Source organism: Homo sapiens, chromosome 14 (assembly GCF_000001405.40).
Source record: "Homo sapiens chromosome 14, GRCh38.p14 Primary Assembly".
NCBI classification, from domain to species: Eukaryota; Metazoa; Chordata; class Mammalia; order Primates; family Hominidae; genus Homo; species Homo sapiens.
This window is the reverse complement of record NC_000014.9, coordinates 97,692,432-97,836,610: the sequence shown is the minus strand read 5'-3', so window position 1 is coordinate 97,836,610 and position 144,179 is coordinate 97,692,432. Positions and strand designations below refer to the sequence as shown.

At 41.1% G+C, this 144,179-nt stretch overlaps 2 long non-coding RNA genes across 3 annotated transcripts, besides 3 other annotated features; one reads left to right on the top strand and one right to left on the bottom strand.

Moving 5' to 3' along the window:
• Positions 1-39,040: 39,040 nt before the first annotated feature.
• LOC105370651 (uncharacterized) lies at positions 39,041-130,476 on the bottom strand. Of its 2 annotated transcripts, XR_944186.4 has the most exons (5): positions 130,311-130,476; positions 128,636-128,818; positions 62,529-62,682; positions 42,349-42,423; positions 39,041-39,231 (listed from the first exon to the last, which is right to left on the bottom strand). It is a non-coding gene; the product is annotated as an uncharacterized LOC105370651 (long non-coding RNA). The 2 variants fall into 2 exon arrangements; XR_944185.3 differs by lacking the exons at positions 39,041-39,231; positions 42,349-42,423; positions 62,529-62,682 and adding exons at positions 111,501-115,156; positions 120,262-120,360.
• Positions 73,780-87,347, top strand: LINC02312 (long intergenic non-protein coding RNA 2312). The gene is made up of 2 exons (NR_146447.1): positions 73,780-74,113; positions 84,636-87,347. It is a non-coding gene; the product is annotated as a long intergenic non-protein coding RNA 2312 (long non-coding RNA).
• Positions 88,790-89,420: an enhancer, noted in NCBI's record as "OCT4-NANOG hESC enhancer chr14:98213528-98214158 (GRCh37/hg19 assembly coordinates)". NCBI's record gives its function as "activates a minimal SCP1, AML or CMV promoter by ChIP-STARR-seq in primed H9 embryonic stem cells {active_cell/tissue: H9 hESC(primed)}" and the evidence as "EXISTENCE:reporter gene assay evidence [ECO:0000049][PMID:30033119]".
• Positions 123,090-124,289: an enhancer, noted in NCBI's record as "P300/CBP strongly-dependent group 1 enhancer chr14:98178659-98179858 (GRCh37/hg19 assembly coordinates)". NCBI's record gives its function as "activates an origin of replication core promoter dependent on BRD2, BRD4, P300/CBP, MED14 and CDK7 cofactors, with strong dependence on P300/CBP, by STARR-seq in HCT116 cells {active_cell/tissue: HCT116}" and the evidence as "EXISTENCE:reporter gene assay evidence [ECO:0000049][PMID:35650434]".
• Positions 138,545-138,594: an enhancer, noted in NCBI's record as "active region_9001". NCBI's record gives its function as "activates an Ori minimal core promoter by ATAC-STARR-seq in GM12878 lymphoblastoid cells {active_cell/tissue: GM12878}" and the evidence as "EXISTENCE:reporter gene assay evidence [ECO:0000049][PMID:35858748]".

Below are 144,179 nucleotides of genomic sequence, written 5' to 3'. Positions count from 1 at the left end.
CGCTGCTGGAGAGACCTGGCAAAATCACAATAAATTGTGTGATGCAGCAGTTTCCCAGGAGCGAGCACACATGGGTGTAAGGGATTGTCCAGCTCTCTCACTAAGGAAGGAAACAGACTGTCTTTCTGCTTGCCAGCTATTTCCTTAGGGCTCATGGAACCCCTAAAGGAAGCAATGAAGATCCAGGAAAAAAAAAATAAGTTCTTGCTCCCTCTTGCACCAGGCATGGTGTCAGGGAAGCTCCCTTGGGGAAGGTGACACTTATGCTGCAGAGAGAGAGAGAGACCATGTAAGAGATGAGGAGTAGCTTCAGACCCCTGACTGTGGGACATTGGGTTACAAAGCATAAGGACATTCACAATGATGTACAATTACCATGCCACAAAATCATTCACTTTGAAACGGCTGATTTTATGTTATGTGAATTTCCCCCCAATTTTTCTCAAATTTCAGAAAATACATTTTCTGGGTAAAGATATTTTTTAAAAGGGCACAAGAAATGTTGAGAAAAGGGCTCCTGTGGAGGTTAGTGAGAGACAGGGAGTACCTGGCCCTGGGGTTTCACCCACCTATGGGACACCTGCCTTTCAGAGAATCCCTCAAATGGCCCATGTTTCTGCCACACACATGTGGCTGCTGAATTCATGTGGCCTCTGAGCTCACTGCCACTGCATCTTCTTTGTTTGGCTCTAATCCCATTGCCCTGATGTGTGTGTTCAACAGAGCCTCCATGTTCATTGCTTTCCTCCTGTGGAGCCAACTAAGTGGGGATTTAGACCAGTTGGCTGCTTTGGGAGGCATGCTAGCATTTGTATGGGGGAATCCTTAAGAGTGTTCAAAGCCTGTGCCTTCAGCTAAGCTCCACGATCCAACTTGCCCTCCATGGCTGGACCTCGTCCTAGAATTCTGCCTGGCATTATCCCTTATGCCTCAACTATGTCCTCGCACTTCTCCTTGGGTATACATTACTGTGAATCACTTCTGGCCTCTCTTGTGTCCTACCAGCCTGAGGCAGCCTAGCCTCTGGGATCTTCCACATGGACCAGATTCAACCTCTGGTTTGCACTGATCTTATGAATCAACGCTTTGGACTTTGCAAGTGGGCAACTCCATTCCTTCCAATGCTGATATTGTCCTCTCTTAAAGGGGTTACTGGCTGGGTGCAGTGGCTCATGCCTATAATCCCAGCACTTTGGGGAGCTGAGGCAGGCAGATGACCTGAGGTCAGGAGTTTGAGGCCAGCCTGCCCAACATAGCAAAACCCCGTCTCTACTAAAAATACAAAAAAATTAGCCAAGCATGGTGGTGGGTGCCTGTAATCTCAGCTACTCAGGAGGCTGAGGCAGGAGAATCACTTGAACCTGGGAGGCAGAGGTTGCAGTGAGCCGAGATCGTGCCACTGCACTCCAGCCTGGGTGACAAGAGCAAAACTCCATCTCAAAAAAAAAAAATCGGGGGGGTGGGGGGCGGTGGTTACCTGGGGCACCAACTTGCATGCAAGAACTCATCCCAGGAAGCAACTAGAGACAGTGCTGTCATTGCAGTAATGTAAAGTAAAGAGAGCTGGCAGCTGAATTCAACTATACTGGAGAGGAACTGCTGATGCTCCGAGTGCCTACAGCATCCACAGCCCTCTTCTGAGACACTCTGTTGGCTTGAGCTTTCATGTTTCTCTGTCCAGTGTGGCCTCAGTCCTCTTTGCCAAACTGATTGAATGTTGGAAGTAAATCTGCACTAGAAGCTGTCACCCAGGGACTATCCAGCTATAAGGTGACCCCATGAGGTCACTGAAGACTGAGTGTCCCCCTCCTGGGTGGAGTCTGAATGAACCAACTGGGGTCCCTCTTCAGAGGATTTGATGTGGATGTCCAGAGAAAAGTAGATGGTGAGGCAGGAGCAGCAGAGACAGCCACAGAGGGTGACTGGAATGATAGGATAGCAGAGCCTCAGGTGAGGGGAGAAGTCTGATGCTCCAATGTCCTGCCACCAAGGCAGCGGGGTGGCAAGAACTGAGTGGTACATGGCTGCTTGAATGTCCTGATGCCTGGAAGGCTGTGGGTTCTGCTTGCCATGAGTTCGCTCTGCTTTCTCTTTCCTGGAAACCCCATGGGCTATAGAAAGAAACTTTTATTGACTGAATGTATTAGGTTGGTGCAAAAGTAATTGCATTTTTGCATTACTTTTTTTTTTTTTTTTTGAGACCAAGTTTCACTCTTGTCACCCAGGTTGGAGTGCAGTGGCATGATCTCAGCTCACTGCAACCTCCACCTCCCAGGTTCGAGTGATTCTCCTGCCTCAGCTTCCTGAGTAGCTGGGATTACAGGCGTGTGCCACCACACCCGGCTAGTTTTTGTATTGTTAGTAGAGACAGGGTTTCACCATGTTGGCCAGGCTGGTCTCAAACTCCTGACCTCAAGTGATCCACCTGCCTTGGCCTCCCAAAGTGCTGGGATTACAGCTGTGAGCCAATGTGCCTGGCCTGCATTACTTTCAATAGCAAAAACAGCAATTACTTTTGCACCAACCTGTGCTTGTATATGTCTGTACTTCCTGAAATCCCCCCAAAAAACCAAGCTGGACTTAGAATAAGCCCAGAATAAGAAGACAAAGAACCAGAAGTCAAGGTTTTACCCAGAGAGAAAGGGGAGAAATGGAAGGGAAGATGGAGCCAAGAAACAGAAACCAGGCTGAAAGTGAACAGACACAAACCCTGATATTTGACACGGACACCAGTGTACATTTGCTCCCCACCCTAGGGGGGCACAAAGCCTGTTGGCCTGTCTGACAGGCCTAGAGATCCAATGCCCAGACAGACACACAAGTGGCAAAATCCCGGGTGCCCTGAATTTGGAAAGAGCTTTTGGTTTACACACACACCTCAGGGAGAGACAGTCCTAAAAACCAGTTGCCTCACCCCTGGCCTGTTGGCAAAGCCACGATGAATGACTCCCTCTCTCCAGAATCTGTAGGCCTCTTGACTCTTTTAGACTTCCCTAATAGACTTTGATTCAAAGCCGAAATGAGGTTTAAGCTGCTGATAGCATGTCTCGGCCACTTCGGGAAAGCAATGCTGGGTGCTGATGCTGGAACGCCAGCAAAGGGGGATTAGAAGTCTCGGCTGAGTTCTGCCGCTGTGACTCTGTGTTACTATTAAGAGGGATGGATTAATATCAAGTTTCAGGGATCTGGTTGCTCACTGATACTGCTTAATTATCCAGATAAGTGATCGGCATCCAAGCATGAGTGGCAGCGTAAATCTCAAAGCCATCATCTTTGTTTTCCCCCCCTCCTCTTCTCTCTCTCTCTTTTTATTTATTTATTTTTTGGAAAGAAAGTATTCATTTAAGTATCACTGAGATACGTATTTTAAAATTCTCATTAAGCTTTAAACACAAACAGCAGTTGTGGCTGTGTTAATTTTTTGTTGTTACTCACATCACAGGAGGAAAAGGGATAGTGTTTGCAGTGGCCAAAGGTGGCCAGCAGCTTCTGCCCCCTCCCTCCTTCCAGCCATTTACTCCAGAAGGCTCCCCCGGCCTCACCCCGTCTCCGTCTCCCACCCTGCCCTTGTGCTCACTGCAGGGAGCGACCAGCCCCCCTCTGGGGCTCACACCACAGGCTGGGAGCATCTGCTCTTCCAGCCCGGGTGGAGGCTGGGGGTGGCCAGGGCTGCCTTCTGGGCGGGGGAGCCCGCCCCTCTGCCTCTTCGCCTTCTGTCTTGGCTGGTAATTTTATCCCGTGAAGAATCTTTTCCCCCTTCTCTCTTGCTCTCTCTGTCTTCTGGGCCCTGCTCCACTTGAACTCTTGTATTACCCCCGTCGCCCTGATTAGAGCTGTCTGGCTCAGGGTGCACCCACCTGAGGCTGGGATTAAGGATCAAAGGCAGGCCAAATGGAGCGGCCCAGGCTGCGCCTTCCGTGCCCGTAAACACCATTTAGGTCTCTGTCTTTGACCCATCTGCTGCTTCCTTACTTGAGTCAGATGCTCTGTCTCCTAATTAGGCACTGACTGTCCATCAGGCACCCAGCTAGGCACCAGCCAGGACTGATGTCTCCCAGGCACTCGGGAGAAGCCCCCCGGCCCCTCCTTGCCACTGCACTCAAGGACCCTGCTCTTCTCCTGTTGCCTGGATGGCCATAGCCTTCCATGGGACACTCCCGGGTACCAGCCAGTTCCCAGGACCCAACAAACCAGGCAGCTTCTCACCACTAGGCCTTCACTCAAGCTGAGACCTCTGTCTGAACTAGCCTTCCACTTCGCGAGGTCAGCTCTTACGCTTTAAGAACAGCTGGTGTTCTCAACCTTCACTGTGCATCAAACTCTCCTGGAAGGTATTTCAACATCCCATGCCCAGGCTTCACCTCAAAGGTTTCAATTCAGATGGTCCAGGGACATCTGGGCGGGGGTGTTTCTCTATAGAAACACCCAAGTATTTCAGACGGAAACCCCTATGCACAGCTTCCAACCTCCTCTGGCCTCAGCCATGCCACCCTGGCCCTCCCGCTTTATGCTCAGCCTCATCATTCTTCATGTGGCTGCAGGCCATTTGCTTACCCTGAACTTTCTGCCAGGAATATAACCCACACCCGTTTCTCCTAATTAGCTTCTTCTTATTCTTCAAATATTTGTTCTGCTTTTACAGGCCCAGGAAAGCCTTCAAGATCCCCCAAGGTGAGGTCAACCTCCCCATTAGAGACGCTGTGTTTTTACCCCTGTGCTTATGCTGGCTGTGATTAGAACTCTCCATGAAGTGCCTTTATGGGCCATTGCCTGTCTTTCTGTCTGTAAGCTCAGGAAGGCAGGAGTCATGTAGCTGTGTGCACCTTGGTATCCAGGCATCAAGTCCCGAGCCGAGCACATGGTGCACATACGGAGGTTAGTGAGTGAGATCAAGGAGGGCAGGGTTAGTCAGCAGAGAGGGGTCAGGTTAGCCAACTCTTCAGCACCCTCACACATTCATTCCTGGCTCATTTAACCCTGGCGTTAGCCTGACTAGCAGGCATTAATATATCCTTTCCCTGGCAAGAAAATGGAAACATCCAGAATGTAGTCACTTGGCTAAAGTCACAGGAAAGGAATGAGTGGTGGAGGAAGAGGAACTCCAGGTGGGCCATGGACACAGTTGTCAAGAAACAGAGAGCTGGCTCCGAATAAGGGCATTGCCCTAGTCTTATTCTGTGTGACAGTGATGGTTGGCATTGGGAGGAAGATCGCAAACACAGGGCAACAGAGGAATGGGGATGAGGAAGAATGAGCTGGAATCCTGGCTCTGTTATTCCAACCTCCATCAAGTCCTTTAGCTTTTACTAAGTGTTCATGTCTGGAAATGAGTATAATAACACCCACTCTTCTGATTGTGTAAGGAGTGGTTGCCAATCATCATAGACTGTGAGCTCATTGATGACACTGTCTCTTTCTTCACCATCTTGCTCCCAGAGCCTACCACGGTGCCTAGCATGTAGTATTGACTGAAAAATATCCTAAATACAATGATAGAATATAAAAAATAACAAGTACTGACTGGCCACAGTGTCTCACGCCTGTAATCCCAGCACTTTGGGAGGCTGAGGCAAGCAGATAACTTGAGCCCAAGAGTCTGAGACCAGCTCGTGCAACATGGTGAAACCCTGTCTCTACAAAAATTACAAACATTAGCCAGGTGTGGTGGTGTGTGCCTGTAGTCCCAGCTACTTAGGGAGGGGGCTGAGATGGGAGGATCATCTGAGCTCGGTGGTTGAGACTGCAGTGAGCTATGATTGCACCACTGCACTCCAGCCTGGGTGACAGGGTGAAACTCAAAACCCAAACCAAACAAACAAACAAAAAACAGAGGAAAACAATTATTAACATGGCATGGGGCTTCATCAGTTTATAAAGCATGTTTATACACACTGCTGCCTTTAGATCCGACTTAGATAGAGGAATTGAATTATGTAACCTGTCCTGATGAGAGACATGGCAACTTTGACCAGGGGTTAAGAGGCAAGAAGAGAGAGATTTAAGATGGACATCAACATGACTTAGTGGGAGACTGGCCTTAAGGGTGGAAGAGATGAAGGTGCATCGCTGTTACCTTTAGTGTTGCCAGCAGGGAAACCTGCTCAGGGAGACAAAACAGGAGACCGCAGCTCTCCCAATCAGTGTCAAAGATAAAATTCAAATGAAGACTTTAAAAAAAAAATGACTTAAAAGGTGGTGTCCAAACCAGAGAGCTTTGAGAGGGGAAGGAGGTAACACAGACAATTAAGCCAGGATAACAGATATAAACCAAGACTGTCCTGGGCACACCAGAGTGTATTACCAATCTATTTAAAACTGGCCGGCAGTGGTGACTCATGCCTGTAATCCCAGCACTTTGGGAGGCTGAGGTGGGCGGATCATGAGGTCAGGAATTTGAGACCAGCCTGGCCAATATGGTGAAACCCGGTCTCTACTAAAAATACAAAAATTAGCCAAGCATGGTGGCGCACCCCTCTAATCCCAGCTACTCAGGAGGCTGAGGCAGAAGAATCACTTGAACCCAGGAGGCGGAGGTTGCAGTGAGCTGAGATCGCGCCACTGCACTCCAGCCTGGGTGACAGAGCAAGACTTCGTCTCAAAAAAAAAAAAAAAAGAAACCAAAAAACCACAAAAGTTATACACAAGTACAATATTATGGCTATTATGATGACAATACAGTTAGGATGATTATTAGAGTAATTTTATGACTAAAAATTTTCTGCCTTTACATTACTTGTTTATCCTCACTTTACTAATTTATTTATTTTTATCATCCTGAGTCCAACTGAGGAACGATCTCTGAAAGTAGCTCATAGGCACGGGTGATGTAATCCGTGTCAAGTCACACTAATCTTTTCCATTTTCCTCTCTTCTGTTAGGCTACCAGCTTGGAATCGCTGCAGGGGGTTCTTCTCAGTTATGGAGATTCTAGACCAGAGCTCCCTTCTTCAGCAGCCCATGGCCACCGCTGGGGACAGTTCAGGCCCATGAGGCTGCTGTGTCCATCGCCCCGCATGTTAAGCTATGAGTGTATGTGTGTAGATGTATATTTGTGTCACACTTCCTTAAGTTGCATATGAATTTAGAAAAATCCTTTATTTAATCAGCTTCAGCTTAGAGAAAAGAAAAGAGTTCATTAAAACTTCACCTCTTGAAGAACTTGCCCTCAAATCTGAATCTACTCCATTCAGGCAACCACACAATCACAGTCGTAGTTATGGGATGCCCTACAAGTTAGTTATCACTTGAGGCAGATGAAATTAGAATTATCAAAATTAGTATCATGGAAAGGATTTTTAATAGACCTTTTTAGGAGAAAAAGAAGGATGCCTGGAGAGAGGTAAGACTGTTATTTCTGAGTCTTTTTTAAATTATAAAAAATATTCAGCATACAGAAAAAGATGGCACATCATAATAAACACAACTGTACCCAATCATCACAGGGCCTTCATTTGTTGAATCGTTAACATTATTTATTTAGGTATACAAATTCATCATTACTAATATAATTAAAGCCTCCCATTCACCCCTTTCTCAAACATTCCTTCCCTTTCTCTCCTCAAAGTCAACAAATTGCCACTTTAATGTATTTTATTCTTCTCATATAAACTGCATATTTGTCTTCATTATCCATAATCATTTATGCTATTTTGCTTAATATTAAACTTTATATTATGTACATCATGTGATATACAATATCTAACATACTGCCACGCTAAACACAGCCATTTTCAGATTTTTATGTTGTGACACGGATCTCTACTTCATTCATTTTAACTGCTATATGGTATTTGAAGGTATGAATATATCACAATTTTAATATATTCTCCTGTTGGTTATTTAGGTTTCTGTTTTTTGCCATTACAAACAATGCTAGAATGAAAATTCTTACCCTTGACTCCCTGTATGTACAGTTTCTCTAGGGTGTTCTGCTAGAAGTGGAATTGTTGGGTCACAGAATAACGAACGTCTCCAATCTAAACAGATACTGCCATTTATTTTCCAAAGTATTTTGTACCGATTTAAATTCTCCCAACTGTGTCTAAGAGGTCCTACTAATGCATATTCTTGTCAAGTCTTAGTACTATCAACTTGTTTTCCTTTTTAAATGTTCCATTCTTATGTTATTTGTCTCCCTGATATATACTGAGGTTGCGCATCTTTTGATGTCTTTGGTTGTCCAGATTCTCTCTTTGCTGAATTTCTTATTTATATCCTTCGTCAATTTTTTCTCTGTGGCTGCCTATGTTTTCCTTATTGTCTTATAGGTTTTTGTAGATATTTGTAGATATTCTGGACAGAGATGTCTTCTTGACTATATTCATTGTTTTAAATGTTCAATTTCTATAGTGTCATTAGTAAATTTAGTAAAAGATATTTGTGTCTTGTGTCCTTTTATTAATTTGAGATATATGTATCTGGTATTAAAAAAAAGAACTCTTGATTAACTTAGGAAGATAGAGATGTTTCTTCATTTTTTTCTGAGTTTTTGTTTTTACACTGAAATATTTAATCCACTTAGAGTACACTTTTGTAAATGATGCGAGGTGGATTTCTAATTCTCTCTTATTCTGGAAGCAAAAGCAATTTTCCTGCACTATTCATCAAACAGTCCATCATTTCCCAATTATGGCAGTGACTAATAAACTATTCATCAAAGCTGACTTCTATTCTTCCTGGAGCAAGCTGGACTTCTTCCCCCTAGTCACCCTCGGAGTGTGATGGTGCCATATGACTGAGTTCTAGACAGTAGAAAATGAGGGGCATGCCATGCACACTTCCAAGGCTGGCCGAGTAGGTGGCTTCTGCAAGGGGAACCCCATATTTCTCTTCCATTAGCTTGAGTTGGTCAAGGTGGGCAGAGACACCATATGTGGAAGACACTGGATCCACAAGGTTGAAAGGATGTGCTATGTTCTGAATCTTTGTATCCCCTTAAAATTCATAGGTTTAAATTCTAACCTCCAAGGTGATAGTGTTAGTAGGTGGGGACTTTGGGAGGTGATTACTTCACAGAGGTGGAGCCCTCATGAATGAGCTAAAAGCTTTTATAAAGGAGGCCCCAGAGAGCTGCCTCACCCCTTCCATCATATGAGGACACAGCAAGAGGGTGCTATCTATGAGGAACAGGCCTTCATCAGACACCAAATCTACTGGCACCTCCACCTTGAACTTTCCAGCCCCAAGAAGTGTGAGAAATTGATTTCTGTTATTTATGGTTTTTGTTGTAGCAGCCCAAACAGACTAAGTCAGCTTAGGTTCTGGAATTATAGCTTTTAGGAGAGGTACGTGCCAATCAGGGATTCTTATGAGGTAGAAATGAACTTCTATTATGCTAAAATATTGTGGTATTTACCTGGTACAGCAGCTGGCATTTTCTAAAATAATACACGTGCTAATCCCTATTGCTACCTCTTTCATAAATCAAATTTCTAGATATGCATAGGTCGAATTCTGGATTTTCTACTCTGGTTTTATTGGTCTCCCTATACTGATTACCACTCACTTATTGATATAATTTTACATTCAATATTCATGTCTGGAAGTCTAAGTCCCACCATATTGATCTTTAAAATTGTGTTGGCTTTTTTCTATCATGTAAATTTTGGAATGAGTTGTTACGCTCCAAAAAATTCCTATTGGGGTTTTGACTGAAATAACATTGAATTTACAAGCGAAATTAGGTAGAATCAAAAGCTCAACATCATGGTATCATTACAACATAAAAGGGTGTCTGTTTGTGTGCATACATATATGTGTGTGTTTGTATGTACACACACATACATACACAGAGTTAAGGTATGAAATCAATAAGTCTTGAAGAATTTTTGAAAAATTGTAGTAAGATTTCTTACATGATGTTTTCTATTTTTGTTGCCATTGAAAATGGTATATATTATTATTGTTTTTTATAGAGATGGAGTCTTACTGTGTTGCCCAGCCTAGTTTTAAATTCCTGGGCTCAAGTGATCCTTCTACCTCAGCCTCCCAATATGCTAGGATTACAGTAAATGGTATATTTTTAAAGAAACATTTTCTAATCATGGCTCTTTATAGAAATGTGATTGATTGAATAAAATGAACATGTATCTAGCAACCTTGCTGAAATCCTCTTATGCATTTTGTTAATAATGATAGTTTGGTCTGTTCTTTTACAACCTTATGCTTTTATTTATTGTTTGCTGTTCTAGCTAATCCAACTCAGTGTTGGACTAAGCAGTGACATGGGAGTCACATGGCTTTTATTTAACTATTATTGGAATATAAATGTTTCATTAGTGATTAAGCTGTTAGTTTTTGGAAATTAGCAGAGTTATTTTCTGTTTCCAGTTTGCTAGTTTTTTTTATTATAAATGGGTTTTGGATTTCATCAAGTGCCCTATATTAATTGATCAGATAGTTTTATTTCTTTATTCTGCGAATATGGTGAAAAGCATTAATTTATCTTCCAATGAAAATGACCCTTATATTTCTAAATTAATCCCAAATTGATCATTTTACATACTATTTAATTCTGTTTGTAGTATTTTATTTCAGATTATTTAGTTAATATTCATTTATATTTATAAATGAAATTGCCTGTAATTTTCTTTTCTCACAGTTTCTTTTCTAGTTTCGGCATCAAAGTTATTCCAGAATCACAAAATGAAATGTGAAATATTCTCTTACATTTTCTCTTCTGTTGGTCAGCTGGAAGAAAGCAGATATTAAATCTTTCCTATTTGTTTGAACTTGCAGGTAAAATCTACTCAGGTTTTAAAAATCTCTTTCTTTTTTAAACAATAATCATTAAATAGTGATTCAATGTATTTAGTTCTACTTGGGTTGTCCAACTGTTCATGAAGAGTGTTTTGTTAATTCAATATTCCCAGGATTCTTTTTCCATTTGTATGTTTTTTAAACATACAGCATAAAGTTGTTCATAGTTTCCTCTTACATTTTCAGTCTCTTCTCACTCTATCTACAATTATTTCATATTACTAATTTCTGCTTTTTATTTATTCATTCTCTATCTGCAGATCTTTCATATTACTAACTCCTACTTTTTTAAATTTTTAGTTGCTTTCTCTTCCCTTGAGCTATATCACTGGATATGACTCTATTATTTTTTGCAAACAGCTAAGTTTTGATTTTGTTCATTTTTTCTGTTAAGTGTATTATGTTATCTCTACTTCTACTATATCTATATTTCTTCATTTTAAGGTTTACTTTTATGTTCTTACTAAAAAAATCTTTATTTGTATCATTAGGTTATTGATTTTTTCTTTTTTAATAAGAGCAATTAAGACAATAAATTTCTCCTTAAAACTTGCTTTAACTGCATCTCATGCTTTTGATAATAATATATTCATTATAATTCCATTCTAGTTATTTTCAAGCTTTTATTGTGATTTATCCTTTTATGTTTAGGTTATGTTTACAGGTGCTTTACATTTACAGATGTACATGTACTACTCATGTTTTCATCAGGAGAACAGAAACACATTATATATTTCAAGAGGGAATTTAACGTGAGTAATCAATTACAAAGGTACGAGAAAATTAAAGTGCAAAAAGCAAACACTACTGTAACACTGAAATAGTAACTTTAGGAGTAGCTGCCTAATATAGCTTGGCTGTGTCCCCACCCAAATCTCATTTTGAATTCTCATGTGTAGGAGATACCCAGTGGGAGGTAACTGAATCATGAGGATGGGTCTTTTCCATGTTGTTCTCTTGATAGTGAATGTCTCATGAGATCTGATGGTTTTAAAAAGGGGAGTTTCCCTGCACAAGCTCTCTTTTCTTGTCTGTTGCCATGTGAGACATGCCTTTCACTTCCACCATGATTGTGAGGCCTCCCCAGGCATGTGGAACTGTAAGTCCAGTAAACCTCTTTCTTTTGTAAATTGGCCCATCTTGGAGACTGTAAGTCCAGTAAACCTCTTTCTTTTGCAGATTGTCCCATCTTTATCAGCAGCATGAAAATGGACTAATACACTGACAGTCCCAGGACTGGGAGTGAATGAAACAGGAAAAAGCTGGTGGTAAGATTTCTGTGGAGGGGCTGCTACCCTGCTCATACTGGTACTGGAGCAGGCACAGGGGAGTGGTTCTGGGAGTGCTCAAAGAAACTGGAGCCGAAAGTGCTGTTGCTTTCAGGGTGAGGTTGGCAGGAACAGGAAGACAGACAGGAAGTCCCACCTCCAGACCACATAGAGTGCCTCCTATTGGCCAAAACTTACAGGAAGCCAAATGAGAATTGGGAAATAAGTTTTGTAAAGTCTCAGTTCCTGAATCACAGAGCAGATTACAGTAGGGGTTTTTGAGCTGAAAATTAATAAATATTTAACCAACAAAATAGATGTCAAAATTAGTTATTGATATCTAACTGGAGTGCTCTTTTCCATTTAAAGTTGATGCTTGAACAACATGGGTTTAAACTGTGTGAGTGCACTTATGAGTGGATGTTTTTCAATAAAAGTTACACCAAGTGTGCCTGCCTCTCTTGCCTCCCCTTCCACCTCCTGCACCGCTTCCACCTCTGCCATTCCAGAGACAGCAAGACCAACTCCACTTTTTCTTCCTCCTCCTCAACGAATTCAACCTAAAGATAGGGATGAAGACCTTTAAGATTATCCACTTCCACTTAATGAATAGTAAAGGTATTTTCTCTTCCTTATGATGTTGTTAATAATGTTTTCCTTTTTTTTCTAGCTCACTTTATTGTAAGAGTACAGTATGTAATATACATAATATACATCATCTATGTTAATTGACTATGTTATCAGTAAGGCTTACAATCAATAGTAGGCTATTAATTGATAGGTTTTGGGGGAGTCAATTGTTATACCTGTATTTTCAACTGAGTAGGAGGTCATCCCCCCAAATCCCCACATTGTTCAAGAATCAACTGTACTTTGATGCCCCATACAACAGAATTTCCATGGAAGGAGTTAAAACTGAACCTGATCACTACTGTCTATCTGAGGAGCAGACAAGATCCTGTACTTGCCATGTGCTGATCTAGCAGAAACATAGTGCAAGCACACATGCAATTAAAAATTTCCTAGTACCCACAATGAATAAAATAAAACGTGTAAAATTCATTTTAATAACATATATTCCTTAATCTATCCAAAGATGCACCCTTCAACATGTAATTATCATAAAAATATTAATAAGATATTTTACTGTTTTTTAAATTTAGTACTAACTTTTCAAAATCCAGTGCCTATTTTATACTTTCAGCACACAGAAATTCAGGTGCTAATTTTTTGTTAGAAATATCTGATCTGTGTTTAGACCTAAAACTTACAGTTTAAAAAGTTGATTTATTTATATAAGTTATTTCAAACATAATTAAAGTTTTCCATTTACTAAATCAAGTATTTTTTAAATTAAAATTAATTACAATCAAATGAAATTAAAAGTTTATTTCCTTAGTCCCAGTAGCTGTATTTCAAGTTCTAAATAGTCACATGTAGATGGCAGTTTCCATATTGATGAGCATAAGTTTAGAAGATTCTAGAAAGGACAACTGGAGATGCACATAGTTTAGACTCTTCAGGTGGGGCAACTAGGAAAGTAAGATGTCTTCCTCCTGGGCTTTAGGGACTAAATACAACAAAATTCCCCGAATGGGAAGCCACAAGGCACTCATAAAGAATGTTTAATTCCTTCATGCACTTTTGCATGTGGAACAACATTTTCTTTCTTACCTTCTGAGGGATAACGTTTTCTTTCTTTCTTACCTTCAATTGTCTATTCATCTCTTCATCCATCCACTTTTGCATCCGCCTACTCATCCATCCATTCATTTTTTCCTTCCTGTTGAGGATCACTGAGCATCTCTTTACTAGAAACTATATAATAGACACTATGCTAGGCTCCAAGGACAAGGATGGATATGACATAGTCTCTACAATCTAGTAGGTGTAGCTATCTACATAAACAAGATTTTGCAATTTGAGGTGATAATGTGGCAGAAGTGTGAAAAGATTATATAGTGAGAATAAGCATGAAGAAGTGACAAATTCTGCTAGTAAGTGGAAAAGATGTTTCTGAGAGAGGGAACAGCAAGTGTGAATGTAGGCTGAAACACCAAGCTGTGCTTCAGTAATTAGGAGTAGTGTGGGTGGATTTGTGGGAGTGTAGAAGGGAGTGGAGGTGAAACCAGAAACATGAGCTGGAGCCTGAGTGCTGGAGCCTTGGGCAAGGTGTCTGAGTTCCCTCTCATGGGTGGTGTGGACCTGCTGAAGAGTGTAAAGCAAGATCAGACAGGTGTTTGGAAAAGATTATTCTCCAAAGTAGTAATGGAAAGCAGCAACAGTGAAACAGTGAATGCTTACATTGGCTACTCCACTTGCTTGGGGTGAAATGTGCTCCTATGAGCTTTTCTCTGATATTTTCTGTGAATATTTCATTTAATGGATTTATTGGTTTATCCCCAATATCTTGGATGCAGCTATTTTGGAATGTGTTGTTCCTTTGTATAACCTTTGAAAAATGATTTACTGTTGAGAACCACAATAGTCAGTAATTTACTCAAGGAGTAGAAGCTATTGACCAAATCTAAAAAGGACTTGGTATTGTTTCTTTTTATACTACCAGACACGTTTGATTTTTGGTCATTTTCCATAATCAAATTTGCTAAGAACATTCCATATAATATTCAGAAAACACTTTTAAGCATATACAATGTGCCAATCACTAGGAACAGTGATATGAATAAAGCAAGTGTAATTCTTGAAAGAAAACTTAAATGAAGTATATAGACAAACAGATAACCATGTAGAATGTTCTAAGATCCATGTCCATTCACACACTTAAATCATTGTCTTTGGTAGAAAAAAAAAATGAGTTGTTTTGTTTAGAAATCATTTTCACAATAAAATAAGTGTATTAATCTGGTTTCACACAATCTGAGATTGGATAATTTATAAAGGAAAGAGGTTTAATTGACTCACAGTTCTGCATGGCTGGGGAGGCCTCAGGAAACTTAAAATCATGGCATAAGGTAAAGAAGATGTAAGTACCTTCTTCAGAAGGTGACAGGAGAGGGAGAGAGTGAGGCGGGGGAGTGGGCATACACTTTTGAACCATCAGATCTCATGAGAACTCACTCACTATCATGAGAACAGCATGGGGAAAGCCATCCCCATGATCCAATTACCTCCCACCAGGTCCCTCCTTTGACATATGGGGAGGGATTTGGGTGGGGACACAGAGCCAAACCATATTATTCCACCACTGGCCCCTCTTAATTCTCATGTCCTTTTCACATTTCAAAACCAATTATGCCTTCCCAACAGTCTCCCAAAGCCTTAACTCATTCCAACATTAACTCAAAAGTCCAAGTCCAAAGTCTCATCTGAGGCAAAGCATGTCTCTTCCTCCTATGATCTTGTAAAATAAAAAGCAAGTTAGTTGCTTCCAAGATAAAATGTGGGTGCTGGCATTGAGTAAATGCTCCAAAATTGGCCAAAACAAAGGGGCCATAGGCCCCATGCAAGTACAAAACTCATCGGGGCACTCATTAAATCTTAATGCTCCAGAACAATCTCATTTGACTCCATGTCTCAAATCCAGGGTATGCTGATGCAAGGGATGGTCTCCCCGGGCCTTGGGCAGCTCTGCTCCTGTGCCTCTGCAGGATACAGCCCCTGCAGCTGCTTTCATGGGCTGGCATTGAGCCCCTGCACTTCTCCTGATGCACAGTGCAAGTTGTTGATGGAGCTACCATTCTGGGGGGTATGGAGGTCAGTGGCTCTTTTGTCACAGCTCCACTAGGCAGTGACCCAGTGGGGACTCTATGTGGGGGCTCCAACCCCACATTTCCTCTTTGCATTGCCCTAGTAGAGGTATTCCATGAAGGCTCTGCCCCTGCAGCAAACTTCTGCCTGGGCATCCAGGCATTTCCATATGTCCTCTGAAATCTAGGTGGAGGCTTCCAAAGTTTAACTCATGTCTTCTGTTTACCTGCAGGCCCAACACTGTGTGGAAGCTGCCAAGGCTTGGGGCATGCACCCTCTGAAGCAATGACCTGAGCTGTATCTTGGCCTCTTTTAGCTACAGCTGGAGCTGGAGCAGCTGAGACCCATGGTACTATGTCCTGAGGCTGTAGAGAGCAGTGGGGCCCTGGGCCTGGCCCAGGAATCCATTTTTCCCTCTTAGGCCTCTGAGGGGCTGTGATGGGAGGGGCTGTGATGGGAGGGGCTGCTATGAAGATCTCTGAAATGCCCTGGAGACATTTGTCCCATTGTCTTGGTTATTAATGTTGGAATCCTCATTAGTTATGCACATTTCTGCAGCTGGCTTGAATTTTTCCCGCAGAAAATGGGTTTTTCTTTTCCACCACATGGTCAGCTGCAAATTTTCCAAGTTTTTCATTCTGCTTCACTTTTAAGCATAAGGTCCAATTTCAAACCATCTCTTTGTGAATGCATATGACTGTACACTTTCAGAACAAACCAGGTCACCTCTTGAATGCTTTGCCACTTAGAAATTTCTTCATCCAGATACCGTAACTCATCTCTCTCAAATTCAAAGTTTCACAGATCTCTAGGGCAGGGGCAAAATGCCACCAGTCTCTTGGCTAAAGCATAGTAAGAATGATCTTTCCTCCAGTTCCCAGTAAGTTTCTCATCTCCATCTGAGACCACCGCAGCCTGGATTTCGTTGTTCATCTCATACCAGCATTTTGGTCAAAACCATTCAAGTCTCTAGGAAATTCTAAACTTTCTCACATCTTCCTGTCTTCTTCTGAGCCATCCAAACTGTTCCAACCTCTGCCTGTTATCCAGTTCCAAAGCTGCTTCCACATTTTCAGGTTATTTTTATAGCAGTGTCCCACTCCCAGTACCAATTTCCTGTATTAGTTCATTTTCACACTGCTGTAAAGAACTACCTGAGACTGGACAATTTATAAAGGAGAAAGGTTTAATTGACACAGTTCTGCATGGCTGTGAAGGCTTCAGGAAACTTACAATCATGGCAGAAGGTGAAGGAGAAGCAAGTACCTTCTTCACAAGGCAGCAGGAGGGAGAGACAGTGAGGGAGGAACTGTCAAACACTTTCAAACCATCAGATCTCATGAGAACTCATTCACTATCATAAGAATAGCATGAGGGAAGCTATCCCCATGATCCAATCACCTCCCACCAGGTCCCTTTTGGGTGGGGACACAGAGCCAAACCATATCCATAAGAAAAAAATTATTAATTGAACTGCATAAATATTTAGTAAGTGAATTAAATCTATGCTTACATATTTATGAATTTATTATTATAGATATTTGCTCCAAAAATCAATACCAAGTCTAGAATTTGGTAAAAAAACTAAAAGACCCAAGCTCAGGGAGACCAGTGGCCTGCGGGCTATGGAATGACTTTTATTGAAATGCCTGATTCTATAGATTAACGTTTGTGTGGCTCAGGTCAAGATGCTTCATCTCTCAGTGTCAATATGTTCTTTAAGATGGGAAATATACTAATGCCACCCATTAAACAGGCCTAATGTGGAGGCCTTTTTGACTACGTGGACTTCCTGATCCTGTGCCAGGCAGCTGGTAAGGGGGCTATCTGGCCTCTGTGTGCTCATGTCCTCTTGGCGTTTCTGAAGCACTCAAAGGTTAGTGCATCCAGGTTACCCTCAACCACAAGGCCCAAGGTTGAGAGAAATACCCCAGTTTCCTCTGTCCTCAGTAAGACAATTTCAAGTCAGGTCCACCCAGGTTTCTCACAGCCTCATCAGTAGGAAGAGTTGAGCTTTTGTTGCCCACAGTGATAATTCCCTCATTAACATGCTCTTTTTTGGCGCTTTTCCTTCCCTTGGCTCATGTCCACATGCCCACACATTGTTTCCTGGGTCACATCCTAAATAAATACATTTACAAATCCATGCCTCAAAGTCTGCTTTGCTAGGAACCAAACTTTGACAGCTAACCCACCTCAACTGAGTGCACATCCTGGCGCAGGCTCGAAGCCCAGAGAAGGCTGGTTGCCACTGGAACACCCAGGAGCCCCTCACACTGTGCTTCGCCTACGTTGTGTGACTTCCGAGCCATAGCATGTGAGAACCTCCCAAGAATTTATCTGGAAGCTTTCTCAATGAGTAAAAGTAAACAGATTTGGGGTGGGGTCTTGCATTTCCCAAAGCACACAGACAGAATTCATTGTATTAATATAGCTTTTTATTTTGAATTTACTCATACAGAGTGAAGAAATACCTTAGAAAGAGATATTTCTGGTAAAAGGGGTGTGCTCTGACCTACAGGCTAAAGTGCCTCAACTGGATTCACTTGTGTACAAATTAGAGTAACTTGTCTTAACTGTATTGAGGCGGGAAGAAGAAAAAGAAGACAAGAGGAAGGAAGGAAATAAGAAAAAGCTGAATTTAAATCATGGAGGCTGCAAATATTAACCTTGAATGAATACTTAGCTACATATCAAGTTTCTTCCTACAACTAAGCTGTTTAACAAATTTAGTTCCTGACTTAATTTTCATACGAATATCAAATCATCATATTATCAGCCTTTATGTCTTCAGTAAGAATTGAGGGTGCTTCGGGAAGCTGAGAACTCACATGAGAGGTCCCTCCTCTTCCTATAGGACAATCACCCTGTTTAAGGATAAGAATGCGGTGAATTCGCCCACTTTTTGATGGGGTTGTTTGTCTTTTTCTTGTAAATTTGTATGAGTTCTTTGTAGATTCGGTATATTAGCCCTTTGTCAGATGAGTAGATTGCAAAAATTTTCTGCCATTCTGTAGGCTGCCTGTTCACTCTGATGGTAGTTTATTTTGCTGTGCAGAAGCTCTTTAGTTTAATTAGATCCTATTTGTCAATTTTGGCTTTTGTTGTCCTTGCTTTTGGGGTTTTAGATATGAAGTCCATGCCTATGTCCTGAATGGTATTGCCTAGGTTTTCTTCTAGGGTTTTTATGGTTTTAGGTCTAACATTTAAGTCTTTAATCCATCTTGAATTAATTTTTGTATAAGGTGTAAGGAAGGGATCCAGTTTCAGCTTTCTACATATGGCTAGCCAGTTTTCCCAGCACCATTTGTTAAATAGGGAATCCTTTCCCCATTTCTTGTTTTTGTCAGATTTGTCAAAGATCAGATAGTTGTAGAAGTGTGGTATTATTTCTGAGGGCTCTGTTCTGTTCCATTGGTCTATATCTCTGTTTTGGTACCAGTACCATGCTGTTTTGGTTACTGTAGCCTTGTAGTATAGTTTGAAGTCAGGTAGCATGATGCTTCCACCTTTGTTCTTTTGGCTTAGGATTGACTTGGCAATGTGGGCTCCTTTTTGGTTCCATATGAACTTTAAAGTAGTTTTCTCCTCATCTCACACCAGTTAGAATGACGATCATTAAAAAGTCAGGAAACAACATGTGCTGGAGAGGATGTGGAGAAATAGGAACACTTTTACACTGTTGGTGGGACTGTAAACTAGTTCAACCATTGTGGAAGACAGTGTGGTGATTCCTCAGGGATTTAGAACTAGAAATACCATTTGACCCAGCCATCCCATTACTGGGTATATACCCAAAGGAATATAAATTATGCTGCTATAAAGACACATGCACACGTATGTTTATTGCGGCACTACTCACAATAGCAAAGACTTGGAATCAACCCAAATGTCCAACAATGATAGACTGGATTAAGAAAATGTGGCACATATACACCATGGAATACTATGCAGCCATAAAAAATGATGAGTTCATGTCCTTTTTAGGGACATGGATGAAGCTGGAAACCATCATTCTCAGCAAACTATTGCAAGGACAAAAAACCAAACACCACATGTTCTCACTCATAGGTGGGAATTGAACAATGAGAACACTTGGACACAGGAAAGGGAACATCACACACTGGGGCCTGTCGTGGGGTGGGGGGAGGGGGGAGGGATAGCATTAGAAGATATACCTAATGTAAATGATGAGTTAATGGGTACAGCACACCAGCATGGTGCATGTATACATATGTAACAAACCTGCACGTTGTGCACATGTACCCTAGAACTTAAAGTATAATAAAAAATGTATATATAGAGAGAGAAAGAGAAAATAAAAGAATGTGGGAATTCAGGGACCTTTTCCTGGACACCCTGTCCAATCATATGTTTTCTACCATGCAGACATACCCAAAGTGAATGCTCCCTAATATTAGTGATGAGCTAGGATGTGTGCAAACTCTCATTTGAAAACTTTCTCGAGGCATAGACCAAATCACCTTAATTTTTGTATTTTAGCACTTTGCTTTGAACATAGCTAGGAATACATACTGATGAAGTTGGGAAGTAAATTTTCGTGATGAATTACCTCAGAAATATTCTAATATGAATATCAAAAGTTTTTTCTGATAAATAATTTGACAAGTGTATACAGAACTACTTCTCTCTATAAATTGCCATCAAAGGGGGAACCAATACTAAAGAGAACCCACATGTTCTAACTCATTGGGGCCTGATCATTCTCCCTAATAGGTGGTTTCAGACATTTCCTTGGCAAAAGGTCTTCATTGGCTTCCCTGGTTAAATATATACTACCAGCCTGGTTTCCAAGGGCCTTCAGAAGAAAATCCATCACACTTTTCCACATTCATCCCTCTATGCTGTTGTCAGTCCGGTTTCTGCGAGTTTGCTGAACACACTGTTTTGGTTCTTCTAGTTGCAAGGAAGAGAGACAAGATTATACCTGTCTGAGTAAAATAAGGGGGATTTATGGAGAAAGTCTCATGTGATCTATGGAAGACCTGAGCATCTAGGAACCAAAGGAGGAAGAATCAGGCAATCAAACTTAGTGCAGATCGGAGACCACCTTTCATCTGACTCTGCTGTTGCCGGGACTTAGAATCTACTTCCCAGTGTCTAGAGATCCCAGGTCATGTCCTAGAAACTTGAGAGAGAGTCCAACTGATCAAGCTTTGTCTAATCAACTATTTTGATCCAATTAACTACTTTGATCTAATCAACTAGGACGATGCATGAGAATCATGAAACTCAAACATGACTCCTGAAGTCCTGCCCTGTGCATCTATAGCTGATCAAAGAAAAGATCAAATGGGCAAACAACCCTCAAAATTTGTTTTCTCAGACTATATTCACGTACTTTACCTTCTGCCTGCATGGTGTTCTTATTCCCTGGAAAAATCATTTGTATTCTTTAAGCCTAACCGCAAATGAAGACTTCACAGATTCTACAAACCAGATCATCTCTCTCCTGTAAGTTATCATTCTTTCTCATTTTTTTATTGAGAGATAATTCACATACAATAAAATTTACCTTTTAAAAACATGCAGTTAAGGCCGGGCATGGTGGCTCACCCCTGTAATCCCAGACTTTGGGAGGCCAAGCCAGGCAGATCACGAGGTCAGGAGATCGAGATCAAGACCATCCTGGCTAACACAGTGAAACCCTGTCTCTACTAAAAATACAAAAACTTAGCCAAGCGTAGTGGCACGTGCCTGTAGTCCCAGCTCCTCAGGAGGCTGAGGTAGGAGAATCATTTGAAACCAGGAGGCTGAGGTTGCAGTGAGCCGAGATCACACCACTACACTCCAGCCTGGGCGACAGAGCAAGACTCCATCTCAAAAAAGAAAAAAAAAAAATATGCAGCTAAGTGGCTTTAGTATATTTTCAGTGTTGTACAACCATCACCACTATCTAATGCCAGAATATTTTCATTACCCATAAAAGGAACCCTACCCATGAATAGTCACTCCTATGCCCAGGGCCCCTGGCAACCACAAATCTCTTTCTTTCTCTATGATCTTTGCTTGCTCTGGATTTTTATATTAATATAATGGAATCATACAATATGTGTCCTTTTCTGTCTGGGTTTATTCACTTAACATAATATTTTCATGGTTTCTCTTGCAACATGGATCAGAACTTTATATCTTTTTTGGCCAAATATCATTCCATTATATGGAAAGACCACACTGTGTTTATCCAATCATCATTTGATGGACATTTGGATTATTTCCACTTTTTAGCTATTACGAATAATGCTATTATAATTATTCCTGAACAAGTTATTGTGTAGACATACATCTTTAAGTCTCTTGAGTATACACTTAGGAATAAAATTATTGGGTCATATGATAACTCTCTGTTTAACTTTCTGAGCAACTGCCAAAATATTTTCCAAAGTAGTCACACCATTTTATGTCCCCCCGAATAATAAGCAAGGTGTTAATTTTATCCAAATTCTCATCAAAATATTATTTCATATATATCTATATATACTTATCTATCCATCTATATCAATATATCAGATTAGTATTATTCTCATAGCCATCCTAGTGGGTTTGAAGTGCTCTCTTACCACGATTTTTATTTGTTTCTCTAATGGCTAATGATGGTGCATATCTATCTGCCCTAGTGGTTTTCATAATGTTGCTACTTAAGAATTTGACTTTTTTCTTCATTTCCTCAACTAAAACTATCCCCTATTGCTTGCAGCTGAATTTTAATTCCCTTCATATTGTCTGCAGATCTGAGTATGATGCCTGTTATTGTTTAAATTATCATCAGTGGCTGGGTACAGTATCTCATCCTTGTAATCCCAGCTCTTTGGGAGGCCAAGGTGGGCGGATCACTTGAGCCCAGGAGTTTGAAACCTGGCTGGGCAATATAGTGAGACTTCATCTCTAAAAAAATTTAAAAAATAAAATAGCGGGGCCTAGTGGTGTACACTTTGTAGTCCCAGCTACTCAAGAGGCTGACGCAGGAGGATCACTCGAGCCCGGAAGGCAGAGATTGCAATAAGCCAAGATCATGACACTGCACGCTAACCTGGGAGACAGAATGAGACCTTGTTCAATAAATAAATAAATAACTTAATTAATTAATTAATTAACATTTTTGAAATAATTTGTTCTTTAAATGTTAAAAATAATATTGCATAATAACTTTTACTGAGTTTTATGAAATCAGGGTTGTCATTATCATCTAATGTTTCTCTAAGAGCCCAAATTCATTGATCTACTTCTACAAGTTGAACCACACTAGGGCAGTCTTACTGTTGCAACATTAATGCCTTTATTTTACTCAGCAACTAGCAGATGCCTTAAAGACTTTATCATTAATTTTCCTAGTGACTTTTTGTGTAGAGATTGTTATCCTCATTTTAAAGAATTGGGAACCAAGGCATAGAGACCATGACATGTACCAAAAATTCCATCAGTTCTGCCATGTCTACCAGCCCCTTTGTGGTCAGGGACAATGGAATGCAGGCAAGGGTGACTTGTATCACATCCAGGTCCAAGCAGCGAATAAATAGCACACAATCCCTCATGTATCCCCTCTTTTAGGGCAACAACCAGGGAAGCTGTGTCTCTGGCTGGTGCAGCTACAAGATGCTGGAGCCTCTGTGAAGCCACTTTCCAAAGTGATGATATGGTGTATATCCCAGACAGCCATGTAGTATGACAAGAAATAAACCTGCCTTGTATTAAGCCCTGGGGTTTTGGACTTATTCGTTACTGAAGCACAGTCTAGCATATCTTTATTAATACATAGACATGAATTTATTTGCCCAAAGCCACCTAATTAAGATGTAGAAGAGCTAAGATTCAAACCATGAGTGTGTCTCCAAAATCCTCTCCCACCTCACTCCGAAAATGGCAAGATTAAGCTTTGTGTGGCGTAATTTACAAAGTGATTCCACATCTATTTCCTCTAGTAGACATTCATGATAGAGTTGACCTAAATCTGATCTGATGTAGACTCATATTCCTATTACCCACCTACACCTTCAAATTTCTCCATACTTAATCGGAATATTTAAGCTTTCCAGCAGCTTTTCAAAATTGGTAAACAGGCCATACATCTCAGAAGGTTAAACTGAGTCCACTAAGATCCCATTCAGAAGTAAATAGGTAAAGGTGAAATTCTAATCCTCCTCACTCACCTATAATACCACATCTCTGCCTTGAAAAATGAAGGTTTTTTTGAAGTTTTTTCTCTCATCAGAAAGTTGGTGCTGTAGCTTTAAGGACTGCCGCCTTCCACTGGAAAACTAAGCCATTTCTTTCCATCCTCTTAGACCGATGTTGCAATTTGCAATTATTTTCATATCCAAAGAGTGAAATATCTAGGACAATCAAGGACTCTAGAAAGAAACTATGGCCATGCACATGGTTAGTGTATGCTGCACAATAAAATAAAATAAGTCAAAGGAAATGATGGGAAAACTTGAAGAGACTCAACCTTCTGGTTTCCTTGCTTATATTATATTTTATATCCAGACCCTGCCTTTGGGCCATAATATATGCTTGTGAACATTTATTTTGAAATTTTTTAATAGTGAGCAAATCTGTGAATGCTTTTTTTTATATTTTAAAAAAGATGAGTATAAAGAGGACATCTTTCTGTGTTATACAATAAAGAATTTCCAAAGCTTGTACAAAATTAATTGTTCACGACCTTCATAAGCCAGTAAAATAGAATGACTAGGGTGAAATTGAATTGAGTCCAAATTGGGTGAAGCTGGAATTCTAGAAGCAACATGAATCCACCAGGCCTCACTGCTTCAAGCTTAACTCACCAAATCCATTCTTTAGCTTGAAGGCACACCTAGATAGACACATGGATTTGAATATACACAACCCTTACAGGTAGGCATTCAATTCTACATTTCTTTGATTTGAATATCAAGATTTTGGAAAATGACAAGTTGGGTAAGGATCACTTTCTGGGTTAAGAATAAAATAAAAAGTTTCATCAGTTGTCCTCTGAGCCTCGACAGGGTAAATTCATCTTCAAATTTATCTTCGTTGCTTTAAATGTCGAATTTGAGTGTTCAGCCTCTACAATCAATTTCCGATGTCTCTGGGGAGCTAGAACAAATAGCTCGCCTGCACTGTATTAAGTTTGAGCTGGGGAGGGAAAAAGACTTTGCTTTTCACACATTATCAGTAAGATGAGTATGACAGCAAGAAGAGAAAGAAACCTGACATGTTTTTGGGAACATTAGCATCCTTTAACTATTAATATTATTTAGCATTCATTATTCACAGAACAGGACAACCCGACTTTGACCTCACTTTTGAAAAAACATATTGATTGGTATGAAGATGGCATTGCAATTAGCCTGATGCAGGTTGGAATCACCCACTGGAACCCAGAGATTTGGTTCCCAACACCCCTTCAACTAAGACTTAGGCCAGTCAGCCGAGGACTAGACACAGACTCCAGGAACCAGAAAATTCCAGCTGAGTGAATCTGAAGAGGCCCTCTCCTGTGGAATAACTTGGTTGACCTCATAAAAAAAGGTCCTATTACTTCTAGGGAAAGTGGCAAAGAGATGACTTCCCTGGTCCTGGGAGCTATTAACTATCTTGGAATAAAAGTGTTTACTGATCATTGTCAGCAAGGATAATTTGCACCAACAGAACACAGAGTTTGCTATTAAAAAACCCCAACTTGGGCAAAATGAAAACAACAACAAACAACAACAACAACAACAAAAACAGCTCTCATACCAAGGGAACGTTTCTTATTTTGCAAACTGGAATGCTTCAACCACAGGGAGACTTTACTCCAGAAAACAAAAACAAAAACAAACAAACAAAAAACAACAAAAAATCTGCTTTTGTAATAAGACAGCTCCAATGGAAAGTGGTGAGAAGAGCCTAGGATCAGAGCTTAGGAAGTTTATATTTCAAACTTCTCCTTTCCATTTCTGAGCCTGTAGCCATCTGTTGGTGGCATCTCACAGGCAGAGTCCACGTTTGATAAAATATAGGTTAACATTCTTAGCATCCACCAATTATTAGAGATAATACAATTAGAGGTATTTATTTTGGTAGGCTCAAAGATAGTGCCCCAAATATATCTACATCCTAATCCTTGGAGCCAATGAATATGGTACGATATATGGCAAAAAAAAAAAAAAGTTTTTGCCAATGTGCAGATGTGATTCAGTTAGGGATCTTGAGATGGAGAGATTATCTTGGTTATAGGGTGGCTCTAAAGACAAACGCAAGTGTCCTTATAAAAGGGAGGCAGAATATTTGACTACACATGGGTACATGGGTAGAGGCGAGGATGATGTGAGACAGAGCAGAGAGAAATTTGAAGACGCTGACCCTGAAGATTGGAGTGGTGTGGCACAAGCTAAGGAATGCCATCAACCACCAGAAGCTGGCAGAGTCAAGGAGTGGATCCTCCCCAAGAGCCTCTGGAGGGAGCACGGCTCTGCCAACACCTTGATTTCAATCCAGTGATCTTGATTTCAGACCTCTGGCCCCCAGAACTATGAGAGGGTAAACCTGGTGGTAATCTCTTACAGGGGCCACGGGAAACTAATACATTTGCATACATTGTAATTTAACATTATAAGTGTCATGTTTAAAATTATATTTTTAATGATCCTTTCCAGGATCAATTAATTAGACTTTATAGGAAAGTCTTATCAATAGATCTGGCTTCACATCTCACTTTTCTTCATACAAACTCTACCACCCAGGACATAGTACTTTTCTGCTCTGATTTTCTCTCTTTGAAAGTGTAAATTGGATACGACAATTCCTGCCCTGTCTGCCTCAAAATGATCTCAGTAAAGGAGGCTGAGGTCATCTTGGAAGTTTTCCTTGAGGACGCAACACACTTGAGCTTGGCTATAAAATACAGGCGGGCAGAAAAGGGAGCGTGTTTTTTACGTCTCTAGCTCATTCTCCTCATTATTTCCATTTTTGCAGGATACTTAGTCTCATCTTCATAGTACATAAACTTTGTGATTGATATTTGGTTGTTTATGTACTATCTGTTCCCTTTGAGAAAACAAGTACCTTGAAAGCAACTAACCATCTGTTTCATTCCCCAATGTAGTTGCAGCACCTAGTACGTGGGCAGTGCTCAAAAACATTTGTTGAATAATTGAATGAATGAATGAATGAGTGATTCATCTTTAATTTTCATCACAGCCATTAATATCCATACTTCCTCATTTCCTATGATTTGTCTTCCTTTCTTAAATATTATTGAATGCTGTTTAGTAACAAGATTTGTTATGGGATCTGGGGTTACAGCAATGAGCGCCTGCCTGAGACCTCATCATTGAGTGAGAACAAAAGATGAAATGATAACAAACAACAACAAAAAGATAGTGAGACCTTAAGGAAGAAACAGGAATATTAAGAAAGGCTTCCCAGAGAGGTGTGGACAAAATGGAGTTTTGAAAATTGAAAAGTTTGAAAGGGAGTTTGGGAAAGAAGAGAGAGAGAGGGTGTAGGCAGAAGAATGTGTAAAAGAAGAGAATCTCACCAGCAATTCAAGTCAGGAGAAATGCAAGGGCCCAAGCCAAACATGGCGGCCATGGAAACAGTGATGTGGGAACTGGTGAGAGCTCCTGAGGCTGGACCATTTGGCAGAAAGAAGGCTTCCACACAGCTGGGGAGGGGATAGGTGAGCAGCATGGGTTCTGGATGAGAAAGCCCTGAACCTACATCTCAGGTATTTCATTTCTAAGTTACAATGACAATACTTCCTAAAAAGTCCTGACTTATGCCTACAGTCCCAACAAATTTATCAAAGCACCCTACTTTCACTATCAAAACTTCCCAGGTGGGGCCAGGTGTGGTGGCACACGCCTATAATACCAGTACTTTGGGAGGCTGAGGTGGGCGGATAACAAGGTCAAGAGATTGAGACCATTCTGGCAAACATGGTGAAACCCCGTCTCTACTGAAAATACAAAAATTAGCTGGGTGTGCTGGCATGCTCTTGTAGTCCCAGCTACTCCAGAGGCTGAGGCAGGAGAATCGCTTGAACCCAGGAGGCAGAGGTTGCAGTGAGCTAAGATCGCGCCACTGCACTCCAGCCTGGCAACAGAGAGAGACTCTGTCTCAACAAAATAAATAAATAAATAAATAAATAAATAAATAAATACATAAAAGAAAAACCTCCCAGGTAGGATAATAAATTATGTGGTCTTTGATTCTCAGGTGTGTGTTCAAGTTACTTACCTTCCATGACCTTCAGTTTCCTTATCTGTGAAATTAGCAAAATAATAGTAATCCTCTTTAGTGTGGATTAAATGAGATAATTTATGTGGGACACACTTTATTTGTTGCAACATGTAGTATATGAATGATAAATTGTAGTATTATTATTATATACTATTTGGAGGAATTTAAAAAAAATTATTAAACAATGTGGAATCATTTAAAAATGTTCAAAAAGAAGCGGCACATGACCAGATCACACCTTAGTGGTTCTTGGCCACCACGGATAGCTGATAGTTTATCTACCCAAGCCTTGTCAGGGACATGGTTGTTCAGTGAATTCTGTCATTCATAGTCTAATGAATAGGACGTGCATCCACTCACCCACGCATTCAGAAAGCAATTTTCCTTCATAGATTTTCATTAACCTGTTGACCTTAAAAGAGCCATTTACCCACTCCGTGCCTCACTTTTTTCATCTGTAACATCATCAAACTTCCTTCTTCACAGCATTGCTCGGAAGATTAGATGAATTAATAATGATACTCTAAAATGCACTTATAAAAGTATTTGGCATATGTTTGAGATTATTGCTAACTTTTTAGAATAAGGACCTAGGTTTGCTACTTGCTAGCTGCACAAACTTGAAAAATTTGCCAACTCTTTAAGCCCCAACTAACTCATTTGCAAAAATGGAGGTGATGTCACTTCAGGGGAAGGTTTGCAGGATTCCATGGAAGAGAGACTGGCACAGAGGAGGCATGGAACAAATGTTTATTCTTTTTCATAAATAATTGTTTTGCCATATAATACATTTGCAGATTTTTTTCACCCTTCTCTAAATTTTTCAGGTTTGCCTTTAGAGACAGTTTTATTATTATTTTTACTACAATTAGTATTCATATAGAAGTGTTCCCAGAAGCCCCCCAGCCCAGTTCCTAATTTTAAATGTACTTACACGTGTAACAGGGGATGACTTCACTGTCCTCAAGTTACACAGAAAGTTGATGGGATGAGTCTAGAACCCAGGCCCCCTGATCTGCAGCCTGCAATGTTTTTTATTTTTTTTTCCTACCTAAAAGAATATCACCTAAGTCGAGTCAGACTAGGACCCCTTCCAGAAATAACATGTCCTTATAATAAAATGGATCATAAGATGCATTCAAAACATAGCCATTTGTGAGTATTCATTGCTCAAGGTATGGGGCAACTAACCATGCTGTCTCAAAGCTTGGCAGGGAGCCTTCAGATCTGCTTACAACAAGTCAAGGCTGAGAGAGGCGCAGAAGGACCCTTCCTGGCACTCAGGAATGTCCAACTCCATGTGAACAGAGTGTCTAGTTTTTTGTGTGTGGGTTTTCTTGGCTGCAGGAGACTTGCTGGCTTCCCGCACTGTCAATCACCTCCCTCCTGGATTTCTAGCTTACTTGGTCAATACAAATAGAACAATCGCCTAAGCGACATGGAAACTTTGATGTTTTCCATCATTGTTGGCACACAAAAGCTCTCGGATTGACCTACTTACGTGCGCCTTTCCTCCTCTGCTCCCCAATAGGACTCTGGCTGTATTTACAGACTCTGAAGAAAACCTGGATTTAGATAGCGCTTCCCTGGGGAGAAATTATTAGCGCTAATCCTTGTCTTGGAACAAAGCAGCCAGGCCCTGGGATAATGGAGCTCTGATACCCCCCTGCACCAGCTCTGCCTTATAGCCCTGGGTCCCAGCACAACACCCACATATAAATCCACGCTGCTCACCTGGCAAGGGTCATGGTATTAATATGCTAATTGTAGGACAGTTTGCCAATTATGCTGTTTTTATAGATCTGCAATTAATTACAGAGAGATTAAGTGTAATTTTGATCATGTCATTTGCCTGACTCAGAGCCCATGATGGCTCAGGGCTGACATCCCCAGCATCTCCAGATGCCTTAAAGGCTCAGCATTGATTAGCCCTCACTTAATTTCTTCCTTATTCTTTAGCTGAGACCCCCACGGTCCACATGATTGGGAGGGATTCATCCTGGAAATCAGGCCTAAACCAACAAGAAGTGAGAACTGCAATTCCCACTGAAGTCTCCATGTCCTGCCCCTTAGCCTTTGCAAGGACCTGTTCAACCCAGCAAGATGCATATCAGAGGAGTGGGAGTTAATTCCATGTTCCACTGGTGGGACAATAAAAAATGGCATGGCCTGCATGAAGAACAGTCCTCCAGTGCATCCCAATTGCCTAAAAATCCTATGAACAGTCTTTGAAGCATTCCAACTTAAAAATTGAAGTTGAGAAAATTATTAGAGAAATGTATGAAGATGGGTGTATGGAAAGTTCACACAGCATTAGTAACAAAAGTAAGTCCAGAAACGATCTAACTAGCCATCTAACTAACTGGAGAAATTGTTCAATGCGGACTTCTATATCTGTTAATATGACTTATCCTCTAGTTCAAGCAACAAGCATACGGTGCATTTAGTTTTCTTTTTATAAATATGAACTACTTTTTTTTCTATATTTTTGTTCCTTTAGAATAACAATTTCATTGATATGGAATTCACACAGCATAACACTCACACTTTGAAGGTGTGCAATTCATTGTTTTTTAATATAGTCACAAAATTATGCAACCATCTCCTATATCAAATTCAGGAATATTTTTATCACTCAGAAAAGAAATCCTATACTTGTTGGCAATCGCTCTTCATTCTTCACTCCCACCAGCTCCTAGCAACCACTAATTTACTTTCTGTTGTTATGGATTTGCCTAACTGGAACATTTCATGTAATGGAATCTTATAATATGAGGTATTTTGTATCTGACTTCTTTAACCTAGCATAATATTTTCAAGAGTCAATTCCCTTATAGTATGTATCAGTATTTCATTCCTTTTCATGACTGGAAAATGTTCCATTTTATGGATATACCATATTTTGTTTATCTATATATCTGTTGATGGGTATTTGGGTTGTTTCTACTTTTTGGTGATTATGAATAATGTTGCTACATTCATGTATATCATTTAATGTGGATATGTTTTCTTTTCTTTTTTTTTTTTTTTTTGAGTATACACCTTAGTGTGGAATTGCCAGATCATACGGTAGCTCTATGTTTAGACTTTTGATGTACTGAAAACTGTTTTCCAAAGCAGTTCTACCATTTTACATTCCCACCAGCTATGCATGAGGGCTCCCATTTCTTTTTGAGACAGAGTCTCACTCTGTCGTCCAGGCTGGAGTGTAATGGTGCAAACTCAGCTCACTGCAACCTCCACCTCCCAGGCTCAAGAGATTCTCATGACTCGTCCTCCTAAGCACCTGGGATTACAGGCGTGCATCAGCATGTCCAGCTAATTTTTGTATTTCTAGTAGAGATGGGGTTTTGCTTTGTTGGCCAGGCTGGTCTCGAACTTCTGACTTCAAGTCGTCAACCTACCTTGGCCTCTCAAGGTACTGAGATTACAGATGTGAGCCACCAAACCCAGCCAAGGACTCCAATTTCTATACATTCTCTCCAACACTTGTTATGGTTTACCTTTTTGGTTATAGCCATACCTGTAAGTGTGAAATGCTATCCATTGTAGTTTTGATTCAAACTTCCTTAAGGACTCAGGATGTTGAGCACATTTTTGTGTGCTTGTTGCCATTTGTACACTTTCTTTTAAAAAATGTCAATGCAAATCATTTTTTCATATTCAGTTGGGTTCCGGTTGAATTGTCAAGTTATCTATACAGTTTGAATACAAGTCCCTTAACAGATATATAGTTTGCAAATAAATTTTCCCATTTTGGGGCCTGTCTTTACTTTCCTGAGGACATCCTTTGAAGGACAAAATGTTTATTTTTGATGAAGCCCATTTTTTCTATTTTTTTCTTTTATTTCTTTTGCTTTTGATGTCATATCTAAGAAACCATTGCTGAATCCAAGGTTATGAAGATACACTTCTCTCTTGCCTTCTACGAATTTTGTAGTTTTAGTCTTACATTCACACTTATGGTGAATTTTGAGTTAATTTTCAAACATGCTGCGAAATAGGGGCCTGGCTTTATTTCTTTGCATATTCAGTGTGGATATCCAGTTTTCCCAACACCACTTGTTGGAACCATGATTCTTTCCCCCAGTTGAATTATTTTGGCACATAAGCTACTTTTATATTGAAAATGTGTTTTTCATTTTTAAATGAGTAAAAGTCTGAAAACTGGAACACTCTCGTGTGTATGTTGGCTACCAGGCCGTGTAACTCATTTGGGTTACTGCGTGACCACATGTTTTGACCCATTTCTGCCATTCACCTTTCATGTTTCTCTCATCCCAGTTTCCTGCTTTCTGCTTTCTGAACCATAACTGCTGACAGGTGCCTCAGCTCTCCCTGCCTCTCTTACTGTCTCATGGGCAGACTTCCCCACTGTGAACTCAATCAAAGCCCATGGGCCTGATTCCTCTCACTCAATCTCATTCACCCAATCAGAAGAGTATGGAGAGGACTGGACATTTGGAAGCCCAGAGCATCATGTTTGGAAGGGAACAAGAGAGGCCAACCTCAAGCTGTCTTTGGATGCTTCCAAAGATAACTTTCTTCTCTTACAGCATTGCTCAATAGATGGTCCCCAGCCTTTACCTGAACACCTTCACTGATGATGAAACTCATCATTTGCAAAAGCATAGGCTTACATTTTCAGACAATTAAATTAGTTCTTTTTTTTGTTTTTGTTTTGCAGACAAGGTATTCCTCTGTCGCCCAATTTGGAGAGCACTGGCATGATCATGTCTTATTGCAGCCTCAACCTCCAGGTCAGGCAGTTCTCCTGCCTCAGCCTCCCAAGTAGCTGGGACCACAGGCACACATCACCACATCTGGCTAATTTTTTTATTAGTATAATTTGTAGAGACAGAGTCTCTCTATGTTGCCCAGGCTGGCCTTGAACTCTTGAGCTCAAGCAATCCTCCCGCCTTGGCCTCTTGGTGTTGGAATTATATATGTGAGACACTGAACTCAGCTACAGTAGTTCTATTTTAAGAATAAAACAATCAGTCCCTTTGCAGCTTCATTCATTGTCCCTTAATCTTATCACCACCATGCAGGACCATTGAACTTCTTGTACTAGTAACAGCCCTTCAAGTGTTTGAGAACAGTGACCTTGGGTATCTTAACCTTCTTCTCCAGGCTCCCCACCCCTAGTGCTATCTACCATTCTCTCTTCTCATGGTTTTGGGAGCCCTCACTGGCCTCCTGCATTTGTCCTCAAAGACTGCCGTCAAGACCCTCATGCCTTACACAGCCTGAGAGCACACACCCCATCCTTTCCTCTGTGGAAAGCAGGAGAATCCCCATCTCTCTGCTGGACATCGTCCTTCTGCAAACCCAGTCTTAGGGCCCTCAATTCCTCCATCCTATCAAGGAAGCTTTACCTGGCTTCTCTGCTCCACACCTATCTGCACAAAGACATTGAGTGTGTGTGTGAAGGGCTCCTGAGAAAGGGCGGTAGTGCAAACTGAGCCCAACTCAAGTCCGCTCCACATTCCTGTTCCCTGGCACCTGGGCTGGGTGTGCCTTAGACAAGGAGTTTTGTGCGTGTGTGTGTGTGTGTGTGTGTGCATGCTCTATTTTTCTGATTCTCATAAGAAGCTGCATTCAGTGTCATCAGCTGTGTCTCCATACCACATCCACATCACTGCGGGCCCCTGCCCACCCTCCCCCCAGGCCTCCCTGCCTGACACTGCCACCTGTTCTCCACTGACCTGCCAGCGAAACTAGAAAGAAAGACAGTCCTCCTCTACCTAAAACCCTCCAGGGGCTTCCCAGAACCCAAGCCAAAGGTAAGTTCCTTGTTATTGCCTGTGACACCCTAAAGGAACTGACCAGCTGGCCTCCCCAAGGGTTCTTGACTATTTCCCCTCCGCCCCCACACCCTCACTCCTGAGACCCCTTAGTCCTGGAATGCACCAGGCTGTTTATCAGCCCAGAGTCTCATTCACTCTTTCTTTCATTCTCTAGTCCTGTGCTTTCCTGGACATGTCTTACTCATTCTTAAATTATCAAGGGTCATTTCCTCAGAAAGGTCTTTCCTGAACCCCCCTCCCTGACTCACTAAACACACACATCTTAACAATAACAGCCAACATTTACTTTTGCAAACAGGCTTAAACATTTCCACAGAAACAAACTAGTTTAATCCTAAATTGTCCAGTGAAGAAACTCAGGCACAGCGATAAGAAACTCACCTGTGTCCACACAGCAAATGTGAGATGGAGTTGGGATTCATGCCCTCTGACTCCAGAGTCCTCACTTCTAATTGCTGCAATATTCACATTCTCATTGTACGTCTTCTTACAGCTCCCTTCTTCTTTCTTTTTATAGTATATATCATAATGTAAAGTAGCTGGGACCTACTATTTACCCATCCATCCATCCATCATTCCAACCATCTATCCAACCATCCACTCACCCATCCATCCTTTTATCTTTCTATCTGACTATTTTCTGACTTATTCCACACACTCTGAGCTCTGTCCAAGGAAGGCTTCTGCTGATTCTTTTACCACTATATACTTGAAGTTGCCACAGTGCCTAGCTCTGTGGAGGCCTCCATAAGTGAGGGCATGTTGCACACTCCAATGAATGAATGGATGCCTAGTACAGTGTTGGGCACAGGATACAAAACGTAGGTTTAGAGAAGGTCCTTCTACTTGAGGAGGTCACAGAGTTCTGGGAAAGTGCTCCACCTTGCAGCATGGTGGCAGTTAGCCTACTGTGGGAGTCAGTGGGAGCCTTGTATCTGATGGGGTCATCTGGAGGACTTCCCAAGGAGGAGACCCCTTCCCAGTTGAGCTATGTCAGCCAGCCCACACCGCTGGCTGATAATGACTAAAGCACCCCAGTATTTTTGTGCATCTGTCTGGGAAAGGACAAGTGACTTGCATTCTGCATTGGAAGGGCTGTCATGTGTATAAGGGAGCTGATGTGCACTGTGTGGCCCCAGGAGACAGAAACCTCAGATTCCAGCTTGGTGGAAGCTCCAGTGAATCCAAGGAGAACAGCAGTAAGAGATACTCTATTATGAATGGGGACTCCCTGTCCCTGGGAGTGTTCAGGAGAAGGCAGGTGTCCTTTGTCAGAGTCGCTGACTGGGGTACCAGGGAGGAGGTGATGGCCAGGACTTCCCTCCAACTTCCCACAACTTCTGTTCCTCTGTGCTTTACAGAGGGTTTACAGAAAGTCACGGACAGTATCCAACACTGTCTTTGCACATAGCTATTAAAAGAGGGATAAGTCTTTTATGTGGGAGGCATCAAATGCCCAAGGGGTCCAGTGTGTTTGGGGAAATAGAGTCTACCTTTCCTAAAGTCGCTATAAAGTAGACCCACCATAGAGAACCCAGCATGATCTACCTATTTCCTGTCCTCAAGGGAGTAAGAGACCTTTTGACACATTTAAAAGTTGACATGGCATTTTTTGGGTATAATCTATCTATCTATCTATCTATCTATCTATCTATCTATCTATCTATCTATTTATCTACCTATCTATCTATCATTTAGAAGATACCAGAAAACAAAATGCCAGAAATAAAATTATCCATAATTCTCTCACCTTGAGATCAGCTCTATGCACATTTTTTGTGTATTTTATTCTGGTCTTATTTTCTATTGCCATATATGCCTATTTTATTGTGATCCTGCTTTTTCTCCTCCAAAACACTGTGAACATGTTCCACATCATTAAGTGGCCTTCTAAAACATTATTTTTAATAGCTGCTTAGTATTCCATTTTACAGCTGCTCCATAAAGCAGTTAACCCCTCAAGTACTGGTGGGTATTTGTGTTTCCAGAATTTCAGCAGCTTATATATAGATATTTTTATACATATAATTATTTCTTTAAAAAACATCCCTAGATTTCAACTTGCAGAGTCAAAAGGAAAGTCTGTCTATAAAATGTTTGATATGTGTTACCCAGTTGTCCTCAGGAAAAATAGTACCAGTTCACAGTCCTGCCAGCAGCATTGGAGGGGCCTTACTTAAGGTGACACTTGGAAACTTTTGCTGAGAGGGAGGGAGCTCATCTCTATTGCCCTGTGACCAGGACGGCTGCATTCACACAGGGATTCTCTGAGCTTCCAGACACCAATGCTCTGAAGAAAATGCCAAGACTTGGTGGCAGAAGGTCTGGGATCAAGTTGCAGTTCTGCTGCCTCCGAAGCCACTCCACACCATCATCCAGAAATGACCATAAAGTCCAGTCAAGACCTTCACAGGCAACAAATAAAAGGCTTGCTCTTCCCAGTAGGACTTTGAACATGGAAGATGGTCAAAAAGAGACTTCCTGCCTCCAGGGGGCCACAGGGGGCCAATGGTAAACGATGAGTGAATCAAACAGGTGGAATTGACTAGAAGTGAGGTGAAAACACGAGAGTCCAACTGCCTGGGCTTGTACCCGGGGCCAACCTGTAGCAGATGAGGCCCTGGGCCTGGTGCCTAGCCTTCCTGGGATCTGTTTCCTCATCTGTAAAATGGGGCTACAATAGGGATTAAATTAGTATCTTTAAAGTCTCCAGCATAGTTCCTAGTGTATAATAAGCACAGCACATGACAAGTCACCTTGTCATGGAAGTATCATTATCCTTAGGAAGAAATTAAAAGATAGGTTCAAAGAGGTTAAATATCATGACCCAAGACACAGAACTAGTGACAAAAAATGAGCTGAAATTCAGTCAAAGGTCAATCTGATTTCTCTGTTACTGAGGAGAAGGGAAAGGATTCCTGAAAACCGTATCCCGAAATTTGGGTCCGTCAAAACATAGTAATTTTAAAATACATATTATTATTAACTATAGCCACCGTGCTATGCCATAGATCACCAAAATTTACTCCTGTTAACTAAACTTTGTACTTTTCAACTAACCCGTACCCTACCCCTGCCCTCCAGCCTCTGGTAACCATCATCTACTCTCTACTTCTATAAGCCTGACTTTTTTTTAGATGCCACATATAAGTGAGATCACGAGGTATTTGTCTTTCTGCACCTGGAGTATCTCACTTAGCATAAGCTCATCTAGATTTTAAATGATAAGTATGTGAGGCGATGAGTATGTCAGCTAGTCAGATTTAGTAATTTTACAACGTACACATTTATAATAACATCACATTGTACTCCATAAATATATTGTACCTATAATGATCATGTGTCAATTAAAAATAAAATAAAAATAAAGAAAAAAGAGTCATTTCAGTGAAAGCAATGCTGGGTTGCTATGTCGTTGGTGGACATTGGTGTCCACAGACAGATGAAAGGGTAAACAGTTTATCCATACAATGAAATATTACTCAGCCTGTAAAAAAAGGAAATTTCAGGCCGGGCACAGTGGCTCACGCCTGTAATCCCAGCACTTTGGGAGGCCAAGGCGGGCGGATCACAAGGTCAGGAGATCAAGACCATCCTGGCTAACACGGTGAAATCCTGTCTCTACTAAAAATACAAAAAAATTAGCCGGGCGTAGTGGCGGGCGCCTGTAGTCCCAGCTACTCCGGAGACTGAGGTAGGAGAATGGCGTGAACCCGGGAGGCGGAGCTAGCAGTGAGCCTAGATTGCACCACTGCACTCCAGCCTGGGCGACAGAGCAAGACTCCATATCAGAAAAAAAAAAAAAAAAAAAAAAAGGAAGTTTCAGCACACACTACAATGTTCATTGAGTTCTGCCTTGTACGAGGCACCCACACCTGGGGCTAGAGGGAAGGGGCTGGAGGTATAAATTCCAATAGAGTGGTCTCTGTTGTTGGGAATTCATATTTGCCAGGACATGGGTTATCACACAAAGAAAGTCATGGCAGAGAGGGATGCGGTTGTAGCATCATGAAACAAATGCAGCGGAGCACAATGGGGAGAAGATTCTGTTTAGAAGCGCTCTGGACACCTTTGAGAAAAAGCTAGCTTTGAGAGTCCCTTAAACTTTTGAGGATATGTTTTTGACAAGTCATGGAGCAGCCCAAAGGGGAATCCAGCCTAGGATAGGGCAACAGCCTTGGCAAAGGTTTGGAGGTGGGAGGGGAGGCAGAGCCTGCTCCTTAACAGCTCGGGTTCTCTTAGTGAGAGCTGGGATGGATGAGCCTGCACAGTGGCCTCAAACCGCCGCTTTGGGTCCCCACACAAGATGCTGCCTGTGGGCCCTGAGAAGCTGGTGCAGGAGGCTGTGGGAGGAGGTTGGGGTCTGGAATGAAAGACTGCCACGTTAGAGATACACAGAAGGCAGAGAACAAAGAGAGAGACGCTTGAAGCCAAGCAAAGATAAAACAGCTGATAGAAGACAAAGCCCTAGAAAGGCAGTATTGGGGCCTCTTCACCATGCAGCAGGACTGACAGGTGGGCATCAAAGGCGGACGAGGCAGGCTGCAGAGTGGCTCAGGTGCTAGGCAGCTCGGGGCGCGGGGCTTTGTTCAGTCTGACTGAGCAGTCAGTCTGCTTATACTGAAAATGCACTATGCTAAGCAGAAGGCAGTCCTATATTTAGATTTTTCTTTTAATCTTGAAAGAGAAGAAAACAGTAACAAAGGACTTCCTTGTCAAATCCTAATGCAAGTTGAACTTCTAAAGACTTGGAGGAGGTGTTCATGACACCAAAGATTTTACAAGCACTGACACAGAAAACTGAAGTAGGGGGGAAAAAAAGAGGCTTCTCCCCTTTGTGTTTTTGCTTGCCACCAGAGCCATGAGATATCAGCTCAGTCTCATGGGGAGTTTTTGTGTTTAAAATTTTGCACAATATTCGCAGCTGCATTTGATCCTATGGTGCACTCCAGGGTGGGGGTTGAAAGGTCTTTCCTTTCACAGGTCTGAGCCTTGGAGAGGTCCAGGGTGTTCCTCAGGGTTAATCAGCTACTGAGTGGTAGACTCAGACATGAAGCCCAGGTCAACCCATCCTGGTCCCGAGGAAGTAGAGATGCTCGCCTCTGATGAAACAAGGCCACAAGCTTTGAAATCCTACTTAAATTGAAGCCCAATGTCATCCTTTAGGAGCCAAGTAATCTTGAACAAGTCTCCTATCCTCTCGGAGCCTCCATCTCCTGAGGGACAAAACCAGCATCTATTTGAAGATTCAATGAGGTAACCCACATGCCCAACATGGCGCCTGGCACCTTGTGATGGCAGCAGCTATCCGCATGAACTGATAGGACCCAGATGACAGAGTGGGTGGTTCTGAACAGAGAACTTCTCCGGGAGTGTGGAGCCCTGGCTGGGTTCTCGTTCCTTGCAGAAGGGCTCTCTCAACACTTCTGTTGCACCGGGATCCTAATAGTCTGTGAAAACTGTGGTAGGAAGAGATATTGGGGCTGAGGTCTCTGAGGTTTCTGCTCTACAAACAGGAATATTTTGCCCTACTTTGATTTAGAACAAGTGGAAAAAGGAGACAAGAAATCAAATCGTTCAAAGCCAACATATCTCTTATTGTTACCAGGTTCAGGGAGAGGGCAGAGCTCAGAGTGAGAGGCAGATAGACCTGCTAACGGAACTCCAGGAAGAGGCCCATTTTGCCTCCAACCATAGGCTCTGCTGGACTGAGGCTCACCTGTCCATGAGGGCAGGCTAGGGAGACCCTGCTTCTTGGAGCAGGGAGAATGTTTTGTTCTATGCATACTGCCATGCATATTCAGGAAAGCAGCAGAAGGAAGCCAGGAGAGGGATGCTAAGATGCTTTATTCACCTAGAAGGAAAAGTAAGAAAGGAGAAGTAGCATTGTCCTGACTTAAACCAGATTAGCATGCTCCTAACACAGTGGGCTTGAAAATTCTGTGTGTGACGCCACTGTGCCCAGAAAGAAGGTGAACAGATCAGCAATCTATCTGGTTGATCCGTCCCACATTCATAGGCTCCTTGCCTGATACCAACCCCATTCTCCTGTCTGGGCCCCTGGGGCTACTGGGGTGCAGTTTAGATTTTGCCACTAGAAGGCTCTGAGGTGGGTTAACAGCAAGGAGGCTTCATCTGTCGAGGCTGAACTTGACTCATTTCTCTCTTCCTGCTCTGAAAGATCTCCAGCTGCGTTGCCAAACCAGCACAGACCCTACAGGGAGATGAATGACCCAGGAAGACAGGAAGGTAACAAGCACACAAGGTCACTCCACTGAGCAAACGGCAACATTTGAGCCTCCCCAAATTTGAATATAAACCTCTCCTATTATCAAGGTCCCACTGAGAAGGTACAATTTGAAGATTACATCCCCTTGCAAGTTGGATCCCAAAGAAATTAAGGACTGATATCGTGGGATTGTTGGTCCTTTCAAGTTCAAAGTTCAAATCTCACAATTCTTAGGTGAAAGCGCCAGAATTCTCTTCCCTGATTTAATTTGCCCCTCAGCCTTGGCTTGGGATTCCTTGAGCAGCAACAGCCTAGGTCATTTTCTGCTGAAATGAGTGTGGTTACTTTAGGACTGAGAGGAAGGCTTGGTGCCACGCCAATTCACTTAGGAGCCTCTCTCTACTTAAAGAGTTGAAAGAGTTAGTAGGACACATAGGACTGAGAAGGCTAACACTGTTTTCCTCACCACAAAATGCCAAAAACATTCCAACCCCCAACTCTAAGGCACTTTCTCTTAGTTATCCCAGAAAAATGAAGTTTCCCAAGCCCAGCTCTTAATATCCAAGACTCTACAGCAACTCTGTGGAGAGGGCAGTGGAGAAAAGCTTCCCGGTTTTGCCCCATTGGGTTGCAGTTCATTCATGTCAGTCATCTGGATCCCAAAAGGTGGCACCTTAAATTCAAATGGGGAAAATCTTTCTTTGACAATTTAATTTGCACAAGGTGCACTTACCACCATGGAGAGGAAGACCTATTTTGACATCTTGTCTGCATTCTCAGAAAGGGTCGGCTGCCTTTCCTTTCCATTGGAGAATTCTAAACCTCAGAATTCTCACTTTCCCTCTTGGCCAGTGTTCCTCCTCCCACTATATTCAACTGAGGTGGGCTCTGTCTAGTGGGATTCTCCCATGCAAACAGGAATTTTCTGTCCTGGGGCCCAGTGGTGGATTGCACTCTCCTGCTATAAAATGACTTAGCAGGGAGACACATGTCACCAGTCCACATGTTGGCTCTCACTGGAGAATGATGCACAGGACATCACTACCCTTCTGTTTCTATACCCACCCTATGAACCTTTGGGCCCACTGATGCCTAAGTCTCTGCCTGAGCCGTGATTTCTCAGCCTTGGCATGTCCCAGACATGAGTAGCATCTCTGCCATTTCTTTCTCCCCAGTAGTGAGTTAAACCTCTATCCTCCCTTTAATCATTTCAGAGAAACCAGCTAGTTGTAGAGCTCTGGATGAGCACACCTGGCCTTGACCTGCACCTGAGCTTGAACATTTCTCTTCCCGGAGGGCACACAGTAGCCAACCACTCTGCAGACAAATAGCAGTACATGAGCCTTCCCCTCATGTGTGCAGAAAGGCCTTATCTCTACTAGTCCAATCTTTGCTTCTATCATGCTTGTTTAGGAAGAGCCATGCCTGCCCCTGGAGCTGCTACGCCTGTGGAGGGCCTCTACCCTCGCTGAGGCCTTTGTCTCCTGCACATGTATTGTTCAAGGTCAAGGTGCACCTACTGCTGCCTGTGACCACTCAGTGCCCACGCCTTTGCTGCAGCCAGCATGGCTGGCATTTGCTTGCAGGTCCCATGTGGACTGTATCTGCTAAGGTCACCTACAATGGCCACAAGCCCTTTCAGAGGTTCTCATGTGCCTGGTTTCTTTTTGCTAAAAGCCATTCATGTGGCCCCTGGGCCATTTTGCAGTGAAAGATGTGCAACTTGAATGTAAAGATAGTCGCTGCACCATGGACAAGGTCCTCACGGCTGTGGTCATCCACCAAAGTCAAATTACCACTTACCCTGAGACCTGCAGCCCCTACTGGGGCCCTAGCAGTTAAAAGCCAATGGCACAGCTGTTAAGGCCCACCTGGCCCTTCTGAGGTATTGCTGACGGCCAAGGTCAAAACACTCCACATATAAAATGTAAGGCCCACCCACCTGGCCCCACTGAAGCTACAGTCACTCCAGATCTATATTGTGTCATGAAATATTTCAGCAATCCAGACAATTGCACCCAATCATAGAGTCTTTAATATCATCCTTCTTGTCTGCCTGAGATCTGAACAGATGGAGAAAATGAGTAAAAAGAGAAATGGATAGAGGCTGAAATTTGCCTTCATTCCTGGTAACAGCAAAGTTAGAGGAAAATGGAGTTGATAGGAGAGAGAATGGGCTGCTAAGTGAGCACCAGCATTAGGCAGACACATCACCCAGCCACGGGAGCCTGGTCTACCTCCCTACAATGCCAGCATGGTGGGAGCAAGGAAGGGAGGGATGGAAGCAGCAAGTTGTCCCTGAACACCTGCTTAAAAAAGGAAAAACCAGTGGCTGGACCAAACTTACCTTGTTTGTTTTTCCAGAGATTACCAGTCAGTGACTCTTCACCCGAGAAGCAGTATAAATAAAAAGGCTAGCTGCCTGGAAGAAAACATCAAGAATGGGGAAGAAGTGTTGAATTTCCACCTTTTACAGGTTACCAGATAAAAATTCTACCATCAGTTGGTCAGTCTTTCACAGCAACTTCAGGCAGGTGTGTTAATGGTGAAAGTATAGCAGATGCCCCCGTAATGTCATCTCCAGAGAAGTGTAGTGGAGAGAAGTGGCATATATTCTGATGGGGAATATTGACGCACTGATTAAAATAAACCCCCAAACCTGCAGGAAGATACCTAGGTCCATCGTAAATGTCCCTTACTTTCCAGGCTGGCTTCCAAGTAAATATTGCTACATAAAAGTGCAAAAACTGGATTAAAAGTATTCCATTTAATAATCTCTAATTGACCATCTATTTGATGGTAGAGCTCGCATAAGATATTTGGGCCTGAGAGATAATTAATACTTGGGGCTTGCGTAGAGGAGCTTCCAATGAAGTAGAGGACATTGGCATTGTCCTGTGTGTCATTTGTTATAAGGAGCGAATGAGTAAGTGCCTAGAGTGGCATCTAGGGAATGGAAGTCATAGAAATCCAATGCTTGTGTATGGAGAAGAGATGAGCACAATGGTGACGAGGGCCTCAGATTTGGGAGTCCTCAGGGGTGGAACTAAGGAGCTTCACCTTTGTCCTGGAAGCTGCAGGGATCCATTTACAGAAGGTGCTTATGCAAATGAGAGGCCTGTTTATATTTGCATTTTGGGAATCTCCCCTTTATGGCTAAATTATGTCCCCCATAATCGTATGTTGAAGACCTAACCCTCAGGACCCCAGAATATGACTGTTTGGAGATAGGGCCTTTAAGTAAGTGATTAAGGTAAAATGAGGTCATTAAGTTACCCCCTCATCCGATAGGACTGGTGTCCCTATAAGGAGTGGAGGTTAGGACACAGACAACATACAGAACACGGGACAACTGCCAGTCATAAAGAGGCCTCAGAAGAAATTAAAGCTGCTGAAGCCTTGATCTTGGACCTCTGGTTCCCGGAAAACTATGAGAAAATAAATGTCTGTTGTTCCAGCCTCCTGATCTGTGGTGTTCTGCTATGGCAGCCTGAGCAATGAATACATTCCCTCTGACTGTGGTTTTCAGAACTGGTAGAAAGGAGAGAACTAGCACAGGGAGAAGAGTTAGGGTCATGAATGTATTAATCTAGGTGAGAAATTGTGATGAGGCCCATCCCTAAAAAAGGGGGAATGTGGCAGATTGGAAACCTTTGCAGAATGCATAAAGTTTGGGGACCTGTTGAAAATGAGAAGTAGGAGAGAAGAGGTTTCATGGGTAATTCCCAGATTTCTCATTTGACTGTCAGGATGGAGAATGGTTATTTTCATCAAGACAAATATATAATATTGGGCTACCACCATGCCCTAACCAACTGTGCTAACTGGCCAGAGTTGAGGACAAGTATATAATAAACAGAATAGCTTTCTCTAGAAACCTATGACTCTGCTATGAAAGCTGGTTTGGGAAACACTATCCAGTATCAGGGCTGCCTGCCTAGATTGTTAGATTTTGAGAGAGAAAATTGGATGATTCCCCACCCTTATTCAGTATTCTGGATTGAGATGGGTCTCTATCTCAGAGTTTGTCAGACTTGGTTTGTTGTAAGACTCCTTTCCCCAAAACGACAGAATTACCTCAAAAAAAAATGTTTTTTTCTTCTGAGTAGTCTGTGGCATGCATTGGTGCAGAGAAGGGAGCAGGGGGTTAATGCTGAATGGCAATAGCATTTATTTTCATTAGCTAATAGCCAAGTGTCTCTGATTCAAACCAACTGAACTAATTGAAGGAAAAAGAATGTTAACAGTCCCGGCTACTAGACTATATTTAAAAGCAATTGTTCTCAATCAATAAATCCTGCTGGATTGTTTGATTTCATTAAAGATGTATTTGTTACCAAGCAGCTGGTACCCAAACAGCTGCTTTTGATGGAGATTTCTGCCGCTCCATTGGATCATGGACAGTATTGCATTTGCACATTTCCAGCCTCAAGTGACTGTGTGGCAGCTCATGGAACAGCAACGGGCTCTTGCCAACTTGCAGCATTGGTTAGCCCCGGGGCTGAGAAAGAGCAAGAAGGCCTGGGAGCCTGCTTTTCCTGTTTTCCAGGAAATTTTTGTCTAATGGGGCACAAGAATATTTTTAAAATATTCTTTTTTTTTTTTTTTTGAGACAGTTTTGCTCTTGTTACCCAGGCTGGAGTGCAATGGCGTGATCTCGGCTCACTGCAACCTCCGCCTCACGGGTTCAAGCGATTCTCCTGCCTCAGCCTCCCGAGTAGCTGGGATTACAGGCATGTGCCACCACACCCAGCTAATTCTGTATTTTTAGTAGAGACAGGGTTTCTCTATGTTGGTCAGCCTGGTCTTGAACTCCCGACCGCAGAAGATCCACCCGCCTCGGCCTTCCAGAGTGCTGGGATTACAGGAGTGAGCCACTGCACCTTGCCAAAACATTATTAAATATAATATACCAAAGTCACCTGAGATGGAGCACCCTACAGCTCTAGCTTACGATCCATCAATTATTCTGCAAACATTTCCTGATGTCCTGCTCTCCGAGAGGGTAGCAGAGATAAAATGGAACAACCATCTCTGGCATATGTTGATTGGGACCTTGCTAGGTGCAGGTACTATTATTCCAGGTGTATCATACAGACGGTGTTATTTGATCCTTACATCAGATGATGAAGAATATACTCTTGTTATTCCCCTTTTACAGATGAAAAAAAGCAAGACAGAGAGGTTTAATTTCCCTGCTTTTCATCACGCAATTCATAGTGACGTTTATTTTGTTTTGTGCTTCGCATTCTCCTCTCCCACTAGACTGATGTATTAATAGAAGGTTGGGCTGTGACCACATCTATTACCCTCCTCAGAGGTGAGACAACACAAGGCGGGGTGGCAAGACTTCCACCCTGTGTCCAGATTACCTAAATTCAAACCCCAGTCGCAGCTCACCAAACAGACTGCTAGATTTTTTTATGTCTTCATTTCTTCATCTGAAAAAAGGAGACAATAATATAATACACCTCGTAGGATTATTGCAAAGATTAGAAGAAGTCAGTGCTTGGATCATAGTAAATGCTCAAGAAATCTCAGTTGTTACCACTACTGTATCGAGTGCTTCATAAAAATTTGTTAAATGAATGAACAAATTAAATGCAAGGGCAGAGGAACCCATGGTGTATTACAAGAAAACAGAATGGATACACAGTCCAAATTGAGGAGCTTAGGGTTTGTGTCAAAAGATTTGACCTGGCCGGGCACAGTGGCTCATGCCTGTAATCCCAGCCCTTTGGGAGGCCAAGGCAGACGGATGCCCTGAGGTCAGGAGTTCGAGACTAGCCTGGCCAACATGGCAAAACCCTGTCTCTACTAAAAATACAAAAAATTAGCCAGGCGTGGTGGCAGGCGCCAGTAATCCCAGCTATTCAGGAGGCTGAGGCAGGAGAATTGCTTGAACCCGAGAGACAGAGGTTGCAGTGAGCCGAGACCATGCCACAGCACTCCAGCCTGGGCAACAGAGTGAGACTTGGTCTCAAAAAAAAAAAAAAAAAAAAAAAAAGATTTGACCTGACTTAACTCTTGTGAAGAGTGGACAAAGTGTTGCAAGATGAAGTGGGGAATGTTTGCTCTAGGAATAGGAAGGGTATGTGCAAAAGCATGTCAAGATTAGGAGAATCCAGGGTGTTTGGACGGGAGGGGCACAGAGTCAGAGGCTGACAGCATTTAGTGAGCCTGATCCAGGGTCCACAGGTGCCACTGAAGACCTGAGATATTTTGCTACAGGCGCTGTAGAGAATTTGTATCAGCTCTTCATTCTATCAAAACAGCAAAAACAGGGACAGTTTCCCCAGCCTCCAGAGAGAATGTTTTGTCTCTTTTCCTCCTCGAAGCTATTTTCCAATGGCCTCCTGCAGTAAGTCTTTGCTGATGCCCCTGCTAATGGTCCCATTTCTCTCTCCCAGTGCCCTGCTTGCCCTGTGCTTCTGGCAGCAGCACAGATGGCCTTGCAGGTCATGGACATGTCTGCCTCTCTTACTGGACACAGAGCCTCTTACGGGCTATGACATCCTGAATTTTCTTGTGCATAAACAATGCACAGGAAGCATACGCCGAATTGAATCACTGATTCTTAAGCCAGTGGTAGCATACACTGCCAAAATGTCCAAAGCCCTCTGATGGAGAGCTGTCTCTACAAGGAAGTTTTTCAGAGCCCTGGTAGGTGGTAAAAGTTGTGACTCTTTAGTCCAGCAGATTGGAGCTCAAATGCAAACTGTGGCATCTCTCTGCTACCTCCTTCTTCTGAGTCCCAATTTACCTGTTTCTTTCTGCCTGCTCCCCTAACCCAAAGCAGGTGGTAATGGTTCCCTTGTCCACCTCCATCCTATGGGACAGGCAGGAATTGCTCCTTCCAACTCATGAGAGCTGATTTTACTCTCTTTCCAACTTTGGGTACCCTGGTGGGAGTATTTACACCACATAAATTGGCAAAATATACATATCATGACTTGCTTTCCCCGGAGAGGTGGTTGTTGGACATTAACCAGCACTGCCTGTTGATCATGTGGCTCTGTTAATGCCCTCATGACAAACAATGAGATTGATCCGTTATAAAAATGACAATAATAATAATCTTGATTATACCTTACGTTTACATCATTTACACCATGCTTTAGAATTTGCAAAAAATTTTTACGTAAGTTTTACATAACCCCCATGAAACCAGGAAATGCATTTATCATGTTTATTTCTGGGGTACCATTTTTAGCACAGTCTCAGGCAGGCTGACTAGGTACAGTGTGGCAGGTTGTATAACCACACAAAGGTGTCCAGACAAGGAAGCAAGAAGGGAGTAAAATCTAGCTTGTCAAACCATACTGTACGGGGCAGTGTCTGCTCCGAGGTCTCATCTTTGTCTATGCTACCAAGGGCTAGGTGATCTACATGCCCCCTGGCACATGGAAGGTACTCATTAAACATTTATTGAGAGAAGGAATGGATACATTTGGGCTACACAAGTAGCCTGTGAATCTAGTTTTGTAAACTCCATTATACAGCAAAGGTATCTAGTTTACCCAAGATCACGTTCTAGTGTAAGAATTAGGAGCACGAACCCTGAAGCCAGAGGACACCCTACTCCCTGCCTCATTACTATGTGAAGAGGTAAGTATCTTAACCGCTCTCTGCCTCAGTTTCCTCATTTGTAAAGCAGGGATAGTAATCATATCAACTTCTTGGTGTCATTATGAAGATTACATGGCTTAATATATGTAGAATACATATAACCATGCTCTTATTGAGAAGTTATGTGTTAACTGGCAATTATTTATATGTAAGATGGTTCTAAACGCTAAGACGTGAGGGGTTACTGTGATTGTTTGAGTACCAATCAAGGAGGCACATTTTTCTGGGAACTTTATACATGAGAATGTCTAATCAAAAATGGTAGCATCAATTAGACATTCTTATGTCTTATGAGTAAGAAATCAGAGAGATATGTAAGTTGCTAAATATTGCAGAGCAAGTGAATATTTAAGCCTAAGCCTTTATCTGCCAGCATTCAGAGCCTATGCATAGTTTTTCTCTATTTTGGTGTTCCTGTTCCTACTCTACTGAAAAATAAGTCACTCTAGACAGCCTTACTTTCCAAGCAGCTAAGTATTTAACTCTTTGAGCACCAAAGTTTCTTATTTTTAGCCTTCATATATATATATATATAATAAAATATATATAAATAAATGTATATATTTATAAAATATATATAAATAAAATATATATTTATAAAATATATAAATAATATATATATATTTATAAATATATATAAATAAAATATATATATTTATAAATATATAAATAAAATATATATATTTATAAATATATAAATAAAATATATATATTTATAAATATATAAATAAAATATATATATTTATAAATATATAAATAAATATATATATTTATAAAATATATATAAATAAAATATATGTATTTATAAAATATATAAATAAAATATATGTATTTATAAAATATATAAATAAAATATATATATTTATAAAATATATATAAATAAAATATATATATTTATAAAATATATATAAATAAAATATATATATTTATAAAAAATATACATAAATAAAATATATATATTTATAAAAAATATACATAAATAAAATATATATTTTATAAAATATATACATAAAATATATATTTTATAAAATATATACATAAAATATATATTTTATAAAATATATACATAAAATATATATTTTATAAAATATATACATAAAATATATATTTTATAAAATATATACATAAAATATATATTTTATAAAATATATATAAATAAAATATATATTTTATAAAATATATATAAATAAAATATATATATATATTTTATAAAATATATATAAATAAAATATATATATATATTTTATTACACTTTAAGTTCTAGGGTACATGTGCACAACGTGAAGGTTTGTTACATATGTATACATGTGCCATTGTGGAAAACAGTGTGGCAATTCTTCAGGGATCTAGAACTAGAAATACCATTTGACCCAGCCATCCCATTATTGGGTATATACCCAAAGGAATATAAATCATGCTGCTATAAAGACACACGTATGTTTATTGTGGTACTACTCACAATAGCAAAGACTTGGAACCAACCCAAATGTCCAATAATGATAGACTGGATTAAGAAACTGTGGCACATATACACCATGGAATACTATTTTCAGCCTTCTTAAAAGTATATCTCTCTTAAAATACAGGCATACTTGAAGACATTGTGTATTCAGTTCCAGATCACTGCAATAACATGAATATCATGTTAAAGCCAGTCACCCAAGGTTTTTGGCCTCCCAGTGCCTGTAAAAGTTATGTTTACTCTATGCTGTAGTCTATTAAATGTGTACTAGCATTATGTCTAACAAGTATACATACCTTAATTAAAAATTACTTTGTTGCTAAACAAGTGCCAAGGATCATCTGAGCCTTCAGAAAATCACAATCTTTTTGCTGGTGGAGAGTCTGGCCTTCATGTTGATGGGTGCTGACTAATTAAGGTGTTGGTTGCTGAAGGATGGGGTGGCTGTGGCAACTACTTAAAATAACACAAAAATGTAATTTGCCACATTGATCAAGTCTTCCTTTTATAAAAGATTTTACTGTAACATGAGATGCTGTTTGACAGCATTTCACCCACAGTAGAACTTCTTTCAAAATCAAAGTTAATCTTCTCAAACCCTGCTGCTGCTTTATAAACTAGGTTAATATGATATTATCAATTATTTGTTGTCATCCAACAATGTTCACAGCATCCTCACCGGGAGTCAATTCCATCTCAAGAAACCACTTTCTTTGCATATCCGTAAGAAGCAATTCTTCATCCATTCAAGTCCTACCGTGAGATTGCAACAATCAAGTCACATCTTCAGGTTCCACTTCTAATTCCAGTTCTCTTGCTATTTTCACCACATCTGCAGTTACTTTCTCCACTAAAGTCTGGAACCCTTCAAAACCACCCATGAAGTTTGATATCAGCTTCTTTCAAGCTCCTGTTAATATTGCTTTTTGACCTTCTAGGAGATGTGAATGTTCTTAATGACATCTAGAATGGTGTATTCTTCCCAGAAGGTTTCCAATTGACTTTGCTCAGATGCATCAGAAGAATCACTATCTACGGCAGCTATAGCCTTAAAAATGCGTTTTTTTAAAAGTAATAAGACTTGAAAGTCTAAATTACTTCTTGATCCATGGGCTGTAGAATGAATATTGTATTAGTAGGCATGAAAGCAGCATTAATCTCTGTATACGTCTATATCAGTGTTCTTGGGTAACTAGGTGCATTATCAATGAGCAGTAACATTTTGAAAGGAATTTTTTTTAATATTAATAATAGGTTTCAACAGTGGGCTTAAACCATTCAGTGAACCATGCTGTCAACAGATTTACTTTCTGGGCTTTGTTGTTCCATTTATGATGCATAGGTAGAGTAGATTTAGCCTAATTCTTAAGGTCCGTAGGATTTTCAGAATGGCAAATGAGCGTTAGGCTTTAGTTTAAAGTCACCAACTTCGTTAGATCACAACAAGAGTTAGCCTGTCCGCTGAAGCTTTAAAACTAGGCATTGACTTCTCCCTAGCAATGAGAGTCATAGATGGCATCTTATTTCAATGTAAGACTATTTTATCCTCACTGAAAATATGTTCTTCAGCATAGCCACCTTCATCAATGATCTTAGCTGGATCTTTTTCAGAACTTCCTGTAGCTTCTGCATCAGCACTTACTGCTTCACCTTGCACCTCCATGTTATGGAGAAGGCTTCTTCCCTTAAACCTCATGAACCCACCTCTGCAAGCTTCCAACTTTTCTACTACAACTTCCTCACCTCTCTCAGCTTTCATAAAATTAAAGAGAGTTAGTGCCTTGCTCTGGATTAGGTTTAAGGGACTCTTGTGGCTGCTTTGAACTTCTACCATGACCACTAAAGCTTTCTCCACATCAGCAATAAGGCTGTTTCACTTTCTTATCATTTGTGTGTTTACTGGAGCACTTGAATTTCCTCCAATAACTTTCCCTTTGTATTCACAATATGTCTATTTGGTGCAAGAGGCCCAGCTTTCAGCCTGTCTTGACTTTTGGTGTGCCTTCCTCACTAAGCGAAATCATTTCTAGCTTTTGATTTAAAGTGGGAGATATGTGACTCTTCCTTTCACTTGAACTTTGATGCCATTGTAGGGTTGTTAATTGGCCTAATTTTAATATTGTTGTGTCTTGGGGAATAGTGAGGCCCAAAGAGAGGGAAAGAGACAGGGGAATGGCTGGTCAGTAGAGCAGTCAGAACCCACATAACACTTAATTAAGTTTGCCATCTCATGGCACATACAGCCCCAAAACAATTACAATAGTAACATCGAAGATCAATGATCAAAGATCACCGTAACATATATAATAATAATTTTGAAATATTGTGAGAATTACCAAAATGTGACACAGAAACATGATGTGAGATCATGTAGTTAGAAAAATGGCAGAGATAGACGCTCAACACAGGGTTATCACAAACCTTTGATTTAAACAAAAAATCAAAACAAAACATGTCTGTGAAACAAAGTAAAATCAAACATAAAACAATGAGCATGGCTGTAATAGGTTCTTCAAAAGCAATGACACCACAGCAGCCATGAGCACACCTAGTGCCCAGGTCTTGGTTTCTAATTCCAATTCCCAATAAAAGGAGCCCACGTTCCTTGAAGAATGGCTGATTTTAGGCCTGAGGCAAGAAATATACAAGATGAGCCTGGCATATGACAGTGCCAGAAAGCAAAGCAGTGTTCAAAAGACAAAATAATGGGGTATGTCAGAAGAAAACAGAAGACAAACGAAAGAGCTCCAAATGCTCAGAGCTACAACAATTTGAGCAATACAACAAATAACATCGTATTGAATTATAATCTGAAATATAACATAGCCATGATTTTATCCTAATAATAATGAATGACTGAATAAAGACATAAATGGGAGATAATGAATAAATCTCTCATGCAGAAGAATTCCAAATAATTTATTTAGATACTCTGCCCTCAAGGAGGTGAAGCATAACTCACCACCCCTTAAGTGTGGGCAGTACATAGCAACTTCCTTACAAAGAGTTCAATGTGCAAAGGAAGAGAATAAAGAGTCACTTGGCAGTGGAGAAACCTGACAAACCCTCCTCAGAGAGGTGACGGAGGTCAACATCAACAGGGATAAGTCACGTTGACAGTATGTGCCCATGATCTGATGGGATGAGCATGGTGGTTTATCTCTGTGATCTTCCTTTTCAAGATCTGTACCACCAATCGTACCATAAGAAAAACATCGGTTGAACAAAACTGAGAGAAATTCTACAAAATACCTGGCAACATCATCAGAAACAAGGAAAGTCTGAGAAACTCACAGTCTACAGCTAACAGACCACAGGGATGTGATGGCTAAATATAACATAGTATACTGGGTGGAATCCAGGAAGAGGAAAAGGACACTACATAAAAAATAAGGGCATCAGAATAATGTATGGACTTGAGTTAATCTCAGTGTATCAGTATTGGTTTATTAGTTGTGGCAAATGCACCAAACTAAAGTCAGATGTTAACAACAGGAAAAAATGAGTGTGGGGCACAGGGGAACTCTTTGTACTCTCCGCAATGTTTTTTTGTTTTGGTTTTTGTTTCTTTTTTGTAAATCTAAAACTATTTCCAAAGAAAAAGATTATTTTAAAAAGTGCAAACGTAGAATGGTCCTGTCTTTTATTTTCTATTTTTTTCCTTCTTTCTGTTTTGGATTCACTTTTGTGAAAGACACATTTCACTGGACTATAAATTAGTGATGACGACTGTGGCTACCGTAGTGGGCAGGGCTGTTTGCCCTAAAATACCTGGCTCCAGTTCCTTGTGTCGATTATGTTGCTGTTATCATTGTTGTTATTCTCTAGTGAGGAGCTTCAGAGAGCTTTCTGTCTAGTTCTCATCTGTCATGTTTTACTCGTTCACTGTCTGTGGTGGCCTCTTGCTTATTTCTGGGCTGTATTTTTAGAGTCTGAGAGTATAATCCAGTAGAAGTGCGTATGAGTATACGTCAGTTTATGAAAACGTGGGGCAAAAGCAAGTGGGTAGCTTTGGAGCGTGGTCCTCAGTCCTCTTTGTAATGCATCTTCAGTCTATTTGCAGTTCTTCCTAGATTTTCTTTCTAGTTATCAGCTATGTTCTTGACAGGAAGAGTGACAGAAAATTTTCATTCTGGATAAGGCCATTTCTAGGCAATTACACCTTCTGACCACCCTCTAAAATTGAAAAAAAGTTTTATGAAATAACATTGTAGAGCTCCTTTTCAAATCCTCTGACCTGAGAGTAATGTGGGAGAACCTGAAGAGCCCCTTGAAGCCATCAAGTGTACTTTCTTAAAGGACAGGCTTTCCAAAGCACATGGGCCTGTATTTCCCTCCTCCACGTGTCAGCTGAAATCCAGCACCAAGGATAAATTGGGTTGGACAGCACAAGCCCCAGCGCCAACACTCTAGTCAAACCAAAGCCCCGGAGACCGCTGAAAACATTAACTTCAAAGAACGGATTGTGTTTGCCCAGCTCTCTGCTTCCTGGTTTTGACCAAGACTAGGATGAGAAAAGCAAGCGTTTTTCCTTTGTGAGGTGTCAACTAGTTCATATCTGCAGCTCTGGAAGAGTGTCTGACTTATCAAACACCCTTTGAAGCCAAAAGGGATTGAGAATATACAGAAGTCGAATCCGTGGGTGTGTCTTCTCTCTCTCTCAATCTCTCTCCTTCCCCCTCCTTCTCTCCCCTATTTTCCCCATTTACTCTCTGTATCCACAGTTCTCTTTTTCAGTTTGTCCTTCTGTTGCACCTTTGCGAGCAGCTTAGTAGAGAGGAAAGCATGTACAGCACTGGCTGTGGAGCAACTTTTCCCAGTACTTGAATCCTGGCCCCCCTAGTTTTTACGTTTGGCTTAAGTTTCCTGAGCTCTCTGAATCTCAGTTATCAGCTTAAAGAAAGATGACGATACTTTCCTGGCCGAGTCTTTATGGGGATCAATGACACATAATGCCCAGCCGGGCAGGGGGAGCTCAGTTGATATGAGCTTCTTCCTCTTCTCCCTTTGGATCTTGGTGTATTTTACAATCTAGTCACATCACTTTCTGTATGTCCAGCCACCTCTCCATGCAGGGCTGCCACTTGGTTCACTCTACTACTTTTGTATTGAAAAATATGTGTCTCCCCCAAAGGACAAATTAATAAAAATATAAATAAGCCAAAAAAATTCTGCCTTCTGTTCCATTTGATTCTTAACATAAAAAGCAGGGAAACTGTTTATTTTCCACTCTATTTTAGCTTGACGATGATTCCGCAGAGAAGTGTTTTCATTTCATGCCCTGTTCCCAGCAAGGAGTGAGGGAGGCGAAGAGACTTACCCAAGGCCATGCTGGGAGCTATCTTCAGAATCTGGATTCCAGTTCCAGCCAGTCTGTCCTCTGACTCATGTTCTTCCAGCCTCGTCTGGAGGTGTCCAGGTTGTCTATCGTGCCTCCTTCATGTTTGTTTGTTTGATTGCTTTGTTTGATCCTTCATGTTTGTTTGTTTGTTTGTTTGATTGCTTTCCCTGTGCCCAGTGCTGCTGACTATATAGAAAATGAGCAAGATGTGATGGGGTCCAAGGAGTCCAGGTCGTCGAGTCAGTAGCCTGCCATTGGGCCATTGCAGTACAGCATGGGGAGGGCTGTCACGAGGGAGTTTAGGGGATGATGCCCCCAGGTGAACCCAGCCCTTACTCTGGTAGGCCCACACCATTCCTCCTCAGCCTGGGGTGCTGCTAGCTTTCTGGCTTTGCGAGTCCCTGCATTGCCCTCTGGCCCCCAATTGAATCCCAACAGTTTCTGTTGTCACCATGTAACTCTGTCTCTGTGTTAAGTCTCTTCTATTATGAAGATTCAAAGTGTTTTCTGCTTTCCTGTTTGGACTCAGAATGGTAGACTCCAATTATTATTGAGACACAAAGCAATCATAACTGATTAATATCACTGTTTTAAAAAGAGCAATGTCTTTATTGTCTAAGGAGGCCATATAAATTCATAGGAAAAAGCCCAACCCACTAATAGGGCCCCATATGTACTGAGAGTGATTGGCATTCGCTGAGTATTGATTACATTCCAGGAAGCTCAGGGCCTTAGAGTCCTCAGCTCATTCAATCTTCACAACAGCCCTATTGTGACTTATATTCATTTTACAGAAGAAATAACTGAGGCCCTACATGTTAAGTAAATTGCACTAGGGGTCAGCTTAAAAAAGTAATTTGATTTTTTTTTCTTTCTAATTTTGAAAAGACAATAATTGCATTTCTCTAATTGCCCAGAATGAACATGCACTTCTTTTAAAATTAGAAAATAAAATAATAAAAAGTTATATGTGAACAAACCAAAAAGAAAAAAAAAGCACAGAAGTCTATCTTCTTTTTCAGTAAATGTTTAAATAGTAAATGTGTCTATAGTTGTTAGTCATACAGTCTCTGTCACAATGATTTAACTCTGTTATTATAGTGTAAAAGCAGCCACAGGCCATTTGTTAACAAATAAGTGTGGCTGTGTTCCAATAAAACTTTATTTAAATAAACAGGCAGTGGGCCAGATTTAGCTTGCAGTCCTTAGTTGCCTCACCCCTAGCTAGATCACGACAAGCACTCGATAAGCATGCATCGTTGCTAATGTTTAGAATAGTGATTTCAAATCTTACTTGGTCAAACTCTTGTCTGATTTTGCTTTCCTTCCTTCGGGTACAAAATACTCTTAGTTTGCTACCTGCACCGCCTAGGAGCACTCAGCACTGCTGTCTCTGTTGACCAAAGCCTTGTGATTACCCCACATTCCTCCTGCCGTTTATTCCCCTGGAATGAGTTCCCCCAAGCATGCTTTGGTCCCAGTACTCCATTGCACAGTCATTTTGGAAAATGTCAGCTGTTGCCCCCCATAACAGACCTTGATGGGCACAGCACGAGGCTTGTCACTGTATGTGAAGTGCTGTGAGGAAATTATAAAAACATGATTAAAGGAGAGAATCACAGAGAGCGAGCGAGACAGTGGTTTCGGGGAGAGATGTCAGCTCGCATATTGTTTTAACTAGAAATACTCCCACAGTGTCATCAACTCCACAAAATACACAGTTGAAAGTAACAGCTTCTTAATGCCAAAAGGCTTGATTTGAAACTTCATGAAGGTTCAGAACTTCAACTTGAAGGGAATGAATGTTTAGGAGGCATATTGTGTGTGGCAGACTCTCTAACCCACATTTCAATGGCCTGTTCAATGAGGCTTTTCCACTCTCATACCCTTTCGGTGAGAGAGTAATTTGCCCCAATCTTCCTTAAAGACAATTTAGTCATTTTTAATCACAAGTCTTTAAAATTGGCATATCCTCGGACCTAACAAGTTTACCCTTAGGACTATATCTGAAAGAAATAGTTGGATGAACTCTGTGTGTAGAAGAGTGTTCACCATAGCAGTATGTATTCTGGGTAGCATCCTGAAGCAACTAGAATTCCTGATAATTAGCGACTGTTTAAAAAGATATATTGCATCCCTCTAACGGAAGAGTTTATAGCTGTTAAGTATCAGGTTTTAGAAGACTATTGAGTGAACAAAGAAAGCACTCACAAAAACAGGCTATAATATAACATAGCCTATATGATTCCAATTTTGAGAAAATAAACATGTTGTGTCCCTGTCAGTAGCTGGAGTTGCATGAAAATGTAATAGCGATTATTTCTGCTGCCATTCAAAACACGCTTCATTTTGTAATTTACATTTTTATATTTGTTTTTCAAATTTTGCCCATGAGTATATTTTTCTCTTAAATGTCAGCGAGAAAAAGATAATAAATTTTGAAAAGAGAAAATAAATGTTCTCTAAAACATGCTAAATTTAAAACAAACTGGGAAATAATGTTTGCGACATAAAGACAAGATTTTAATATCTTTAATCTAGAAAGATATTTTATAAATTAAGAAAAAATAACTCCAGTATGAATTCACAGAAAGAAAGCAAACAGAAAACATATTCACACACAAAAATTCACAACTGAAACCATGTTCAAGTACCTAATAAATATGTAAAAAGTATTTATCTTTGCTAGTGATCCAATAGACACAGATGAAACAAAATATAAGGTAGTATTTTTTAGCCATTAAATTATCAATCTTTGAATGATACTAATCAGAGTTGCTGATGACAGATGACTCAGCTCCTCACACCGAGGTGGTTAGCGTCTAAATTTGTTCATTCTTTTTATAGAAAGCAATTTGTATTTGCCGTGACACATGACATCACCAGTACCGAAACTTTGCCCTAATAACTCCATCTCTACAAATGTTTCCTAAGGAAATAAGAGTACTTAAAGATGTTTACAAGGATGCTTATTTCAGCTTTATTTAAAATATTTGTTTGTAAATGTGGAAACAATATGTGTTTAGCAAACGAGAAGTGGGAAAATAAGTTGTGATGTGCAGATAGAATTAGGGTAGAAGATTATATATAGTCATAGGTTAGAAGATTATATAGACATCAAATTATATTTTGAAACATTTTTAATGATATATAAACATGCTTTATGAGCAAGTGAGAATAGCATGATGCCAACTGTCTCTCTACGTTCCAATTTAGTAAAGTGTCAACGCACACACATAAAATCACTGGAGGGAGATCGGCAGTGGGTGATACCGGTTGCTGATGTTATGAGTAGCTTATTCCTATGTCCCCTAGATGGCCGATAATCCAAAAGAAGCAAATCAATATTGAAAACCACAGACCAAAAAACAAAACAAAACAAAATGGCGGGGAAGAGGAGGCAGAAGAGAAGAAGAAAGAGAAGGAAGAGGAAGAAGAAAAAGAAATCCCAGGACTCTACCTGGTCCTCACTGAAGAACTTTTTTGCATGTATTTGAAGAACACACATGCAGTATTGCATTACATCTGGTACCTGCCATCAGGCTCTGGCCTCATTTCTTTCCATTCACCTGTAAGTACCAGTTGACTCAGTTCTGCATGTCATGGTAAATATTCCAAGTTAACACTTGACATTCTGAAGTGCTGTACGAATCTAGGCCCTGTTGCTATCTCCTCTCAGTAGCACTTTTGTCAAACATTGTCACTGAAGGTGACTCTGGGGAATAGATTTTTCTTGCTCCTTTATCACTAAACTTGCTTCCTCCTTTTGGGAACATGAAACAGGTGGAATTTATAGTGTAACCATTATAGTTCTTAAAAGAGATTCTGAGAGCTTCTCAGAATCTCAGCTCAGCATTGGAGGCACCTGAGGAATTTTAGGACCTACTGATGCCGAGTTAAACCCCAGATCTCTTGCTGTGAGGCCGAGGCATTGGCAGTCAAAGGTGCCCAAGTGATTCTCATGTGCAGAGAAGGCTGAGAACTGCTCTGTTTTTTACCGGCACGTGTTTTCTTTCAAAAGAATGTCTGTTGCAAGGGAAGGGACCTACCACAAACCCAACACTCTACATGCTCACACCGACTATTCATTGTCATATTTGATTTGTATAATCACCCCTTAAGGTAAAAGCTCTGAACTTCCTTTCCAGTTGAGGGAATACACTCAGAGAAATTAGGGTTTCCTGAACTCAGGCAGCATGAGGCATGAAAAGGAAAGACAAGAATAACAAAATGTCCTGGGTTTGACTCTTGTCAAAGCTGTGGAGTGGTGGGCAAGTCCTCTTAGCATCATGCTCAGTGATCTCTGATGTTCTTTACTGATAGCCCAGTGACTCTCCACTGGGGGCAATCGTGCCCCAGGAGACATTTTGATTGGCGCTACTGGAGGAGGAAAGTGCAACTGACATCTAGTGGGTAGAGGCAAGAGATGTTGCTGGGCATCCTATAATACATGGGACAGTCCCCACGGCAAAGGATTATCCAACCCAAAAAGTCGACAGAGCCAAGGCTGAGAAGCTGGCTTTAGCTGCAAGTTATGAAGATGAATTGAGATGCATTTCCTTAATGTGTTTAGACCGGACGAGTCCCTCGCTTGGCAAAGACCTGAGAAATGCAATGATCTCTAGTCCCCTTTTCTGTCTCTTCTCAGGGCACTCGAGTCTAAGCCAGGAAGGAAAATCTTCCCAGCCTAAATTTGACAATGTGGAGGCCAATCTGGCATGAGACAGTTTATTTCTACACCCCCAGAGAGCAGTAAAGTCCCTCTCAAAAGCCAACCCAGACAAAACCAGTCCTTTCTGGCTCTTCTTTTTATCTGCCACACTTATCTAGGGCTCAGCTCAGGGAAACCTCCCCCAGCTGGAGACTAACTTTAAGGGCAGGTCCCGGCTCCCACAGCCTTGCAGGCACCGTGAGAACCTCAGTCTCCCCAGAGGAAGAAGCCATGGGCTGAAGAGACAGCTGCACTTATCACTTCCTCCCATCGCTCAGTCCGTTGGGCTGTTCTCCAAAGTAGGCCAAACTGCTCTGGGTCTTGTTAGGGAAGAGACCCAGAAACCAGCAGGACAGGAAAAGGCAGCTCTGCTGGTCTCTGAGAGCTGAGAGTGAGACAGCCCCAGGACAGCCCACAGCCCTGGAGAAGAGAGCCCTGTGGCTGGCAGTGTGGCTGGAGAAATGTCCAGGGGCCTGGATTCTGAGTCACTGAAATAAAAAGAGGGCTTTAGATGTCAGAGGACTGTACTAGGTGTCCTAGCAGTTGGTGGACCCATTCAAGCTTTTACTGAGCCTTTGAGGAGGGAAGTAATTTCAGATATCTGAAATTACCCAGTCCCCTGTGTGATCCTGCTTCAACTGTGAGGTGTTTAAAAAAAAAAAAGATTCAATGACACTCGTGAAAGCACAGTAGGTGGCCCATGCTTAGGACCATCACAATAAGCACGAGGACCCCTGCAATGAGATTTTTAGTCAGGGACAGAGATTGGGCTCAGCTCTAAATACAGCATGAGCCAATGAGAATTTATGGCCAAGGAGCAGGGCAGGGTCAGTGGATGCAGAGGTACTAAGATAAAACGTCAGCGGGGAGGATTCTGGCCAAAGCAACCCACTCATGTAGATGTCCATTCACCCCGTAGACTCTCATGCCTCATGCGTTTTTCAAATGTTGATGATCAATGTGATGTATGCAGGATTCTCACTAAAGACAAGCCAGGGTGATCAGGCAACACCCAGGGGATGATGGAAGATGAGGAACTTGATCAGAGGTTGAGGATGATCAGATATCAAGGGTGATGGGTTCTTGCTAACCTGACTTAGCAGGGTTCTTTGATAAAACTGGATTTTACAAGGAAGTACAGAGATGGGCTTAAGAGAAGGTCCAAAAGCTTGACTGAAGTTTGGACTAGCAGAACATATTTGTCAGAGGCCACCCTTGCCATGGGGCCCATGGTGATACTTTCTCCCTCAGGGTTTCCAGGAGTTGCCCAAGAGATGGAGCAGGAGGACAAGAGCCCTTCCCCACTCCTCCGCTCTTCCACTCAAAAGCCCCATCTGGCTGAGGGATGGCACTTTCCATTCCAGTCCTAGGAAGCCATGAGGAGTTAGGAATAAGTCCCCAAATGATGCTTTTGCATTCTCTTTCCCACCAAAATATGATCGACTGTTGAGACCTGCCTCAGACCTGAACCTGGCATCTCTACCATGCATCCCTGGAAAATAGCACATCCTCAGCAAAACCTGGGATACCAGCTCACCTCACCCCACCAGGATCCTCTGGGATCCTTGCAAGCCCCTTGCACTGTGATCCTTTATGGTCCCTGCCTTCTGGATACTCCTGTCACTGGGCAGTGTTGCTCAGAACCCTCCCTCCCCTGTATCTGTCTCTCCAGTTCAGCCTAAGTTCCTTGAGGGCAGGAGATATGCATGGTTTTAATTAGCACCACCATCCCTGGGGTCATGCCCGGTAAGTACAGTAATCCCCCCATCTGTATTTTCACAGTTTCAATTACTCACGATCCACCACAGCCTGAAAATATTAAATGGAAAATTCCAGAAACAGTTAATCAGTTTTAAATGTTGCATTGCTCTGAGTAGCATGCTAAAATATCATGCTGTCCTGTTGCATCTCACTGGGGCATGGATCATCACTTTCCACCATATTCCATGCTGTCTACGCTACCTGCCCATTAGTCACTTCATGGCTGTCTTCGCTATACTGACTGTCATGACATCGCAGTGTCTGTGCTCAAGTCACTCTTATTTTACTTCGTAATGGCCCCTCTGAGCAACGATAGTGGTGCTGGCAATTCGGATAAGCCAAAGAGAAGCTGTAAAGTGTTTCCTTTTTTAATTTTTTTGAGTTGGAGTCTCACACTTGTCAGCCAGACTGGAGTGCAATGGCACAATCTTGGCTCATTGCGACCTCAGCCTCCTAGATTCAAGTGATACTCTTGCCTCCGCCTCTCAAGTAGCTGGGACTGCAGGCATACACCACCACGCCCAGCTAATTTTTGTATTTTTAGTAGAGACAGGGTTTCACCATGTTGGCCAGGCTGGTCTTGAACTCCTGACCTCAGGTGATCCGCCTGCCTTGGCCTCCCAAAGTGCTGGAATTACAGGCGTGAGCCACCGTGCCCAGCCTGTAAAATGCTTCCTTTAAGTAAAAGGTGAAAGTTCTTGACTTTTAAGGAAAAAAAAAATTATATGTTGAGGTTGCTAAGATCTATTGTAAGAATAAATCTTCTATCTGTGAAATTGTGAAGAAGGAAAAAGAAATTCATGCTAGTTTTGCTGTCATATCTTAAACTGCAAAAGTTATGGCCCCAGTGCGTGATAAGTGCTTAGTTAAGATGGAAAAAGGCATTAAATTTGTGGGTGGAAATTATGAACTGAAATGTGTTCCAAATGATGGAAATAGGGTTAGGTACTACCCAGGGTTTTAGGCATCTGCTGGGAATCTTGGAACACATGCCTGGCGGATAAGAGAGGTCTACTATAGTTCAGTTAACATTCTTGTAAAAAAAGACTTTACCTCCAAATTCTCATAGATATACTCACTACCCAGGACAGTTTTCTAACTTTTCAAGAAGGCCTGAACTGTCAAAGCTCCTTCTGTGAGTGTGGAAAAGGGAGGCTATCCACCAGGTTTCTCGGCAGACATTCCAACCTTTGCCAACATGTAAGTGGGTATGCGAGAGAGGACGGAGGTTTTGAGGTTTTGATGCAAGACCAATGGACTGTTGTGCAAGCCAAGGTGGTGAATTAGTGACACCCAAAAGGTCACGCTGCCCTGAGTTCACGGTCTGGCCTCCATGCCCCCAAGTCCTGTCTCAGTCTGTGTGTTTAGGCTGGCTGGAGCCTCCCAGCTGTGCACCTGCCCCTCCTTAGACTTAACTGTACCAACGGGATGCTGGTGGCTGGACTGATTGTCTATCACTGTCTCATCCTTAGGCTTCTCAAATCTGGAGATGTAGATCATCAGAGGATGTTTATTACAAATATTAAAATCAAATGTGCAAAGCAATGAAGCTGCCCTGATATGCAAATATGCAATCTTTTCTCCTCTGCCCCCATGAGAAATCTAATAGGGTAGTGGACTTACAATTGGGTTTTGGACCCCACTTTGTCACTTATTAAGCTTGCAACTTTGATGAAGCACAAAATAATGGTGTCCTCTGCTCACGTCATCCCATCAGTCCTGGCTCATGATAGCTAGTCAATGTTGACAGTTTCCACTAGCGAGTTCTTCCATGGGCCTCAAAGAAAACAGATAAGTAAAAAATGAATACATATTTCATATGCACACATGCATGACTCATGTACGCGAACATTCAGCCCTGTATGCTCGAATGCCTAAAGTATTTTTCAAATGTTGATGATCAATGTGATGTATACAGTGGTGATTAAAAGCCTGGTCTGCCTTCAACCTCCCTGAGTTTAAATCTCAGCGCCCCCACCCCACCATGTACCAGCCATATGACCTGTGTGTGTCACATTATCACATTCCTTACAAGAGTGATGTGTCATCTACCCCTTGGATGATGCTTCCAGTTGCTAAGGACGTTGACCACTGAGCCAGATTTCTCTGAGCCAAATCTCAGCTTTGCACACTGAGACCTTGGCAGAACACTGACCCTGTCTCGAGCTCAGTTTCCGAATCTGTGGAACACAGGTAGCCGTCATGACTAACTCCTAGGGTTGCTGTGAGAATGAGATGAGTCAATACTTGCACCACTTTTAGAGCAGTGCCCAGCACCTCAGACTTTCTCTAAGGGTTGGCTGTGTGGATTAGGTGGGATTCATGGGGATGAGAGAGATAAAGCACTTAGAACAGCAGGATCACAGACAGGATCCAAAAAGTGTTGGCCTTTGTCCTTGTTGTAGTGCTGGTTTTGGTGTTGTTATTTCTGTTTTACAGATGCGTGGAGGCTCCACTGGATCATTCATGAGCATGTGGCTTGCAAATGACACAGGGTGGTTCAAACGGCTGATACTGTCTGCAGCAAAGCAGGGGTACCTGGGCAACACGAGACACAGTGGCATGTTTTTCTTAGAAGTCCTGGCTGCTGGTTCTGCCATGTGAACTAGATTTAAACATGGGCTAGAAGGCATCTTTTCAAAATCTTTTCTTAGTTTTCCATAGCTGTATAGGGAAAGAAATAAGAATATTTTGAACGACCTACAAGGCTCCTATGATCTGTCCCCTGCCCACCTCTCCTGCCTCAGCTTCTAGGATGTTCTTCTCATACTCAGCTGCAATCATATTTGATTTCAGTTCCTTGAACATGTTAGGAGCCTTCTTGCTCTAGGGTATTTGTGCATGCCAGCCCCTCTTTCTGGAGTAAACAAACACATGAAACATGTTTGATGCACCTTTTCTTCTCTATTCTTCTCTCTTATAAATTTGATACCTTCACGTGTGTCTCAATGTAAAGTTTCCCACTTTGAAAGCACAACTGATGCCAACAAATCGTGGCCAAGGGTTATTCATTGAGAAAATTGCAATACACCCACCAGCTCATAGGATTCAGATTGGCTTTGTTTGGACCTGGTCACCGCCTTTGTTGAGTATTAGCCTGGCACAGTCCTAGGGGAGCTACATGCTTCATCTCATTTGGCCCTCCCAGTAATGATACAGCAATTTTTAGCCTTGCTTTATAGATGAGGAACCCAAGACCCAGAGATGTCACATAGTATAAATGAAAGTTACAAAGCAATGCTGGAAGAGGTGGGGCTCAGAACCAGATCTGCTTGATTTCTTCAATCAGCCATTGATTGATTTGATGAGTATTTTTTGAATATTTACTACCTGTCATGATCTATGGCAGATGATGGGTTTCAACTGTGACCAACAGACATATGGCACCTGCACTGGTGGAGCTTACAGTCTAATTGGAGAGACCAACAAGTAAACAGAGGACCATAGCAAGTGTGGTAGGGCATAGAAAAGAAACAAAAATCCCAGCCTGGCAGCCATTGGAAGCTCCATAGACTAAGTGTATCAGTTAGAAGTGCTATGTAACAAACCGACTCGGATCTTGTTGCCCTAAACAGTAGCAATTTAACTCACAAGTCTTCACTTTGGCAGTTTGGGCTGGCTTAGCTGGGCACTTCTTCCAGGTAAGGCTGGACTTGCCCATTCATGAATATGTGATCAGCTAGTGTGCTGGCTGCACTTGGCTGGATTCGGATGTCCTTGTTTAGGGAGCCTAGAGTCTCTCTTCGTGTTTGTCTCTATCCCTCCAGCAGGTTAGTTGAGCCTGTTTACCTGCATACCAGTCAGAACTCCTGAGGGCAAACCTACTGCCAGGCATTTTTTAGGTCTTATATATTCCGGTATTTGCATCATCAATCACATAGGCTGTTGTTTCATTCACCAAACAAGCCACAGTCCTGAGTCAGCGTGGGAGGCACCCAAGGGCTTGGACACAGAGAGGCTTTGACAAATCAGGTCTGTTACTACAATCAAGCAATAGTGCCAACTGGACTGAGACAGGAAGGTTGAGAACACTTCTAAGCAGAGAGAAAGGACAGGGTAGATCGTGTGGTAGCTCTGAACGTAAAATGAGCACTGACACACTAGATGATGGTAGCTTTGTGTTATTCCTGCTTTCCCTGATTGTCTCTCCAGATCCACATGTAAGCCACTGGGCTCCCAGAAGAAAAGGGATGATTCACCCAGATCTGAGCCAAGCACAATTTGGGCAGCCCTTTGACAAACCCAACTGTTGCCAGTAAATGGGGATCCAGAAGACGTGAGCCCCACCTTCTGAGGCCAGCATCTTGTCTCAGGGTTCCAGGCCAAGCTGTGCCCTGGTTCGAGCTTGAAGCCAAATGACACTCAGCATGACAGCCATGGGTTAGGTTTTCTATATATCACAAATAAAAATTCAATTAAACATAGAGGCGGGTGGGGACGGTGTTTGGGGAAAGGAGTATTGGTGGGGGGGAAGGGATCTAAGGTTGGTTTTCTTCCTAACTTGGCAAGTGTGAACCTAAAATGTTTCTTTTAAGTCGGAATGACCATGTCATTCCACCTTCTGCACCCCCTCCCCAAGCCTGGTTCTGATTATTAGCTGAAGTTCAGTGCAAGTCAAGGCAATTCTGGTTCGGCAGCCAGGGAAAAATGACCCCTTTATTCAGTGAGGAAAAGCTGAGTCTGGTGGCTGAACGACCGCTGGGCTCATGGACATGGGGCTAAGGCCACATCAAAAAGTATTCTTTCTCCAAGCCCAGAGACCCATGGTTCCCACTCTGTGTGAGGTTCCCAAGTCATGGAAAACCCCAGGAACATCCCAGGAGCCTGGAGTGAGATCTGGGGTCTTGGGCCGCAGCTCGCAGTGTAAACGCAGCAGCCTTCCTCAGAAACTGGCTGTGTCTTGTCAGTCAGGATTGGACTAACTGAGCGGAAGGTGGCAGCTGAAAGGCCTGGGAGAAGAGGCATCTTGCAGAAGTGCAGCTGAGCGAGGGCTCCAGATCTGGGACTAGACACCCACAGACTCCTGGCTTGCTGTGTGACTCCAGGCTTTTTGCTTCCCCTCTCTGAATCTCATAGATAAGAGAGATGTACTCTGAGGATCAATGGGCCATCAGTGAATGTCCACTGCTATACTCTTACAGAGAAACAAGGGGAGATGCCTCTGTGGGCAGAAACAGCACTGAGAATAACTCCTGCACAGTTATTGCCTTTGTGGTTCAAAGCTCTCTCGCATAAGCACTGTCCTTCTGAGTCCACCAAAGACCACGCGAAGGCAGGAATTGTAACCTCCATTGTGGCAGGTAGGGACACTGAGGCTCAGAGACGTGTGCTCGCCTGAGTTACAGCTTGTAAGGGGCACATGAGCACCAAGTCTTGTCTTTGGATGCCAGTCACATGTTCTGCTAGAGTAGAGGGGGCATAGATGACAGGGCAGACAGAGCTGACAGGGAGTCTGAGGTTGGACAAGTTTCTAGAACTTTCTGTGTCCTTTCTAACTAGAAAAACTGCTTTGTATTTATTGATACAATTAGGGAAAATTTATTTAAAGTGTCGAGGCTGGGTCTGGTCTGAGGAGGGCACTTGACTAGCCCCTGCGGATGGTATGATGACTGCCCTGCCCCCTTGGCCTCCAGCCCATCTTCATCTCAACCACCTAGGCTGGCTATGGCCAAGGGAGGCCCCTGGCTGCTCTGACGATCAGAGCAGTTGTCTGGTGTGATGGTGAAGTTCAGGTGTCAACTTGACTGGATTGTGGGAGGCCCAGACAACTGGCAGAGCAGTTTCTGGGCGTGTCTATATGGGTGTTGCCAGGAGACGCCTCCTTTTGAGTCAGTGGACTGAGTAAAGATTTGCGCTCAACGGGGGTGGGCACCAACTAATTCTCTGAGGGCCCAGATAGAACAAAACAGAGGAAAGGTGAATTATCTCTTTCTTTCTCCTGGACCTGAGACGCCCTTCTTCTCCTGCTCTTGAACATCAGAACCCAGGTTCTCTGGACTTTGGCTCCCAGGAGTTGCCGAGTGGCCCATCAGTTTTTCTGACCTTTGGCCTCCCACTGAGGGCTACACCATCAGCTTCTTTGGCTCTGAGGCTTCCGGACTCAGACTGAGCCACATTCCCAGCCTCCTTGGCCTCCAGCTTGCAGATAGCCTGTTGCAGGACTTCTCAGCCTCCATTATAATAAATCTGTCCCCCGCTTCTCCCCCGCCCCATAAATCCTATTGTTCTGTCTGCCTGGAGAACTCTCATGAATACACCTGATCCTCCCAGCCTGAGCAGAGGGCTGACAGTGATGGACAGCATGTCCCGGGACCCCCACCTCCACACAGCTCACCCAAAGCAAGCCCTCGGATAGATGTCGTCCTCGAAGTTCCCTGATGTGCGAGTTTCATGGCTCTTGTAGCAAAATACCACAAAATACATAAGCCATGAGGATGTAAGGGCATAAGAATGACACAATAGACTTTGGGAACTTGGGGGAACGGGTGGAAAGGGGGTGAGGGATAAAAGACTACTAATGAGATTCAGTGTACACTGCTCGGTTGGTGGGTAGGCCAAAATCTGACAAATCACCACTAAGGAACCTACTCATGTAACCAAATACCACCTGTTCCCCAAAAAACCTGTAGAAATAAAACAAAATTAATGTTGGCTTAAAATAACACAAATGCATTCTCTTGTAGATCTGGAGGTCAGAAGTCTGAAATCAAAGAGTCAGCCGACTCGTGTTCCTTCTGGGGGCTGTAAGAAAGACTCAGTTTCTTCCTTTCTTCCTTCCTTTCACTTATTTTCTTTCTTTTTCTTTTTTTTTTCTCTTTGCCTTTCCCTGCTTCTGGTTGGACGATGATATTCCTTGGTTCCTGGCCCCTTCCTCAGCTTCAAAGATCATCACTTCAACCTCAGCGTCTGTTCCCACACCTCCTTCCTCCTTTCACCCCTTTCCTCCCTCTTACAAGGATGCTTATGACTACAGTTAGGGCCGAGCCAAATAATCCAGAAGCATCCCCCCATCTCAAAACCCTGCACCTAATCACACCTTCAAGGCCCCTTTGCCATGTAAATGAACATGTATAGAGACTGGGGATTACTAGGGGGATATTTTGGGGGTCATTCCTCAGCCTACCTCACCCAGCATCCTCCAGTGGCCCACATGGCCATCCTTCAGCCAGTCCCTGTCAGGGCACGCATGGCCTCTGCTAACTCCATCTCCAGCTACGGTGATGCCTGCTGGAATCAGCAGGACCTGCCCCAGGCCCTGGCCCAGGGCACTTGTCAACAGCCAACATGACCTTTCCCTCAAGGTCGTCATCACAGAGTGCTGAAGGCAGCACTGGCTTTGGCGGTGAGCCACCCAGGGTATGTTGCTGGCCACCGTCTAAGGGAGGCAGCAGCCTGTGCCCCACAGTTTGGGCTGCCCAAGCAAGGCACAGGCGTGTGAGGGAGAAGAAGCCTCTGCAGCAGCAGGCCGTTGAGAAAATCAGCAGCAATGAAGGTGCTCTACTTATTCAGGAATTACATAAAAAAGAAGAAAAAGAAACAAAACACTGGAGGAAGGCAGAGGAACTTGACAGAAAAAAAAACAGACTTTTATCCCATTAATATGTTAACCGGGTGACAATGACTTCTCTTCTGTCCACCACTCTTGCCTCCCTGATGCCTAGATAGGGTCAACAGATGTAGCAAATGTACATGGTGGACACCCTGATCTGTTTAGATATCAGATGAATAAGAACTTCTTTAGTATAAGTACATCCCATGAAATACTTGGGACATACTTATACTAAAAATAATTTATTGAGTATCTAAAATTCAAATTTAACTGGGTGTCTGTATTTCATCTGGCAACCTTAAGCTAGCAGAAAGCTTGGCACAATAATCACTGCTGAAGGAAGAAAGAAAAGCAGCATTGTCACAAACCTGCATCAGAATCTGGGCTAAGTGCTTAGCTTACTGATAAGGAAAGGGGGCAGAGAAGTGCTGGGTAGAGGAAGGCGGGTCCCTGGGTAGGGTTCCTTCCTCAGGCCTGTGCCCATGGACCTAGGTGAGGACAGGCACTCCTGCCTTCGTGCCCAAATGTTGCATTTTCCAAGACCACCCTGGGCTGCCACACCCCCAACCTGTCTATGAAAACCCCAAGACCCAGCCGGGCGCAGTGGCTCATGCCTGTAATCCCAACACTTTGGGAGGCTGAGGCGGGTGGATCATCTGAGGGCAGGAGTTTGAGATCACCCTGGCCAACATGGTGAAACCCCGTCTCTACTAAATATACAAAAATTAGCTGGGCATGATGGCACATGCCTGTAATCCTAGCTACTTGGAGGCTGAGGCAGGAGAATCACTTGAACTCGGGAGGCAGTGGTTGCAGTGAGCTGTGATTGCGTCATTGTACTCCAGCCTAGGCGACAAGAGCAAAACTCCATCTGGGAAAAAAAAAAAAAAAACCCTGAGACCCTAGCAGACAGGGACACAAGCTGGCTGGAGGCCATGAGGAACACATCAGCGGAAGAACACACAAGCAGATGGACATCAAGAGGAAGTCGAGAGGAGCACACCGGCAGCCCCGGCAGGCCAGCAGGCCATCAACTGGTGGAAAAACGTGGAGTTTGGCTGGGGTGGTCAGAGAGCCCAGGCCACTGAGCGGCTCAACTCCAGGGGAAAAGCATCTCCCTTCTGGCTCCCCCATCTGCTGAGAGCTACTTCCACTCAATAAAACCTTCACTCATTCTCCAAGCCCACGTGTGATCTGATTCTTGCAGTGCACCAAGGCAAGAACCCGGGATACAGAAAGTCCTCTGTCTTTGTGACAAGGTAGAGGGTGTAGTTGAGTTGGACAACACAAGCCATCCGTAGACAGCAAAACTAAAAGAGTGCATGGTAGCACACACTCACTGAGGCTTCAGAAGCTGTAAACATCCAGCCCTAGACGCTACCATGGTCAGAGCCCCACCACCTGCCCATCTGTATGCTCCCCTAGAGGTTTGAGCAGCCGGGCACTGAAGAAGCAAGCCATTTCTGCATTGCACACCCTGCGAGGGAAACAAGGGAACCTTTTTTGTTTCAATATGTTCTTCAATTTAATTCTGAAAATGACATTCTGAGGCTACCATAACTGTGCCTAATTTACAGATCCAGCCACTTAATGTTAGAGAGACATTGTTCAAGGACACCCAGTCATTGTCTGATTCATTTCTGTGGGACTTCCACAAGTTCGAGAAGGGAAATAACTATTCCTGAAGAGAATTCCCACTGACTCTGACAACACGTTGGCTTTGGCATTGGTGGAACACATCTGAGGTTCCCCAACCTGTGAGGCTCTCTATGCTTGTGGTGCCCCTTCCTGCTCCCCCAATATAAGAGAGGAGCCTTCTAAGCCTGCACTGCTTGATCTCAGCCCTTCCCAGGGGGCCTTCAAAACATGAAACCTGGGAGAGCAGGTGAGACCCCAGATCCGAGATCAGCCTCTGGCATTAAAAATTTGTTCCAGGCAGAAACTAGTGCTGCCCCAGACACCCTCCACTACTTCGTCCAAGCTGCCGGTAGCCACAGTTACATGGGGTTGGAGGACTGGCCTGTATCTGACCCTCAGCAGAGCTTCCTCTTTCTCTGGATTGACAGAAGAAGCCAGGAAATTGTGAGACCCCTGCACACACTCACCAGGAGGGTTTGGGAGGCGGATGGAGCTGGATTCATCAGGGCACCATGATTTACTACTGGAATGATGTTCAGCAAGTTACTTTATTTGCTTCAGAGACTCAGGCTTGCCTCTGGTAAATGGGGAAGGTATCTTTTGAGTTTATATAAGAAATTACTGAAAAGATAACTGTAAATTACCTGGCACAAAATAGGTCTTTAGCACGTGTTAGCAAACCAACACCGTGTTTAAGCTTGAAAGATGAAATGTTCATTTATCTATCTTAAAAAGGAAAAAGGAGGAGAGAAGGGGAGAAGAGTGGAGGAGGGAGGAGAGGGAAGTGGAAGGAGAAAAGAAAGAAAATGAGCTTCTGAAGAGTCTGAGGTTGTAATGGGCATAGACAGAGGAAGGAAAGCAGAAATGCCAGGCTATTTTAGTTTCGAGGATACCTAAATTTGTAGCATCTGCATTCTTCTCCAACTCCTGATGCCTTTCCCTGGTCTCTTTCTGATTATTTCCAGAGAGGAGCAGAGCAGACCCCAAGTCTAGCTCTGGGGGTGGCCAACCCAGTCTTCCCAGGACTCCTCTCTGCTTCTCTGTGCCCCATTGGGAAGGAAATCCCAGCTTTCAACTTCCCAAGGTCAGAGTAATTGAAATTCTCTGTCTGTATCCCAATTTTCCAGCTGAGGACTCTTACAGTTGTCAAGACATAAAGAACCAAAATGGGCACTTTTCAAGATGACCATGAGTGTATAATTAGTCGATTAAAATTGTCAAGATGTTACTATTGGTTAGTTAAATGATGTATCAAAATCATTCTGTTGTTTAAGGGTAGGCTCTGTGTGTGTGTGCACTCAAACACACTAAAAAGTGGATTCAGCAGGGATGGGTGACTGACATAGCAACTTGGTCACAAAGAAACATCTTTACTAGAGACCCAACTGGCAGAACAGCGACGCTGGGCATAGCCTGGAATGATAGAAGGTGGACAAAGCTGCCCACTGGACCCTGAGGGCCCCTGGCCCTCTCCTAATCCATCTGAGGGCCCTGCCTCCTGCAGGAAACCCATTCTGCATGGGTCTGAGCTGTGCACCAGCCTCTTCCTTCTATCCTAAATTCAGACAAGTCCCTCCATTTATCTACTGGGGAAACTGGGTGTTTGATTTAGCCTGGGTTTGCCCATCCAGGAGTTACAAATCATACTGACTACCACATGGATTTGTTCTGAAAATTAATAGGCTCCAGCGGAAAAGAAACTATCACTTTAGTGAGGGCATGAACCACGGGACATATAGGTCATGCCTCTTTCTTGCTTCCTTCTCAGCCCTTTTTTGTGAAATGATGTTGAGAGAGTAGAAGAAGCTACATCTTGGATCTTGGGACATTTACTGCAAAGCACACAGAATTCAGCAACCTTACTATTGTTACCACACATCATAGGAGAGGGGAATAGAAATGACAAAGAAGGCTTGGTGGCCAACTGGACCTGAGTTTTAGTTTTATCTCAGCCTTAATAGATGTAAGACATGGGGTAGGTTGCTCTCTGAGCCTCAGTTTTCTCTTTTGTAAAATTGAACTAATAATACAAACATGAAAGACTATTGTGAGACTTAGGTGCCAAAAGGGATTCACTCTTGGAGCCTGCAGAGGGAACCAACCCAATGACAACTTGATTTAGCCCCCAGAGTCTCATTTAGGAATTCTGACTTCTAGGTCGGAATTATTAAGAGAATACATTTGTGATGTTTTAAGCCACTAAGGTTGTGGTTAAGTTGTTAACAGCAGACATAGGAAACTAATACCCTTTAGAAAACTACAGAAGGCCTCCTTCTCACTGTGGATTTCCATCATGCTTACTTGGTGACTGGTGATTTTGTTGAGAGCACCCAAGCGCCCATAAACATCTTCTTAGGACCATGGTTCCCACTCAATGCCATTTGGGCAGCAGGGAGGTTGACCTTGATACATTGAATCACCTGGGTCAGAGTTAACTGCAATGATCTCTTGTCAGCTGTCATGTGAATAAAAGTGGGTTACAGCCCTGTCAGCATTGGGGTGGTTACACAATGGCTCAGAGATGCACAGAGAGGACTGGAGACCCTCACACAGCCTACAGCTTCTCTGCTCAGGGAGGGGGCTCAAGGTAAGTGACTGGGCATGAAATTGCAGGGTTTTCATCCTAATCTGGTACCATAAAGTTATTCCTGCAAATTAACAACTGCTGATGGGTCTATGATGGGCATCCATTGAGATGTTGAACCTCCTTAGAGCCCACTAGCATTTCTGTTTTTCTAAGGAAGAAAGCAAGTGTTAGAGAACTTTCCTAACACACAGAGAACAAGTCTCAGTGACTTACCTAAAGGCATATAGGTGAGATTTGTACCAAAGCCCTCTGATAATAATCCACCCCTTTCTGTGCAGGTGACATAATATTGTCTCTAGATGCAGACTCCCAGGGTTAGAATTCCTGTTCACCTTCTGTACAAGGCATTTTTGTTATTCAAGCCTCAATTGTGTCTCCTCTAAAACAGAGGATGGCCAGAGTGAGCCCCAAATCGACTAGTCCATGTCACAGTCAAGCATGGCATGGAGCTTGTATTAAGTGCCAGATAAACATTAGCTTTTATGAGAAAGTTACTTATTTAGGGATTAATATATATATTCCATCTCACTCCAAATACTGGTTTTAGGGAATTTTTGGAAATTGTTACCCATGATAAATTGTTTTGAAGACCCTGCAAGAACTCATGTTAGTTCGTCTCTCTCAGTAGAATCCACACTACCTTTCAATCAAATCAAGCCTTATGCTTGATTTATCTAGCATCTAGAAATCTAGATTTCTAGATCTTCTAGAAATCGTCTTTTCCCTGTCCTGTTCTATCGCACCTGGCTCATGCCTCTGTTTAACACTCCCATCAACCCTTCTACACTCCATTGGGATTTAGGTCCATCCTTTCCATTTGGTTTCAAACACCTTTAGATGACCAAGTGGATCTTGTTCAGATTTCTGTGTTTATTTGGGAGTTGTATCATTCAACAAATGTATCATTCAGGGTTCAGAAAAGAAAACGAAAACCACACTGCGTATTTCAAATAGACAGGATTTAACATGAGAATTTGACAAACTAAAAGAGCAAACAGGAAATCAATATTACCCAGAGATAATAACCAAATCATTCACACAACAAGCAGTCACTACTGGGAGATCAGAGAACAAGAGAGAAGTGAGGATACCAGAGCTGAGACTCAAAAGAGGGCAGAGCCCTGCAAAGAAGGTCTTATCAGCTGCTGTTTGTGGGTCTAAGAAGCTGTGAGAAGTCTGGTTCTGGGAATGGAGAAAGAAGGTAGAGATAGAGTCAATTGCTGCTGCTGCTGGAGCAACACTGAAAAGGAATAAGAAACACCAAGAATAAAGTTCTTTTTACTCCTCCTAACTTCCTGTCTCCTTCCTGTGACTTCCATTGGCACAACGCAACAGGAAGCCAAGGATACCGCAGCCTGGGAAATGGATTTCATAAAGGGCAACTCCAGCAACAGATAACAGAGCAGAGAAGTGTTTCCTTGGGGCTGGGAACCCGTAAGTATGAAACCACCATAATACGATTTTACTGAACTTTTACTCTGGGCTGAGTTCTCTGCTCAACATCATGTTCATTGCCACAGGTCCTTTACCCAATATTTTCATCGATTTTATTTTTTAAAGAAGGGAGTGTATCTTCCTTTTCATATTGAAAACCTGGTAGTATGTAGGGGTAGCACAGTATACTAAATGGTCAGTTTGGGCCTCCATTATCCTCGGTTCTGATTACATCTCTGCTACGTATTAGTTGGCCAACCAAATCTAGTAATGAGACATCTCTGAGCTGCTGTCTCCTCTTGTACAAATAAAGCATGATATTCCCTCCATCACAAGTTCTCTGTGAGGAATAAATGAGCTAACCTATTGGATTTGATAAATGGCAGTGTTTTACATAGTTTTAGCTCAAGAGACTAGACAACCAGGCCCCAAAAATGATTTTAAATGACATTCAAGTTCCATTTGGAGTGAATGATCTGGCTAGAAACATCTAGCAGGTGGCAAAAAAAAATAAGACTTAAGCATCTGCTGGTACCGTGTGTGGGCTTGTGGACTATCAAGGAGCCCAGGGCATCAAAGTAAAACATAACACTCTCCACTCTGAGAACAATTGCCAATAGTGTGTTTCTCCCCTGAAAGGAGAACACCAAGAGAAATATACAAAAGCATGTTTTCCAGGTTGGCTGAGTTAGACTTGCTTTACTGGCCACACAGAGCTAAGGACTCTGAGGCAGAAACATTTACTCTGATAATCCAGAAACCACAAGATTGCAATGAAACCTACTGCCTTCTGAGAGGACCCCAGTCTACAAACTGCCATATTTCAGATTTCCCATGTTGCCCCCAGACAGGCATTCTGCTTTTGGTTCCCAAGGTTGCTGAAGATAAAATGTCATACAACAGCAATAGATAATTCCTGTTGAATAAAAGAGAACGCAAAGAGACAACCAGGTTTTTGTTGCTGTTGTTGTTGTTATTGTTTGTTGTTTTGTTTTGTTTTGTTTTGATGGAGTCTCGCTCTGTCACCCAGGCTGGAGTGCAGTGGCGCAGTCTCAGCTCACTGCAACCTCCGCCTCCCAGGTTCAAGTGATTCTCCTGCCTCAGCCTACCAAGTGGCTGGGACTATAGGCACGTGAAACCATGCCTGGCTAATTTTTTGTGTTTTTAGTAAAGACGGGGTTTCACCATGTTAGCCAGGATCGTCTCGATCTTCTGACCTCATGATCCGCCCTCCTTGGCCTCCCAAAGTGCTGGGATTACAGGGGTGAGCCACCGCGCCTGGCTGACAACCAGATATTTTTATGGTCTACACAGTCACCTGAAATCTGTCGTAACCATGTCATTTTGTGCCCCTGCATAAAATTTTATGCTACCTGCAGCAGATAAATGAAAATAAGGAAGTTAAAATAAAACAAACAGGCATATGGAACAGTGCCAACCAGAGTATACCAGCACCCTTACATATATTATTTTAATTAGTTCTTACAACAACGCTGTGAGGTCAATACTACCATCCCCATTTCCCAGAAGAGAAAACAGAAGTCTAGAGATGTGAAATTTTCTCCCTAAGATTCCATCTCCCTTTCAGTACCCGGATCCAGCTGAGAACTACAAGACAGATAACATTTTGTTCTAGTCTTGTCCTATACAGAAAGCAACATGTGACCCCATAGAAGTCCCTAACTTATTGGACCCTCAGTTATCTCTTTTGGGAAGTGATGACCTCTAAGGGCATTGCCATGTCAACAAGCCATCAAATCTGTGCTGATCATTGAAAATACAGGGGACCAAAAAAAATGCAGAAATGTAAATGGCATGAACACTGCTAGTGTAACCAACATGCAAAGCTTGCAAGCAGAAACATGTTTTATTTTGTCTCTTTTCCCAAGTTATAGAAACCCTTGCATATGGTTGTCTTTACTTTAATGTGCATGAATAAAATATATTCTTGTGAACTGATGTAGTCCACAGGCTTTTGAGATCAAACAGTTTTCTACTCCAGGTGAAATGTGGGAATGACAGATAATGTTGTCAATATGCTATATTTTTGTTAGGTTGAACAAACATGGCCATAGCCATTATTTTCATCATATATATGCATGTGCATTTGTGTGTGTGTATGGGAGGTGTCTTTAAAGAATAAGATTTAAGGAAAAAAATCAATAAATGCAAAATTTTCCATAAAACCTTCAGTGAGAAATATCCCTCCCTCCTCCTCATGTATATTAAAGTGAGCAGAATTTGCTGACTTGCATAATGCAATACACAGTGATTACTGGGAGGTATCAGAGGTGATTAAATAACCACAGAATTTGAGAGACCTGGAAATAAATATCCTCATTCAAAAGCCCAGGCAGAGTCAGTAACACGCCATGGAGGGGGTCTTTGGGTATTGGAAACTCCATCTCATTCCTTCCTAGTAGCAGAGATTTGTGGGTTGTTAACAATGGGTTACACATTGTATGTGAATAACATACGAAATACAAAATGTATTTATGTATAATGAGGTAGCATTAGTGGAGTCAGTGCGAACACTGGAGTCAGACAGATGTTGCATTTGAATTTGGTCTCGGCTTTAGGTAAATAACCCAACTCTTATAAGCTTAAATATTCTTATCTATGTAATGGGAGTAAGCATTGTCAGCAGACTGAATACTCTTTAAATTATGGCTATTATTAATAAGTTAGTGTGACAATAACAATGTGTCCTTTATTGAGTAACCATAATAGAAAATCTTCTAAATTCATCAATTACTTTAATTCTCAGAACAACTCGGTGTTAGCAATTTTTCCATTTTGCAGAGACTGAAACCAAAATTCAGAAAGGCAAGATTCTGGATGTTATCAAGTTTAAGGTGAAATCCTTTGTAAGATGCATCCTTACCTTACGTACCACAAAGAGAAAAAAGTATGCTGACAATTCTAATTGTAGGATGTCATCAATTGTAAGATGCATTTCATTTCAGAGGTTAAAATATTTCTTACAATATCACCTTAGGGTCAATAAACTGTGGTAAATTGCCTAACATCACACATCTGCTAACTGGTAGAACTTGGGTGCAAACATAGGATTTTACAACAAAAAGCTGGGGGATTGTTCCCAAGCTAGGACAGCACCTAGCATAGAATGGAAGTCCTGTAAATATATACTAAGCATCAGAATATGTGTCCTATACATATACATTTTGTATTGCATATTATAGCATATGATGTCCCAAACCACACACCACATATATGCGTGTGTATGTATAATTTGCTTTCCAGGTCAATTTCTATTTTGGGACTTCTCTAAAATAATCCTGAAGCAAGAAATAGTTATTTACATATTTTTGACAAAATAAATTCTAGGAATAATTTTGTTAATGAAAGGTAGAGATAAAAGCAAATTAAGTTGTGGTAGTTGCTGTTCCTGGAAAGATTATTTTCAGCACCGAGGCTGTGAAATGTACCAGTCCTCGCATCCTGGAGGTGACCAAGCCTGATCAATGTCACCCATGCCAAGGGACTCCATTGCCTAGATTGTTATGGGCTAATATTTCCGTTCTTTAAAACGCGTACAGGAATAACTTCAAGCAAAATAAAAATATCAGTTTGTAATGGCCAAATTCTCTGAGGTTTATAAAATGTTGGGACTGATTTGCTGAGTTATAGTAAAACTAAAGTAGACCTTGAAAGGCACTCAAGTTGACATAAAACTTGAACAGTTTAACTAGTAAGAGAAAGACTAACAAATTAGGTTGACCAGATAATTTATATTTGGAACAAATAGCATTTTTAAAAGAACTGTTTTTGCGAGAACCCACTGTGTGTGCTGGTAATGAGGAAAGTGCCGGCCCTGCCTTCAAATATTCTCAAAGCCCCTGTGCCAGGCAGGAGCCCCAAAGATGCTGTGCTAATTCCCTGGTTGTTAAATCTGTGCCCACGTTACTCGTCGTCACTGATACTCACTTTACCTACATTGTAGAGAGCTTTAGGGATTACCAAACACTCCCACACTGAGTCATCTTGGAGCATCCTAGAAACTTCTAGGTGGATGGCATTTGATCTTCCTATTATAGATGGAAAAAAGGCACCTGAGAGAGGTCAGCGGCTCCTCCAAAGACCCAGAAACACTGGGGAAGCAGTTAATTATTTTTCAGCCAAATTTCAGAAAATCAAGATAAAGAAAATGCCCATTTTGGTGCTTTCAAAATTACCAAAGTTATCAATAACTATACTAATTATATCCCGGAAGCACACAGAGATGAGAATGACGGCTGTACAGTTTGCAAACTGCATTCACATGCATGGGTTTATTTTACCTTTCACACCGCACTCAGAGGTCAGTAGACAGGGATGCCTCTCCCCCTTCTCATTTTAGCATAATGGGAACTGAGGCCCAGCGGTGTAATCAACATATTAGGAGGCGCAAGGCCAGGAGACCAACTCTCCTTTGCAGGCCAGGTGTCTTTCCCCACCTCCTCACACACACTCCCACTCTCAGATGCGAGAGCATGTTACCATAGCCTCGGTAATCCTCAAATCCGGCTTTGTTTGATAGGGATGAGAATAAGGATTCGGGAGATTTGACCAGCTATCTTTCACTTTAGTACCACTTGAGCTAAGAGGGAGACTTTGGGGATGACAGAAAATATGATCTCAAGTGGAATTTAACCAGAGCACATGAACTGAGAGCTCCTTAGGAGAGGAGGGGACTGTAAGGAATGTTTGTGGGAAGCCGCTCTGCACCAGGACCCTTTATAAATGCCTCATGCCGCATCACCGGGAAGCAGCTGTGGTTACAGCTTAAATGCCTGACCCAAAGTTATCAGCCATGCAGGGCTGAGCTACTGCTTTCAAGTTGAAGTGCTGGCCGTTTACCGCTCTTTATTTCATGTCAGGCTGTTCCCAAGGAGCCACCTCTCTCTAGCTGCACTTCTGGGATCCAGGGGGAGGCAGAAGGCTCTGGCTTTCTCCCCCACACTCTAATGGAGCCTCCAAGGAAGGATCTGACGGGATCTGTTCCCCAGGCCACCTGGATTTAGGCCCCAGTGTCGCTAAAGACACCCTTGAAATGTTTCAGCTTCCCTGGCCTCTCACTAAATCTTAGGTAGGAGTTTAAGGGAAAGAGAGACTTCTGGATGTGCTTGGCAGAGACAATTGGCAAAACCAGCCTAAGCCAGTGAAGGGACTTCAGCCTCTGCCTCCCCATCACTAGAAAGCTTTATTTTAAAAATAACATGTTAAGTCTGTAAAGTCTGTAAAAATGGCATTTCTCTCTCTCTCTTTTTTCTATTCTAAAAGTGATGCTCAACAAATAAAACAGGGAGCATAAATAAAAGGAAGAGGGAAAGAAATTGGTTCCACCGCCCAGTCATACTCAGAACACACCAGGAACAGCAACAGTAGTAAACATCCCGTTTCTACCCCAATCCAGGAGACCAGGAGCCCCGGGAAAGACCGCTTGGACTGCCCAGCTCCTGGTGCCCTGAAATTCTATCCTCATGAGCCCAAGTAGACATATTCTCTGGAAGAAAAGACGAGGCAGGCCCGATCTGCCAGTGGTCAGCTGCATTCTTCCCCTGTCCTTTCTCTCCCTCTTTTCTTTGCCTTTCTCTCTCTCTCATTCTCTATTTCTGAAAACTCCCTATTAAGTGGAGACCTGATTTCAGGGGCACAGCAAATATCAGGGAGCCCTTTCCAGAGGTCCCGTTCATTAAGCCTGGGCAGAATTTCGACACAGCTCCTGGGTCCCACTCGTTCCTCCGTGATAACAGAATGCCAATTCAGATGCTGCCTGAAATCGGCAGTACATGGTTATACCACCCAATCTGAAACCAGACCACAAACGCTCAGTTGAAATCATTTTGATTCCATTATGGAAGTGGTCATTGTCTCAAGGTCTCTTTCCTAATGCGTAAAAAAGAAAAAAACTCTTTCATTTTGTGACATGGCCCCATTTGGCTTTTGTCCCTCAAATATAGAGAGAAATGTTTGCCTTGCTGTCATCACAGAGAAATAAAATTAAGATAGGCCTGTAAATGTGGTCAGTTCTCTTCTTATTTCCTAGTCTAAAAGTTGTGCTTAACAAAATGTGGCACAGAAATAAGAAATAGAAAATAACTAGGTCTCACAACTCAATAACCCCACATTTTACTCTGTGGTTGCATTTGTCCATATTTTTTCTGAACATCAAGTCATTTGTTTATAATTCATGAATAAGTTTGTTTGTTTAAGCTGCAAGGTTTCGTCATGAATTCATTTTTTATTCCTGATGTTAAAGGCAATGCATGCTTGATGCAGAAATTGGTGAAAACAAAAGAAAACATAACGAAGAAAACTCCCAAATCACTGCCATTTTTACCACATAGTTAACCCTTGCAAAGTAATGTTCTGATACTCATTCTTCCCTTTATAAAATTCTCGAGTATAAATTAATTTGCATCAATGAACTAACTCATTGAAAGCATGAGTTTTGGAGGAAGACGAGAATGTGAATCTCACCTCTGTAGCTGTGTGTCCAGGAGTGACAGACTTCCCTCTCTGAGCCTCTGTGTTTTCATGCATCAAACGGGGATATGATCACCTACTTCCTAGATTTGGTTGAGAACTAAATGAAATTAATTCATGAAAGACTATATTCAATGAGAGCTATTATTGTTGTTGTTATTATTTTTATTTCTATAATGTTATATATAATGCCACTGGGATTATATAGTTATGTACAATTTTCCATGTATGATTACGTGGAGAGAATTTCCATGTGACTAAAACATCTTTGTAATAAAAAAGTCTTTGAAAAAATAATGTTAAATTCTGCATACTCTTCCAAGAACTGGCTACACTAACAATATATTCAGCTGCTTCTATGTTCAGCTAAGTGGTTGCTGATCTTTTCCACCCTTAAATAAAAATGTGATAGGCCTGTGTATGCCCTTTCCCCTCCTCTCAGATATTTACATGGTCTCTAGACTACATCGATTCGTAGAGCAGAGGTGGGATCTTTATGTCAGACAGTATGGAGAATTTCAAGTTAGGAATATGTATTGCCGTTTCACCTTCATGAACGTATTCCACCCCTACAACAGTGAGCGAGGGATTTGTTTCTCTGTAGAGCCCCCATCCATAGCTGTCCCTCTCAACCTGGAGATTGTATTCACTTTGAATCCAGAAGCTGGTCTCTCTGGGGCATCTGGAGTGACTGATTTTACCCAGTTACAGCCAATCTCTTTGTTTAGCTTAACTGGTCACATTAATCAAAATAGCAGCTCTGGTTCCATAGGCAGTCCTCCTCTGAAAGGCTCTTCCTCTCTTACATCCATAACAATCAGTGGGTCCACAATGGTAAGTTAATGCAAAAGTCAACATTGCCTAAAAACACAGTCTGCCAAGAACAGCACATCTCTGAAGGGCTCGACCATAAGCCTGCAAATGCACTATTTGCAATTGTTCTGTTTGTTAATTTTTCTTTGAATTCTCAGCCTCTCGACAATGGAAAAGCATGGTAAAACTAACACTATGTGTTCACCAGACCATTCCATTTTCTGCCCTGGGCATGCAGGAAGGCCATGCTTCTCAACCTTCTTTCTGATTACATCGGGGCTGTGTATCGAGAGTCTCACCATTCGGAATGTGAACAGAAGTGACCTTGCCTCTTATGGTCTGAGGAAGTTAGGAGCAAGTATCCATTCTTCACCTCTCTATCTCTTTCTCTCCCACATACAGAACCAAAGAATTGAGATTGGTGATTTGTCTCTTGCAGCATCTAGAGTGACTTGCCCCACCATAAACGAAATGAGAAAAAGGAGACACAAAGTCATGAAAGGAGCACAGACTCCATAGGCATCTTATAGTGAAAATATTTGTGCTTTTCAGTTTATTATTTTTTATTTTTAATTTTTGTGGGCACATTGTAAGTTTGTATATTTATGAATATTTGTATTTAAAACAGGAGTTTCTGGCTGACCCTAAAATGCAGCCAAAGACAGTTTCTCAAAAAAACTAAAAATAGAATTACCGTATAATTCAGCAATTCTATTTCTGGGTATATACCCAAAAGAATTAAAATCAGGGTCTGGAAGAGGTGTCTGTATAACCATGTCCATAGCAGCGTTATTCACAACAACTAAAGCATGGAAACCACCCAAGGGTTCATTGATACATGAACGGATAAGCAAAATGTGATACATACATATAATACAATTCTACTTAGCCTTTAAAAGGAAAGAAATTTTGACAAGTGCTGCAACGTGGGTAAAACTTGAGGACGTTATGCTAAGTTAAATAAGCCAGAAAAGGCAAATACTGTATGATACCACTTACATGTGGTACTTAGAGAGGTCAAATTCATACAGCTACAAAGTAGGATGGTGGTTACTGGGGTCTGGGGAGAGAGGGAAATGAGGAGTTTCTGTTCACGGGGACACACTTTCAGTTTTATAAGATTAAAAGACTTCTGTGGATGGATGGTGGTGATGGTCGCACAACAGCATGAATGTATTTAATACCCCCGATCTGCATGCTTATGAATGATTAAGATGGCAGGGCATGCTGGCTCACGCCTGTAATCCCAACACTTTGGGAGGCCAAGTTGGTTGGATCACCTGAGGTCAGGTGTTCAAGACCAGCCTGGCCAACATGGCAAAACCTGTCTCTACTAAAAATACAAAAATTAGTCAGGCATGGTGGCACATGCCTGTAGTCCCAGCTTCTTGAGAGGCTGAGGTGCTGAGGCAGGAGAATTGCTTATAAACCGGGAAGTGGAGGTTGCAGTGAGCCGAGATAGCACCATTGCACTCCAGCCTGGGGGATAGTGTGAGACTCTGTCTCAAAAAAAAAAAAAAAAAAAAAAAAAGATTAAGATGATAAATGTTATGTGCACTTTAACACAATTTAAAAAATGGGAAAGAGAACAGCCAAAGAGAGACACACATGGGCTCATTCTCCCACACCCTCCCAACCCACCCCTCCTGCCACAGGCATGGACATGAGTACTTACTTACTTAGGGTAAGGAATGAGGGTCTCCTCGTCTCATCTCACCCACACAATGTCCTCTGTGAAGAAAGACCTCGGTTCTATTGAGGGACTATTCTGAGAAGGCACATGGATTCCATCTGCCATTTTTCTTGTGGGTCCATTGAGAGTCATCAAGGAAGAATGACAGTCCTCAGCTATGGGCTTTCTGCTGTTGAGATTGAAGCCTTCCACTGACTCCTAATTTAAAGCTCAAAAAAGTGAAAGGGGGGAACACCACAACATCACCCACTTTATTTACCTAGACTTGGCCAGAGGTCTAGGTAAGGATAGACTGAAATGCAATGAGTATACTGAGGAACTTCCCACCGCTCCTCTCCTTCACAAGAGCAGGGTGCAAGTTCTTCTGTGGCTTCAATGCAGGAGCTAAAGAGAAGGATCCTGCTCACATGGCACACAGTGAGATGTGGCCATGGGCTGGCCCCGCTGCTCTTCTCCACTGGCCCAAGGTGTTTCTGGAAATGCAGCAGGAGTGGGAGCCTCACAGAACAGTGACCACATTCATAGCACGTGGTCTCAGCAGCTGTGCATGGTCTGTGATTTGAACTGTCCCTCAGTGGACCAGAGCAGCTCCGGGCATGTTTTCTGCCCGAGAGATGATTAGGCATTAGTGAAGTGGAATATAAAAGCCAGTGGTTCTCAGACCTGAGCATGTGTATAATAATCTCGAGGGCTTATTTAAACACGGGTAACTGGACCCCACTTCAGAGTTTCTGATTCACTAGGTCTGGAAGGGGCCCAATAATTTTCATCTCTAAAAGTTCCCAGGTGCTGCTGGTCCTGCTGGCTCTGGGACATTACTTTCAGAACCATTGATATGGGGGACCTGACCATAAGAAGCAGTATGTCTATAAATGGCTGTGGGATTTGACCAGGTAACTTCTTCCTGTCTAGTTTAACATTTCTTTAGTATTACATATAATTACAAAGTTGCATGGATCAGATCAGTTCTGGTTTTTTTTTTTTTTTCCATCTGTATCTGCCAGAGTCATGCACAAGTGCAGGAGGTGGCTTTGGGATCAACGAGCAAACGAGTGAGGCTCTGGCTTCAACCCTGCTCTAGTGGAAGCATCACCTTCTGTATTTCATACATTGAAATAATGTAAGAATTGATGTGAAGGAAAATTCCATCCACATATAAACAAATGAACAAACCAAAACACTTTGGAAATTGTTAGTGCAAATAATAACTAAGAGAATTTTAGCTTCAAAGATGCATGATCCATTGTTCAATAGGATGAATATCTTTCTTACCACCTTCAAAAAAGTCTAAGTGCCGAGGAGCTGCAATCTGTGAGGTGGTCCTTGTGATGTGGTTCTGAGGGTCATGGAGCAGACAGGTGAGGGATTGGGTGCCTCTGGACACAGCCAGCCTTATGGGCACATGACCTGGGCTGTCCCACAGGGTCCTGTGCTCCGACGGGCCTGCATTTGGGCACTTGGTTTAATGCTCTCTTGTCATTGTCTTCAGAGTCACAGCAATTTGATCTTTGAACTTGTGTTTTGCAGGTGAAATCTGATGGCACACTGGAGCGTGTCCGTGAGCGGAGGAGGGAAGTGCAATGGGTGTGTTCACCTTTCCTTGCTGCCCATTAATGCAGCATGCTCATGATGCCCCAGATGCCCCATGAATGTGGAATTGTGAGGGACCCGCCAGCATGGGAGTTCAGAGAGGCTCAAAGTGAGTCCAAGGTAAGTCATATTTTCTATCCAAACCAGGATTTGCATCAAATGAAGAAAGAAGGCACCAGGATTCTAACAGACACCAGGGCAAGGGACCCCCTCACATCCTTCCTTACTCGTGTTGCTTCCCTGCATTGGCCAACTATGCCCATTGAAATTGGTGTTTAGGAGGAAAGGGGAGGGCAGGGCCCAGATTTCCCGTTCCTCTCAGTCCCCCTCATTCCCTGTGAGAGGAAGGTAAAGAGTGCGGATGAAACGTGCACGTATCAAGAAGTGAAAGGAAAACAGGTGAGCTTGTTTCGTGCAGCATTTCCAGTGTCCTGGTAAGAACTAAATTCATGGACACATAGGAACTGCAACATATGAACTGTGAAATTTGGGTAATTTTATGTAAGAGTTAATTGCTACTATAGCCAAATTTAAAATTGTCATGGCACAACATAAACAGTAAAATCCACGCTAATAATTTAAAGCTTATTTTTTAGTTAGAAAAACATGAAAAATACAAATAAAAAACACTACAAAATGAGAGAATCTGCTGAAAAAAATGAAAACGGCTTATGCTTTAGTCCCTTTAATAATACTTTTTTCCTGCTTTTCAAGTAAGGGGTTCACAGTTTTATTTTGCACCAGGAACTAAATTATACAGTTGGTTCTGCCATTGGGTTTACAAAGGTAGCTACACACCTTCAAGAGCTGCAAAGATAAGAAATGTTTGCTATTCATCCCTCAAACATCCCTTCGAGAAGTCAATTCTCCATCATGACCTCAGCCCTCAGCCTTCTCCAGTTCCTGAGATCAGCCTTGGAGAATGTAGAATTGGGACCGGCCTGTCACTGGGATTAGCAAGTCATCATTCCTACCAATAAGTAGGGACCAGAATTGTGGTAGCGTGAATTCCAAGGAGGATCATCATATACAGTTGTGCAGGTTATGCACTGCACCACGCCAAGCACAACATGAACATTCTTATCCCTGGAATTATGCACTCACACAGCTGTACATACTGGCCCTGGAAGTTGGCTTTCCTGAATGGACCCCTAGGACTGGCCTGCTCACCAAATCCCTTCCCTCCTTCATGCCACCTTATCTGAAGTTAGGAGACTGGGCCTCAGTTTCCCTGCACAACACGCTGGTTCTATGCTAGGACTATATTCCATCCTTTTCCCTTAGGTTGATCAGACAGGTCCAAAAGAGCAGAGTTTCTACTATGAATGAACTACTTAGAACCAGCGTCTAAGGTCAGCAGAGACTAGAATGCACTCTTCATCCAGTAGCCTCCATAACCTGGGTCTGTCACCACCACCCCCATCAGTACATAACCTGGGAAGTGGATCTCATCTCCATGAGACCTTGAAACCTCTGCCTTCTGAGCAGTCCCTGTCCCCGGGCTTCTCCACTGCAGCTTACTCATCGTCACCCACAGGAGCTGTTAGCTCCAGAATCTTTACTAAAGGCCCGCATCCTGAACACAGCCTACTACACGAGGCTGCGGCTGAGCACTCAGGACAATCGCTCAGGACAAATAACCCTCCCATTGCCCTTAAACATCCCTGGTTCCCTTTGTTCCAATCCCATCCTTGTGGGATTCTGACCTCTTGGCTCTCTCATCCAACGGGTTACCCTCCCCTTGACTCCTTTGATTTTACTTTTTGTGGGCTCTCTTCTAACTATGTGAACTCAGATCCCTCTGTGAGAGTGAGTTGCACATCTGATTCACCTGTGGGGTTGTTAAAGGTCCATGTGCCTGGCTCTCACCCTAGACTATTCTAACTCAGAGTGCCCCCCAGGGAAACAATGTAAGGTAGCAATTAAGGACATTGACTCTGGCATCACAAGTTTGAGTCTATCCTGTCTCTGCCACTCGTAATCTATGTGATCTTTGGGGATGCTTTCCCTTTCTCTGAATCAGTTTCTTTGTCTCTAAAATGGGAATGAGAGTGTTAGTACATACCCCCCAGGATGGGCAGAAAAATTGAATAAGCTAATGCATGCAGAGGATTCAAATACGGCCTGGCACATGGCATGTGTTCAATAACAAGTTAACTGCATTGCTATTATTGTTATCCAAAAAGTGACAGATTTTACTTTGCCCTCCGTGTTTGGTTCTCGGTGCCTGGTTTTGCTTACTTAAGAGTCCCTTTACCTTGGTCTCGGCCAAGCAAGACCAGCCCCGCCCCTGACTCATGGGTTTGAACATCTAGATCAGATCTAGCCACTCATCACCACCCTGGGCACCCATGGCTTTAGTTTTCTACTGCCTCCTCTCCTACCAGTGCCAGGCAAACCTTTGCTTGTGATTCAAAACCCAACTGGAATGCTTGGTCTTTTCCTAAGTCTTCCTCAATGTTCCTCTGTATTCATGTGCTCCTAGAATTCTTTATTCAGCACATTTTATCCTAATTACTGGTTACTTGTCTGGCTCTTGCTTAGGCACAAAACCTGCAATTTAACTTTCCTCTAACATGGGACCTTAACATGATGCATATAATAGGTGTTCAATAAATGATGTTTCTTCCAATAAATATCTATTTCATCCCTTGGAGTCTGATTTCAACCTTACAGGGAAAATTCTGATTTGGCTTTGTTCACCAGGGACATGATTCTAACCCCTTTTTACCACAATCCCCATTTGTTCTCCTGCCCCTGGTTTTCATGTGAAATGAAAAGTGAGTGTAAAATGTGGCATGGAATGAAAGCCAAGCCAGAACTTGAGCCCCATGGATGAACTTCAAACAGGGACTTTAAACATGCAAAATAAGAAGCAGCTTCTCCAGGACAGAGTAGAAGCAGCTAGGCACTTGGTGACTCTCTCAGATGTTCTGGAAATACATTTTGATTTCATATATTTTGAATTAAATTGATTGAAATTCAAAGCTAAAGCCAGCATACCACATTTCCTTTGGTCAGAAGTGAAGTGTGAAAATAATGTTTTGAATTCTCGGTTGGATGCACAGCCCCGGGTTTGAAGTGTGACAGACTGTGGCGGTTTTGGGTTACTGGAAATTTCAACATTCCATTGGCCCAGTCTTCCAAAGGAATTGGAGAAATTGAAAACAAGGAATTGTAGGGTACAGAAGTATCAGTAGAGCATCGATGAGGATTCCCCTAAGCTCTGCAAATTGTGGTAGAGTCAGAGTCATTCCCATTGTGGTTGCCACGGAATGTTGGTAAAGTTGCCCATGAAACAGACAGCACAGTCTTTGTAACTCTTGTGCTATAAGACTTCCAGTCAGCAGAGACTAGAATGCACTCTTTTCTCACCACTGATAGAAATAAAATTAGGAATCCATGCAGGTTTATACTAACAACGTACTTAGAGTTGGATGTGATTGATAAAATGGATACCCCCTAGAGCAAGAAAATGTATCTGCTTTTTAAGGGTCCACTTTTGAAATGTATTATATCACAAAATTTCTGAATTTTTATGTTTGTAAGTATATAGCCATTAATTCTTATATTCAATATCTGCTTTGTTCTTAACAATACACTTGGAGCCTTATTTCATACAAAGGTAAGAAGCCACCTCCCTCCTCCTACTAAGAAATCACAAACACAAGATCGAGCATAACAAATAAAAGGTAAAAGTGCATAGCTTAGTTCGAAGGAAGAGAATGTTCTAGGTTTTAGAAATGAAGTGGGAACATATAGCCAATTATAAGGTGGAGCTGAAGTTTTGGTGACTTACAAGGGCTGAACCTGCCTATAGGCCTTAGAGGCTGGACGTTAAATGCCCACATTGGGGCAAGATGTAAAGCCATAGCCTTATAAGAGATGTCAAAACATTCTTAAAATAAGGGTGTTTGAAAATATTAGAGTCACGGAAAAACTAAAGCTATGAGAAAACAATGGAGTCTTGCAATAAAACAATAATATTAGAAGGTAACCATATAGGACTTACAGAAATAAAAATTTTAGTTTCTGAAGCTAGAAATCAAAACAGCTATGTTTTGGCTTTCAGTAATGGTAGAATAGCCTGATTGAGCTCTCACAATAACAATGATAAAATCTGTAAGAGAAAGAATAAGTAACCCATTTGAAGCCACTGGAGAGCAACCAATAGCAAGCAAAAACTAGAAAGACGTCTCTTCTTGAAAGATAGAAACCGAATTGGGTGAGATTAGTATGCTTGTGGCTTTTTGCCTGGGAAAATTCTCCAGTCTGTGAAGCACAGTCCAGGAGAAATCCATTGTCTTGCTGGCTTCATGTGTAAGAGTAAAGGCTTTAGGACTGCCAGCATGGCTTATAAATAATAAGGGGGAAAATCCTGAAAAGCAGGGAGACTGCTCAATCCTTGGCCAACTCCTGAACTGTTTATGCACATTTGAGAGTGATTCCAGGAGGTCTGGCTAAAGCAGCAGTTGAAATACAAAAGAATTGAAGGGGACATTTGAGATGCTAATCACTACGGGAAAAAAGGATTGAGAGTTTTATTCCAGCCAAATTAACTACCTGCTAGAAATGAAACTACTGCTTCTTATAAGAACATAATTAAATCTAGTGTCTCTACAATGCATCACTAAAATATCTAGGATACAATCAAAGATTACTAGATACACCAAGAGATAGGATAATGTAATTGTACTCAAGAAAAAATAAAGCAGTAAATATAAGCTGCCTCAGAAATGACCCAGATTATCGAATTGACGAATAAGCACTTTAAACATTGATACAAAATTTGGGTCTATTAGGTGACATTTTACTTTTTAAATTTCTATTCTGAAAAGTTGTATCAGTTTGGAAAAACTGATATCATATGGCTTTTATTATCTTAGAAACCCTCTATAAAACAAAGCATTCTGAAATATTTTCATCCAATAAAACCCACTCTATCTTGCAATTAGCACAAGAGTTCATTGAAATCATTTATAAATTTAAAATATATGACAGAATATTAGAGGTTCTATTTTTTATATATCTAAAGTATTTGGCTCTTCCATGGTCCTGATGGTTATTTTGTCATTATTTATCAATTATTTCCAACTATACCAATAAAGCCTAAAAAATAAGAAAATGGAAAAAAATGAGGGACTAGTATGGAAGAATAGTGAAAATAATTATCGCCATTCCAGACCCCTTTAGTATCAATAATTGCATTAAATAGAAATATGCTAAATACTCTGCATAAAAGAGATATCTAGACTGGACCTAAAAGCATAACTAAACTATGTGATGGCTACAAGAGATGAACTTTGAATACAAAGATAATTAGGTTGAAAGTAAAAGAACAAAAAAAGAAACACCATGTAAACTCTAGCCATAAGAAAGAAGAAATGGTTATGCTAATAACAAACAAAATACACTTCAAAACAATGAACGTTATCTGAGAAAAGATGAGCATTTTATATTAACAGTCAATTTATTAGGAAAACCCAAAATGCATAGGGACTTTATGAGAGAAATGCAAAATTTAAGAACTTACAAAATAACTAGATAAAAATAACAGTAAGATATAGGAGATTTTAACAAACAAATCAACCACATTGAGCTTATTGAATTTATAAAATATAAAACTCCCAAACTGCAGAAATCATGTATTTTAAGTTCAAGGGAACCATTCACCAAAATAGATCATATACTAGGGCATTATTTCCTGAGTATAGTGAAGCTCAATTGGAGATTAATTATTATAAGATATCCAGAAAAGTCCCTAATATTTGGAAATTAAGTAACACATTTCTAAATACCTGACCAAGTAAAAAAGAAATTATAAGGAAAATTTAAAAATATTTGGAACTGAGTGATAATGAAATCATAATTTAACAAAATCTGTAGACTGCAACTTGAGCAGTGCACAGAAAGGAATGTCTAGCTATACATGCTTATATCACAGAAGAAGAAAGGTCTAAAAATTATCTGAATTTTTATTATAAGAAGTTTAAAAAAGAAGAGCAAACTAAAGTCAAAATAAGCAAAAAATGAAATAAAGAGCAGTAATTGATAAAGTATAAGACAAACATCAAATAAGGTGAACAAATACAAAAATACTTTCTTTAAAATTATTAGTGAAATCACCTTTTTATGGCTGCATAGTATTCCATGGTGTATATATGCCACATTATCTTTATCCAGTCTATCATTGATGGACATTTGGGTTGGTTCCAAGTCTTTGCTGTTGTGAATAGTGCCGCAATAAACATATAAGTGCCTGTGTCTTTATAGTAGACACAGGCACTTATATGTTTTATAATCCTTTGGGTATATGCCCAGAAATGGGATTGCTGGGTCAAATGGTATTTCTGGTTCTAGATCCTTGAGGAATCTCCACACAGTCTTCCACAGTGGTTGAACTAATTTACACTCCTACCAACTGTGTAAAAATGTTCCTATTTCTCCACATCCTCTCCAGCATCTGTTGTTTACTAACTTTTTAATGGTCGCAATTCTAATTGGCGTGAAATGGTATCTCATTGTGGTTTTGATTTGCATGTCTCTAATGACCAGTGATGATGAGCTTTTTTTCATGTTTGTTGGATGCACACATGTCTTCTTTTGAGAAGTGTCTGTTCATATCCTTTGCCCTCTTTTTGATGGAGTTGTTTTTTTCTTCTAAATTTGTTTAAGTTCCTTGTGGATTCTGGATATTAGCCCTTTGTGAGATGGATCGATTGCAGAAATGTTCTCCCATTCTGTAGGTTGCCTGTTCACTCTGGTGATAGTTTCTTTTGCTGTGCAGAAGCTTTTTAGTATAATTAGACCCCATTTGTCAATTTTGGCTTTTGTTGCCATTGCTTTTAGTGTTTTCATCAGGAAGTCTTTGCCCATGCTTATGTCCTGAATGATATTGCCTAGGTTTTCTTTTGGGGTTTTTATGGTTTTAGGTCTTATATTTAAATCTTTAGTCCATCTTGAGTTAATTTTTGTATAAGGTGTAATGAAGGGGTTCAGTTTCAGTTTTCCGCATATGGCTAGTCAGTTTTCTCAACAACATTCATTAAATAGAGAATATTTTGCTCATTGCTTGTTTTTCTCAGGTTTGTCAGTAAAGTCTTAGGAAAGTTAATTTAAAAACTAAAAAAAGAGGAAAACAAAACCAAGAACGAGTGATAGGATAGCCTTAGAGATCATACAGACTTTGAAAGGATAATAAGAGAATATTATGGACAATCTAAATAAAATGAACAAAGTACTTAGAAAACTGACATAAGACAAAATTAAAAACCTAAATATTTATGGTGTTGACCCTTGGACAACATGAGTTTGAACTGCAGAGGTACACTTATATGGGAATTTTTTCCAATAAATATATTGGGAAATTTTTTAAGATTTGCAACAATTTGGAAAAACTGGCATAACCACACAGCCTAGGAATATCAAAAAGAAAAGAAAAGAAAAAGGTATGCCATGAATGCATAAAATTTATGGAGATACTAGTCTAATTTATCATTTATTACCATGAAATACACACAAATCTATTACAAAAAGTTAAAATTTATCAAAACCTATGTACACAAACACTTAGAGACCTTACATGGTGCCATTTGCAGTCAAGAGAAATGTAAAGAAATGTAAAGATGCAGTATTAAATCATAGCTGCATAAAATTAACTGTAGTACACACTGTATCACTGTAATATTTTTTAGCCACCTCCTGTTGCTATTGAGGTGAGCTCAAGTGTTCTGAGCATCCGCTTACAATATCATGTAATGCTAATCATCTCCGCTTGAGCAGTTCATCTCTACAATAAATTGCAGATAGCAGTAAAAAGTGATCTCTCTCAGTTCTCGCATATTGTTCATCTTGTTTCATGCAATACCGTAAACCTTGAATAACACGACGGGACCCATACAAAGTTCCACTAGTGATTTTGGATATTCTCCCAAGAAGCAGAGAAAAGTCATGACATTACAAGAAAGTTGAATTGCTTGATGTGTACTTTGAGGTCTGCAGCTGTGGTTGCCCACAATTTCAAATATTGGATTCATCTTGTAAGCAGACAACATAACTTATGGTGTCAATAAATACAGTACAGTATTTTAAATGTATTTTCTTTTCCTTATAATTTTCTTAATAACATTTTCTTTTCTTTTCTTACTTACAATATTTATTGTAAAAATATAGAGTATCATACATCAAACATACAAAATATGTGTTAATAGACTGTTTTTGTTATCCATAAAGCTTCTGGTCAACAGTAGGCTATTAGTAGTTAAGTTTTGGGGGAGTCAAAAGTTATACACACATTTTTGATTGCATATGGAGCTAGCACTCCTAACTACCACATCATTCAAAGGTCAAATATATATATATATATATATATATATATATATATATATATATTTATATTTATATATATGTGTGTGTGTATATATATGCACATATACACACACACACATATATGTGTGTGTGTGTGTATGTATGTATGTGTGTGTATGTATATATTCTTTGTCTTTCTTATATATAGCAAACACAAGAAGTCCAAGCCCAGATGGTTTCGCTATTGAATTATATAAAATATTTGATGACTAAATAATGTCAGACTTACACTGACACTTTCAGAAAATAGAGGAAATCCAATCCACTTCCTGGCTTGTTTTATGAGACCAGAAAACCCTGTTACCTAAACTTTATAACAATATTAAACTATTTATAAAGTAATATTCTTTATTAATATGAATTTTAAGATTATTAACAAAAGACCAACATTTTTAATCCAGTTATATATAAAAAATTATAAATATTATTACCAAATGAGCTTTGTCTGAGGAACAAAATGTTTAAGATCTAAAAATCAACCATAGATAGAGAAAATGCATCTGACAAAACTGTGCATCTATTCATGATTTTTAAAATACATAAATAAAACTTTTAGCAAGATAAAAATAGAATAAAACTTCTCCCATCTGATACAGGGATTGTATGAAAAACCTACTGCTGACATCATGGAGATATCAGCAATATGGAGAAACACTAAATTATTGTTTCTCTTTAACATTATAAAGAAGACAAAGATGATCCTGGTCAAAAAAAAACCAAAGCAAGAAAAATGAATACAAACATAAATATTGAAAAGAAATAAGTAACACAGTCCCTTTTTTTTTCAGACAACAAGATTTTCTATTTAGAAAATACTCTGTGACCCACCAAACAAACAAATAAATAAACCAACACTTAGAACTAATATTCTCAGGATGCAAGATGAGTATACAAGATTAAACTTTATATATACTGGAAAATAAAATTCTTGAAATTTATTTAAAATAACAAAATGCTTTATGCATTTAACAAAAGCTGTATGAGAGATATACACTAATAGCTACTATAATTGCTAAACTATAATAATTTAGGTTATTCATTAGGAAGACTTAAACGAATAGAGAGATATACCATGTTCATAGATTGAAGTCTCAGTATTATTAAGATATCAATTCTACTCAAACTGATTTATAGATTCAATGATTTCAGTTATAATTCTAGCTGGCTTTTAAAAAAGATATTGACAAATTAATTACATGGAAATGCAAAGAACCTAAAATAGCCAAAGCAATCTTGACTAATAAAACTATGTTGAAGAAATTACCAAGTCTTACTATACAGTTACATTTAATAAGGCAATGTGGCATTTACATAAGGCTGGAGAAATAAATCAATAAAAATGAACAGAAAATATGGAAGACCCACATTTATATGGTTAACAGCTTTTCAACAAATATATCAAAGCAATTACATGAAAAAAGCAAAGTATTTTCAGTGAACTAGGTATTCTTCTGGGAACAAAATGAACCTCAACCTTTATCTGACACCATACACAAAATTCAAGTTTAATTTAAATAAAAGCTAAAACTATAAAGCTTTTAGAAAAAAATAAGGTAATTTGCATGACTTGGGGGTAAAATTTTCTTGAACAAGACACAGAAAACAATAACCACAAAAGAAAAAATAATGTTAGAATTTCCTAAATGTATTTAAAAACCTGCTTATCCAAAAACACATTCAAGAAAATAATTGAGAAAGTCTCAAACTGGGAGAAATATGTGTAAAATATATATCTAACTAAAGACTTTTATTCAGAGTATATAACAAATTCTTACACCTCAATCTAAAAAAGAAAAAAAAAAAGCAAGATAATTTGAAAAATAAGCAAAATAGGGCCAAGGCCAAGATGGCTGACTAGAAACAGCAGCAATCAGAGGCTCCCATCAAAAAAGAACCATAATTAGCATGCTAATCCTTCACTGGCAACCAAGGTATCCAGGTTCTGTCATCAGAACTGACTAGGCAACTGACATAATCCATGGAGAGGAAGGAGAAGCAGTGTGGTTCAGTGGCCCACCTGAAAGCCACATAGGGCGGGGGAGCCCCCACCCTCCAGCAAAGGGAGGTGGTGAATGAGCATGCTACCCAGCCGAGGAAACCATGCTTTGTCCACGGAACTGTGCAACCCACAGGTCAGAAGTTCTCACTCACAAAACCATACCACCGGGGCCTAGGGTCCCAACTCTAGAGCCGCACAGATTCTCAACAGCCTCTCAGCTGGAATCTGCCTAAGCCTGCCAAGCTACTGAAGAGAGGTGCAACCAGCACCACAGCTGGGGGTGCCTGCTCTCTAAGCCGTTTGAGCTCCTTGAGAGAGAGCCAGCAGGCAGCATGGGGACTCATAGCTGCCTAATACATTAAGCTCCCTGGGCAGGAGGAGGGTGACATCCAACTCTATAGCTCCAGCTCATGCTTTTCCCCTGCTGGAGCCAGGGAGGCTGGACGGCTTGGTCCCAGGAGGTGTCCCCACAGCTCAACACACCAGCTGTGGCAGACTGTGGTCGAAATGAAAGAAAAAATGTTAACGGCAGCCAGAGAGGAACGCCAGGTCACCTACAAAGGGAAGCCCATCAGACTAATAACAGACCTCTCAGAAGAAACTCTACAAGCCAGAAGAGATTGGGCGCCAATATTCAACATTCTTAAAGAAAAGAATTTTCAATCCAGAATTTCATATCCAGCTAAACTAGGTTTCATAAGTGATGGGGAAATAAAATCCTTTCCAGAGAATCAAATGCTGAGGGATTTCATTACCACCAGGCCTGCCTTGTAAGAGCTCCTGAGAGAAGCACTAAATATGGAAAGGAAAAACGGGTATCAGCCAATGCAAAAACACACCAAAATGTAAAGACCACTGATACTATGAAGAAACTGCATCAACTAGTGTGCAAAATAACCAGCTAGCATCATGATGACAGGATTAAATTTACACATAACAATACTAACCTTAAATGTAAATGGGCTAAACGCCCCAGTTAAAAGACACAGACTGGCAAATTGGATAAAGAGTCAAGACCCATTGGTGTGCTTTATTCAGGAGACCGATTTCACGTGCAAAGACACACATAGGCTCAAAATAAAGGGAAGGAGGAAAATTTACCAAGCAAATCGAAAGCAAAAAAAGAAAAAAGGAGAGGTTGCAATCCTAGTCTCTGACAAAACACACTTTAAACGAACAAAGATCAGAAAAGACTAAGAAGGGCATTACATAATTGTCAAGGCAACAATTCAACTAGAAGATCTAACTATTCTAAATATATATATGCACCCAATACAGGAGCACCCAGACTCATAAAGCAAGTTCCTAAAGACCTACAAAGAGACTTAGACTCCCACACAATAATAGTAGGAGACTTTAACACCCCACTGTCAATATTAGACAGATCAATGAGACAGAAAATTAACAAGGATATTCAGGACTTGAACTCAGCTCTGGATCAAATGGAACTAATAGACATCTGCACAACTCTCCACCCCAAATCAACAGAATATACATTCTTCTCAGTGCCACATCACACTTATTCTAAAATTGACCACATAATTGGAAGTAAAACATTCCTCAGCAAATGCAAAAGAATGGAAATCATAACAGTCTCTCAGACCACAATGCAATCAAATTAGAACTCAGGATTAAGAAACTCACTCAAAACCACACAACTACATGGAAACTGAACAATCTGCTCCTGAATGACTCCTGGGTAAGTAATGAAATCAAGGCGGAAATCAAGAAGTTCTTTGAAACCCATGAGAACATAGAGACAATATACAAAATCTCGGGGACACAGCTAAAACAGTGTTAAGACAGAAATACATAGCACTAAATACCCACATCAGAAAATTAGAAAGATCTCAAATCAATACCCTAACATCACAATTAAAAGCACTAGAAAAGCAAGAGAAAACTAATCCAAAAACTAGCAGAAGACAAGAAATAACTAAGATTAGAACAAAATTGAAGGAGATAGAGACAAAGAAAACTCTCCAAAAAATCAATGAATCCAGGAGCTGGTTTCTTGAAAAAATTAACAAAAGAGATAAACTGCTAGCTAGACTAATAAAGAAGAAAAGAGAGAAGAATCAAATAGACACAATAAAAAAATGATAAAGGGCATATTACCACTGACCCCACAGAAATACAAACTACCATCAGAAAATACTATAAACACTTCCACACAAATAAACCAGAAAATCTGGAAGAAATTGATAAATTCCTGGACACATACACCGTCCCAAGACTAAACCAGGAAGAACTCAAATCCCTGAGTAGACCAATAACAAGTTCTGAAATTGAGGCAGTGATTAATAGCCTACCAACCAAAAAAAGCATAGGACCAGATAGATTCACGGCCAAATTATACCAGAGATACAAAGAGGAGCTGATACCATTCATTCTGAAACTATTTCAAACAATTGAAAAGGAGAGATGCCTCCCTAACTCATTTCATGAAGACAGCATCATTCTGGTACCAAAATGGGGCAGAGACACAACAAAAAAAGAAAACTGCAGGCCAATATTCATGGTGAACATCAATTTGAAAATCTTCAATAAAATACTGGTAAACAGACTCCAGCACCACATCAAAAAGTTTATCCAACACGATGAAGTCAGCTTCATCCTTGGGATGCAAGGCTGGTTCAACATACACAAATCAATAAATGTAATCCATCACATAAACAGAACCAAAGACAAAAACCACATGATTATCTCAATCAATGCAGAAAAGGCCTTTGATATAATTTAACAACCTTCATGTTAAAAACTCTCAATAAACTAGGTATTGATGGAACATACCTCAAAATAATAAGAGCTATTTATGACAAACTCGCAGCCCATATCATATTGAATGGGCAAAAGCTGGAAGCATTCCCTTTGAAAGCTGTTACAAGACAAGGATGTCCTCTCTCACCACTCCTATTCAACATAGTATTGGAAGTTCTGGCTAGGCCAATCAGGGAAGAGAAAGAAATAAAGCGTATTCAAATAGGAAGAGAGTAAGTCAAATTGTCTCTTTTTGTGGACAACTTCATTTCATATTTAGAAAACCCCATCATCTCAGCCCAAAAACTCCTTAAGCTAATAAGCAACTTCAGCAAAGTCTCAGGATAAAAAATCACTGTGCAAATATCACAAGCATTCCTTTAAACCAACAATAGACAAGCAGAGAGTCAAATAATGAATGATCTCCCATTGACAATCACTAGAAAGGGAAAAAAATACCTAGGAATAGAGTTAACAAGGGATGTGAAGGACCTTTTCAAGTAGAACTACAAACCACTGCTCAAGAAAGTAAGAGAGGACACAAACAAATAGAAAAACATTCCATCCTCATGGATAGGAAGAATCAATATCATGAAAATGGCCATACTGCCCAAAGTAATGTATAGATTCAGTGCTATTCCCATCAAACTACCATTGACATTGTTTATTGAATTAGAAAAAAACTACTTTAAATTTCAAATGGAATCAAAGAAGACTCCGTATAGCCAAGACAATCCTAAGCAAAAGAACAAAGCTGGAGGCATCACACTACCTGACTTCAAACTGTGCTACAGGGCTACAGTAACCAAAACAACGTGGTAGTGATATCAAAACAGACAACCCAAACATCATGGTACTGGTACCAAAACAGATACATAGACCAACGTAACAGAAAAGAGACCTCAGAAATAACACAACACATCTACAATCATCTGATCTTCAACAAATCTGACATAAACAGGCAATGGGGAAAGGATCTCCTAGTCAATAAATGGTGCTAGGAAAACTGGCTAGCCATATGCAGAAAATTAATACTGGAACCCTTCCTTACACCTTATACAAAAATTAACTCAAGATGGATTAAAGACTTAAATGTAAAACCCAAAACCATACAAACCCTAGAAGAAAACCTAGGCAATACCATTCAGGATATAGACGCGGGCAAAGACTTAATGACAAAAATGCCAAAAGAAATTGCAACAAAAGCCAAAATTGACAAATGGGATCTAATTAAACTAAAGAGCTTCTGCATAGCAAAAGAAACTATCATTAGAGTGAACAGGCAAAATACAGTATGGGAGAAAATTTTTGCAATCTACGCATCTGACAAAGGTCTAATATCCAGAATTTACAAGTAACTTAAACAGATTTACAAGAAAACAAACAACCCCATCAAAAAGTGAGTAAAGGATATGAACAGGCTCTTCTCAAAAGAAGACATTTATGCAACCAACAAACAAGTAAAAAAAAGTTCAACATCACTGATCATTAGAGGAATGAAAATCAAAACCACAATGAGATACTATCTCATGCCAGTCCGAATGGCAATTATTAAAAAGTCAAGAAACAATAGATGCTGATGAGGCTCTGGAGAAATAGGAATACTTTTACACATTGGTGGGAATATAAATTAGTTCAACCACTATGAAAGACAGCATGGCAATTTCTCAAGGATCTAGAACCAGAAATACAATTTGACCCAGCAATCTCATTACTGGGTATATACCCAAAGGAATATAAATCATTCTACAATAAAGACACATGCACATGTATGTTTATTGCAGCACTATTTACAACAACAAAGTCTTGGAACCAACCCAAATGCCCATCAATGATGGACTGGGTAAAGAAAATGTGGTATATACACACCATGGAATACCAAGAAGCCATAAGAATGAATGAGATTATGTCATTTGCAGGGACATGGATGAAGCTGGAAGCCATCATCCTCAGCAAACTAATACAGGAACAGAAAACCAAACACCACATGTTGTCACTCATAAGTGGAGCTTGAAAAATGAGAACACATGGACACTGGGAGGGGAACAACACACACCAGGGCCTGTTGGAATGTGGGGGATGAGGGAAGGGAACATAGAGGAAGGGTCAACAGCTGCAGCAAACCACCATGACACACGAATATCTATGTAACAAACCTGCACGTTCTGCACATATATCCCAGAACCTAAAGTAAAATTTTTTTAAAAAAGCAAAAACTAAGCAAAATATATGAACAAATATTTCACAAAGGAAGACATGAAAATGGCCAATAAGTACCTGAAAATTTCTCTGCATCATTGGTCATCAGAGAAACACAATTAAAACCACGATGAAATGCCACTACATACACACTAGAAAGGATAAAGTATCTGTTAAAGTAAAATGGTGTGATGATGTGGAACATATATCTCTCTTATATTGCTAGTGGGAAAGAAAAATGGCATAACTTCTTTGAGAAAGTTTGGCAGTTTGTATTTTTAATTATAGACCTATCTTTGACCTCATAATTCCAATTCAAGGAATTTGCTCAGTGGAAATAAAAACATATATCTTTACACAAATTTGTACCAAAATGTTTATGACAACTTTACTTATAACAGCTAAAACCTGAAACAACTCAAATGTCCATCAACAGGAAAACAGATACGAAAAGTATAATATAATAAAATATTACTTAGCAATAAAATTGAGTGAAATATTGATACATGCAACTGCATAAATCACACAAACATGCTAAGAAGCTGTACAAAAAGCAATGCAGATTATTTTATTTATGTGAAATTCTAAAACAGACAAAACAATGGTGAAAAATTAGAACAGTGGATGCCTCCAGTTGGAAGCAAGGAAGGGAGTTAACTGGGGACGACTGCAAGGAACTTTCTGGGGCGATGGGTACATTCTGTACCTCAACAGCGGTGTGGTTTACAGGGGTTTGCTCATTTGTCAAAACTCATTGGATTGTACACTAAAGATTCTCCATTTCCAAGTATGTAAATTGCATGTAAAGAATTGTAAATAAATATCAAACTTTAGTTAGTAGATTTGATTTTTCCAGTGGTATGGGTTAGCAATTCTGAAATTGCTTTCTATGTATTCTAGACTAGAGTAAATGAGTAAATATATTAAGGATAATAGAATACAGATTTCTCTCACTATTGTGAAGGGAGTTTCAAATATGAAAAGGAAGAAACAAGATTCTAACCTGTAGTGTTGTGCTTGGTTGGAATCAGAGAATTAAATCAGTGATTTTTTAAATAAAGATAAATAAAAAGAAATACATATTTTTATACATGTCATAGGTGAATATACATATCACTATAATACATACATGTATACACCAAAATCCCTCTAAATATATAATTCAAAACACAGATTAGACATAGCTGAAAAAGAATGGATAAAAGGAGTGACTGTTGGGAGGCCATGGAGGGTGGATCACAAGGTCAGGAGATCAAGACCATCCTGGCCAACATGGTGAAACCTCGTCTCTACCAAAACACAAAAAATTAGCAGGGCATGGTGGTGTGCTCCTGTAGTCCCAGCTACTAGGGAGGGAGGCTGAGGCAGGGGAATCGCTGGAACCCAGGAGGCAGAGAGTGCAGTGAGCTGAGATCATGCCACTGCGCTCCAGCCTGGTGACAGAGCGAGACTCCATCTAAAAAAAAAAACAGGAAAGACTGACCAGAGGGTATTACCATATTACTGTAAATGCATCACAGTGTGAAAAAATAAATATTATGAAAGAAGTAGAATTAGAATGTCCAACATATATTTAACAAAATTTCCAGAGGAAGAAAACAGAATTACCAAAAAGATAATAGATGAAAATAACTGCAAATTAATAAAATATCCTGTTTGATGGAACACATGGAATTTGTTACGATGAGTAACAAATCTATACCGAGACAACTTTGCAAGAGAATAATATATGGATTCTGTATGAGGAATACCAATTAGTTTGGACTGGAAGAAGGAGGAGGAAGAAGGAGAAGAATCCTTCAAAGTTGTGAGAAAATGAAACTGTCTAACAGAATTCTATATTCAACCAAATTATTTTTCAGTATTGTTAAATTAATAATGATAATTCCAACAGACTAAACTAGTATTCTGTTCATAGATCATTTTTTGAAAGAAGCTAGAAAAAAATTAATAAATGTAAGTATACTGAAAATAAAGACTTCGGTGATTTAAAAAATACTGTAGACAAACTTACAAGATGAACTATAGATTGATAAATGTATTTGCAAAGCATATAACCAAAAGGATTGTATAGGTAGACAGACAGATAGATAGATCTTAGCGATTAGATAAAATATATAATTTCATCAAGAATATAGAAGTAGAAATACATAATACAAAATTGGCAATTAATTTAAAAGACAATTCATAAAGAAGAAAACTCAAAGGCTAATAAGTATGGGAAAGATATTTCCACTAACTAGTCATCAGGGAAATGCAAATTAAAACAATGTAATACCTTTAAAGAATGTGTTGCTACAACATTAAGAAGCTTTAATTTAAAAAAAATCTAATAATATCAAGTGTTAGTGAGAAAATAAAGAAAAGAGAAATCTCCTATACACTAATAGATATGTAAGCTGTTATGACCACTTTGAAGAACAATTTTGCAAAATCTGGTAACTTTGAGATGTGTTTACTCAGTGACCTACCATTCCCCTTTGGATGTATTCACACCCGAATTAAATACTGACAGAAATATGCAAGAAGACATGTATAAGGATGTTTGTTATAGTGTTGTTTGTAATAGGAAAAATAAAATAAGACAACTATGTACGTGTCCGTCACAATAAGAATGAACAAATAAATGATATGTTAAATCAAAGTTAAGATGAATAAAGTGTCATCTATCAACATGGACGATTCTAAAAGTTAATTTAAACAAAAAGGCAACTAAGGAATAGATTGATACAGAGCTAGAGGTAAGAATACCAGGTATATAAATCTTAAAGAACACATCACACACTATTCTGTATAACTTAAGGCTACTTTAATATGGTACAAGTATAAAACAGAAAAGAATCAGTTATTCTTGTGTTAATCTTAGAAAAGATTCTCTTAGAAAAAGGAAAAAGGAATAAAATTGTATGGGGAGTAGGAGGTGGTATGCTAGGTGATGGTCCATTAGCCAAATCTGTAATGTTTGTTTGTGTTTTTGTTTCTGTTTTGAAATGGAGTCTTGTTCTGTTGCCCAGGCTGGAGTGCAGTGGCACAATCTCGGCTCACTTCATCCTCCACCTCCCAGGTTCAAGTGATTCTCCTGCCTCAGCCTCCCAAGTAGCTGGGATTACAGGCACCCACTACCACTCCTGGCTAATTTTTTTTGTTTTTAGTAGAGATGGGGTTTCACCATGTTGGCCAGGCTTGTCTCGAACTCCTGACCTCAGGTGATCTGCCCACCTTGGCCTCCCAAAGTGTTGGGATTAGTGGTTTTTTTTTAAGAAAAAATATCTGAAGAAAGTAAAAGAGTATTTGCACATGTCAACTTTGTGTTACTTAAATATGTGTGTCTATTATACTATATGTACATTTTTATATCTGACAAATTTTTAAATATAGATACTTTAAAAGTTTTTTTGGAAATTAGTATCATGCCAGTTAATTCTACAGCTAGGCTACAAAGTGTTGTAGACAAATGCCTGCATAACAAAAGTATAAAATATAAAAGAGAAGGGTGCAGATCAATTATAAAATCCTGGAGATTTCTGGAGATGGAAAAAGAGAAACAGGGTCACAAAAGAATATAAGGGATTTTGACTCCCTCCAGAGTGATTAATTTAAAAAATCAAAGTGAAAAGTAGCAAAAGGTTTACATTTGTGAATTCTAGCTATTGGGTAAATATGGTAATTATGTTTTGTCATAACATTTTTGTGTCTGTTAGTTTGACTTACAATTTATTAAAATTATTTTTAAGTGAATCAGAAAAAAACTTCCCAAAAGTTTCCCAAAATTTTAGCACACATTTTTCATTCCTGGTAACTTGGGTTCCTTGCTTTGCAAACTTTTTGTTTAACTAGATGTGTAGTGAAAAAAGAGGGGGAATTCAACATCTCCATAGGAGCATAATGGCATGCACACACATAGCAACACAGAGTTGTAGCAGAAAGGAATTGAGAGTGTATAAGCACAGAACCTGTTAAAAAGAACTCACTATATATTAAGTTTAATTAAACACACACACACATAGACATATATATATACATATATATATACATATATATACATATATATACATATATATATACATATATATACATATATATATACATATATATACATATATATATAAAATTTGAGCTTCAGTTTGCTCAACTCTAAAATGAATGGATGATGTTGATCATGACAACGATGACGATAGAGTTGTATGATGTTAATGTCTGACTTTAGCTCAAGAGCTGAGAGTATGGTGTGGTACCCAGTAATCATTTATGAATACTTGTACTTTACTTGTATCTATTTCTTTCATTAAGCAACAGTGCCTATGCTGTACAATGTCAAATCATTTCTTCTGGTGGCCATTTTAAACACCCTAAAATGTATAATATATTGGAATTATATAGTCAAGGCACTTGGCTATGGCTGCCCTGGCTGCCCCTGGTCCCCAGGTATCACCCAGGAGTACCACACACCAGATTGTGGTTGCCATGACTACTCCTAGCTCAGCCACTCACTTTTTGTACAGCCTTGAGTGAGTCTTGTCTTCTTCCTAAGTCTCAGCTTTCTCTACTGTAAAAGGAAGACGGTACAGTTAACTACTAAACAACAAGGGTTTGAACTGTGCAGGTGCACTTATACGCAAATTTTTTTTCAGTAAACACATTGGAACATTTCTTTAGAGATTTGAGACAGTTTGAAAAACCTCAGACAAACACATGGCCTAGAAATATTTTTAAAAGGAGGAAACAGGTATGTCATGGATGCATAAAATATACCTAAATATCAGTCTATCTATGTGTTAATCAACTGTTTATGTTACCAGTAAGGCTTCTGGTTAGCAGTAGCCTGTTAGTGTTTTCGGTTTTGGAGAGTCAAAAGTCGTATGTGGAATTTTGACAACACAACGAATTGGGGCCCCTAACCTCCACATTGTTTAAGGATCAACTGTAATTCCTACCTGATTGTGTGAAGTTTAGGGACACCCAAATAAGAAGAGCCATATGAATGTTCCTAATGATCTCCTGAGAACTGCATACCTATTCCTCATCAGTATTATGGAGTAAGGCAGATCTCTAAAGAAGGATGCCACATTTGTGTCCAAGTTTTGAGAATTTTGTAAACCTTGCAGCAAGCCTGTGGTTCAGTTCTAAGACCCTGAGCTACGGGGCCTCCAGCATTTTTCAATAGAATTACTGCCTTGTTTAGGAAGAATCTAATTCTTATTATTTAAAGTGCTGTTGGCAGCTGACACATTGAGAATATTATCAAAATATAATTTAACTGCCATTTTGGTAGGGAAAAAACACTTCCTCTTCATAAGAGTAACCCACAAAGAAACGTTTTTCATCTGAAAAAAAAAAACACTGAGAAATTGTGCTTTATCTCAAGACCTTTACTCTGTGAATATGTGTAATGCTTCCTAATTATCAATTTACATTAGGTGAAAAATGACAAGAGTACAAGAATTCCTAACAAAGTATCACCCTGATAAGGTCCTCACCAAATATGAGAAGGTTCTGGTTTGATCTGTTTGGAGGGCAGACAGGAGCACACCAATCTCACATTCCCCTACCTCCTGGACAGTTCCCCTAGGATGTCACCTCAGGCTTCACCTATCACTGCTCCACCTGCATGTCACCTGCCCTCCCCAAACAAACCCTCCCTCTTGACTTCTCAACTCCTCGCCCATCTCAGAGGCACTACACTTGAAACAGTATTGTTTCTCACTACTTCCTCTCAGGCTGAACCGGAGGCACGCAGATGAATGGACCAGAATCCATAAAGGGCCGGCTGCCTCTAGCTGTGCTACCTTGGGAGAGTCACTTGACAGAGCCTTCAACCCAACCAAACACTGCAGACCTTGTAGTTGCCTCTTGCTTTACTGAAATGTGGGCCTCAGGTCCACTGTGATAGAAAGGAGGTTTTTGACCAAAAGTTGTGGACTGCATGCTGAAAATGACAGTAGCCAGGTGGACTTTGCAGATGCCTGCCAGAAGCCTGGGGGAGGGGATGATATTAAGCTGGTGTTATGAGTTAAACTGTGTTCCTCGCAAACTCATATGTTGAAGTCCTAATCCTGAGTACCTCACAATGTAACCTTGTTTGGAAATGTGGTCACTGCAGATGTAATTAGTGAAGATGAGGTTATTAGGGTGGACCCTAATTCAATACTAGTGTCCTTATGAAAAGGGAATTTGAACACAGAGACAAGCACACACAGAGGACACCCCATGAGTAGAAAGACAGAGGTCAGGGTGATGCTTCTACAAGCCAAGGAATGCTAGAGATTTCAGCAACCCCAGAAGCCAGGAGAGAGGCATGGAACAGATCCTCTCAAATCCCTCAAAGGAACCAGTCCTACGGACTCCTTCATCTTGGACTTCTAGCCTTCTGAACTGTGACACAATACATTTCTACTGTTTAAGCCACCAGTATGTGGTACTCTGTTATGAAAGCCCTAACAGACCAATCCAACTAGAGGGTGGGATAAGAGACACCCAGCTTCAGCTAATGGTCACTGCTGGACAGCTGGCTGTTGGACTTTCAGACTTTTCAAGAGATGTTAAAAGTTTCCCACTATGTGAAGTATTCCAGTTCAAAATGGGCAAGTAAGTCAAAAATTTGAAACAATGCTACCAACCCTCCACAACACAAATGTAAACAAAAAAACTTAATTTATGGACTAAATGACCTTAAATTCTTCTTGATAACATACTAGGAAACTGCGACTTTCAAACTTCTTACCTGGGAAAATTCTTAAATCAATAAATCCCAAATCATATGGACGACAGTGTGGCAATTCCTCAAGGATCTAGAACTAGAAATACCATTTGACCCAGCAATCCCATTACTGGGTATATACGCAAAGGATTATAAATCATTCTACTATAAAGACACATGCACACGTATATTTATTGCAGCACTGTTCACAATAGCAAAGCCTTGGAACCAACCCAAATGCCCATCAACGATAGACTGGATAAATAAAATGTGGCACATATACACCATGGAATACTATGCAGCCATAAAAAAGGATGAGTTCATGTCCTTTTCAGGGACATGGATGGAACTGGAAGCCATCATTCTCAGCAAAGTAATACAAGAAGAGAAAACCAAACACTGCATGTTCTCACTCATAAGTGGGAGTTGAATAATGAGAACACATGGATACAGGGAGGGGAATGTCACATACCAGGGCCTGTCGTGGGGTGGAGGGCTGGGGGAGGGATAGCATTAGGATAAATACCTAATGTAAATGATGAGTTGATGGGTGCAGCAAACCAACATGGCATATGTATTACTTATGTAACAAACCTGCACATTGTGCACATATACCACAGAACTTAAAGATTATACTTATAATAAAAAATAAAAATTTTTTAAAAAAATCTCAAATCAGGCCGGGCGCGGTGGCTCACGCCTGTAATCCCAGCACTTTGGGAGGCCGAGGCGGGCAGATCACGAGGTCAGGAGATCGAGACCATCCTGGCTAACACAGTGAAACCCCGTCTCTACTAAAAAACACAAAAAAATTAGCCGGGCGTGGTGGCGGGCGCCTGTAGTCCCAGCTACTTGGGAGGCTGAGGCAGGAGAATGGCGTGAACCCGGGAGGCGGAGCTTGCAGTGAGCCGAGATCCCGCCACTGCACTCCAGCCTGGGCGACAGAGCGAGACTCCGTCTCAAAAAAAAAAAAAAAAAAAAAAAAAAAAAAAAAATCTCAAATCAAAGAGGTTTAGCCAGAGGTCCAGGTTACATACAAAGGAAAAATATAGGTGAATAAATATGTATGAACACTTTGTATTGCCATAAATGATTATATGCATTTAACACATAAATTCTCACATAATCTTTATAATAATGCTAAATGGTAGCCATTGTTTATCTCTTTGTAGAGATGAGAAACTGTGATTCCAAAAAGGGAATTACAACAAAAAAATCAACATCACCTTGCTGTTTCCTAGAAAACCAGCTTGTCTGGCTCCAAAACTTCTGCCTGTGTTACGCTACCAGGTGCCTCCAAGGCTGTGTGGAGGGGGCAACTGAAATCACTGATGGCACCCAGGTCTTCGCAGCTTTTTGGGAAGATTGTTAGAGCTCACAGCTGACAAGCAGCAGGGACTGCTGGAGCCCTGTGCACTCTTCCTGCAGGAAGTCCTGGGAGCAACTCATAAATGTGCACACCTTCCTTTCTGCTTTTCTGGACACAAGCTCCTTACCTCCTCCCTCAGCACAAGCTCCTTAAGTCATTCCTCTGCTGCTTGGTGTGGTCATTGCCTGGACGACCCTCTGCCCATCAGTGACCTCTGGATAGGCCTTCCTGTATGTGGTTCTTTTCTCTTTCCATTTTCTCCATCCACCATTGCTACTTGCATTCCTCAAATCCCACCAATTCCTCAAAAGACCACCAATGTGCAGGAGCTAAAATCCAAAGCTCTTTTCTGGATGTCCAAGGCCTGCCCACCACTAGGCTCCCCACCCCTACCTTGGGGTCTTCCTGCCAGGCCTCATTCTGTGCTTTTCCTTGCATCTCATCTGCTGACTCCTGCTCCTGGATTTTTTTTCTCAGATATTCTACCTACATTTTAACCTCCTTGCTTTCTATTCAGATCTTCTCTACATCAAAAATATCATCTTAGAAAATCTGCTTGGAAAATCCTCGATCTAAAGTAACTAACTGATTTAGCACTTTTGGTGTATGCTGATGCATTTGCTTTTCATTGTCAAAAGAAGAAAAAGGGCCACTGCTGTTAGGAAGCTGGACTCCCGGACCAGTTCTTGCATGTACTCAGGGTGTGATCTTGGGTGCATGACTTGGCTTTGTTGGACACAGATTCACTGTCTATGGAATAAGCATAGTGAATTCGAATCAATCTCTCCAATATTTTACAGCCTCTAAGATGCCTTGACTCTACATACTTATTTTAAGCTCTCCCCATACTCAGCCCATTCCATCATTCACAAAGGCATTAATTCAGCAAATAGCCCCAGTGGGCTACACCACGTTCCAGATGCAATTTCATTTTAACAGGAACAGAGACTTAAACCAAAAAAAAAGTGCATCATTTCCACTAGTGTAGAGTGAAGCTTATTTAAGGAAAGTAAACTAAAGAGTAAGCAAGTAGGGGGCTGGGCACGGTAGCTCACGCCTGTAATCCCAGCACTCTGGAAGGCTGAGACGGGCGGATCACGAGGTCAAGAGATCGAGACCATCCTGGCCAACATGGTGAAGCCTCGTCTCTACTAAAAATACAAAAATTAGCTGGGTGTGGTGGCATGTGCCTGTAGTCCCAGCTACTCAGGAGGCTGAGACCAAGAGAATCGCTTGAACCCAGGAGGCAGAGGTTGCAGTGGGCCGACATCGCGCCACTGCACTCCAGCCTGGCAACAGAGGGAGGCTCCGTCAAAAAAAAAAAAAAAAAAGTAAGCAAGTGGGTAAATACGGTAATTTTCTTCTTGAAAGGGGCTATGAAATGATACAGTGACTCAGACAGTGGCTGAGGGGAAAAGAAACATATTAGATAGAAAGCTCCAGAAATCCTGGTTGATTTGACACAAAGACCTACAGAACAGGTAGGAGCTAGCCCTGCATAGATCTGGGAAAAGAGCAGTCCAGGAAGAGGGAACAGCAGTTGCAAAGCCTCTAAGTCAGGACAAGTTTGCAGAAGTTCACGGAGTAAAGCAAATGCCAGTTTGACTGGGGAAGAGAGAGTGAGTGGACAGAACTGTAAGATAAGCTGGGGCCAAGTGCACAGGCCGCAACATATCCGGCTCTGCTGGTAAGAAGGAGGAGTTTAAATCTTATTTCAGATGTAATGGGGAACTATTGGAGAATCACCTTTATGTCAAGAATGCAGCAGCTCCCCTACAACTTCCTGGCAAGGATTTTAGGGTAGAGTGTCAACTACACTGAAAACCATTTGAAAACAAAATCCAGCCCCTGATTCCATAGTAGAAGTGCCATCTGTGTAGACCTGACTTAGCTCCAGGGCACAACTTTACCCAAAGACTACAGAAGCCGTGTTCTTTCCATGACTGACTATACAAACTCAGAATGTCTGCCCATGGAAGAAAAGACTTCAGGGACACACAGTAATGCTCACAGATTCCAGAAGGCCACTTTTGGGAAGGGAAGACCAGAGAAGGGCTTTTGAGACCACTTAGGTTCAGAGGGGCCTAGAGGGGTTCCAGAGAAAGACACTTATCTATGAGAGACAATTTTCCAACAGCCAGAGTGTGTCAGGTTCTAAGAGAAAGGAATTCCCAAGAGCAGAGGCTTCTGTGTCTTGGGAGACAGAGTGAGATGACCCAGGGAATGTGGCAGGGTTGCAGGCCAGGTGGGGAGTTGGGCTGGAGGCTCTTCCAACCCCAGCATTTCATTATTCTTTTGTTTTCTGTCACTGGGAACTGAAAATTTGTGCCAGGGTTTTACCTACAGAGAAATTTTGAATTATAGTTAAAAATTAACTTTTCAAATAAAATCATACAAATCTTCTTAAATAAAGCCTATCAGATTTTAAGAAGAGTTTGTCTTCATCAGATTTCAATTGATGAAGGAAGAAAGAAAAAAGGAAAACTTCAGTGAAAGTAAAAATGTAGAATGTGCCCTTTGACTGATTGATCTGATCAACAGCAATGTGTCATTTAGAGTTCCTCAGAGAATTATTAGCACTGGCTAGAGTCAGCCTGACCAATCACACACACACACACACACACACAACACACACACACACATGCATACACACACACACACGCTGATGGAAAGCAGTGGGGCTGGAGGGAACACTTACCAAAAGCATAAAGTTAAGCCTTTCCATCAGCAATATCTCCACTGGCTTTTTTATATACTGCCTGCAACTCAAGATTGAAGAACTGGAGATTTTCATTCCTGTTCTTCCTCTTTCAACGGGCAATGTTGAAGCCCATGGGTTTTGGAAGAAATCTGGCTTTATTTCCCAGCTCCTCCAGGTAGCATCTAATCATGCTGGGCAAGAATTCAATTTCTCTGAACTTTAATTTTCATCAGGCAAAGAAAAAGATATAGAAGTAGCAATTGTTTTCCAGGGAAAATGTAAAGATTAAATGGAATGACATACATAAACTGCTTAGTTAGAGCACATAGTGCTCTGACATTTTAGCTGGAAATAATATGCAGCATTTATTGAGTGCATGTATTGTATTTGCCATGCACACTCTTTAAGTGTTTTGCAGTGGTTTTCTTTTGTATTTAAAATTCATGTCGGCCAGGTGCAGTGGCTTACGCCTGTAATCCCAGCACTTCAGGAGGCCGAGGTGGGCAGGTCAGGGGTTCAAGACCAGCCTGGCCAACATGGGGAAACCTCGTCTCTACTAAAAATACAAAAATTAGCTGGGCGTCGTGGTGGGCGCCTGTAATCCCAGCTACTCAGGAGGTTGAGGCAGGAGAATCGCTTGAACCCAGGAGGCGGGGTTGCAGTGAGTCAAGATCGCACCAGTGCACTCCAGCCTGGACAACAGAGCAAGATTCCGTCTCAAAAAAAAAAAATAATAGTTCATGTAATCCTCACAGTATCTATATTGGCAATAAACATTATTGCCATCCACATTTTATAAATAGGGTCACTGAGGCACAGCGAGTGTAACTGCCTTGTTCCAGATTCCACAGTTGGTCCATGACAGAGCTGAGATCAGAACCCAGAGTCCTAACTCTTGACCATTGCAGGCAGTGTCCTTTGCTGCCGCAGTGAATTCAGTAATGCATGCACAGTACTGAGAAGCATTACCTGCCCTTATGCTTTCTAACTTCTTTTCTTCTTCCCACCATTGCAGTGGATCCATCCTGCTGCAAATGGTCATTTTTTTTTCCAGGGCACAATCTAAACATACATCGTTCTCTACTTAGAATCCTAAAGCTCTCCCACGGCCGGCAAAAGGAAACTTAAACTCCTCAGAGTGGCTCACAACCTGACCTCTTGTTCTGCCAGCTTCATTTCCTGTTGCTCTATCTCTGAACTAAACACCCAGTCACTTCAGACTTCTCCCCCAAGCAATGCTGTTTCCTCATGCCTGTGTGCTGGGGTGCCCACCGCCCTCCCGGCTAGAATACTCCTCTCAATTCCCTCTCCTTGGCAAAACTGCACTTTCTACTCTCTTCTGGGCATGCTCCGTCCTGCTGACCTGGTCCTAATCTGTTTACTCTCACACCAGTTCTGTAGGGCAGACGCTGTTGGTTTTCAAACGGGGAAGCCAATTCGGAGAAAATTGTGTTCAAATCATACCGCAGGAAAGTGACTAAGCTAAGATTTAAGTCCACATTTTTTAGTTTCAAGACTCTTTCACCTCCCTTGCACCATCTCCCAAGAAGAACTGGGGGCATTATTTTCTAGCTTCAGCGAGACCTGGGAAGGCTGGTGTTTCTCTTGATGGGGCATAACGTATCTCTGGGAGTGCCTGAAATTCCCTCTGGCTGGTCATCCTCACTCCTGGACTGTGTCTCCTTCCGCCACATTCAATGACCTCTGGGCCCATGGAGTCCAGGACACCCACAGGCAGATGTAGCCACAGCTCGAGGAAGGTCTCTCTGTCTCTCTCCGTCTCTCTGTCTCCCTCTGTCTTGCTGACTAGGAGAGGCACAGGCCAATGTAAGAAGCAAGCCTGGCTTGGGATGCAAAATAAAATGGAATAACGGGGCATGTGCATTTTATCAGAACCAAACAAATTGTGGCTATAAACATTCCGTCGCCAGTGAAATTGCAGCCTTCTTTGAAGATCAGTGTCTGTTTTTTAATGTATCTATATTAAAAAAAAAAAAAAACTGGACCAAATTTCCATTCAACCAGTATGGGGAGGGAGCAGGGGGTGGGAATGGGGACTGAGCCCTGGGAAATGAAACAAGGGAGGGAGAGAAAGGAGACCTTATGTCCTGGATTAGCACATTGATTAAAAGCAAGTTTCTTTCTCTTGAGCAACCCGCCCCCCACAGCCCATCCGCAGCCCCGCAAGCCACTAACCACAATTATTCCACGGGGTCTCTCTTTGCCTTACTTATTTGATATCCTCAGACTCAACTGTTATGGTTCAGACAGTTTGTCTTAGGGGTCCTGGGAGAAGGAGAAAAAAGGCAGCCTCCTAATTGTCTGCAATCGACTGTTGACATCTGCAAAGTACTCTAGCTTCTAACCCTCTCTGTGGATGGTGCATGAGTGCCCCCCACCCACTGCCCACCTCATCCACCTGGGCTTGGCAAGCGGGGCAGCTGCCACCACCATGCACAGCTGGGACTCCTGCCCTGAGCTCTGGCACCCTCCAACACACTGGGGTCACCTTGCTCCCTGTCCATTCCCCAGACCATTTTGTCCGACCTGTGGCTTCAATTACTCTCTGAAAACAGACAATACCCAAAGCCCTGCTTCCAGCTTTGATCAATCTTTGTTGCTCCAGAACCGCATTTGCAACAGTATAACAGACACTCTAGTTACTTCCATTTCTTTCTGGGTAAAATAAAAGAAAAAGACAAATCCCGGACATCTCATTCTAAGTAACTGCTCCTAAAGCAAGAACCTCAACTCTGACATGATTAAATGTAGCCCCACAGCAGAACTCACACATGTCTCCTGGAGCCAAGATCCCTCCTTTGATTTTTCACCCATGCATTCTTCTGTCCTTTTGTTCTTCCAGACATTTCCACTTCTGTATGAGTTTTGAGTAAACACTCGAAACTTAAAATTTCTAAAACTGAACTCTTTCTTGTACAGTCTAGAATTACTTCTATTTATTTATCAGTAATACTCCAAGACTTGATATCTCCAAGTCTTCTCTGATTACGTTCCTCTAATGCAGTACAAATTATAGTCAGCATAACACATAACAATAGCAGTCACCGATGTTTTCTAGTAACACTGTTACTATCACAATTACAGCCCCACTACTTCTTGCCAAGTGTATTCACTCATAGAATGAGTTTTTCTTCCCAGCTTACTTCCAGGAATTCAATGTCACTTTCAATCAGAAAACTAGATGCAGTTAAAATAGAAAATTAGGGGAAAAAAATGAACCCCTTCCCAAAGAAACTGGATGATATGTTTTCTTAAATTTTTATAGATTTGTATTTTTATAAATTGTGCACTTTTCTATAGGTATGCTGAACTTCAATGCAAAGTTTACTTAAAACAAAAATGGAATAAAAATGCCAAGATCCCCCATAAGGCTCTGGGTGCTCCCTCTGTTGGGAACCTCACTTCCCCTGCAATTTCCCCACTATGCCTGGCTCTGATTTCTGGATGTATTGAAGGCCTGGTTCAAATCCTGCCTCCTAAATGTAGCCTTCTCATATTTTCCTCAATCAAGGTTTGTCTCTGCACTATTGAACACCCCTCCCCATCCTAATTGGCTCGATTTATTGTCTTTCCCACAAACGTGGTCTGGTTCTGGCTTCAACAGCACCACAGTCCATCCAGAGCTCCAGCCATAAACCTGGAAGATGCCTGTGATGCCACACTGCTCATATGAAATCAATCACCAGCTCCTATGGCCTTTATATCTCTACATCACTCAAGTCATCTATTTTTCTCCCTTTCTTCAGCTAATATCCTAGTTCAAGCTGCCATCATGTCTGGATTAATGTGAGGTGCTCGCAGTGAGTCTCCCACACACCGTGGCCCTCTTTCAATCAATTCTCCACATGGCAGCAAGGTGATATTGTTAAAATGGATGTTCCCTGACAGTCCTGTTGTCTGTTCCATTCTGCCCCTTCTTAAACCTCTCAGTGTCTTCCCTTCATCCTTACAATAAAGGCCAAAACCCTCACCATGGCCATGCCTCCTCACTAGCGTCAACTTGTGCAGTATCTTCCTGGATTTTTTCACTCCAGCCACACTGACTGGCCTTCATTTTTTCCTTCAAGAGTCTTCACCCTAGCATTTCCTGCTGCCTTAAACTGCTCCTTCTGCTTAATCTTCACTCACCCTCAGAAAGCAAAGGATTGGCTTTTCAAAGAAGTTTTTCTGACTCTTTCATATTAACACAGGCTCTTCCTCTGCAATGGACCGAATGTTTCTGTCCCCATCCCCCAAAGTTCATATGTTGAGATCCTAGACTCCAAAGTAATGATTTTAGGAAGTGGGTCCTTTGGGAGCATGTGGATCTCAGACTTCCAGCCTCCAGAAATATTAGGTTTCAGCTCTGAGGGAAAAAAAAGTTGAAAACATTTTACTTGTTGATTTAAAATTATATTACAAAGCTATACTAAACAAAAAAGTATGGTACTGGCATAGAAACAAACCCATAGACCAAAGGAATAGAATACAGAGCCCAGAAATACACCCGAACATATATAGTCAACTAATTTTTGACAAAGGCACCAAGAGGACATAATGAGAAAATAATAGTCTCTTCAATAAATTGTGCTGGGAAAAACTGTATTTTCATATTCAAAAGAATAAAATTAGACCCTTAGTTTACACCATGGATGAAAGGCCCAAAAGTAAGATCAGAAACTATAAAATTTCTAGAATAGAACATAAAGGGAAAGCTCCTAGACATTGGCCTTGGCAATGATTTTTTGGATATCACACCAAAAGCTCAGGCCGTAAAAGCAAAAATAAATAAATGAGACTATAACAGACTAAAAGCTTCTGCACAGAAAAAAAAAATGAAATGGCAAACTACATGTCAAAAAATAATATTTGCAAACCATATATCTGATAAGAGGTTAATATCATACAACTCAATAATAGAAAGCCAAATAACCCAATTTTAAAAAAAAAATGGGCAAAAGACCTAAATAGACATTTCTCTAAAGAAGGTATAAAAATGAACAATAGATAAATTAAGAAGTGCTAAACATCATTAATCATCAGGGAAATGTAAATAAAAGCCACTATGAGATACAACTTCATGTGCGTTAGGATTATTGACTGTTATCAAGATTTCAAAAGATAACAAATGTTGGAAAAAGTGTAAGAGAAAAGGAAACAAATTCTTGTAGACTGTTGGTGAAAGTGTAGATAAGTTTAGCCATTATGGAAAACAGTATGGAGGTTTCTAATGAAATTAAAAATCGAACTGCCATATGATCCAGCTACTACTCTTCGAGGCATAAAGCAAAATGTTACAAAATGATCACCTTCCAAAGGTAAAGAGACCTGCACTCCCATGTTTATTGTAGCTTTATTAACAATAGCCAAGCTATGGAAACAACCTAAGTGTTTGTCAACAGATGAATGGATAAAGAAACTATATATATACACACACATTTATATGTGTGTGTGCACATATAAAATGGAATACTATTCAGCCTTAAAAACAAATAAATAACAGAAATGAGATCTTGCCATTTTCCCCAACATACATCAGCCTGGAGGACATTATTCTAAATGAAATAAGACAGACATTGGAAAAAAAAAAAAACAGAAGAAGAATGCATGATCTCACTTATATGTGAAATCTAAAAAAAAAAAAATCAAAGATACAGAGACGGAGAACAAAACAGTGGTTACCAGGAGTGGGGGTGGGAGGGGATGATGGGGAGGAAATGGAGAGATGTAGATCAGAAGATACAAAGTAGCAGATGTGTAAGATGAACATATGTAGATATCTAATGTACAACATAAGGACTACAGGTAATAAAATTGTGCTTTTTTGCGAATTCATGCTAAATTAGTAGATTTTAACTGCTTTTGCCACTAAAACAAAAGAAAATGGTAATGGTGAGATGATGGATATATTAACTTGTTTCACTATAGTAACCTTTTTACTATCCATGTGTATTCTATAACATCATGTTGTATACCTTAAATACACACAATAAAATTTATTTTAAAATAAGTTTTTAAAAAAAGATTTCATGGAGCTTTACTTACTAGGTTTTAGATTTCTTTGAAACCCACCACTTTTTTTTTTTTTCTATTTTTCCCTTTTGGAATGAAAATGTCTGTCTACACCTGTTTACCATCGTATTTTGCAAGCACATAACTTGTTTAATTTCACTGGTTCACAGATGGAGATAAATTTTACCTCAGGATAAATTGTACCTGGAGTCTCACCCATATCTTTTTTAGACAATATTTTGATGAGACTGGACTTCAGACTTTGAGTTGATAAGAGAACGAATTAAGAATTTTAGGGCTATTAGGATGGAATAAAAGTATTTTACCTATGAGAGGAATATGAAGTTGGGGGACCCAGGGGCAGAATGCAATGGACTGAATATTTTCATGTCTCTAAAATCCGTATATTGAAATCTCAACCTCCACTGTGAAGTATGAGAAGGTGGGGCTTTTGGTAGAGAATTAGGACTTGAGGTTGAAGCCCTAATGAGTAGGATAAATGCCCTTATGAAACAGAATGCAGAGAGCTCTCTTCTGCCATGTGAAGATACAGTGAGAAGCTGGCTGTCTGCAACCTGGAGGAGCTCCCTCAACCAGAACCCAATCCTGCTGGCACTCTGACCTCAGACTTCTAATTTCCAAATTGTGAGACATAAATGTCTGTTGTTTATAAGCCATCCAGTCTCTGATACTTTGTTTCAGCAAAGTCTCTTCTAAGAATTCAGATTTGTCACAGTAAAATGCTAGCTTTGAAGTTCCAAGATTAAACAGGAAGAAAAACTGCAGAGAAACTATCCAAGAGGTAAGTAAACCCAATGTGTTTGTCTTGTCTCCATTCAAGATCATTGACTCAGAGAAATCTTGGATTAGCCTCCACCCCACCAGGCATGCATTAAGCCACCCTGTTCTCTGCCCCTTAGTGTCCTGTACTTCCCAATAACATTGTGTCTCATGCTTCTATTTCTAGTTCAACTCTAACCTCTGTGAAGACATGGCTTGTGCTTACTCTGCATCTATAGTGTGTAGCATTCAAATATATTTGTAGAAGAAAGAAAGGAGAGGAGAAAAAGTGAGATCTCCTGGCCTCTCCTCAGGTGGGTGGGATGGGAGTCAACTGATAGTGAAAGACAGAAAAAGGCAATATCCGAGAGAAAAGAGAAAGTGTGAAAGCAGTTCAGGGGCCCATCAGCAGAGAGGGAAAGGGCACTCCCTGGCCATATGTGAATATTTTCATAGGCTTTTGAATTGGAGATCATGACCCTAGAGATTACAAAGTGTGTAAGATTTGGGAAAATGTGAAATGCATATATGCAATCATTTTGCAACTCTCGCAGATGGTCTACCTGTTTGTGTTCACATTGCTACTTATTAGAGATAACTCAGTGTATTAAAATCTGTCTAGACACTGTATATCATGATGTTATCATTCATAGTGTCCCTTTTTGATGTCTAAAATTTGATTTTCATGTTTATATGTCTTTAATCAAGTCCTCCAACAAGGGAACAAGGGGGATGCAGTTGGATGGAACAAAATAGATGGTTGTCTTCCTGCGTTAGTATTATTTCTTTAACCAATATTTTTTGGATAGGAAAATTCAATCATCTGAAATCCACTTATCTTTATTGTATATTTCACAACTTCGATGATAAAGAGAAAAATCAAATTATTACAAAAGGAAAATATGAAATGTATTACCTATCAAAAAATAAAATTTGACAACCATGAATAGAAATGACAGAGAACCGGGAAACAAGGTCTTCCAAGTGTTTTGTAGAAATAACTCAAGTGTGAAGATATAATAATGCTTTTTTACCTTTGGTTTATTTATTTTTTTTTTACTTTCAAAGGCACAAAATTTTACCTCCCAAATCCCCCATCTCAGAAAGTTTCTGGAAAACACACTGTAACCAAATAAGTGAATCATGGAGAAAAAAAAAAGAGAAAATGTAGAAGAGAAAAAGGATCCGCTCCAGGGTACCATTGTACAAAAATACAAATCAAGATGGTAACTCTATAGCATGTCCAACTGAGTCTAGGAGGAAATCAGAGAGCCTGAAGAATATATGTAAGGAGATGTTTTATAACAAAGTAAGTATATAAGTATATGTATTGGTTTTAACTTGTAAAGTCAACCAAAAAAAAAAAAAAGCAAGAAAGAGATATGTGAGGTGGAAGAACAGAAAGCCAGTGGGATCCACCTGATAAAATTATAGGGATATTACAAACAACAGAAAAGTGGAGGCAAGAGTAGGGGTAGATGGGGGAAGATGACAGGAAAGCACTGCTAAATTTATAAAATAGAAATACATGATAAATATTTCATTAAAATGACACTGGTACTCCTAGAATTAATAAGTAATTACAGCAAAGTTGTAGGATATCAAGTTAATTTACAAAAATCAATTACTTCCCTATATGCCAGCAATGAACAGTTGAAATTTGAAATTTAAAGCATAATAACATTTACATTAGCACTTCCCAAATGAAATACTTAGATAGCTAACAAAATATGTACAAGATCTATGAGAAAAATATATAAAATCTAATGAAAGAAATCAAATAACTGAATAAATGGAGAGAGAGTTCATGTTCGTAGGTAAGAAGACTCAATATTGTCAAGATGTCAATTTTTCACAACTTGATCTATACTTTTAAAAAATATCTATAAAAATCTCAGCAAGTTGGTTGGGGACAGTGGCTCACGCCTGTAATCCCAGCACTTTGGGAGGCCGAGGTGGGCAGATCACCTGAGGTCTGCCTGACCAGATTTCAAGACGAGCCTGACCAATATGGTGAAACCCCGTTTCTACGAAAAATACAAAAAATTAGCTGGGCATGGTGGTGTGTGCCTGTAATCCCAGCTAGTCAGGAGGCTGAGGCAGGAGAATCACTTGAACCCGGGAGGCAGATGTTGCAGTGAGCCAAGATCGCGCCATTGCACTCTAGCGCTGGCAACAAGAGCAAAACTCCACCTCAAAAAAAAACAGCAAGTTATTTTGTGAATGTTGACAAACTGATTCTGAAGTGTATATAGTGAGGCAAAAGACACAGTAGAGTAAACACAGTATTGAAGAAAAATAAATTTGCAAGACTGACATTACCTAACTTCAAGACAGGCTGTAATGATACAGTAATCAAACCAGTGTGGTATTAGTGGAAGAATAGACAAATAGATTGATGAAACAGAATAGAAAGCCCAAAACTAGACCTGTACAATTATAGTCAACTGATCTATAACAGCGAAGCAAAGGAAATGCAATGGAGAGGAGATAGTTTTTCAACACATGGTCCTGGAAAAACTGAACATCTATTTGCCAAAAATATGTACATATATATGAGACATAGTTCTTGCACTCTTCACAAAAATCAACTCAAAATGCACCTAAAATATTTATCTAAATATAAAACATGAAATTGTGGAACTACTAGAGGAAAACATAGGAGAAAATGTGGATTACCTCCAGTTTGAAGATGACTCTACAGATACAACATCAAAGGCATAATCCATAAAAAGAATAACTGATACGTTGATCTTTATTACATTAAAAACTTGTTATCTGCAAAAGATATTATCAACATAATGAGAAGACAAGCCATAGATTAGAAGAAAATATTTAGAAAATACTTATCTGATAAAATATATTGTCCAAAATATCCAAAGAGCTCTTAAAAGTCAACAATCAGAAAATGAACAACCACATTAGAAGACAGGCAAAAGACCTAAAGAGGTACTTTATCCAAAAAAAATTCAAATAGCAAATAAGCATATGAAAAGATTTTTCGCATGTTATGTCATCGGGAAAACGCATATTAAAACAACAAGGAGATACCATAGCACACCTATTAAAATGGCCAAAATCCATAACACACTAACAACACTGAATGCTGGTGAGGATGTGAAGCAACAGGAACTCTCATTCATTGCTGATAGAATTGCAAAGAAGTGCAACCACTTTGGAAGACAGTTTGGCAGTTTCTGACAAAACAAAACATACTCCTAACATATTAATAATATCCAACAGTTGTATTCTTAGATATTTACCCAAATGAGTTGAAAACTAAAAGCCACACAAAAATGTACACATGAATATTTTTAGTAGCTTTATTTATAAGTTGGAAACAACCCAGATGTCTTTCAATAGAAAAAGGCAAACAAGTAACTAAATTGTAGTATATCCAGGCAATGGAATATGACTCAGTACTGAAAAGAAATGAGAGATGAAACTTTGCAAAGACATTAAGGATTTAAGTGCATTTTACTTAAAAAGCCAATTTGAGACAATATGTACTGTATAATTCTAACTATATGACATTCTGGAAAAGGCAAAACTACATAAATAATAAAAAGATTGGTTGCCATCAGGAGTTAGAGAAAGAGAAGGATGACTAGGCAGAGTCAAGGATTTTTTCTTTTTTTTTTTTTTTTTTTAGACGGAGTCTTGGTCTGTTGCCCATGCTGGAGTGCAGTGGTGTGATCCCAGCTCACTGCAACTTCCGCCTCCCTGGTTCAAGCGATTCTCCTGCCTCAGCCTCCTGAGTAGTTGAGATTACAGGCATGTGCCACCATGCCCGGCTAATTTTTGTATTTTTAATAGAGACCGGGTTTCACCATGTTGGCCAGGCTGGTCTCGAACACCTGACCTTGTGATCCACCCACCTCAGTCTCCCAAAGTGCTGTGATTACAGGTGGTGAGCAACCACACCCGGCCAAGCAGAGGATTTTTAGGACAGTGAAACTATTATGTATAACACTGTAATGGTGGGTCAATGTCATTCTTTATACATTTGTCAAAATTCATTGAATTTACAACACAAAGAAGGAACCCTAATGTTCACTCCTATGAACTTTGGGTGATAATGATATGTCATTCAGGTTCATTGGTTGTTAATGGATGTACCATTCTGTGGGGATGTTGATAGTGGGGCAGACAGTGCATGTGTTGGGACAGGGGCTATGAAGGAGCGCCCTGTATTTTTTGCACATATTTGTTGTGAACCTAAAACTTCTCTAAAAAAAAAACAGAGTCCACTTTAAAAAATTACAATGGGAAACAATAGATAAGCTAAAATAGTAAAATAAAATTAACCAATAAAATTAACTGAGTTAAAATCATTGAGTTTTAAAACAATGTAATGTAATATGTAATGTAATGTAAGTACATTGGAACTAATGTAAGTGACCTAAATTGTGTTTTATCGTGGTATGAAATCAATAAATATCTGATATTGGTAAAGTGAGAAATAAGAGTATAATAATCCCATTACTTTAACAATTCAACAATAAAAAGCAGTAAAAGTGATTTATTTAGAGGATTAGGGTATGAGTAGAGCCTGGAGACTGATGATTTGTATCATAAATTCTTATATTCTTTGACTTTTTAAGCACATGTAAGGAATAGTTTTACTTGACACATTTTAAGGGAAAAAGCTATTATAAATATCTGAGCCTATTAGAGAGCTACTTATGCAGCTTTCTTGTTTCTCTCTCTCTCTCTCTCTCCCTCTCTCTCTCTGTCTCTCTCTCCCTTGCTCTCTCTTTCTCCCTCTTTCTTCTTTCTGATAGGACCTCACTCTGTCACCTAGCCTAAAGTGCAGTGGCATGATCATGGCTCACTGCAGCCTTGACCTCCTGGGCTCAGGTGATCCTCCCACCTCAGCCTCCTGAGTAGTTGAGACTACAGGTGTGCAGCACCATGCCTGGCTAATTTTTGTATTTTGTTTTTGTAAAGACGGGGTTTAATCGTATTGCCCAGGCTGTTCTCAAACTCCTGGGCTCAAGCGATTCACCCACTTCAGCCCCCAAAAGTGCTGGGATTACAGGCTTGAGCCAACATGCCCAGCCATTTCTTGTTTCTTTAAACACTGATCAACTTTATTTTTTGTTGCAATTATCTGTAATTGAGTAGCCAGATTTCTATTTTTTTAGACCACAGCTTTACGCTTATTCTTTTCTGCCTAGGAGTTGAAAATGAAATTATACACATTCTTTTTATGGAATTGTTTGAAATCGTTAAATTTCAAAAATGTATTTTAAAATGCAGAAAAATTTTACGCTGATCCCTAGAAGCATTCTGGCAGCATTGTGGATCATGCTTTTTCTTCACTTACTCAGAGTCAGCACCTCCTGGCCCATCTATCTTGAACTTGCATTGCTGAAGTTACTTTGAGCTTTATAGGGATTGGATATTCCAGACATAGCAATCATGATAGTAGCAACAATACTAAATAATTGTTTATGTTAATCAAATGACTCTATGGGCAATATATTGTTCTAAGAAGTTTTAAGCATCATATTATTTTAGCCAGACGCCAGTCCTGTGGGGGCAGCTACTAAAAACAATGGTGCAGTTGAATGTAGACTACAAGACCTATTACGGGGATTTCAAACCAAGCTCAGACACATTCTATTTTTTACCTGTAGGACACTTACTTTTAATGTCGATTGTGACTCAGCTTCCTTATGTGTAAAATGGGAATAATCACACTATGTACTTCCTAGAGTTTTGGTGAGGAGTAAATGAGTCAGAACACGTAAGCACTTAGAACAGCGCCTGACGCATGACAGGCAATGCAGCGTAATGGTGATGTCATCCCAATTTTATAGATAGGAACTGAGTCACAGAGAGAGTAAATGGTGGAGCTAGGATCCAACCTGGAGGTATGACTCATTCGTTAGTCTTTTTACCACTGGGTCCCAACTTTGAGCTAAGAGTCCCACCTTATGTTTGCTTTATTAACCTATTGGGGGAAGACACAGGCTTTGAAGACAGACACACTTGAATTCTAAGCCCAGCTATATCCCCTTCCTTAGCTCCATGGCTTTGGTCAAGTTTGAAACTTTTCTGATTTTGTTTTCTCCTTAATTGGGGGTATGAAAACCTCCCTTGCTGAGTGGTTCAGAGGGTGAACTAAGTTAATGTGTAGAAAGTACCCAGAATCTCATTAGAACACAGCTGTGATGAAAGAACTCTATCATCTTCCTTTCCTGATAAATCATGTCCAGAAATGTCTCTGCCCTCCAGAACCTTGTAATCTGAAGGGACATTTAGATTAATAAATGTTCAGATTCAACTTTCCTTGCTATTTCTTAAGCACCCACTATTCCCCCAACATTGCTCAGCAATTCCACATAAATTACATCACTTAAATTACAAAGGATACTGTTTCCTTTTAACAGGTAAAAGAGATGAAAGTTTTGAGCCATGATGAAGCTTAAGTATGAATGATACTAGCACATAATACAAAGCCCTTTGACTGAAAAGTAAAAAGAAAAAAATGCATGGAAACAGGCTGATAGTTGCTTCTCCATTGTCTACTGACTTCCCTTTGCTTGTGAATTACTAAATTCCTTATGAGAAGGTGAACTTACACTTCAAGAGAGTGCTCTGTGGTCTCAGCCTTTACCAATCACGTTTGCCAATTATTTGGTTTGAAAATAGTGAGTATAGAGTTGTGTGATTAGAAAAAGGGTCCTCACAGCCCAGCCTGATGGCACTGAGGCCCCACAAAAAGACAGCGAAGAGGGTCATATGGTGGATGTTAGCAGACCAGGAGACTATGGCTCCGCAGAGACGAAGATGCTTCCCACACCCTATTCTGCCTGTCTGCAGAGTCTATTTCTGGAACCCTAGGGTTACCTGCCACAGATGCTGTTGGAGCCCAGGTCAGGACACACATGTGCCCAGTGTGTGTCACAGCCACTCACATGACATGATGAAAGAACCATCACTCTGCTCCTTATATAAGGGGCTTCTGATAATAAGCAGCCTCAGAGATCTAATTATTTATCTGGAGGGAAAAAGCGATTGTGTTGGTTTTGCCTAAATGCTCAAAGTTTCATGAGGAAAATATTAACAAGGACCTGCTTCCGGGTTGCGGCATCTCACGGGGGTTGACAACCCTTCCCCCAAACTGCGGAGGGGAGGCAACAGGAAGGACCTGGGCATCCACAGGGAATAATCACATTTTGGGCCACTGTTTATGCATGTTGTCAGCAGAGAGAAGAGAAAAGCAACAAAATCTGCTTTTCATGGGCAGAAAGCAAATCTAATGTTCCGGTATTTACAACTTCAATATTGATAGAGTCTCTTGCCTCTGTAGAACTGAATCACAGGAAAACATGTAATCTTTCCTGGCCCTTGTTTGGATAGGGCAGAGATAAATTAAAAAGTTACTTTTTCCTCCCTTTACATCAAGCAGTACAACTTATTTCTGTAATCAACATCAGTGAGATTCACCTTTCGGGAAATCAGAATTTTCTCTTCAGCCACAAATCCATTTTAGGTAAACATCATTGACCACCCACATGTAGAGACGCTTTGTTGGGAAAATCACTTTCCCTTTTTTCCTTTTCTTTGTGATTTTGTAGCAATGTATGGGAGGGTGCATTCCACTAAGAAAGTCTATTGTTCTCTAGACTTATTCCACGTAGGACAATGGAATCGAGGTTTGTTTTGCTGAACATACATTATAATTTCCATAAATACAATTACATTCCAGTGGAAAATATTCTGCAATAGAAGTTCAGTCGCCTGCATAACTGTAGTGTTGGACATAGAAAATGAAGACCGTGTCATTCCCTGAGACGATCAAACGATTACTAAATTTTTTCAAGTTTTCATATTGAGGGGATACTCAGTCATTTGTTTAATAACTGCTCACCAAGTGGCTGTTACACGACAGTCATCGTTCTAAGTTCAAAAGGTACAAAGGAGACATCACTCCTGCCTGCGTAAGGTTTTCTGTCTGCAGAAAGAAATCAGATTTGGACTCAGCTCTCACACCTGATTAGCACTATGAATATCATGTAGGTGGGATTTGGAATGCATAGGGATCAAAGGAATGTGATTTAATCTTTACAATCACCTGGAGAGGGTTGCAATATTACTCACATTTTATAGTTTTATGGCTGAGAAAGGAAATGCTTAGAGAGGTCAAGCAGCAGCCCAAGGCTACAGCTAGAAAGTAGCAGATTCTGAACCTATATATGTGTGGCTTAGAGCCTAGGTACTCTCTTCCTTCAGGAGGACAAAAACAAGGATTGCTATGGTGTTTGCAGCTGTCCCTAAAATTGTCTTCATATAATACAATTTTGATGTTGGTGATACCAGGACTGGGTTTGAGTGTTTGTAAATGTACTGGGGTAGGTTAACCACAATCTCCTGTTATTCTTAATGGTATGAACATGTGTCTATTCAAAATCATTACCATTTGGAAACAACAGAAATATCCAATGCAAAGAGTAGGTAAATCATGTATCATCCATATAAAATCATAATATGCAGATATCTGACATATTATTACAAAAGTATACAAAGTTTTTAAATGAATATCAAACAATGAAATGGAATTGAAAGGTACAAAATTGTGTGTGTGTGTGTGCATTCACAATCCTTTGTAAAATGACTGTATGAAAAGAAATGAGAAGAAAAATACCTAAAATATTAACATGAGAAGTACATTTTAAAATTCATTTTATTTTTCCAAATGTTATCCAATATATATTCATTGAAGTAATAAACTAAAATACAAGTCATTTTATCAAAGCCATCTGTACTCACTAAGAATAGTCAATAAATCACAGCATTTTTAGACTTAATATCAGTCAAGAAGAGTCACTGTCAGCTTTTCTCCTTCTTGGTTTCCCCCTCAGGTGGTCTACAACTGATATTTCATGTCATATAAACACACTGAATTTTGCAATGAAAGAAATGTGTAGAATTGCAGTTGCATTGGAATATGATGGAGAGATGTATTTTTAAATATATCAATGTTTATCTCTCTCTCTCTAGCTATCTCTGTCCTATCTATCTATCTATCAATCATTTCTCTTTTTCTTAATTTTAAGGAACAAATAATTTACACTTCCTGAGCACTAACAGTGTCCCCGGCACTGAACTTGAATTATTGCACTGAATCCTCCTGACAGCCCTATGAGGAAATTATTATAGACACCCCCATCTAATGTGACATATGCAAGCCCACATTGTCAGCAAGGGGCAGAGCCAGGATGTGCATCCGGGCAGCCTCTCTCCACCCCTCCCCTCGCAGTCCCCATCAGTTGGTTTTGTTACTGTGCCTTTCTCTTGAACACAGCCCTTGGCGCTGTCCCTGGCTCATGGCGGACACTCAACACTCAGCCACGGTTGTTGCTGCTACTATTACTATTCACTTCTTATTTATTCTTACATCACCTTTTGTGGGTTGTTATACCCAGTGCTTTTTCTCCTGTTTATACCTGTTTGAAAAAATATAAAGAATCCTTCAATTTGAAGATTTTTGGTTTATCAAATGCAGAAGAAGGAAGAGGATATTTATATAAGTTTTTCAAGATGAATCTTTTAGAAAACCTACAAATCAAATATTCATTCCAGCTAGGGCAATAGAAAATATCTATACTGTTCTACAGTGAACTTCCCTTTTCTCCAGGAATGTCTGCTATGGAACGCGACCATCACTGGCAACTTCTACAGGAGGGCCTGCTTAACAAGCTTTACCAAGGTCCAGCCCACACTCTTTAAACTGGCCTAGAAGGTCCTTCCTACTCTGCCCCTAACTTCCCTTCCAGCCTCTCTTCCTGCCCTAACCCGTTCTTAATCCATCAATTCCCCCATACAGCCAAACCAAGCCATGCTCACTGACTCATGCCTTCCTATTTCGCACCTCTGGGTCTGCACAGATTCTTTGAGCTGACAGTGGACACATCCTCTAAGACGCAGTGGAAGCATGAGGTCTGGGAGGGGCCTCCAGACTCTGGCCCAGCTCAAGATTCACTCTTCTCTTCCTAGAGGTCTTCCAGTAGAGTATCCTTTCCCCATATGCTAACTAATATCCCTGAACAGCATCACCTTCTCTAGACTAGGAAGCTTTGGGAGCAGGATCTGAGTTCTGGGCATTCTCAGTGCCCAGCATGCCAGTGGCATATGGGTGGGGATTAATGAGGACTTGTTAGGGTACAACTTTGGTGGTCAGGTCAATGAAGCAGCATTGATAACTCCACTTAGATAAATGAAGCAAAAAGGGAAGTTTATCCTGAAGATAATGAGACGTCACAGGGAGCTTAAGAAAGGAACACTGGTAGTCTTCACGAATGGATAGAAAAAAGATCCTCATGTCAGGTGCTTTCAGGCCCTCTCAGCTTTTGTCCATGTCCCTTATTTCCTCTCCCTCTCTCTCTCTCTCCTTCCCTCCCACCATCCTTTCATGCCCCCTCCCCTCTCTCCTTTTGTTTTTCATATCTACTTGATAAGAAATGTGGTAGCCAACACTTCAGCCAAAGTCTTCACATATCCCTTCTCTCTTCCAGACTTTCTCAACAAAACTGTACCCCATTTCCCAGTTTCTGTCTCAAAATTTCCTAGATAAGCCTTAGATTGGCTTATTTGGGGTTGGATGACCAACACGAGACCAATAAAACAGCCAGGGGACAGAGTAACATTCTACCACTAAAGTGGATTTTAAAATAACAGTAAAGATATGGACAGTCAAGCTGGGCAGTTACTAGAAAAAACATGATGAGAAGCAAATTATAAAGATGTCCTGTGCAGGTGTGCATGCGCACACACACACACACACACACACACTACCCAAAACATAGTAGGCCTGCCAAAATATTTGTTGAATTACTAATTCAATTATTAATACAGGTTTCATTATTGAGGAATACGTATTCATAATGGTGGCTTTAGTCCTGGAAAAATTCTCTGCTTCCTGTACCCTCAGAGAAGGAAAATGAATTTTCACTGCAGTTCAAATGCTTGCTGGGGTCAAAACACTCTGTTATCTTGAACATATGTCTAATGATATTTGCTTTAATGAAGAGCCACAGCTTACCTCCTTCTCCACAGCACTTGATCTTGCATTTGGGGTGTGGAAGGTCACCCAGCGTGTTCTTGCCCTCGGCTTTGGCTCACCCTGCTGGTGACGAGACCACAGAAGGATAATAAAGAATGGGACCCAGCCTTCCATTAATAGTTTGGCTGGGTTTCCATTGCTGCCCTCTCTCAGCTTGTGGTCCTGCAATGAGTTTCAGTCAAAAGCAAAAGGGAAGTGGTTAGTTTTAAAAGGAGTATCTGCACTTTAACAGCCACTGGAGTCTCTGCAGTTTGCCCATTGAGTTGCAGTGGGGTAGAAACACGGAGCACAGACAGGCACCAGGGCATCGCAGTTACAACGACAAGCTGCAGAGCCAACCCAACTGGGTTCATTTCTGCCTTTTTTCACTTATTAACTTGGTCCATTTTCTTCATCTCTCTGTGTCTCTGTTTACTGTAAAATAGGCATAACAATAGTACCATGCCTACAGGCTCATTCTAGGGCATAAATGAATGACTGAGAGGGTTGACATTGTGCCTGGAACATAGCAGGATGCTCAGGTCTCAGAAGCATGGAGTCATAAACTCACTCCCGAGCTGTCCTTGCGCCATCTTCCGTCATATCCCCGTGTTAATAACCTAAATCTTCATGCCACAGGATTCACTGAAACCCATCCTTCTGCCTTCTCAGACACTCTGGTTGTTTGCCTCTCTCATACCTTGACCTCGAGGATGGAGAGGCTTGACCTTCTCCATCCTTCTTCCCTGATTCTCTTGTGACTTCTCTGTACTACCATGGCCATCTCCCACTCACTTCAATGTTCACACACATGCACACATGCACAGACTGGGCTCTGCTCCTTCCCTCATGGGTCTGCTGTGGTTGCAGATCCCACTGAGGGAGTGGGAAGGGCAGAATGAATTTACAACCCAAAGAGGAAGCACCTCAACCTCAATAGTGACTTAGCACTGTTCTTTCTACCCGGAAACCTCCTGCCCTCACAAAGGTCCCTATGCTCCTCCTCCTTCATTCTCAGCCTACCATGGCCTGGGCAGCTGTGGTCATCTCCCTGTGAAGAGCCAGCTATGCCCTGATGCCAAGCCTCAGCCAGACCCCACGTGGTCCTTAGAGACCTAGGAAGGCAGACTTTCACTTCACTCAGTAGATGTTAAACATCCTAGTGGGAACATTAAGCACTCGAATAATTTCATAGATTCTGGATTTTTCCCAAGGTTACATGTCTTCCCCCATACACAACTTTGGTAGATATTGACCTTATGCAATGCATGTTTAACTGGATCTCCAGTGTGACTTCACCTGGAACAAACACTCTCCACCCAAAAGAAATATATGCTTCCATGTTTCAGATCCCCGAATTTCAGAAATATTGGGGCCCTGCCTCAGAGCACCCCACTACAGCAATATGCTATATATGGAATGTCCTTAGAAAAAGGAGGCTAGGATCAGTTGAGCTCACAGCACTGGTCATAAGCTTCATATAAGCCACTCAATTTATTTAATTCTTCCAACATTGCTGCTGAGCAGACATTTCATTTATTAGGGACTGAGACTGAGCAGGAAGTGATGACCTGAACAGTGAAGCCAGCCTCTGAGGGTTAGAATCCACTTCTGTGGCATTCCAGCCTCCCTGCTTTTTCCCAGACACCTCCCTGCTTTTTCCCAGACACCTCACCTGTCTTCACAACTCCAGGGTTAATGGTTGCTCCATCGTGCCTGGTGTTTGCCCAACCCAATCTCCTCCTAGACCACAGACATGAGTGGAAAGTCCTACTGTACAGGAACTCAATTCTGTCTGAGAGCTCTGGGCTGGTGACAGGAGGCTCATTCTGCTGTACACTGGGCTGTGCACTCTTGGTTAGGGTTTCAACACCAGTGTTTTCACACTATGGTCATGACCTGCTGGAGGTTCATGAAATCAGCTGAGTACAACTGGCGTTTCAAAACAACAAAACAGAATATTATAAAATAGAAAATATCAGATTTAAACACCCACATTTGGAAGGAATGTTGTTTTGGGCAACTTTTGTTTAGTTTATCTGTCACATAGCTAGCTAGCTGTAAATATGTTTGGTAAAACTTCTGTTTCTCATTTTGCCTATATATGTATCTGGCTATTTCTCTATCTGTTTATGTGTCTGTATCTAGTTTGTCTGTCTGTCTATCGTTCCATGCATATATTTGGACTGGATTGTAGTTAAATGCATATCTTACTATGCATTGAGGTTGAAAAAGTTTAAATTCACTTCTCTGAATCTCTCTGAAAGTTTAGGTTTCTTTCTTTCTTTTCTTTCTATAAAAAAGGTTATATAAAGATATAACCTAATGGGTTGTTGTGAGGTTCAAGTGAGATGTATATTAAAGGACTTTGTAAAGTCTGATTTCTCACAAACAGGCTGTTTACTACCAAGAAAAGATTGGCATCGCATGCCACTCAGAGTTCCAGATTTGAACCCCTACTTCTCTGTTCCTCAGAGAAGGCCTCCATTTCCTCATGACTGTCTAATAAACATGGAGCTGCTCTGGGGAGATGCAATTGTGAGGAAATGGATACAAGGCAGAAAACAAATTCCAAGGCTGTTGGAGACCCCAGTGCTAAGGACTGGAGTGAGATCCACTCAATGGGGTAACACTGAGACCCAGGACTGTGGAAATGTAATAAGATGACTCAGCAGAATTCAGGCTGACATCTCCACGGACAAATCATACATTTTCTTATAAGTTGGGCCTTCAGAAGTAATATTCTTTTCAAAAAGTTAATAATAAGCGAGGCTCTTCTATTCTAGCCAGAATCCAGTGTGAATATTTGAAACAAATGACTTTCACAGATATATAGAGGGAAAAAAGAATTCAAAGCTAGCATCTTATCTTGGAGATGAAAAAAGTGGGGGTGGGAGGAGAGAGCCACAGTCACACAATGCCTCTGTGAGAGCAGTTAGATTATAATCCAGGTCTATCCCAGGACTGGAAAAAATACACACTCAGTGGTTCTCACTGGTGATGGATTTATGGGTAACTGATTTTCTTCTTTGTTGTTTCAAATTTCAAAAGGGAATGTAAATTATTTTTACAGTCTGATTTTTTTTAATTTTTCAATAAGTCATTAAAAAATAGAATGCATCAGAGGAGAGTAACCAGGATGAAAGGGGAATTCCAAACTGTTTTACACAAGAAATAGTTAAGAAAATTAGAATGTTTATTATGGAGATGTAAACTCTTACCAGAGTGTAAACAGGAAGAGGCATTCACAATCACTCACTGTCTGCAAAAGGAAAAGATCTCTGAAGGCAAAGGGGCTGGGTTTTTCTTCTTTGTGGCTCCAGGGACAGAATGAAAGAGCCTAAGCAGGTTTCAGAGAGATCTTTTCCATATCTAGAAAGAATTTCTTACAGGTAAAGCTGAACTTAGGAAACCTGGGGATTGTCATCACTGGAGGAGCTTGGCAGAGACTGAAGAACAAATGGCGGTGGAGTTTTCAGAGGGATTTTCATGGGTTAGTGCTTGAAGGAAAAGATCTGAGTGTGTTCTAATTTAGGACACCCTATGAGGATGCAGGAAGCTCTTACAGTGCCCTGTGGCTCCACATCTCTCTTAGATGTGGCTTAAATTATTGTAGCAAACATGTTTCATGTTCCACCATCATCTTCTTAGCCATGGCTTTAGGACATGCTTTTATGGAGGCATCTTCTGGACCTTCCTTCGTAATAGACTCAGTAATGACCCCCAAAGATGCTCCCATTCTAATGACTGGAACCTGTGAATACGTCACCTTACCTGGCAAAAGATAATTTTGCATATGTTATTAGATTAAGGGTCTTGGGATGGGAGATTATCCTGGATTATCTGAATGAGCCCAATGTAATCACAAGGGTCCTTATAAGAGGAAAGCAGGAGGGTCAGAGTCAGAGAAGAAGACGTGACCACAGAAGCAGAGGATGAAGTGATGTACTTTGAAGATAAAGGAAGTGGCCATGAGCCAAGGAATGCAAGCAGCCTCTAGAAGGTAGAAAAGAGAAGGAAACAATCTCTCCTCTAGAGCTTCCAGAAGGAACGCCAGCCTGTTGGCATCCTGATTTGGGGCTTCTAACTTCCAGACTGCAAGATCATAAATTTGTGTTATTTTAAGCTTCTAAGTTCATGCTAACTTGTTACGGCAGCAATGGGAAACAAATCATGGAGCCAATTAAATAAACACAGGGAGGGAAAGAAAGATGATCTAACTTATTGTGAGGACTGATACACCTGGGGCAGACTACACACTTTGCTTTATGTGCTTATCACTTGAACCTTAGATGTGGGTATCAGAAACCCTATTTTATAGGTGAGGAATCTAAAGCTTTATAGACATTAAGTCAGTTGCATAAGAGAATTTTTACAGTCTGAGAAATCAAGCTGGAATCTAGACCAAGAGCTGCCTAGCTTTTCCCACTGAACTTTGCTGCTTCCTAGCAGGTCTGCCAGGCACCAGATCTAATCACTGCTGCCCTGTGCCTTCCCTTTCTATCCACCGTCCGAACTCTAAGCCCTGCAGTTCCAGGAGGCCTGGGCATGGGGAGGTCCTCTCCCCACAGGAGCATGCGCATGGTTGGCTGTGAATATTCAACACCCTGATATTCGGTAAGGCTCCCACTGTGGTCAGAGCCCAGGTGGTAGGGGAGGGGATAACTAATGTGGTTTCAGATGCCGGAGATGTGTTGAAACAAGGCTGGACCAAGAGAGGTCACCTGAACAACCCGATAAAGGGTTGTTGATCTCCGGTCTGAAACCAGAGCTGAGATCGGCTGCTTTTTCTCGTGGGTAAATTTTTAGAAAGATCACTTCCCTTCTGAGATGGAAACTCGACCCATTTCTGCAAATGCCTGTAACTCTATCTTTGCAGCATCATAGAGTGCCCATACTGGGCATGCCGCACAGGTAGTCCTTTCAGTTGTTTTCGTTTTTTAAGTTAGTACTTTCTTGTTCCTGTAAGTTACTTCACTAAACCTCGGTTTTTTTTTTTTTTAATGTGTTAGACTAGAATAACAATACAGAATTCAGGAGGCTGCTTTGAGGGTCACAGGAAAGAAAATTATGCCTGCACAAGCACCTTGAAACTGCAATATGCTGTGCAAATTTCATATACTAATTAATTAATTGATAAGTTCATAGCCTGCATTATTTACAAAAACAACTTGATTTAAAATGAAAATAACAAATTGTAAGTAAGCATACACACACATCTGTTGAAAGGAACAATGATAAAAAAAATAGATAAGATAGAACAAGGAAGAATTAAATGATAAAAGGGCTTACCATGAGGGGAGGTATCTAAATTTGTCATCTATTTACCCCCTGTATCTGAATCACCTGCTGTCTGGCCAAAACGTAGATTCTTAGCCCGTTTCTAGACCTGCTAAATGGCCATAGTTGAGGGCAGATATGCAAACAGCATATTTTAATGTTTCAATTTCCAGACAATTTACACTATGGTTTGAGAAACATTGTCCAAAGTTTTAGAAAATTACTAAAAGAAAACTGCAAATTTAACTTGTGGCCTTCTCAGGGGCCCAAACAATCATAATCAGTTAAATACTCTAAGAGTTTACCAGCTAAGAACAGACTAAATCAGGAAAAGCAGATACTTTTTTTCTCTTTTTGAGACCTGAGAGAAATCCCTCTTAGGAGCAACCTCTGAAAATCAGTTAGACATCAACAAAGTTACTGGCCTGCAGATGGATGCATAGCCAGGGCCACAGCAAATGGCCGGGCAGGCTGGATGCTCTGCATCTTCAGGGGCCTGACTTTGCAGGACTGTGATGAAACTGAGCCACTCAAGTTGCACAGTGTGCAACCTGCGTGCAGATTCACAACAGCCTGTTCGAGATCTGCCAGGAATCTCTCTGTAACGTGATTAAGAAGAAAAGTTACTCAGGAGACCTGGTCACACAGTATGGATCATATGAAGACTTTGGCCACTGTGAGTCATCCCAGAAGCAGCAAATAATCTATGGCAAGCCTTCTGGTCTATGTACCTGGCACCATCAACCTTCAGATGTCCTTAAGTGAGACCTGGGCACCTCTGCAAATATTTCCTTTTCCTTTTTCTCAACACCCCTTTTATATTTAGGTAGGCATTGCCATTGCTTCTGCTACAGTTTCTCTAATATGTCTTAATTTAGTGATGAGTAATTTTTTAAAAGATTTATTAACATATAATTTATTTACCACATAACTCATCTTATTTAAAGCACACAATTCAGTGATTTTTAGTATGTTCACAAGTTTGTGTAATCATTGCCACAATCTAATTTTAGAATGTTTTCCCCTACTAAAAGTAGTACTCCCAAATGTATTAGCCATCAATTCTCATTTCCCCCATTTCTCCACCCTCACCCCAGCCCTACACACCACTGATCTACCTTCTAGCTCTATAAATTTGCCAATTCTGATCATTTCATATAAACAGAATCATGAGATATGTAGCTTCTTTTACTTAGCGTGATGTTTTCAAAGTTCATCCATATCATATCATATTTCATTCCTTTTTATTGCCAAATAATATTCCACTTGGTTGACTATATAACATTTAATATATCCATTTATTAGTTAATGGTTATTTGTGTTGTTTCCATTTGGGGGCTATTATGGGTAATGCTGCTATGAACATTCTCATATAAGCTTTTCTGTGGACATTTGTTTTTACTTTTCTTGGGAATACCTAGGAGTGGAGTTGCAGACTCTTGGTAACTCTATGTTTACCTTTTTGAGGAACTGCCAAACTATGTCCGAAAGTAGCCGTGACATTTTGCATTCACACCAGCAATGTCTGCATACTCTTACCAACAGAGGTTACTGTCTTTTTTATTCTAGCCATCCTAATGGGTGCGAAGTGATACTTATGGTCTTAATTTGCGTTTTCCCAAAGACTAGTAGTGTTGAACAGCTTTTCTGTGCTTATTGGCTATTGATCGATCTCCTTAGGAGAAATTTCTATTTAAATATTCTGCCCACTTTTTTAAACTGGAGTATTAGTCTGCCTTTCTATTGCTGACTTGTAAGAGTTCTTTATATATTGTGGATGTAAGACCCTTGTCAATATTTTCAAGTATCTCTTAGCAAATAGTTTCTCTCATTCTGTGGGTTAATCTTTCACTTTTTTCAATCTTCACTTAGTGGCACAAAAGTTTTCCATTTGAATGAGACCAGTTTATCTTTTTTTTCTTTGCTCACTTGTGCTTTCCATACCATATTGACGGCACTGTTGCCCTGTGTATGGTCATGAAGAACTATGCTTATGTTTTCTTCTAAGCGTTTTATAGTGTTACTCTTGCATTTATGTTTATTTCCATTTTGAGTTAATGTTTGTGTAAAACATGTGACTGAGTCCAACTTCATTCTTTTGCATGCAGATGGCCCATTGTACCAGCACTGTTTGTTAAAAAGAGTATTCTTTCCCCATTGGCTGGTCTTGATGCCAATAATCAATTGACCACAAATGCAAGGGTCCATTTCTGGATTTTCATCTCAGTTCTATGGATCTCTATGCCTACCTTCATGCTGGTGCTTAATAAATTCTTCACATGCCTACTAACTCTGTTTAGACCAAGGGTTGGTGAATTGCAGCCCTGGGAATCCAGAGGCAGATGAGTTCTCTGGGTCTACTTAGGCAAGTAGTAGTCTTTTTCACACCAACAGAAGAGTACCCAGGGAGCAACTTCCAAATTGTGTACATCTTGATGTCTTTCATTTCTTGTTAAAAATACTTAACAAATTTTCCCTTTATCCTGAAGGAAAATCCAAACTTTAGTAGACTTCATAAATCTTCTCATAATATGGTTGTGGATTGCTTCTCCAGGCTTACACCCCAAAGAAGATTGCATAAAGATGGCCGTTCTGCATGGAATGGAATTCTCTGCAGAAGACACACAGAAAACACGGGCACACAGCCAATATATTCTACTTGGAATCCGGGATACTTGCTTTGCCCAGTACAATGTAGCAAAACTTGGTGCTGGACAGATTCTGAGTTCAGACCTCAAAAAAAACATATAGGCTCTGATTTCTCTTTTACAACCCTGATAAGTCAGAAAATAAGAAAGCCTGAGATAAACTGCTGGATGATTGGTTGCCATGTTGAGAAGATAAGAGGCACTGCATCTGACAGCAGCCAGTTTCCAGAAAACCTAGCACCTGTCTTCAGATGCATGAGTGAGGCCCAGCCAAGATCAGCTAAGTCTGGCTTAAATTAGCAGAACTACCCATTCCAAATCTGAGCTCATCTCAGGTTGCTGACCAGCAAAACTGTGATCCAAGTAAGTGGTTTTTGTTTTTTACGTCATTAAGTATCAGGGTGACTTGTTACTCAGCAAAAGCTAACTGATACAATCCTCTTAACCTCACACCATTTTTTTCTCACTGTTAAACTTTTGCACATAGTGTCTTCTTTTCTTAGAAGACCTTTTCCAATCTCCTTATCTTTCTACTCATCTTTTAAGCCTCTTCTCTGAGGAGTCTTTCGTGGTGCCCATACCTGGGTAAATAACCCTTTCCCTGAGCTCCCAAAGCTCCCTAGGTTCCTTCTAGCACTGCCTTGTTACCCTGTGTTTGACCTTCTCATTTACTGGTCATAACTCCTCCCCTGCAGACAGTAGAAAGTACCAGCATGCATAGCTGAACTTCATTACTGCAGGCCAAGTGTCAAGATTCATACTTGAATATCATAGGAAGGTAGATGTAGACATATCACTGAAGCTTGAGAGGTCAGGATAAACAGCCTGGAGGATATTACCTCTGGAGAAATGTCGAAGTTGGTACAACCAAGTGTTTTCCAGGTAAAAAGGCCCATGTGAAGAGCTTCAGGAAGGAGAGAGAGAATGCCATATTTGAGGACTGGAATGCGTTCAGGTTTTTGTCTGATGGGGTAGAGCACAGGTAAAGGCCAGGAGTCATCAGGAGTCACCGGCAGACTAGGATCAGCCACCTGGATCAAGTCAGCCAAACCTCTCCTTCCTTTCAGTTCTGTCTATTTTCTTTATGCTCGTTCTTTGGACAGAATACAGTTGTTTTGAAAACCTCAGTCTGATTCCACTAGGCTAGGAAGAACTAAAAAGTGGATTCAGTTTTCAAGTGGCTTCAGCAAGTTCTTCCTTTCCTGGTATCCAGGCCAGTGGCAAAGATTTTCTTCCCAGATTAACAGCAGGGAGAGGAGAGGTGTGGCCCAGAAGTGTGTAAATAGAGCACTAAGGCTAACAAAACCTGGGGAGCTGACTCTCTGCATTTGCTCCGGTGTCTGGTGGGGCGCAGGCTCCTCTCCAGGTGGTACTAATAAAATGAGGCTGGGATAATGGGATAAAAGCCCAGAAACATAAAAGCTGCCTGGAGGGGAAAGGGAAGAAGCAGTGGGGGGATACTTTCCTCCCAATGTTAACTGTTCCCACATTAATCAGATTCAGGTATCACAAATTGGTCTTGTCTGCTCTTCCAGGAACATTAAGGGAAGCCGCAACTCCAGAGTCATGGGTCTTTAAAGCAGGAACAACCCCTTTAATCAAGTGGCCTAGCCTCTCCTGAGAGAGGCAGAAAATGTAAGGCTCAGAGAGGGGCAGTGCCTTGGGACAGTTTGCACAGTGAACAGATGCCCTTTGCTTTCCTTAACTAGACTATAAGACGGCTGAGGGCAGGGACCTGATCTCTGGACTAGCTTCATATCACCATGCCTCACACACTAGTGGTGTAGATGGAAATACAATCCAACAAAATGGCAAATGACAAGGTCATCTCATGGGAAGGTAAGGGTTGTAAATGAAAAGAGTGAGAGCACTGTGAAGGTGACTGGACAGGGAAGCACACTGTGTGGTGTTTAGAATGGGAAGGACAGGGTAGGGTCAAGCTTAAAGGATGAATGGGAGCTCAGGGAATTCTTAGGTCTTACCAGCAGGAAAGGAGAACCCTAATACCACATCAGAGGAGCCAGTGTTAAGCTCTGGGGAGTGGGGGTTGGAGCCAAAACAAGAAGAGAAACCAGGAGGAAATGGCTGCTCAGAAGTGTGACGAGCTAGTAGACCAGACGGACCACACATCTCAGCTGGGAAAGCCCCAAAGATGAATTCAGCATCAATACTAGGATGGTGTGAGTTTAAGATTAGGAAAGGTTTTGGACTGAGGGGACTCAGCCCTCACACCACTTTTACAAGAGCCAAGGTCCAATGGCACCAGGACAATTAGTTGAGACTGAAGAGGACCTTTGGGGGACAGAAGCCACCACCAGCACAAACAAGGAGCAAGCAAGGAAGAGAGGAGTGGATGCAGATGGAGCCCTGATGGATTCCCAGGAATGACTTTTGTTTGCATAGATGCCTCTTTGGAAGAAGAGAGCTCCACGTGCCCGCGCCTCTTGAGGCCTATAGGAAGGTGAGTAGGAGCCCATCTGGACCTACTCCTGGGCGCACTTCCCAGGTCATGGAGCCTTTCCATACCTTAGAGTCCTAATTCACATCAGGTAGATGATGGCAGGACCTTTCTCATAGGGCCATTGTTGTAGCTAAAGCAGGTAGAATAGGACCCAGCCCAAGCATGGGTGATGTGTGTGCTGATCATCTGACACTCGACAGTGTATAATTCTGAGAACTAAACTTCACTCACATCTTACTTTGCATTATTGCCAAGCACTTAAAACATATTCTCATTCAATCTCTATTACAGCCAATGAAATTTGAGACATTTCCTTTTGTCTATTTGTCAGCTGAGTGCCAAGGTCAAGAAAAACAGTGACCTGTGCCCTCATATTCTAAAGTAGCCATACCTGGTTCTGCCCTCATCAGCCCATCAAATACTCTTGGCAGCCTAGGAATTTTTTGGAAAGAAGGCTGAAGAATGAAAGCCTCTTTGGAAACAGTCACTGGCATGCAGCTCTCTGGTAACCCTTAGCAACTGAAGAAGCCTCAAGAGAATAATTAGGGGGAGTTGACGTGTGTTCCCCACCTTTGGGGGTGATAGGGACCATCATATGACTTTTACCTATAGGAGTCTAAAGGTGGTAGACTGGCTGAAGTAGTGTAGTGTGGCACAGCAAATCCAGGTAGCAGCCATCAGAGCCACCTCTTCTTCTAGAAACTCTTGGTATCAGCCAGAATAGCCAATATGAAGATTCTGGCTTTGGGATGCTCAAGGGAATGTCCTACAAGGGTGAGAGGATTTCAGCATGGTGAGTATGGAGAGACCTCTTAGAAATTAAGGGCTGACTAGACTCATATAAGGCCCATTAGAGAGGCCATCATCCTACCATGGGACTACCAAGGGGGTCCCCAGTAAGATCTCTGAGGAACACACAAAAGCATCTCAAGAAGAAAGAATTACCTTTGAATACAAATACCAATGTTTGGCTGCAACTGTACCAGATATACCAGGCTCTATGGGTACTACCATCTCTTCTGTACCCACCCTTCAATGTGGCCCCTTTCTTAAAGGACCACACATCCCAGGGAGAGGGAGGAAGACATGGAGCAGAAGGGGTTAGAGAGAGGAGAACTCATGCCTTCTCCACTGCTGGCATTTCCATTCATCCAACCCAAATTTTAAACAGGATGAGGATTTTATTCAACTGGACTACACATCTTAACAATTCCAAGACAGGAATAGAGAAGAGGGATCCGACATAACACAGAGGCAAGAAAATTACATGAAAGAATAAAGTTGCTTCCTGCCTGCTCCCAACCTAATAGAACCCATTCATGAATTTTGGTATACAAATCAAGTAGGCTGTGCTAGCGCCACGGTCCAGAGAAGAAAGCCAAGGCTTGGACAGGTCAGGTGATTTGCCCAAGATTGCACAGCTCAGAGTTGCAGCTCCGTATGCAGATCTATCTGCCTCCAGGAACTGTGCTGGTAATGCCCAGATGTATACCTACAGCAGTTAATGTGGAGTTAGCAAGAATGGAAGGGTTGAAGCTACAAAAGGCAGTGTGTACACAGCAGAGCAGCTTCAGTTTTGTAACGCAGAGCACAGCCTGTTTATTGATGATCCTCTTCCTAAGTACTTCCCTCATGTTTATGAAATGATGTGTGGGTCCTGCCCCATTTTTAATGACTCCTTATTTACATGGAGCACATTATTTATGGAAGCAGAGATAGCGCCATTGCAAACCCATTAGAAAGCAGAGATAGGAGGAAGGCATTGTTCACTCCCCAGCTAGGACAGGATTCTAATTACTCAGGAGCTCACCCTCCTCGCTGTGGTACCAGGCTCAATAAATAACACCCCGTATGGAAATAGTGCTTGATGTAAATTGTGACTCAGTCCACATAAATTGATAGTTGGCTGGTGGAGAGCTTCCAGCATTTGGCAAGAAAGTGAGTAGCAGCCTGGGAATTTGAAGACCCGGTTCCTCAGAGATGGCAGCCCCCATTCCTCACTGCACACTTCTCAGAAACAATTAACATTTTTTATTTAAGTAATAAGCTCCAAAGAAGAGATGTAGCTGGAAGATAATAGCCCTTGTGAAATCACAAGGTGTTTGGAGGTGAATCTATGGGCACTTCGCATAATGAGACGACCATCCATGGATGCCAATTTTCATAGAGCTTTTCAGTGCTAATCGTTTTTCCAAGAAATAATTCTGAGAGTCCAAGGTGGAAGCTGAGCTTCAAAGGCTAAATTGCTCAAATAACTTTGGAATTCATGAACTCTCAGGAAATGCTAGTTGTGGGACCAAAGAGGCTGTCATTTGGGTTTGTTAAGAAAATACGATTTGCTTTCTTCAAGGAGAGATGGGTGGTCCTTCTGATGTGGGACTCAGGGCTACAGGACCATTCTGTGCTTCTGGGAAAATCAGCAGCAAAGGTGATGATTCAACAGCCCATTCCCCTTACTCAGAAGGCAGCAACTGGTCCTGTCGAAACCAGTAGCAGAATAATTTCGGGAAGAGGTGAAAATTTGTAAGACTCGGTATTATGAGGAAAAGGGAAGTCCTCTAAAAAAACAACAACATGTAAGTGAAAACCCAGAAATGGACCCCACACACCCCGAGTACAGGCTATGGGGACTGCCCCAAGTGTTGCTGTCTGCTGCTCTTCCCAGAGGAGGCAAGGGAAGCAGAAGAAAGACTTCAAGTTTTACAGTCCACAGAAAACTGGACTTGACTTCTGTTTCTGCTACTCATATGCTCTGTGACCATGAGCATGTGATATAGCTTGTTGTTGTTGTTTTTTGAGATGGAGTTTCCCCCTTGTTGCCTAGGCTGAAATGCAATGGTGCGGTCTCCGCTCACAGCAACCTCCACCTCCTGGGTTCAAGCGATTCTCCTGCCTCAACCTCCCAGATACCCAGGATTTCAGGCACCTGCCACCATGCCTGGCTAGTTTTTGTATTTTTAGTAGAGATGGGGTTTCACCATGTTGGCCAGGCTGGTCTCGAACTCCTTACCACAGGTGATCTGCCCGCCTCGGCCTCTCAAAGTGCTGGGATTACAGGGGTGAGCCACCTGGCCCAGCCAGCCTTCATCACATTATTTGATTCCTTTCAATGAGCCAATTTTGATGCCAGCACTGGAGATACAGGTGTCCTGGGCTCAAGAAGTTCAGTGTGTGTCCTAAGGTCTCACTCAAGTCACAGACCCTTTCCTATTTGATCTCCTGCCCAAGAGGCTTGGACTTTTCTCCAGAGGCTTGGTGCAACTCATACATATTGTGCTAGTCTAGGGCTAGGGGGCTTCACCCTGTTTTCTCATGTATATTTTAGGACAAGGCTTTGAGGGAAGTATTATTAATTCAATTTAATTAAGCCCACTAATCAAAGCTGTGGAGTAGCTTGAACAAGGCCCATGCTAGTTGGCAGTAGAGTAGGTCTCTGGCTTCCCATTGAGTGCTCTTTCCTTGATACCCCATGAGTCCTGGGCAGAGCACCAAGCAGCAGCAGCTACTCACACATGCTTGGGCCAAAGCCCCTCATCACCCTGTGAGCAGAGCAGGGATGGTAGTGCAGAGGCTGAGAGCCAAGGTTCATCGTGCTGTCCACTTGGTGCTACCCACTTGGTGGCTAAGGCAGTTCCTAGCTGGGCCTCAGTTTCCTGCTCTTTAAATTGGGCTTGGGGAGACCAATGGCTGCTGTGTTCAGTTGTACACATGAACCCCTGGCCAAAGGGAAAGTGGTGGACAGAATCTAGCCCACTTTCTGCTTGCAATGCTGGGCATCCTCACGTGGAACCGAGCCTGTCCAGAGGAAGGAGCAGTCTTTCTGTAATTACTCAAAAGCTCTATATGTGCTACTGGGTTCCCTTGAGAGGCAAAAGCATCTCCACATTTCCTCCCAACACCTTTCGATATCTCCAGTGTGCACAATCCTGAGAGAGAGAGAGAGAGAGAAACACAAAAGCAGGAGTCCCTCCCCACCCCCCGCCAGGGTTAAACTGAATTTCGCCATGATGTGCATTTATGTGCCTGTTGAGGCAAAGCTGCTCTGTAGAAAGAGCACAGGCTTCAGGATCAGTGAGCTCCAGCTTCACTCCCAGGACCCCACCTCCTAGCCACTGGAACTCAGACATCAGAATGAATGCTGTCCTCTGTCACAGCTATGTGCCAGAGTCTACTATGTGCCAGACCTGCAGGATGTTGGTGCACATAGTGACACTCCAGCATCACCAACCCTCTTCTCCCCTCATCTTGCAGAGCAATGAAGGTACTTAGCTACCATGATAGAGTTGGGAAGGAGTTGCTTGCACCTGGATGAGGATTCAGGTGTCTCCAACCCAAAAGGACTTGCTTTTGGTTGCCTTGCTCTGCCTCACCCAAGTGAGAATAACCCTGCTTTTCCCCATTGGTTTCTTGTAATGGTCACAGTGTTTCATCATCTCAGGTCAGACCTGGGTTTAAATCCTGGCTTCTTTAAGTTCTAACCTTTTGACCTTAAGAAATCACTAAGCCTCAACTTCCTCACCTTTGAAATGAAGACTACAATGAAGGTCCCTAACTGAAAAGCTTATTGTGAGTATTAAATAAAAATTATGTAGATATACACAGGTCATAGGCGCATGGTAAGAGCTCAATAAGTGTGAGATATTATTTAGCAGGGGTTGAAGTGATGCCGGTATTATGTAAGTTCCCAGTCCAGCTCCTCACGTAATGTGGGTGCTCCATGATTGATTATCAGCTTTCTTTCATTGTAGAAGAGTAGAGAGGGATAGAACAATGTTCCAGTGGAAAGTGGAGAAGAGAGATGGCACTTGGGAGCCAGCAGGTTATGTCTTCAGGAACTCAGTGTTGACCTCCACTGTCATTTAAACTTTCTTATTTGTCCTTAAAGAATGTCAATGCCTAGATTATGAAGTGTTAACAAAGTGTTCCAAAGTGTGTCTCCCCAAGTTCCGTGAATTACAGGTTAGAGAACACTCTTCTAGCAAGCTCCCCATTCCCTTACTCAGGCTCAAGATCTATCACCTGTACCTGGGAACCTGGGTGAAGAAGCCTGTCCAGGTGGTTCTTTGTACCTGGGGGTATCTGACCCTCCCTGATTCCTTTCCACCTTCCATATGCTCCCCTCTGACTCACTTCTGTTGTAGCCAAGAGGGCAATT